The sequence below is a fragment of the Puccinia triticina genome, chromosome 11A (assembly GCF_026914185.1).
Source record: "Puccinia triticina chromosome 11A, complete sequence".
Taxonomy (NCBI): domain Eukaryota; kingdom Fungi; phylum Basidiomycota; class Pucciniomycetes; order Pucciniales; family Pucciniaceae; genus Puccinia; species Puccinia triticina.
This window is the reverse complement of record NC_070568.1, coordinates 796,039-927,049: the sequence shown is the minus strand read 5'-3', so window position 1 is coordinate 927,049 and position 131,011 is coordinate 796,039. Positions and strand designations below refer to the sequence as shown.

The following is a 131,011-nucleotide window of genomic DNA, read 5'->3' as shown; positions in this document are numbered from 1 at the left end:
TGTCTTGAGGGGTTACTTTTCTACTAATCTAATATTTTGTACACAGATAACAAGCTTGTCCAATCTGATTTATTGGCATAAGCAAGGCTAATGATAGGTGACCAGTGATCTGAATTACTTTGACAGGATCTGATGGGGAACAAATGAAGAGGAAAACAACCCAGTTTATATACACAAGAAAGAGGAGCCATGAGGAAACAAGGATAACCTGAAGGGAAGCATAGAACATTCTACTTCTATAGGATGAAACAGCCATGTGGTCAGAGTAGTGGGTCAAGGAGTCACATGATGGTGTAATAGTGGGTGGGGATGATGCCATCTTCTGGGGGCTATGGTGTAATCTTCCTAGTTGGAGGAGGGGATATGTGAGACATAACAGGGGTAGAATATTCTATGATCTAAGATAGGAGGAGTTAGGTGTTTCAGGAAGTGTTTCAGGAAGTAATAATGTAGGGATCCAAGATAGGAGGAGTCAGGTGTTTCAGGAATTGTTTCAGGAAGTAATAATGTAGGTGAGGTTTGGGGCTATGTCTAGTATAATGTGTACCATGTTGGGTTTGGAGGGTGAAGGGTTTCAAGGGTGCTTATACATCTTTGAGCACATGGTTCTAAGGAAACACTAGAAGAAGGGGGTAACATGTGATCTGGGTAGATGTTTGAGACTAGGGAGAGGGTTTATCCAAGAGAGGGGAAGTGTGGGAAGAGGGAACACTATTATCCAGGGTATGACCATTGAGTGGGGATGTTGAGGGCCTTGGGCTTTGCTGACAAGGGGGCCAGAGGTATGGGATTTAGTCTTGAGGTGTGACAGCCTTGTGATTGATGGTTGCTGGTTTTCTGGGTAGATCAGGATTGGCTTACCACACCGCCAGTTCATAGTCGGCTAGAAATCGCTCAATATTGGATCCATCGAACTTAAGGCCATCTTGAGGCTTGATCTTCTTCATCTTTGCGGTTCTCGCGCCTCCGACCGCGTCGGCCATGTCGTATGGGGACTAGGGAAAAGATTGCAAACGATGCGGGGGCGGCTCACAGAGTGGCGATGATGTTTTTCGACGAGAGAAGGTAGAACTTCGGAGGTGCAACTAATGTGGTGAGGAATTACTTCTACAACCCAAGTGCCCCGCCGCTGAACCCTAAGAAATAAAACAGAAAGAGAGAGAGATTCGAACGATCCTAAAACGGCTTGATCCAATGAAACGAGGACTAGTCCCGCTTGAAGAGCGGCGAGAGATGAAAGCCGTCGAAACTTGCAAATTGAGGAGAGAGAGGAACCAAATAGGTTCAGCAGCGATTCTTGGAACTTCTGGATGGATGATAATATGAAGGAAAAAAGAGAAAAGAAATATAACCGCCCAAACGGCCTCAAAACCACAGTGACAAGACTGTAAATCTTGAGGTCGCTGGTTCGATCCCGGCTCGGGGGACCAAATGAGGGACTCCTGTCCGTACAAGCGGAGGCAGTCGTGTGAGGGGATGGGTTGCTGTTTAGGCTGCCCTCGAGGTGGGTGGTCTGTGAGGATTGAGCGCTGAAATGGGGGGGGATCTGGGATAGCTTCTTGGTTGGGTGGTTTTGAGAGGTTCGCCGGGGTTTTGGATCCTCGGCGGCGGTTGTTTTTGTGGTTGATGGGATGAGAAGTGATCTTAAAGAGGGGAAGGAACGGGGATCTGGAATTCTGGATGAAAGGATGATCGGCGGACGGAGCCCGTAAGTTGAAACTCTGAAGATATGATCTATAAGCTCTATGATGGTCCGTATTCTGGGGATCAGAATGCCATAGCCACCCATCATCCAAGTTTGAGCTGAACTTGGACTCAGGGTGACATGTCACATACATTTCATCACATCCTCCGCGCGCTACGCGCGCACACACACACAACAAACAAGAGAAACAGGAAACAGAGAACACAAGACAAAGAAACAAGGAAATGAAAGTGAGAGGAGACAGAAGAAGAAGAACCAAAGGAAAGAAGAAGGAAAAGAGGAAAGAGGAGGCAGAAACGCTCAGAACAAAACAGAAGGAAGAGAACCAGCACAAAACAAAGAAATAAACCCACAGCAGGCGCTGTGTTAGGACCAAGAAAACTGAAAGGTGATGGGGACTGAGAAGAAAAGGGGATGGAAAGATGGGAGAAGGAAAAAGGAGAGGGGGAGGAAGGAGTATGGAAAAGAGAGGTGAAAGATGAGGACAGATGGGGGGAGGATGAATTTTTGAGGGTCTTGAGGATCTTGATGTTTATTGAGACTTGAGGACTGAAACTGAAACTGGACTCTTGATGACAATCCCGGCAGCGGCGATGATCCTGACTAGCTGGCCACGGGAGAGGCCACCACACCGCAAAAAGCACTGTAGCATAGCATAACACAGTGTGCCCCGCTGATGCTTCCAGGGACCGGGTCAACCATCTGAGTGTAACCGCCATTAATTTGATTGTCATGCAGCCAAACGCCGGTGACACCTCGCACGTTCCTAAGCACTTTTCCCCAGTAGTGGTTGCGACCCCAATATCCTGATATCAATGTGTAAACAATCTCTGATACAGTCAGCTTGAACGGCCATTCCATCTGGCCCATGAACTCAGCCTGCTCATCTTGGTCAACAATGGACGTCAGGTCGATGTGGAAATAGAGGTGAGGCGGAGGCTTTGAATCGGGGAACAAGATTATCAAGACTTCTTCTAGGAAACTGCTGGGAAGGTCTTCAGGAACAGAGGTCTGACTTCGACAAGAATTCCTTGATTGGTTGGAATTGCAACTCTGAAACTGAAGGCCAGAAGTTCCAGCAAGCCCAGAAGAAGCCCACTGGGCAATTAGACTCCCTGCGTTGGAATAGCTGATTGCATGGTTATCAAACATCGATTTGGCCACCTTGAGCGCAACCAAGTGGTGGTCTCCACAAGGATGCTTGATTGTCTTGTTGTGAGTGTTCTGGGGGCACAAAAACGCGCGGGTTTCTTGGACTGCAAACAGTCCTTGCAAGACCTTTGAGGAGTTTGTCTTTGGATCCAACAAGATTTCCATGAAGAAATCACATGAAGCAAAATCACCAGTGTAAGACTCAAAAGTGATAATGAAACCCTTTTGCTGAATGGTGAAGGGTATGATGGAGTTGCAAGCTCTGCCCTTCTGTTATCAGTCAACAAGACCCACCAAGCTCAGCTTGGCAAGTTTTATTAAGTGATAGGTCTGGTCTGTTCCAGATGAAATCTGTTTGACTGGCAACGTGTAAGTGTTTTAATTACTTTGTTATAAGGGTTGAATTATTGTTATAAGGGTTGAGTTATTGTTACAAGGGTTTTAGGATTTGAGTGTGGATGAGTGTTGGGTGACTTGTGAGTTCTGGGTGAGGAACTGGGGAGCAGACCACTGGGGGTGGAGAGAGCTCCTTTTATAGACAAAAGTGGAGCCCCAAAGGGGCTTGTGGGTACAGGGTGAGGGATTTTAGCTGGTGGGAGTAGATACAAATGATGTCATAACCCCTCAGCGGTGCATGAATGGTGTCAGAATATACCACAGAACATTCTAAATATGTCAGGGGTGCATACATGATGTCAGAATATACAAAAGAACATTCTAACGCATGCATGAGGTGACAGTAGACTGCATGAGCTGTCATACAGGGGGAATTAGTGTATACACAAAGTCTGAGGCTGCAGAAACAGTGTAAATGATGTCATACTATATATATAAACAAGTGTATTTAGCTAATATGTAATGAGTGTAGCCTGACAGGGAGATGTATGTTTGTATCCTGTGATATGTACAAGTGTACTACTGTGAAACTTGGGTTGAAGCAGGTGACAGCTGAGTTACTGGGGCTGGCCATGTGATAGGTGTCCATGAGGTGTAACTTCCACACTAGAGGGTGTCCAGGGGTGCTTCCAGTGGTGACTAGGGGTGAAATTGGACGTAAAATTCATTTCTGGGGTCCATTTGATGGTATCTTGAGGCCTAGTATGAGTAATTATGTGGCATAGAAAAACCTTTTTATTTTTCCACTTTTCCGTCTACCACACCGGGAACAAAGGAGTTAGGGTGTAAATTCCGAGCCGGTTTGATCCACGGGTGAGAACGGTTTTCAAGCGGGAGTGCTCAATGAGCTTGTTGGTTGTCCTAGAGGTGAAGTGAGAGACCAAGGTGTGGAATAGATTGGTTTTCTTGCCGCCGGGAGTTTGGAGCCAGAGGGGACTGTAGATGGTGTATAAAGATTCCAAGGCAGCTGCCAGCCAGCAACAATTTTTCCTGAGGGGATCCTTCAAGGCGGCGTAGGACATGAAAGTGGTATGCAAAGCTCGGTTGATGTTTTGGGAATTAGGGGGCCTTCCGAGCTTGGCTTGCTTGTTGGGACAATCTAGCAGTGCTTCAGTTGTGTCCGGGGTGCGGCCATCATTCATTGCAGCCCTCTGCCGCTTGGTTGGTTTGATCCACCCGATTGAGTGGGCAACATCCTTCTGATCAATTGGTTTGATACCATATTGGGTGGGAATTTGCTGCATCCGGAGAGAGTGATCCTGCTCCAAAGCCTTGACAAAGGCGTAAAGCTCTGAAAAACCGGCCAACAAACTCTTCTTGAACACACTAAGTTTTTGAGAGAGCGCCATTAGTTACAATTCAAAGAAATTTCAAATAGAAAGAATCAAGCAACTGACCTGAACATGTAATAAACCCGATGCATGCTCTCCTGAGCGTTTGTCGAGCTCAGAAGACCATCATCTCCGTTTGGCGAGTCCTCCAGCATCTTGCGGCGGCTTGAAAACAACGTGGACTCCATGTCCGCCATGGTCCACCAATCCAGCCAAGCCTTGATCTTGGGGAACCTGCGGTGCATCTCGTCAATTTTATTGTTGTGGGTGGGCCCATTTTCCTCACACGGCTGCAATATTTCCAAACACTTGGATTCAAACAGGGACTAGACAAAGGGAAAATGTCAGCAATTAATCAGGGAAGGATGACAGAAAACATGGAAATCTAACCTGCTCATCGGATTTAATGACTGCTTGGTTCCGCTTGACACGTGTGACTGATTGACAAAAGTGTTCACAACACCCCTTGAGTCTTCACATTGCTTCTTTGGGTTCGGATTTGCCAAAAAAATTCATGTAGGCCGCAACCAAGCCTTGTTGCTGTGCTTTTGAGAAATCCACTATGCTACATGCCATGTTTTCGCGCTCAGGTTGCAAGGGAGAGGGTATGAGGAATTGCCAAAACAGTAAAGAGAAGTGGATGGTGTAATATGATTCACTGAGCCCACGGATCCAGCTCAGCTGCACTATCAAGATGGATGAATTTGTGATGTTGCATATTGATCAATATAGCGTATATTGATCAATTTATATTGATCTTTTTTCTTTTATTCCTCTTGATACCTTTGTCTGTGTTCCATGTCTCCTTAATACTCTTCTATAATCTCTCTCCTTCCCCCTGTGTTAGCTTCAAGCCACAGGAATCTTTTTTTTTTTTTTGCCTGATAACATTCATAAATTTCTACACACACCATTCAATTCTTCATGAAAAAAAGACATTGCAAGTTTTAGGATTAATCCAGGGTGGCTGAGGGGTCTCAGAGTTTTTTTCTTTTTTTTTTTTTTACTTCAACAATTGATGTTATCAGAAGTCTCCAAGTCTACTTTTTTTCAAAAAAGGAAAAACATTGACCCCTGACCTCTCTGATGATACCATCCTGCAAACATTGTTAATTTGGTTGGTTGGACTTTCTGAAGATATTTATGTACCTTTAATGACGACAAAACCCCCAAATGTAGCAGCTACAGTCTGATCAGTTCCCAAATATCACTACTTTGGTAGTTTCTTGGTGTTTCTGCCACTATACCTCATCACAGTGTGGGAATCCTTCTGACATATGGTTACCAAAATGTTGAAAGGCCCCCAAAGATTCATTATGTACCTTTAATGACCACAAAACCCCCAATTGTAGCAGCTACAGTCTGATCAGTTCCCAAATATCACTACTTTGGGAGTTTCTTGGTGTTTCTGCCACTATACCTCATCACAGTGTGGGAATCCTTCTGCCGTATGATTACCAAAATTTCAAAAGGCCCCCAACAATTCATTATGTACCTTTAATGACCACAAAACCCCCAATTGTAGCAGCTACAGTCTGATCAGTTGCCAAATATCACTACTTTGGGAGTTTCTTGGTGTTTCTGCCACAATATCTCATCCCAGTGTGGAAAAACCTTCTGCCACATGGTTACCAAAATATTAAAAGGCCCCCAAAAATTGATTATGTACCTTTAATGACCACAAAACCCCCAAATGTAGCAGCTACAGTCTGATCAGTTCCCAAATGTCACTACTTTGGGAGTTTCTTGGTGTTTCTGCCACTATACCTCATCACAGTGTGGGAATCCTTCTTCCGTATGGTTACCAAAATGTCAAAAGGCCCCCAACAATTCATTATGTACCTTTAATGACCACAAAACCCCCAATTGTAGCAGCTACAGTCTGATCAGTTCCCAAATATCACTTCTTTGGGAGTTTCTTGGTGTTTCTGCCACAATATCTCATCCCAGTGTGGGAATCCTTCTGCCACATGTTTACCAAAATATTAGAAGGCCCCCAAAAATTCATTATGTACCTTTAATGACCACAAAACCCCCAATTGTAGCAGCTACAGTCTGATCAGTTCCCAAATATCACTACTTTGGCAGTTTCTTGGTGTTTCTGCCACAATATCTCATCCCAGTGTGGGAATCCTTCTGCCACATGGTTTCCAAAATATCAAAAGGCCCCCAAAAATTCATTATGTACCTTTAATGACCACAAAACCCCCAAATGTAGCAGCTACAGTCTGATCAGTTCCCAAATATCACTACTTTGGTAGTTTCTTGGTGTTTCTGCCACTATACCTCATCACAGTGTGGGAATCCTGCTGCCATATGGTTACCAAAATGTTGAAAGGCCCCCAGCAATTCATTATGTACCTTTAATGACCACAAAACCCCCAATTGTAGCAGCTACAGTCTGATCAGTTCCCAAATATCACTACTTTGGGAGTTTCTTGGTGTTTCTGCCACAATATCTCATCCCAGTGTGGGAATCCTTCTGCCACATGGTTTCCAAAATATCAAAAGGCCCCCAAAAATTCATTATGTACCTTTAATGACCACAAAACCCCCAAATGTAGCAGCTACAGTCTGATCAGTTCCCAAGTATCACCACTTTGGTAGTTTCTTGTTGTTTCTGCCAGTAGTGATATTTGGGCTCTGATCAGACTGTAGCTTCTACATTTGGGGGTTTTGTGGTCATTAAAGGTGAATAATGAATCTTTGGGGGCCTGTCAACATTTTGGTAACCATATGGCAGAAGGATTCCCACGCTGGGATGAGATATAGTGGCAGAAACACCAAGAAACTACCAAAGTAGTGATACTTGGGAACTGATCAGACTGTAACCTCTACATTTGGGGGTTTTGTGGTCATTAAAGGTACATAATGAATTTTGGGGGGCCTGTAGACACTTTGTTAACCATGTGGCAGAAGGATTACCATTCTGGGATGAGATATAGTGGCAGAAACACCAAGAAACTACCAAAGTAGTGATACTTGGGAACTGATCAGACTTTAGCTGCTACATTTGAGGGTTTTGTGGTCATTAAAGGTAAATAATGAATTTTTGGGGGCCTTTTAATATTTTGGTAACCATGTGGCAGAAGGATTCCCACACTGGGATGAGATATTGTGGCAGAAACACCAAGAAACTCCCAAAGTAGTGATATTTGGGAACTGATCAGACTGTAGCTGGTACATTTGGGGGTTTTGTGGTCATTAAAGGTACATAATGAATCTTTGGGGGCCTTTTGATATTTTGGTAACCATATGGCAGAAGGATTCCCACACTGGGATGAGATATAGTGGCAGAAACACCAAGAAACTACCAAAGTAGTGATACTTGGGAACTGATCAGACTTTAGCTGCTACAATTGGGGGTTTTGTGGTCATTAAAGGTACATAATGAATCGTTGGGGGCCTTTCAACATTTTGGTAACCATACGGCAGAAGGATTCCCACACTGTGATGAGGTATAGTGGCAGAAACACCAATAAACTACCAAAGTAGTGATATTTGGGAACTGATCAGACTGTAGCTGGTACATTTGGGGGTTTTGTGGTCATTAAAGGTACATAATGAATTCTTGGGGGCCTTTTGATATTTTGGTAACCATATGGCAGAAGGATTCCCACACTGGGATGAGATATTGTGGCAGAAACACCAAGAAACTCCCAAAGTAGTGATATTTGGGAACTGATCAGACTGTAGCTGCTATGTTTGGGGGTTTTGTGGTCATTAAAGGTACATAATGAATCTTTGGGGGCCTGTAAAAATTTTGGTAGTCACATGGCAGAAGGATTCCCACTCTGGGATGAGATATAGTGGCAGAAACACCAAGAAACTACCAAAGTAGTGATATTTGGGAACTGATCAGATTGTAGCTGCTACATTTAGGGGTTTTGTGGTCATTAAAGGTACATAATGAATCTTTGGGGGCCTTTAAACATTTTGGTAACCATATTGCAGAAGGATTCCCACGCTGGGATGAGATATAGTGGCAGAAACACCAAGAAACTACCAAATTAGTGATATTTGGGAACTGATCAGACTGTAGCTTCTACATTTGGGGGTTTTGTGGTCATTAAAGGTTAAGGGTGGGACCCGGGGTTTGGGACAGGGCATGAAGCTTGTCCCAAAGCACAGACCCCGGACTGATTGGGGCATGCCCTGAACCCCGGGGATGGAACCAAAAAAATTCAACCCCAGAGGGGAATCTAGTCCTTGCCACTGGAGGCTTGGACCATAAAGACGAGGGGGAGGCCGGTGATGGCAATCATAGGGGTGGGCAAGCCCTTGTTCTTGGCGTTCACGGAGATGAGCTTGGGGGGCAGCGAGGTCTGGGGGAAGGCCCGGGCGGTCTTGAGGCCGATGTGGAACAGCAATCCAAGCGCATGGATTGCCGACCTCTTGAGCTCCGTCAAGCTAGGACCGGTCCTGTGCAGCTGCCCTTCCCCGCACCCAGGCGTCTGCTGATCAGCGCCGCTCCTACTACCCCTTGCAATTGCCCCGCAATGCCCCCCGTCAGCTGCGACAAAAGCCCGTTCGGCATCAGCCCTTGTGCTTGGCCAAGCACTGTTAACGTCCTGGCCGCCCAAGAAGGCGACGAGCTTCTTCTGGGACTCGCCGTTCCTCCACAAGCTGCCCACAGGGAGCGGGGGCAAGTGGGCGGCCGTCGGTAGGAGGCAGGCTTGGTAGTAGCCCTTGATGACCAGCCAGCGGGCCTCGTTTGCGGAGTGGATGTCACTGGCGTGCTTTCCAAGCAGGTGGCATGGAAGTGTTTGAGGGCAAGGGGAAGGAGGGGCAGGTCCTTATTTGCCTCAAGGAATGGTACCAAGCCCATTGTGATCCCGTTTCATTATCAATTCAAGCATCGCAAGTCGTACCTACACAAGTAAGAGATGCACAAAATGAATTTTGAGCAGAGAAAAGGGTTGAAAACTCAAAAAAGATGCACCCTTGCCCCCATCCTCAGAGCCTGTCATGACCCGGGGTTCGGGGCATGATATGAGTCCCATCCCGATGCCCTAACCCTGGGGCATACACCCCGGGGCATGGCCCAAAAGCTGGGGTTCGGGTCCCAGCCTTATTAAAGGTAAATAATAAATATTTGGGGGCCTGTAAACTCTTTGGTAACCATATGGCAGAAGGATTCCCATGCTGGGATGAGATATAGTGGCAGAAACACCAAGAAACTACCAAAGTAGTCATATTTGGGAACTGATCAGATTGTAGCTGCTGCATAATTGATGTGACCCCAAACAAAATATTTCTGGGTTTTATATGCAGAAAAATTGTCTGATGAAATTTTATGTGAAAATATTCTTCATTAATCTGTGGTTGATAAAAAAAGTAGATAAAAAAAAGAACATGATCACAAAAATATGCTAAACCATGGTAAACTAATTTCAAAAAGGCCTTCTATGCATTTAGCACTTCAAGTAAGATGTGCAATATCTTCAGGAAGTTCAACCAACCAAATTAACAATGTTTGCAGGATGGTACCATGAGAGAGGTCAGGGGTCAATGTTTTTCCTTTTTTGAAGAAAAGTAGATTTGGAGACTTCTCATAACATCAATTGTTGAAGTAAAAAAAAAAAAAAAAAAAAAAAAAAACTTTGAGACCCCTCAGCCACCCTGGATTAATCCTAAAACTTGCAATGTCTTTTTTCCATGAAGAATTGAATGGTGTATGTAGAAATTTATAAATGTTATCAGGGAAAAAAAAAGATTCCTGTGGCTTGAAGCTAACACAGGGGGAAGGAGAGAGATTATAGAAGAGTATTAAGGAGACATGGAACACAGACAAAGGTATCAAGAGGAATAAAAAAAATGATCAATATAAATTGATCAATGTACGCTATATTGATCAATATGCGACATCACAAATTCATCCATCTTGGTAGTGCTGGACGGGAATCCATTGACCGATGTCATCGCAGTACATCAAGGTGGTGAGCAAAGAAACAGTATGTGACATCGGATATCAAGCCACCTGAGTAAAGGGTGTTGCCGTCCTCGCGACGCTCAAGCAGCATCTGAGACATCCAATTTGTCTGGAACATTATATGTTCTTCACCCCTCCTGCATGCTATCAAGATAATCTCCATTCCGTTCCTGTGATTGTGAGATGTAAATAAATCAGTCAATTGTCAAACAAAAAAATAGATGATTAGTTGTTGATCCAAACTCAACAATTTCCATTGAAACAAGTCATGCATGAACTTGTCACCACCGTCACCACCCTTACCAGAGCCAAAATGAATCTGCCGCAGAATCTCCCAGCAAAGATGGCGCAGCCAATCCGAGTTTCCCAAGGATTCGTGAATTTCAACCACACTACAGTTGCAAGGGGCATATTACTGTACGGCCTCGCCCGCAAAATCAGATCTGAGACGCGGGCCAAATTAAGCCCATGCATATGGGCTTAAGATAACATGTAAATGATAGTTTTGGGCCTTTTGGAGGCTGTAGATTCTAGTTCTTTCCGGGCTAAGGTTTCTGACCAGCCAGTTTTTTTTTTTTTTTTTTTGGCCCCTACATCACAAACCCAATGCTAAGTACATGCCATAAACCCATAATTATGGGTTTATAACCTGTAACTCCATGACTATAGATCTCATAAACCCATAGCCATGGGGTCCAAGCCTGTCCAAGCACTCATCAGCCCTTAGCTACAGAGTCCGAGTGCCCTCTTCACCTCTCAGCACCCTTCACACAATTTTGATCCACACGCGGCCTTCGCCGACTGCTTCTCTTCAAGACTCAAGACCATCCAAGAGGTTGTTCATTCAGAAAATCAGTGTCAGATCCTGCCAAATTAGGCTGAATCTCCTGTTTTTTTTTTCCCTTCCAGATCCCAAAATTCCGAACCGGGGACCCCCGGGGGTTTAATCTGTACAGTAATATGCCCCTTGCAGCTGTACTGCTTGGCTCACCAGGCCTGCCAGCCGTCCCACTCTAAATTGTACAGAATCAAACATTTCAGGTCAGTTCACCCAATGAAAACACAAGAAATGGCAAGCAAAAGAAAGATAGGACAATACCTTGAGCTGGAGAGCGCTGGCCTTTGGGTTTGTCTTCACAGTCTTGATGAGATCATTTTTTGCCAGAGGGTTGGGTTTCTTTGAGGATGGCAATTGATGATTGTGTATGCCTCGGTGTTGGAGGAGACCCCATCCTGTCTTCTTGTGATAATCAAATTGGCATTGTGTATCTGGACAGTCCTGCCAGTAAATCTTTCCAGGACATCGACCGGCAAGACCTTTGCAGGCTGGGTTACTGCAAGAGCCCATAAAAATATACATCAGTCTTCATTCATGGGCTGATGAAGAAGAAACAGAATCATTGACCTGCTGAGAAATTCCTCAATCTTACCGCGGCCGGTTGGCGGGGGACCAGCGTAATCACAACCTTCCTGATCACACTGTAGAACACCTAGGCAGTAGAGTCAAACAACTTTCCACTCATCTGACTTCCCCCCATTGCTACTGCGCTTTGAGTAACCGACTGCTCCAAAGTTTTTGATATTGGCACCAACAGGGAGCATGAAGATAGTGGAACTGTTGGGGTAAAGGGGATACCCTTGCCTGTCCAAAACACAGCCGTGGTCAATGTATGTAGTGAAGCCTTTGTCCATTGTGATTGGGAACTGCCAGTTTGCAACGTCTTCCGCATCCGCCAAAGTTGAGTCTTGATGGCAGCTGGTGGTTTTTTTGATTTTCTCGCCGCTATTGGTGGTGGATATGGTGGGACAAGAAGTGTTGGTGCTAGGTGTTGAGTTGTCTGTTAGTCTGCTACCATGATGTATCACCACAGTATGGAGGGCTGTCGGATCGACCCATGAGCACTACCAACCAACCACCCAGCTGGCAGCCACAAGCATCTGTAGCCTAGTTGGTAAAGGCAGCACTCTAGTATGTGCCTCAGCATAGCTGAGGTCGTGAGTTCAACTCTCACCAGACACATCTTCATTTTACAGTCTCTACACTAGGTGAGATTGTTGGGGCTGAGGATAGTGGATTGGGATTGATAGGGGCAGAGGATTTCGGATCGGGATTGATAGGAGCGGTGCTAATTGAGTTTTTGGCTCTGGATTTTCTCTTGCGGGACATAGGAGCAGTGTATACTTGTTACGAAATAGTCAAGCTTATTGCATATAGCTTATCGGGTATCTATTTGGTTAATATTTGTAGTGTATGGTTTTAAGTATCTCTATTAAGTTTGGTAGACAAGGTTGTAGGGGTGGGATTATGAGAAATGCCAAATGAAGCGATTGATTGGAGCGCTGCACCGGGGAACCTAGATTTTCATGATCAGCCAGTTGGTAGAGGGTTTAAGTGGGGCGATGGGGAGAAGTCCTAGCCCTAACTAGGTCTGTTGATACAGATAAAAGCATGATAGAGACATGTTGTGAAATGGGTGTTGTAATTTTATTTACTGGGTATGTTTTATGTACATTTACATGCATTGTAACTCGTGTGGCTGTAAATGTACAGGATACCTGTCTCTGGGTTTTGTATTACAAACTGTGATTTAAAAGGGGGCAATTTACATTTGGTGGTATGTACCCGCGGCATTGTAAAATTAATTTAATTGGGTGATTTATGTAATTTTGCAATGCATGTACTTTGCAATGGGGGGGCATTGCAATACACAGTTTGTAAAAATCACCCACCCCATTGTAAAATTAAAATCCCGACTCCCGTTTGGGATCGCGGAATTACAATTCCGACTCCCAAAACGCCCCCAGGTCAAAATGCGGTCAGGAGGACCCGGGGAAGACGTCCTGAAGCGGTCCGCGCGACGTAAACTGCGTTTGGGAGTCGATTTTGTAATTTGAGAGAGTCGATTTCTCAACCCCCTAATTTTACTGTCTTTTAATATCTAACAAATGGGGCCTATAAGATAAAAAGGGTGCAGATACTGGCGCGTGAAATTGGTTTTAAAACAGTCCCCACCAAAGGGACTAATTCTCTCCTCCTGTGGGTTGACATAGCCCGTAAGTTCCTCCTTCAGCTTGTCCCTGCGGGACGGCGTCCTCCCTCTGATTAGGGAATTAATTTAGTTGGTTAGGGCGGGGTGTGTCGGCAAATCCCCGACCCGACGCAGCAGGACGCAGCCCATCCTCATCCCCAATTCAAACCAACAGTATTGGTTTTGAGCTGCGAGCCTGCGTATATCTGGCTGGGCCTCACAGGGGCCTATTCAGAAGCCCATTGGGGCAATTAATCATTTTTTAGGATGCCGCATTGCTGCCTGGGAAGTCAATATGCGCCACAAATAGCTCATGGACTATTTGGTGGCACCTAATGAGCTTTCCAGGTCACCAGATGCCCGGATGATGGTCACCTGTTTTTGACCACGCAGACGGGCCAACGCAAAGTCAGCAATGGTGAACTGGATGGATGCCTGTTTCCAGAAGGGCTTGAAAGTCTGGGGCGATCAGGTCTACTGCGTGTTTACAAATATTTACGCCTAGTCCACCAATGCTTGTACAAATCGCAGCGAACTTGCCAAAGAACTCGCCCAGGAACCTCCCACTGTCAAGTGTTAATGGAGCAATGGTAGATAGGCCTGGAGGCTGGCTCTTCAGCTTCCAGGCACGAATCTGGCGCCATTAGCAACCGGGTCCTGTATGGACCCATCTCGCAATATGGACTTCAATGACCTCATTTCCGACACTAGGAAACTGCTATGTGCACTGAGCCATGGGGACTTATGTCGCATCGGAATCGATTAGCTGAAAAGACTTCTGTCGCATCGAAATCGATCAATCGGAAAAAATTACTTCTACATACTCAAGTGACGTGGATACAGCAGTATGACTTCGTCTACCATTCAGTGGGTTGGATGAAACCGATTGCAACGAGCACTAGAAGCCAGGTGAAACACGTATCAATGATCCCGACAGGTTTTGCCGGGGCCATGAAACCATTCAAGTAGGATTTGGGGGCCAGGATGCCGGGACAGTCGTGAGGTGCATCGGCGTCGGATACGGAGTTATCAATAGTATAGCATAGGATAGGCCGGGGACTCAGCTTTCATGCTTCAGCGATTAGACCGGAGCCATGACGCCCCAGTCATTGGTTGTCACTGTGGGCCCAGGCACAATCGATCAAATGTGATGGAGATGGGGTTCTGAATTCATGCGTCTTTCTGGCTTCAATTGGGTTTACATAACCTGCTCTCATCTTGGGTTGCCGCTCGACTGGGACAGCTCCATTAGCCTTATCACTGTGTCCGTCTGTTCATCAGCCCCGGTTAGCTCTCCAACAGGCGCGCGTACGTCCTCTGCCAGAGGGATCCTTGCTCATATAGACAACTGATACCCGTACATACATCTCCCCTCAAGTTTCATCGATCATATCTCAGTTCATCTCTAAACACGTCTCAGGACGATATTCTTCCCGATTCAATAAAAACGTGTCTGACGCTAACAGCCTGAAACATTGCGCAAGTTTCAGGAAGCATCTGTCAGAACGAGCAAAAGTTGCAGCAGAGGAGCTGAAAAACCTCAGGGTACTGGCAAAACCGATTGCCGCCAGGACCAAGGAAAGAAATAACTTCCCTTAGCAGTTACGCTCCACCTTCATCTTGAAACCTCAGAATTTCAGGAGGTTTCCCTTTGTTCAAACATCCTCCATAACCTCGACTGCCCTTCCAACACCACAACAATCATCCCCGCCCCACCTTCACACAAATATTTACCTGCTCCTCTTTCGGTGAAGACAGCTCCGCCCAGGGTTTCGGCCGTTGTTTCTTTCGTTATTGTCGCATCCAACTGTCCGGTGAGTCACCAGTCCGGCCGGCCTTACGCCAGGACGAGTTGAAACTGCAGCGCCTCCGGCATCTAACCTGTTTTGTCCTCCCGCTGCATTTTCAGCACTCACCCAGCTAGCAATCGGCCGCCTACCTGACGCTCGGGTCCCCTGCGCACCTCAAACGTAGGCACTTGAACCGCCCCAAACTATACCAGGTAAGGGAAACATGTTCTGGTTTGATTTTCCAGCTTATCATGCTTCAGCATTTCTTTCAACTTGCTGTTGAAAAGAAGGTTTCTTGTAAACCTGTTTTACCTGCCCACGGTTTGCAGTCCCACTTGCACAGGCCATGTATCGCCTCCAAAGTCAACCTGGAACAGTTGGCCATCGACTGTTCCACAATGTGTGAACCCACCCAGTTGACTTTCTTATAATCAGCGGGTGCATGAAGGGCCGTATGTTCCCCCGAATCATCACAGCGTCTTTTGCAACTGTTCTCCATCACGAGACATTCCCAATCCTGCACATATGATCATTTCCATTTCGGAATTGTTATCTGGGCAGCTTCACCAGTTACCGTACCCTTCAGAGATGTTCGGCCAATGCCGTTGTTTCGAGGTATGCCATACGGCTTGGCGTCTTTTCACTGACCAGTGACTCGATCGTTTAAGTGTTTCTTCCTGCAACTGTTCAAAGGAACCTATGGGCGTTGCACTGGTGTAGCGTTCTGTGTGCATCCCCTAGCCTCCCGGCGTGGCTGATCAAAATGGATTAGGCATCGAGGTTCTCGAATCCTCACAGATCATAACAACCAGCCATCTCTCTGTGTACATATCCATCCTTAAAGCACCAAGAAAAAAAAAATTCTTTCTCATTGCCAACGGGCGCAATTGCCAGCGTTTCGGGGGATGGTTTCCTGAAGCAATAGGCTCCAGAGCGCTACCGAATCGATACGCATTCTTGAGTTTTCCTGTCGGACTGCTGTAACCTTATGGCAGCCTATGGGTGCTGCCATGGCTACCCTCAATTACTGTTTCCGCTCTGTCCAAAAGCCACCTTCCTATGTGCCACTGCTGTCGTCAGCTTCAACCATCTTCTCCAAGCAAATGCGTCGAATTACATGCCCAAGGTTTCCTGGAACCCTTATTAGTATTTCTTTTCTCCCCCTCCTTTCCCTCGAAGACCCTCTCCTCAACGTACCTCCAGCCTCCCCGACGTTCTGATACCTTTCTCTGCATATTTTTATTCGTTATTACTTGCGCACTTTTCATCTTTGTCTAATAATTGAAAACCATCCTCCGCAATCGCCCCCTACTCCCATTTTGTTGTCCATATTTTTCTCCTTGGCCTGTTTAAAGATCCCAGTTCAATCGTTCTTCACATCATCATGTTACACGCACTACTTTGTCTTGATCAATCCTTTACTAATTGGTACCCTGACCAACCCTCCCAATGCTTATTTGACGAACAGATGGCTCAGACACAGCAGTTTGCAGGATCAACTCCTGTCCATGTTCTGCCAGATGGCAATTTCGCACCACCAGTCTTCATGCCCGGCAACCCAAGTCAACAGTCCATGCTCGAAGCCGTCGACAAACTCAAATACTTCCTCGCCACTGCTCCCACTTCATTCGACACGTCTCCCTACGATCAACAGGATCCGGTGGCCAGAGAGGAAAGATGCCTCAATAGATTTCAACTCCCGACTGGGGAGCTAATTTCGTGTGTGTACTGGAACGGCTTGTATCACGTACGTACTATCTCGATTTGTGTCAATCGAAACACCACAACTGCCACATTGCTAACTTCAGATCCACCCTCCATAGGTCTCTGGTACCGATATCGTTCGTGCACTCCACTTCAGGTTTGCAGCCTTTGGCAGACCAGTACGAAATGCCAAGAAATTCGAAGAAGGAATCTTCAGTGATCTTAGGAATTTGAAAAGTGGCTCGGACGCCACTCTCGAAGAGCCCAAAGTAATTATCCATGATATCATCACACAAATACATAGTCAAGCCTGTTCTGACCTGCTCAACTGTTTTTTGTGATCTTAGTCCGATTTTCTAGAGCTACTATTCAAGTACAACTGCATAAGAACGCAGAAAAAACAAAAAGTATTCTACTGGTTCAGCGTTCCCCACGACCGCCTCTTCCTCGATGCCCTTGACCGGGATCTGAAGCGGGAGAAGCTAGGTGTGGAGCCAACCACCGAAGCCGTAGCCGAACCAGCTTTGAGCTTTGTCTATAACCCTAACAAGAGTCTCTTTGAGCAATTCACTGAGCAAAAGGCCCTGGAGGAAGGAGATGGCACTGCCCCCGCCGAGTCGGACAACCAAGCAGAAGAGGATGATGGTCAGCATCCACCTCCCGTGGTGGTGACAGAAGCGGGCGGAACATGTGAGCCCGGAGAAGGTCTTTATCGCTCAAAACGACGGCCTTCCCAAATCTCCACTACGGCAGGGATCAATGGCACGAACGAACACGGCACGGCTGTCCAAGAGGCCGACGGTTCGCAGGTCTTACTGGTTCCCTCTAACAACATGGCCTACCGGTCAACCAGTGGACTCAGTAGCATAGCCTCTGCAGATGAATATTCCCGTACTTCGTCCCCTCCTAGTCCTGCACACACCACCTCCTCAGGAAAGCTCGTCCAAACCTTCGCAGAATCCCACGCCAACTCCATCCTTGGTAACTTCAGTCTCTTCGTAGGTTCTCCTACATACAAACAAAGGCGAAAGCCTGGACAGAAGCGACCACTCAAGAAACATGAGAGTTCCCCCGGCGTCGGCTCCCATTCTGCTTCCCCAATGCCTGGAAGCGAGTATGAGGACCACTATCATTCACGTCCCTCTTCCTCTTCCGGATTGGCTCCCTCTTCTCTGTCGAATCAGGCTCTGCCCGGCCATCCATACAACACCCGTGACCGACATATGCGTCCTTCACCCATGTCGCCTCACCCACCTCTATCTGCGATATCCAACAGTGATGAATTCTCAGTAGTGAACCCTCTTGACGGCTCTGTGTTGGAGCACAACTCTTCACAAAATGAGCAGGGTGCTTATGGTGCATCCAGAGTATACGTTTGTCCCTTGTTCTCTTGTGGTCGTCTATTCAAGAGACTAGAGCACCTGGTAAGTTCTCACTTTCACTCATGCCTGACTGTCATACTGATTAAACACGTTTCTGTTGCCACAGAAACGACACACGCGGATCCACACCAGCGAGAAACCGTATCCATGCACACACTGTGGCAAGCGTTTCGCAAGGTACGCCGATTAAAAGCTTCTGATAAAATTTTGAGGCAAACAGCTGACTTCCCTGACTACCAACCCAGGAGTGACAACTTAGCGGCACACCTCAAAATACACGAAAAACTCGCTGCAAGAGCTGGATCAACAAGCTCATCGGATCAACGTGCCTTGGAGGCGGAAGAAGAACTCGATGAGCGAATGTCCAGTTTTCTGGAAAGCATGGAAAATGTTGAAGACTCGGAACATCCTGGTTCCATCTCTCCTCCCAATGGCCATCTTCACACCCCCCATTTTGTTGGGCCAGCCAATCACAGCCAACCGGGTTACTACACGTTTCACCAGGGCTTACCTACCCCACCCAACGGATACCCTGACCAAGCGAGTTGCTGGCCGCAATATCAGGGCTACCCGTCTGGGGGCGCTGTACTTACCCCAGACCAGTCTCCAGACCCACCCAACGTTTATGGAATGTTGCAACATGGCCCTCGACCTCACTCGATGGAGAGCAACTATAGTTATGGCCCCGACAACCGACGCTTCCGGTCGGCAACCCCAGGAGACATTCGAGGGATGGATAATTACACACGGCATTCTAGCGCTGGTCCCCGCATCCTCAGAGACGGATCCGGAGGTCCACATTACAACCCCGCGCCAGCCTCTCCAACACTGCCCCAGTTTCAAGCGCAGCTCAACATGGTCAACTCGCTTCATGCCGAAATCGAGTCAGATGGTATCATGCGACAACCTTATATGCACGGTTCTTCAGGTGAAGGACACCAGCAAGGTTTCGTCACTCACGAGTCACTTGGGCCGCGAGAGCTTGTCCCAGGAGGAGCACACGCGATGTACAATCAGCCACCCGCTTCCTCCAGCTATTCATCCGGCACTACCGGTCATCCTGACTTGACCAACTCAAACCAATCAATGCCCCCACCTAGCCAGCCGGCTTCAAGCTACCAACATTCCGTACCGCCTCCTTCCCAACCGACCGGCCAAGAATCGACCTTCTCACAACCACTCTAGGTTTGCGAACCTCTATGGGCATGAGCTTTGAATTCCCAAGAATGCTTAATATTGGAAAGAACACATCCAGCGCCGCATCTCAAGATCTTCGATTGTTCATAAAGAATAGAGCACATCCCTTCGAGTGATAAGAAGATCAGAGCAACAGTGTGGAAACTTTGTGCATAGGATTCCGAGTAACTCTCGGCCGTTTCCTCACTTCTTTGTTTTGATTCATGTAGCCTTTTTTCGCTCTCCTTCAAATTTGCTATACACATTGTCCGCGAACTGCAGCACTTATTCATTGTAGTGCCATCATTTTTTTATAAATTTTGCTGCTTATGTTTCCTTGTTATTTGGTGTGTCCTTTACTTCTTGTGTCCTTGACTTACTTCTTGACTATCATTCAAAAAAAATGTGTCACATCCCATTCTAGCACATTGGTACATATTCTCTCTTGGTCAATAAATTGGATTTCACTATGTTTCGTTCATTGCTGTAAAACAATCTTTCTTCACTCTGAGAGATCTTACCGTGAAACCTACAGATTTCCTATGCAAGGCGCATGCTCTATAATGCGCTTGCTGAAGAGGGTATGTGCATAAGAGCCGTGCGTGAGGGATTTTCTCTTGGCACGCGAACCTACGCGAACCAGTCATCAAGCTCACAATCATGATAGTTTTCCCAAAATTTGACCTCCACAATTGTGGGTGTATATACCGCCACCCTACTGTTTACACGAGAGCGGGTCCTGTTGGGATGACTCTCAAATAACGAGGACTAAGGCTATCTAAACCTCTCGAACTCCGGCACCCAAACTGTCTCCGAAGTCTCCCCGTAGGCGCTTGGCCAATATGAGGAGCGCTTTGCGCCAACACCAGGGCCCTTCGAAGCGAAGGACTGCATGGCATAAGGGATCAGCAGCTGGCTGATAAAAAAACATAGCATTATAATTAACAGTTACCGTGGAGAAATTCCGTTTCCTCTCAGTCGCAACTTATCAACACAAACACATAACCCTCCTCAGGTTAAGATACTAATGAAACCGGACCGCGCAGATTAAGGAGAAGGACTCGTAAAGCCACATCATCCTATGTAAATATGTAGGAAGAAACGCGCAAATTAGTGACCCCGATCCCAGCAAGTCAGAAATGAAACCTCTGAATTACCGAATCAGGACAATTCGACATGGGGCAGCTTCGCATGTGTTAGTGGTTCTCTCGGTCAATGAAATTTTGCAACAGAGCAACCACTGAGAGCTCAAGAATGCAACCAATGTCCGTGAACTAGTCCGTATACACACGGACCCGGTCGGGTTGAGCGCCTGGCGTACAGCTCAGAGGTCTTCCCGCTACCAGGACTTGGAGCATTGATGATAAGTGTCTGAAAATTGGATATTTTTCAAGCGAGCATAACCTAAGCAAGCGATAAAAGAACAGCTTTTTATCAACTCGATCCTACAATAATCCGGTGAGCTCTGCTTCTTTCTGAAACGCGCTTCTAAAGAAAGAGGTAATTCATTCTCCCTGAACATGATCTCCTACGACTAACTTATTCTTCTTCATGGCACAGACGCATAGGTAGATCAAAGGCAAGAGCGGTCAAGTGATCAGTTCAAATTTTGATAATCCGTGAGTTTCTGGGCGTCGTGCTGCACTCGGTTGAGGTACACAATTGATTGATTTCCCTGGACTTTTGGCAATTGCGCTCTATCATACTGTAGATATATATTTCGAGCCGCGCACGTTACTGGATTCACGCGTTAATGTTGGAAGGTTTAGACTAAAATATATTTCGTTAGGTTGACTTGATCAATATGAAGGAGATGACCGACCCCAACTATTACATCCAAGTGACGATTTTCGACAAGGTGGTTGTTGCTGGCCGGAAGAAGTATATCATGACTTTCTGTATCAAGCATCTGATTCGTTTTACGAAGGAGGAGCAGATGGAAGGCTTGGCTGAATGGGCCAAATGGGGTACCGAGTTACCAATTATTGTGACCGATTCCGGCTTCAAGTGCTACGTTGGCGGCGACTGCGACGTCGGTGTCGACTGTCTGGTCCGTCGATGCCAAGGGGGCTCATTGAAACTGACGGTATCCAGCCGGGTCGCCGAATACCAACCTTGCCCGTGGCCTCCACTTCCCAAAGACCACGGATGGAAGATATAATTTCTCAGATTGGGAATTCCCCCAATTCCTCACCGCTTGAAAAACCGGCGCTCAAATTTATTCGCAGCCTTCGTCGTCAACAATTCTGTCTGATCAGTGATTTGGAACTAAGCAATATATTTGAATAGATGAGGATAGAATCAAAGGACAGATTAGGGTGGCTTGAGATGCCTATAATGTTCACTTTGTGAAGCTCATCCACTTACAATACCTCTTAATCGAACTCATCGGGGCCGCTGCAAGAACACATTTTCAAAAAAAAAAAAAGCGCTCCTGATGTGCACCCACCCCTGGTCTGTTGGGGCTAGAACTCAAAAATTGATTGAAGCAATGCATTTTGAAGGGAAAAGGAATCCTTAAAGGTACTACATATCTCTAAACAACAGAGGGTAGTTACATTATACTGTATCCATGTTATTGTGCAATGTAACCATACTTGTTACACACTAATACCTGTTGAGGTAGAATTAAAAGGTTCTTTTTTCAATTGTAATTCAACAGGCCTGTTTTTTGGGCTCTACCAATTAACCAGTGTTACCCCCTGGATGATCCAAAAAAAAGCAAAAAAGGCACTTGATGGCCTACACTGGCTTGTTATCTGGTACTCCGCTGTGGAGGTGTCAGATGGTAGGAAGTGCGGGGAGGGGAAAGTTCTCTATAGCTGCCCTTGTGGTGATCCGCGAAATATTGAGCAGAAAAGGATCAAAAAAATTAGGGGGTTGAGAAATCAACTCCCACAAATTAAAAAATCGACTCCCAAATGCAATTTACGTTGCGCGGACCGCCTCAAGACGTCTTTCCCAGGTCCTTGTGAATCCCAGAAAATAGAGAAATATTCATATCTCCTCACTGGAGCACCCAAACACTCCCAAAATTTTACAAAAATATAGATAAACTGTCTATAAAAAATATGTTGATATTTACAGCAGTAGAAACCATCAGGAAGGCCTTGTGGAACAGGGGGGTTAATTTGGTGGATTTCCTACTAAGGCAAACCCCCAAAACCTTATATATGGTGCTCTAAATGGCCTCAATTTTTTTCTGCCACAAGAATATACTCTTTAAAACATATGCTGACCTTCACGGGATTAGCACACCTCAGGGACACCTTGTGTAGCCGGGGGCTGATTTGGCGGATTTCCTACTAAGGAAATCCCCCAAAACCTTATCTAAGGTGCTCCAAATGGCCCCAATTTTTTTTCTGCCAAAAAATAAAATCTTCAAAACATATGCTGAGCTTCACAGGATTAGCACACCTCAGGGACACCTTGTGTAGCCGGGGGCTGATTTGGCGGATTTCCTACTAAGGCAAACCCCTGAAACCTTATCTATGGTGCTCCAAACAGCCCCATTTTTTTTCTGCCAGAATAATACACTCTCTAGAAAATATTTTGAGCTACAAGTAGGTATTACACATCAGGAACACCTTCTATCAACCGTGGGTCAGCTATGCTAGCCATAGCTGTCAGTGTAGCGTAGCGCTGCACAAATGCACTATTTTTTAGCGTAGTGTTAGCACAACTGCGTGCATCTGCGCCAATGCTACGCGCACATGGTGCAAAGCTATTTGAAAACAACTTTGAGAAATGAAAAACAATGTTGGAGCTGGAAACCTTGATGATTGATTGGACCAAACCTTGAACATCAAAATACACCTGTGACAGACCTTGAAAACCAACCTGCCACTGGAACTTGAGGAGTGGAACCTGGAATATTGCAGTCTGCCTCCTGCATCTTAAAGTCTGCCTCTTGATCCATTTGCCATCCTGAGACTTCTGCCACTTTTGGGAACAACACAATGAAGGGAATGGATACCCTTGGCAAAGATGTAGGAATAAGGTCCAAAAAATGTGTGGATAGGCGGAGAAAGGTATACACAAGGTTCAAAACTATGAAGATTGCGGGATCAGAGGTTGGAGATTTGGAAGAGAATCAGGGGATAGGCTCAAAGGCTCAGCAGAACTGATCAGGAAGAATGAGGATCAGGATCAGGAAGGCTCAGAAAATCAATGGTATCCTCCTTGGATCAGGATGGAAATGTCATGCAGGACTTGTTCAAGCTCAGGCAGAGCTTGAACTATAGCCTAGGATGAGCAGCGTTGAGGGACTCCTGTCCGTACTAGGCGGCGGCAGTCTTGTGAGGGGATTGTTGCTGTTTAGGCTGCCCTCGTGGCGGTGGTCCGTAGAGATGAGTGCGGAAAAGATCAAGGATAGCTTTGGTTGGAGGTGGTTTTGAGATGTTCGCCGGGGGGTTTGGATCCTTGGCTGCGGTTGTTGATGTTTGGAATGAGGAGGAAGGTGATCTTAAGAAGGAACAGAGGAGATGGATGCGGATCTGGATGAAAGGGATGCGGGGAGCCAAGCTCCAAAGTTTGAACTCAGAAAATATGATCAATAAACTCTTGATGGACCGTCTTCTGGGGATCAGAATGCCATGGCCACCCATCATCCAAGTTCAAGCTGAACTTGGACTCCGGGTGACATGTCACATACATTTCATCACATCCTCCGCGCGCTACGCGCGCGCACACACACACAACAAAACAGCAGAGAGAAAGAAAGAAGAGAACAAAGAACAAAGAAAACACAACACAAAAGAAAGGAGGAAGCAGAAAGATGAGAAAGAAATAGAACAACCAGGACCAGAGAGGAAGAATAAGATGAAATGGAAATCACAAACAAAACACAGGATAAATCCACAGCAGATGCTGTGTTAAGACCAAGAAAACTGAAGGGGACTGGGAAATAGAGAAGAAAAAGGTGAGACGGAAGGATGAAAAAGGAAAAGGGGAAAGGAGTATAGAAGAAAGGAGTGTGAAAGAGAATGGGTGGAAGATGAGGAGAGATGGGGAGAGGGTTTTGAGGGTCTTGAGGATCTTGATGTCTTGAGAGTGAAATCTTGATGGGAGTTGAGTCTTGATGATCATCCTGGCGGCGGTGATGCTCCTGGCTAGCTGGCCACGAGAGGGGCGACCACAGCGTGCACCTGAACCTTGTGTCTGATGCACATCCACCACTAAGACAACAACAACCATTGTGGTCACTGTGCAGAATTGGGAGGACACCACCGCTACAAGATTGTTCCCGGGTAAAGTTGAGTGATCTGGAGAACTCCGCTCTCCTCCGCAAAGGAGTAGTGAGGCGCAATAGCTGTAATGAAGCAAGCAAAGTAAAATATAAATAACTGCAAAAAAGTAGATAACCGCTGCAAAATACAGTAATATCCACCATGAAGGTAAAAAGGAAAACTCCAGAAGTCAAATAAATCCACCGCAAGTAAGTAAAAAGCCCCGCACGTGAGGAATCCGTTTTCAGAATAATAATAATGAGAATCAATGTCCTTACAAGTCATGGGGGGAAAAACTCCCTCCCCCCTCTGTAGAAAAGGGAAACATGAGAGAAAGAAACCCATCCTCCTCCTCCTGCAATCTGCCAAGCCACACACTTCATCTGTCCATTGGGCTCTCACGCAGATCTCCTGTCAGCTTTGCCACATGTCATTGCCCACTGTTGGACTCCTCTTGCCATAGCTTCCCTGCCCCTGTCTAGCCTACAATTCAGGGATCCCACATGCTGCCTCCACGGCTTCCCCCAGTCACCGCCGCTACTAGCAATTCCGCGCCAGCCTTCTTAAGTTGATTACAGCTCCGCCGCTGTGCCGTGTACAATTGCTCCGCACTCTGCCTCAAAGAATGTCCTCCGCTCCAGCCTTGCAAAACCACAGTCCATAACCTTGTAGTCCCCAAAATCTATGACTCCTTGCGCCCCCGGTCACCTTGACACTGGTGGGCACCTTCCATCACCACACTGTTGGAAAAACACCAGAACTAACAAAACAAGTGCGCTACAGTCCACAACCAAACACAACCAGAGAACAGAACTCCCAAAGCAGAGGTAATCTGCAGGGAAGAAGTATGAGAAAAAATGAGTGGAGTAATAGATGGAACAAGAGAAAAATAACCTGAGAAAGAAAGCCAAAGGAATGTAATGAGGCTGAACCTGAATCAGCGGAGGCGGAGTCCAGCCTTGAATATCTTGGCAGATCTTGAGATCCCAATCCTGAACCATCTTAGTCCGCTGTTCCTGTGCCAAATTGGGCTTTCTGCGGCATGTACTGGTCTGAACACCACACCACATGCTTGGATAAGGTAAAGAACAAAATGATCTTGCATTTGTGCAATAAAGTATCACAGCCCAGCCGAATTTACAAGTAACAATAACTGCAATGAAAAAAGAATGGTGGTGTTACCATTTGGTTAAGTGCATACCCTTTGTTGCTCTGGAGATCCGTTTTTGGATCACCTCTCTCAGCAGTGTTATACTATTTTCATTATGCTTTTGAAAAATATAAATTGAGCAATATTGCTAGCATCATGCTCAAGATGGTCCAATATAGTATCCAACGTGTGGTCACAGAAAAAATGGAGTTATGTTACCATTAACAGTGACTTAAAATGTAACAGAATTGATGTCATTATTATTATGCTAACAGCAATGATGCTTCTGTTACATTTTATTTTATTTTATTTCTTTTCCCTCTTTTCTCACATCTGTTATGTTATCCGCCGCAATTTGAGGGGCATAACATGCAGATAACAGGGTTTATTTGTCAATTTTGCAGGATTTTTACACCAGATAACGCGGTTAACGAGTTATCTGAATTATTTTAAGGACTCTAGGTGGATTCCTTCACTGGTCTGGAGGGGCTGGGCACAAGGGACAAGGGGAGCAGTCCTGGGGACAAGTCTAGTTCACTGGGCTGGATTTCTTTGGGGATCAGGGAAAAGGAAGACTAGCCGGGAGAGAATGTAGAAGCAGTTCTCTACATACGTACAACTAGATTTGAGGAGGGAAGAGAGGAAAAAAGGGGAAAACAGGAAAGAAGGGAAGGGGAGAGGCTTACCTAGCCAGGAGAGACTGTAGAAGTAGTTCTCTACCGGTGTGGTAATCCTGTTCCTTTTCATATCACATAAACCCTCCCAAAATATCCCTTTATTACTTCATATTCAGATTCTACACCCCATTTTACCTTTATTAACCTAGGATTTCCAAATGGATCAGCAGTCATTGGCATTCATAGTTTTGGCAGGTATTTTCTTCATACATATCCTTAGCATTATCACATACATCATTCATTAATAATCATAGCTACATAGGACTGCAGATTTTACATATCTTCATTACACATTCTTCCCTTCATGTCACCAGCCTCAGTCAAGGATCACTGAGATATGCTTATACATATCAAAGGATACAAACATACATCTCCCTGTCAGACTACATTCATTACATAGTGTCAAGTATGCCCTTATGTCCATACTAGGGATGGCCATGGGTACCCGTTGGCGGTTACCCGGCACCCATTGGCGGGTACCCGTTTACGTGCCTAGTACCCGCTGGCGGGTGCCGGGTGCGGGTGCGGATGTCTGGTTTTGTAGAGAAAAAGAGGGCGGGTACTCACCCGGGTACCTGCCCAGCACATTTAGATTTCCAGGGCATCAAATGCACCGCAGTTGTACTGTTGGATTACATGTAATCCAACAGTACAACTGCGGCGCTGCAAAGCAGGGTACCTGCCCCGGGTCTGAGATTCTTCAATAGTTCCGGCGCTGCCAACCAGTTCCCTCAATTTCCCTCGCGGCCATCTGATACAGTTCGTCATGGCACCCAAACACAAGAAGCACCATCATCTGTGTCTGGGTCATCCAACCACATTTCTCCAGCCAAATCAAAAGTTTCTGGTCAAATAGAGGCACTGCCTCAGCAACATTTCTCTCACTCAAGGAATGGCAGTAGCATTCTATTCAAAAAACGGTAAAATACCGCGTGGGGTGTTGCGTAAATGGAAGGTAGATAAGAAGGGAGAGGAAAGACAAAAGTTTAAGGGGAAAAGTGGGAAGAATAAATATGTTTATGAAGTAGATAGCTCATAATTAATACTGAGCCAAGATTTTTCTGAGGAAACAAGCGGACAACAGTGGGTAAGGATGATCATTGGTACCCGTTTGGGGGTGCAGGACGGAGCCAATGTTTTGTGTTTTGTCCTGTCAGTTTGCGTGCAAACGGACAGGACAGAGCCGATGTTTTGTCCTGTCCGTTTGCGTGCAAACAGACAGGACAGAGCCAATGTTTTTTCCTGTCCGTTTGCGTGCAAACGGACAGGACAGAGCCAATGTTTTGTCCTGTCCGTTTGCGTGCAAACGGACAGGACGGAGCCAATGTTTTCTCCTGTCTGTTTGCATGCAAACGGACAGGACGCCAATGTTTTGTCCTGTCTGTTTGCGTGCAAACGGAAAGGACGGAGCCAATGTTTTGTCCTGTCCGTTTGCGTGCAAACAGACAGAGGTCCTGTGACACTGTTTCAGACTTGTCACAGGTCTGTTGTTGGCATACATATCCAATTGCACTCACCACCTCAGATCCTTCTGGTACCGCTGGTACCGGCGGTAAGTACTGCCGGCACCAGCTGGGCGGTTCTGGGTGCGGTGCCGGGTGCCCATTTTGGCCCAAAAAGCACCCAGTACCCTGGTACCGCTAGCGGTACCCGGGTGCCAATGATCATCCTTAACAGTGGGTACCCGCCACCTGCACCCGGGTACCCACCTTGGTGGGTGCGGGTATCTGACATGAGTGAAATTCCAGGGTAGTACCTGCACCCGGGGCAGGTACCCAGGTGCAAGTGGCCATCCCTAGTCCATACTATGAAATAATTTTACACTGTGTCTTCAGCTTCAGACTTAATTTATGCACTCACTGCATCTATGTGACACTTTGTGCAGCCTACTGGCACCACTTTCAATTTCATGCGGTACCACTGCAGCCTTCTGGCATCATTTATGTATCCCTGACATATTATGACATCATTGGAGGACTTCCCGTTAATCTGGGAACCCCTTCCAGACCCAGATCTAAGCCAAATTTTTCAGGGAAAGTTAGGCTTTGAGACTCTGGGAGGCTCTCAGATTGCTCCCAGATTGTGACGGGAAGTCCTCCATTGGTACCTACTGCCACCAGCTGTCTAGAATAGCTGAAACCAACAATGGGAAGTTATGCTATCCGTAACAAAAAGTAACGGATAACGTAACTGAATTGGTGCCGTTATTGTTGCACTAACGGCAGCGTTGTTTTAGTCACGTTATTTTTTGATTTTTTTTCAGTTTTATTGGACCTGTTACGTTTTCCCCTGCAATCTGATGAGGATAATGTGCGGATAACGCGGGTTTTTGGCCATTTTACAGTGCTTTTACGCCAGATAACGCGGTTAGTGCGTCATTGGCATTATTTTTTGTGGCATCAAGGCGGAAAGTTGTGCCCCTCCCCTTGGAGGTGTCACAAGCAGGATCACAGGATCCCAAATGATCCCCTAATTAACTCAATCACTCCCCCACCCCTCCTGGCTCGGCAGAGATTTCCTTCACATCTCTCCTGAGCCAGGTAAGCTATCATCCCAACTTCCTCCTTTCCCCCTTTTTCCCCCTCATCAGCTTGTAGATAGTCTAACAGGTATTGCCTTCACATCTCTCCAGAGCCACTGATCCACCCCACCGCAGTTTCTAGAACTGCTCAAGGCCCCACCTCTGTGTCCCTGAGCCCTTCCCTGTTAGCAGGCTCTTATAAAAGTCCCCTCTGTTATGTTATCCAAACAAGCGCAGGAAAATTTCACCAGATAACAATAACACGTTATCTGGTAGCAGCGGGAAGTTATGTTACGAAAATCCCACTGGATAATGTAACATAAGTAACTTCCCATTGCTGCTGAAACTCTAACCCAGGAGCCCCCCTCATAGAGGGTGCTAAAATATTTAACATGTGTCTATAAAAGGAGCTCCTCCTCCACCCAGTTCTCTTCTCCTCAGTTCACTACCCACCAGTTATCTACATACCACCCTCACACTTACCCTTACCACCATAAAACCCTTATATTTTCAAATAAACCCTGAACTCACTCTCAATTCTCAAATACCTTACAATCCCTTATATTGGAAATCAAACTGTTATACTGTGTCAATCAAACAAACTCATCTTGAGCCAACAAATCCTATCACTTCATTAAAACTTGCCAAGCGTACCTTGGTGGGTCTTGTTTTCTGATAGCCAGAAGGGCAGAGTTTGCACCTCCATCATACCCTTCACCATTCAGCAAAAGGGTTTCATCACCACTTTTGAATCTTACAACGGGAAGTCATCCAGCAAGGATTGGCTGAGCCTGGGCCAAAGATGATCATTGTCTGAGTTGGGGCCAAAGCTGAATGTTCCAAGCCTGATACAAAGCAAAGCAACAGCTGGACCAAGAATATTTCAAATCTGAGAATCAGCTGAGCCAACAATGGTCCAAAGCTGAGCATCAGCTTGGCCAAGGCTTTTCCAGAGCTGAAAGTCAGCTGGGAGAATAATGTTACAAAGATTAAAACCAGCTGAGCCAAGAATTTTCAAAATCTGAGCCTCAGCTGAGCCAATACTGGTCCAAATTGAAAGCATTGGCTGAGCCAAGGCCGTTACAAAGCTCAGAATCAGTTTTTTTGAGAATATTCAAAAGCTGAGCATCATCTGAGACAAGACTTTTCCAAAGCTGACATCAGCTGTTACAGAAGTGGTCTGAAGCTGAGCATCAGCTGGGCCAAGATTAATCCAAAGCTGAACATCAGCTGAGCCAATACTGGTCTAAAGCTGAGCATTGGCTGGGCCAATACTAGTCCAAATCTGAGTCTAGGCTGAGCCAAGACTTTTCAAAAGCTGATAATAAGCTGAGACAGGACTGCTTCAAAGCTGACCATGAGCTGGAAACCAAAGCTGACCATGAGCTTGAAACCAAAGCTGAGGGCACCAAAGCTGAGCATGAGCTGGGAGCCAAAAATGGGTATCAGCTGACCATAAATGAGAATTAGTGCTGCCCAGCCAAAACTGAGGATCTCCTGTGAGATTTATAGAAGTTGAGTAGATGGGGAGGAGACGTGATTACATGGTGGGTAACCCGCTGGAGTTTCCTCTTTACCAATTTATTATTTGGTTGACTAATTTTTTTTGCATTTATTTTATTCAATTAATCAGGCATATATATGAATAGAATGTTATGCTTCCAATTATTATCATTTTTTGAAATGAAAAAAAGTAGAGTGAGAACAGTTGGAACTTGGGATTGAGGGGATGATACAAGGTCCAAATGAAATTTAATTTCAAGCAGTGATTTTTGGCTCTGGAGGAGGCCTAAAAGGACTTGGAGAGAGGAGTGTTGATGGCTAGTATTTTACCTCTAGACATTTGTAATTTCTTTCTCAGCCAAAATTTTGCTGTTTTTTCAAGTCCCTCAACGCCAGCCACAGCTAGCCTCCCACCAGGAGGGAATTGTGTTGGAGGAAGGATTGTGCTCTGATTACAAAGCTGAGTTTTTGTGTATGGACAGGACTTGGCTGTATACAAAACAATCCCAGCAATGAAAGTGCTCTTATTACAATAGGGGGGTCCACAATTGAATTTTACTAAACTTTGGAGCTAAATTAAAGGGCTTTATGAACATAATTTCAAAATTTGGGTAAAATGAACAGCAGCAAGTGATACACCATGGGGCACATTTCTGGAGATGTGCTACATCCTGTGGATGTTTCTGATTGAGAAGTATCCAGAGGATGCCTGGGGAGCATCCAGCGGACATAAGATGTTCTGAGCATCACTTGGACGCTTCCAGAAGTGTCCAAGTGATGCTTGTCACTCAAAAACATCTGTTGTGGTTAGGGTTCAGGGTTAATTAAAGCTCATTTTAAAACCTATATGAACAATGTTTTAGAATTTTTTTAAGCTGATCAGATTTGGGTGTTTCTTGGCAATCAGAAAAGCTTCTATATTTTTTAAAAAAATTGTTCAAATTTATTAAAATCCTATTAGGGGGGTTCATGATTGAATTTTACTAAACTTTGGAGCCAAATTTAAGGCCTTTAGAGCATCTCCACCGCGGGGAACTATCTGAGGGACTAAATCCCAGGCTCGCGCGACTGCGGTGCAGTTTTAGCTTCTCAACCAAGGTCTCTTTCACACCGCAAGTTCCCAAAGTAGCACCTCCAGGTTGTGAAACCGGCTACCCACGACTCCCCGATGGCCGGTCAGCACGAGAGGTGCAATACCGATGTCCGGTCAACATGGCAGCAATATACAGTCCTCTCAATGGCCGGTACTGACCGGCCATTGACGTGCAGTCCTTTTGATGGCCGGTCAGTACCGGCCATCGAGATGCAGTCCTCTCAATGGCCGGTCAGCACCGGCCATCGAGATGTAGTCCTCTCGATGGCCGCTCAGTACCGGCCATCGACTTGCAGTCCTTTCGATGGCCGGTCAGTACCGGCCATTGACTTGCAGTCCTTTCAATGGCCGGTCAGTACCGGCCATCGACTTGCAGTCCTTTCAATGGCCGGTCAGTACCGGCCATCGACTTGCAGTCCTTTTGATGGCCGCTCAGTACCGGCCATCGAGATGCAGTCCTCTCAATGGCTGCTCAATACCGGCCATTGAGAGGTAGTCCTCTCAATGGCCGGTCAGTACCGTCCATTGAGATGTAGTCTTCTTGATGGCTGGTCAGTACCGGCCATCAAGATGTAGTCCTCTTGATGGCCGGTCAGTACCGGCCATTGACATGGCTGTGCGAGTCACTCAATGACTGGTCAATCCGGTCATCGAGAGGAGATGTGTGTCCTCTTGATGACCGGTACAGCTCGGTCATCAAGAGTTGTGCGTCCTCCCAAGGACCGGCCAGCTGTGCCGGTCATCGAGAGGTGGTGACTCCCCTAGATGACCGGTATAGACTGGTCATCAAGAGCTGTGCATCCTCCCGATGACCGATCTGTACCGGTCATCAAGAGCTGTGCATCCTCCCGATGACCGGTCTGTACCGGTCATCAAGAGGTGGTGAGTCCCCTCGATGACTGGCACAGACCGGTCATCGAAGGAGGGTACTGTACTGCTGAGTCCTCTCGATGTCCGGTACCGGCCATTCATATATGTTTTTTGTGTACAATAGTCGGTGTCAGGTTGTGGTTCTGCTACTCTTATCTTTATCATACCTGCTGGTGTCACTCATTCATGACCTGTCATTTACAGGTCTTACCCTCAAGTAGGGATCTTCATGTGACACCAGTGGATGTTCATTCACCCACCTGCAGCCATTCATATCCAAGCGCCCTTAGTACAGTCACCACCAGCAAACAGCTGACGTAAACCGGATTTCGTTGCGCTGACAAAATCCAAACTTAATTTCAAACTTGCACCCCGGGTGTGTCGTCACCTGGTGTGGATTTCATCACCTGCCACTCTCAGTGGCAGGTGCAAGAGAGCACGACTGATGGCCGGTTAGCACCGGCCATCGAGGCAGGGAACATACACACCCAGCTTCCTTGATGGCCCGTCTGTACCGGCCATCAAGAGGAACACCCTACACCCTCTTGATGGCCGGTCAGTACCGGCCAGCAAGAGTAAAGAACTATTTATACTCTTGATGGCCGCTACTGACCGGCCATCAAGAGGTGATACACACACTAAACCCTTGATGGCCCGTACTGGCCGGTGTGGTAACCCTGTTCCCACTCATATCACCATTCTCATATCATACATATCCCTCACATATCCATCATTATTATTCCAGATTCAGATTCTACACCTCATTTTACCCCTAGTCACTCACTCATACCACCCTGAAATTCCCTTTGGATCAGAAGTTATTAGCATATACAGTTTCATTGGTATTTTCCTGCTTCTCACATTTCATCTACATTACATATTCCAGTCATCATCACCATAGCTACATATATTACACATTACATAGTGCTCATCATTACTACATTTCATCTACATTACATAGTGCTCATCATTACTTCACTTCATCATTACATTACATAGTGCTCATCATTACTTCACTTCATCATTATATTTTATCATTGCTCATCTTCAGACCTTGTTACATTGTGCTCATCATGATTTCCCCTTGTTGTATTTCCTCACATATATACTCCCCTCTATATGTTGTATCCCCACATTGATTTTCTACTCCATACACCCTGTATGACCTTTTCACCACACCATTAGATACACCTTCATCAGTACATATTTCACCACACCATTAGATAACATTGCCATTCACACATCTTATACACTTTCATACATACCAGAAATATATCCCCCTGCATATATCATTCACATTTGCACATCACCTTTCATCTTTGCCCCCCACTACTCCTCCACTCCTCCTCATACCCTACAGGTACAAGTAGTCAGCTCATAGTATTAGTCAGTCTAAGATTATAGCAGAAAAGCCACACCTTTCTTCTTTTTCTTAGTGTTACACTCATCCCCAGTAGTATTAGTCAGGAAGGCAGCTCTTATATCAGCATCCTTGGCATAGCTTACATTAGTACTAGTGTAGTTATACATTTCCCTTCCCAGCTCTATTCTCCCATTTGAGTAGTTCCACACCGGTCATCAAAAGCAAAACTCTCTGGGTGATGTGTACACACATCACCCTTGATGACCAGTCAGTACCAGCCATTGAGAGGAACATAATACACTCTCAATTGCCTGGACTGATCGGCCATCAAGAGGACATACACACCCCACTCGATGGCCCGTCAGTACTGGCCATCAAGAGGAATATACTACACTCTCAATGGCCTGCGCTGACTGGCCATCAAGAGTGAAGCGCTTTGCTCTCAATGACCAGTTGGGTCACTGTGCGAGATGCGCATGTCCTCTTGATGGCCAATCAGTCCAGGCCATTGAGAGTGTATTATGTTCCTCTCAATGGCTGGTACTGACTGGTCATCAAGGGTGATGTGTATACACATCACCCAGAGAGTTTTGCTCTTGATGACCGGCCAGTACGGGCCATCAAGAGTTTAGTGTGTGTATCACCTCTTGATGGCTGGTCAGTAGCGGCCATCAAGAGTATAAATAGTTCTTCACTCTTGCTGGCCGGTACTGACCGGCCATCAAGAGGGTGTAGGGTGTTCCTCTTGATGGCCGGTACAGACGGGCCATCAAGGGAGCTAGGTGTGTATGTTCCCTCGATGGCCGGTTAGCACCGGCCATCAAGGCAGTCGTGCTCTCTTGCACCTGCCACTGAGAGTGGCAGGTGACGAAATCCACAACAGGTGACGACACACCTGGGGTGCGAGTTTGAAATTAAGTTTGGATTTTGTCAGCGCGACGAAATCCGGTTTATGTCAGCTGTTTGCTGGCCGTGAGTGGTTAGTACACTTGACATGGAAAAGAGACATGGGTTCAACTCTCATAGGACACATATTATTTTATGGAGTTTCACAGGTTATGAGCCCAGTGCTACCGCGTGATACCTAGGATATTATGGAGTCTTGGTATGATAAACCCCTTTCATAGCACGGGGGGCTGTCAGGTTGTGGTTCTGTTACTCTTATCTTTATCATACCTGCTGGTGTCACTCATTGATGACCTGTCATTTACAGGTCTTACCCTCAAGTAGGGATCTTCATGTGACACCAGTGGATGTTCATTCACCCACCTGCAGCCATTCATATCCAAGCATCCTTAGTACAGTGGTTAGTACACTTGACATGGAAAAGAGACATGGCTTCAACTCCCATAGGACACATATTATTTTATGGAGTTCCACAGTCGGTTCGGCCGGGACGGCCGTTGATACGTGGATGTCTGTGGTTGGGGATATTGGGGGTTGTGTGCGGGAAGGAGCGGAGTATCACAGGCCTCCGGCTGTGTGATATGTGTGTCAGAGGAGCTATGTGGGGAGCTATAGTGTCCTAAATCTGGTCTTGGTTTAGCTCCCCGGATGGGTTTTCCTACTTTAGGGTAGCCTTTAGCGCCTCCGGTGGAGGAGCTAAATTGGATCTGGGGAGTCAAATTTGGTTTAGTCCCTCGATTTAGCTCCCGCGGTTGAGATGCTCTTATGAACAAAATTTTAAAATTTTGGGAAAATGAACAGAAGCAGGGAATACTGATCAATCAGTGCAGTATATCAATTTTTCAAAAAAAATGTTCATAAACACCTTAAAATGTGTCCCAAAGTTTTGTAAATTTCAAGTGTGAACCCCCCTAATGCCTTAGCCAAGTTAATGCTGAATTCCCCCAGGTCTGAAACCCACAAAAAAGTGGTCAACTTGGGCTTTTGGCCTATGGGACCTCCAGCTGGATGACCCTTTTGCAACTGTATGAATTCCCACACAATGGAGAACTTCCTGTCAATCTGGAAAGTCGGATCTGAGCGGCCCGATTTCAGACTCTGCAGGGAAATCTACACCAGGGGAGATATGGTCCCACTCCCCAGGGAGTGCCAGAGCTGAATTTCATGTGAGTTTTGGTCGGATGTGAGCCTGATGTGGATTAGTAACTCATCCCCAAAATAGTAAATTGGATGGAGAAGTTAGTGAAAAGTCAGTCACAATTGATTTGGAAGTCAACACAATTTTGTGTAGAATTCTTTTGTTTTCCATGTACAACTGTAGGAAGAAATATGATGAAATGATATTTCACCAAATTCCAACTCATCAATTGCTCCTGTTTACTGATTTTTAAGGATAGCAAAGCAAAATTCCCATTCTCAAAAGTAATTCCTCCAAAAAAATGGGTTTCTTGTAATTCACATTATATGCCCTGATGTACAAAATTAAACTAAAAGTCAACTTGGTATTATTGGGTTTAGATTTTTGGAATGTGGTAATTTTGCAGTCATTGAAATTGAAACCCATTTTCTTGGAAATGCGGGAATTAATTTGAATTTGGCTGATAAAAATGACAAAAAACTGTTTTAATAGGGTGAAAGTCTGAGTTAAGTCAAGGTTGGATTGCGGTGCCAATTCACTTTGGCCATATATCCTGTCCTCCTCACAAAAATGATCTAGTGAATTTTGTATTTTTTTGCTTTTCAAAATTCACATGTGCACATGCAAGTTAACCTTTTTGCACTTTGCTAATAGTCACCCTGATGTACGCGCGTACATTGAGGTGGAAATATCACAGGATGGGCCTTTCACAGCCACATGAAAAGTAAAAAATTTGTTTTGAGACACCAATTGTCCCCCTGATGTACGCGAGTACATGAGGGGGAAAAAATCACAGGCTGGGCCTTTCACATCTCCATGGAAAGGACACACTGGTCATGGAGCCAAGAAAGGACTATATTCTGGATGAGTTCTGGATGAATTATAGATGAGTTCTGGATGATTTTTTGGCAAGTTATGGTTTATTTCAGGATGATTTCCAACTGATTTCCACGCTGACTTCCAGTCTTGTTCATACCTATTCAATATTGCTTTACCAAAGGCCTCCAGCACAGTTATGGAAAAAAGTTACGGTAAGGCACTCCCTGGGGAGTGGGAACATATCTCCCCTGGTGCTAGGTCCCTGAAGATCCCCAAAGTGATCCAGAGTTCCAGATTTCAGATTTCCCTGCAAAATCTGAAATTCCAGATCTATCCAAAAGTGACGGGAAGTCCAGTTGCGCAAGGCAATAACCTGTACACCACGGCTTCAAGCTGGGATTACCCAGACGTCAGCCGCAGGGCCCAGGGTCATGATGAGATCCAAGCAGCAAAAATCATGCAATGATAGGGTTGATCCAGCGACCACCCCACACATCCAGAGATTGCTTGCTCACCGGTGCAATCGCTAACAACCACTGCAATAACAACAATATTCATATCGGCATTCATCTTAGTCAGCATCATATACCGCATTCTCTACTTATCATGAAGAGCAAACAGTGCAAAGTCCAACATTTTTTTTTTTTTTCTCTTCTATGTACAATCCGCGAGCACGCTTGGCAGATTGTACTGGTGGTCTCAGGAAACTCACTTTTTCAAGTGAGTTTCTGACCTTGGGCCAAAGGACAGGTCAACTAGTCCGGTGACTTGTTGGGAAGGTCGGCTCATTTCCGGGGGCAGCCAACCTGTTGACAACCTCGAGGGCCGGCCGACCATGCTGACCCGCCGGGCAGATGGGTTGGCCGGACCTATCAGACAAGCCAACCATGCTGCCTTGCGGGTTGGCATGGTTGGACGAGGTCGGCCTGCCCTTCCTGTTGGGAGGGACAGCCGACAGGTGGTCGGGCAGGGTCGGGCCGACCCAAAGGGCTGCTTGACGTCCTGCCAGGACGGCCCAACCCAAATCTGACGGGAGGGTCTGCCCGCCACGCAACTCACTTTACAAGTGGAGCCGTGGTGTACAACCTTGCCTGCAAGAAAGGCCCAACTTTGAGGGCTTATAACTTGTGTATTACATATGCTAAGATTACATAAAAAATACCTTTGGAAACTACACAAGCAGTAGAACATAAAAATATCTGGTGGCAGCCTGTAGCAGGACCCTGGAAACCCCCTATAGATGTGGGTAACCAAAAATCCAAGATTTTGGCAAAATTCATACATTGGGGGGCACCGGGGAATGGCTTTTTTTGGCTGATTCATACATTTTTGTGCCTATGCCTGGGGCAAAATTGCCCCGGGGAGCCCAAAATCCCCAAAGGCAAGCGGGGTTCTGCGGGTTTTAGGGGATTTAACTGAGTATCAGCAAAAATCCATACATAAATGCCATGTTTGGTGCGTACCCTTTTGGGTTCCAAACCCCATTCATACCGATTTTGTGCCTAACATTTTGCAAAAAAATGTAAAAATTCATACATTTAGGTTACCCACCTACATCGGGGGTTTCCAGGGTCCTCCTGTAGCAAGCCTCACTTTTTTCCAAGATGCTAGAGGAATTACTTGGGTATTTACCACATATTTTCATGTTCTCCCACTTTTGTAGTTTACAAACATACTCAGCATGCAAAGTAGCATAACTATTACATGTGTTATAAGCCCTCAAAGTCCAGACTTTTTTGCAGGCAAGGTTCTACAGGTTATTGCCTTGCGCAACTGTCCTCCAATACATATGTAGTGCAACTGTACATCATAGAAATGGGTGAATTTATGACACACGATCCCCGGGGGTTTTAAAAATTTGGCCACGGGGGGGGGGCAAACTTTGGGTCGCGCGTCATGAATTTGCCCCGTTTATGACGTGTAACGGTGGCGCGTCCTAAACGGGGCCTAAACACAAAATACAAAGTATGTACCTGAAGTGTTCGAAGTGTAATGCTCCATGTTTCCCTAGTCAACCTTCCTTATAAATAAACCAAGAGCTACAGGTGTCTTGAAGCCAGCTACAGCTAGCCCAGAAGAGCTTGCGACTTTGGCCGCAAACTTTGAGAGTTTGTGCCGCAGCGGCAAGAGTTTTCCGCAGCTGTTGGCAGCCGTGCGCGCGGACCGTGCTCGGGGGATCCCGGGGGAGCCCGCAGGAAAGCTGCCTCAGCCTGCCACCGATCCACATCCAGCCTGCCACCACCAGTGCCACCCACCGCCGTTGAATCACCACCACCGATCGTCGTCGAATCACCACCGTCGACCGGTGTCGAATCACGAGTAGGTTCTTTCTCAATGGTTTGTTTGCTTGTCTTGTTCTGTAACCTCAAGCTGATATGAGTTCTCTTTTTTTCTGGTTTCCTTTTTTGCTCTTTCAGGCACAATGTATGTGAAGTCTGCACCACATTCAAATTCGCCGTTGTTCGGGTGGCCCTCGATGGAAAACCCCTCAACAAAATCAATTCTCCCACTTCTGCAAACCAGTTTTGAACCGTAGAATATAGTTGGAAGGCTGAACTTTGATGTCCTTCAACATCCATGGGGAATGTGGGTATCATACTGGTGAGTATCAATGCACAAGAGTAATGGTCGGGGTGCATAACCATCCAGCATGCACAAATAATGATGTACACGGTCATTCTGGTTGATTGAAGTAGTTTACAAGGTGTAGGCATGTTTTATGTGTGTATGAATTGAAGAACCCATCCACATCACAACAGCATTTACGGACTATAATTTCAAATTATGTATCAGTTCTCGACTCCAGCCGCTAGTTAAACAGTGAATGACATGTGATCGACTTAGAGCCTTGGCCAACAGCTATCAAAGGATTTGTGAGCAGAGAAGACTCAATCACAAGGATAAATGATTCTCATTTTGAGTCAACAGATATCGCGGCTAGAAAAGATGAGAAATACAAGTGAGAACCCATAAAACTAATTTGTCTTGAGTTCGTTACGGATCACACGGACACCTTTTCCGGCCTCAATAACAAAGATCTCCAAGCAGTCGCTGACTTCAATGCGTCTCTCAGCCGCGCCAGTGAACGCATCCATGACCAAGGCTTCGACCTTCTCCAACAGCAATTGTGATTGAGGGGAAGGTAAGATTTGCCTTGGGCGTAGACCGGCTCGGGTGGAGGAGCTGGGCCGGACAGATCACAAGTCATGTTCTTGCCTTTAACCTGAGCCGGGTTTTCAAAAAGAATTTGCAGAGTACAAGGTAAGCCGTCAATTTCTCAAGAGATATCACATGATTGCATATATATAGGAGTCTACAGCCTCCCCCTTGCGAAACCCTTCTCACCTGGTTGTCCAAGACCGGCTGGACTAGACTTTGTGCCGCCCTGGCGGCCCTGCAGCTTTCTCGCTCATAACTTCCCACCGGATCGAATGAATAAACCGCACCGGTCCCAGAGCCATTCACCGTAATCGGACGGAGAAAGTGAGCATTCACGGCTATCCATGCTGAAACTAGATAATCACCGGAACGGAAGTAATCAATGCCAGCATAAGAGTTAGGCTTGCATTCTCCCTATGACGCTGATGATGACCAACTCACCTGTTTTGAATCGTTCCAATTGCCGGATGAGATTGGTTCAATGATCCAAGCTGCCGGAGTGGATTTGGGGGTGGAGGGGAGATGTATGGATTTGATGGCGGTGGTGATTCGATGACGGTCGGCGGTGGTGATTCGACGGCGGTGGTGATTCGACGGCGGTGGGTGGCACTGGTGAACTGGTGGCAGGCAGCCTTCCTGCGGGCTCCCCCGGGATCCCCCGAGCACGGTCCGCGCGCACGGCTGCCAACAGCTGCGGAAAACTCTTGCCGCTGCGGCACAAACTCTCAGAGTTTGCGGCCAAAGTCGCAAGCTCTTCTGGGCTAGCTGTACATACAGTCGGTGCGGAGTTCAGCTGGATTTTTTTTTCTCACTACACACACCAGTTTACCAAGCGCACGCGCGGCCATCTGCCTTGAGACCCGCGTTTAATTATTGCAGATTGGGGAATCGTGGACGATGTCGGATACTCAAGCATGGAGTAGGACACTACAACTCGGTAATCATCTGCTACAGCTTGCCGTTTTTCTTTTTGGATGAATTAAGTGGTTGCTGATCAACTTCTGAGCGTTTTAGAAGCCTAACTCATATAAGTCCCTCTGTAACAGGAGGTGGGACGCCGTCCCGCAGGTTCGCTCCCCCGGAGGAGGGAATTAGCTAAGTTAGTTTAGAAGCTGGGGTTGACAAGATACCTTGACTCGACGGACACGATACCTTCACTCGACGTATTAACATTGTAAACCTTAACGGGGCTACGGACTCCGCCGATAACCACATGCCTTTGCGGAGTGTCCCGTGTCGATGAGGATCGTTCTTTGTTATTTTGATCCGAGCAAAGGACACGTAAATCTGTACATTATCATAGGATTGCTCTACAGTCCAAAATCTACACATATTGCATGGCAGTGTGCAGCAGAGAACATAGCTCGGCTGTCTTCGGCAAGCTTGCTGAGGATCCCCAAAGCTCTCTGTCTTGCATTTAGAGTTTAACTAGCCCATCTGGTCAAGAGAATCTCTAACAAGAAAGACTTGATACAGCTTTCGAGCCAAAAATGGGAGAGGGACATGACAGGAAATGACAAGAAAGGGACATGCCAATAGGCTATCCCTTTTTCTATCCACGACCTGGCGCTTCTGGTTCATCGCTCTCATCTAAAGAAAGTCGTAATCCTCAAATTTTGTAATCTTCATTTCCTTCATCAAGAATCAGAAAATGTTATTCGTATACGATGTATACATTCTTGAAGGAATTATGTATGCTCATTGGTCCAGCTTCCACAAGCTCGAGAGGATACATACTCGCGGCATCCATGGCCAGTTTTTTTTTTTTTGGTTCTAGAGTAGGTATGAAGATAGTCATCAGCCGTCGTCATCCTTGCTTGGGATGGGCTTTGATTGGAATAATCTATTATTTTTAATTCTTTCGCAATTTTGCGGTCATTTATAAACCACCATGTATAAGGGAATATATTTACATGCCCCATCGAGAGTCGAGAGTCTAACCTTGGCTCTTCTTGATGCTCATGTCCTCGGCCTGTTTCTATCTTCCCCCACTTGTCTCTCTCTCTTTCCCTCTCTCCGATCTGACAAGACTCTCCGCCATTCTCCAAGTGAGCCGCTCCGTCGCCCAACAACTTCTCTGCCTCGCCAGGCATCCCCAGCGGTGGGCACCGAGCATTGGCCAGCTTTTCTCAATTTTCGACTCAGAGAGGGGATCCCCTCCCTCCCTCGCCCAAGTTAAGCATAAAGGTGAAACTCTGTGTTATCGATTAGTTTTTATTACTAATCAGCTCCAATAAATAATAATTATCAAGTTCAACATATTCTCCATCGCTTTCTAAACCGTCGCATCCATCTGCATCATCCCGTCTGCTCCACGCGTTCTGAGTGCGTGCCTTTTGAATTTCGATCGACATCCCAGCTGGTAAGGCGTCCATTCCTCTCTCTCTTCTTGGCCTGCCTATTTATCGGTCTTTTTCCTTCATTGCGCGCGTGTTTTTTCTTTCCTTTCAGTTTTTTTATCTTCTTTCCTCGCCTTTACCCTCTTTCCTTCTTTTTTCCTGGTTGAACTCTGGATTTTTTTTAATCTTCCTCTCTAATGACATCTTCATGCTCGTCTGGATGATACATAAATAACTGAATTTCGCTCTCTTGGGAGGTTATGTTGAGCTTTTGATCTAAGCTTGATGATGGTTTATGGAATTGATCTCTCCTCTGAGTCCCAAAAATAGTGGATCAATAACCTCTTCTTGTTGCTGGCTTGTTTGGCTCAGTTCCTCAACTCCAGCTCAATGTATGGTTTTAAGCCCGCTGAGCGCTAAGGTAGCTCGGGTTCACCAGCAAAGTTGAATTTCGTTCAGCATCCTTGGAGTGTGTTATTATCTTTCCAGCAGAAATATATTATAAAGCATCAGATATTCGAATGCTTCCCTTTCCTGTTCTTTTTTCACGTTGCGGTCGATTCCTCGTCTCTGATTTTCAACTCAAGCGCTGCAACCCAATCCATCCTCTTACCACACCCTCACCTCTTTTTTCATTCTGCTTCATTCGACTATACTCCCAATTAACGCTCACGCTTCCAACCAACCCAACCAACGAATTAAAACCCACACCAACCTAAATATCCACAGCCCTCCCTCACAGGCGCACACACCCACAATATCACTTTCGTCTCTGTCATCAGTCCATCACCCCATCCCCTTCTATCCTACCCCAGCCTGCTTTACCCCACCTCGTCATTACAGAGCAGAGTCTCAGTGCCACTGCTGCCGCTGCGATAGACTGGCGCATTGATTCGTCGGGCTGTGTTAGCAATCCTTCTATGCTTTTTATCATCCTTCCCCCTCTCTCTCTCTCTCTTTCCCTCCACACACAGACAAAGACTAGTCCTGGCCCACTAGAAGAGACTCCATCAACTGACGTCATCACTGTTTTCTTTCTTTTGCTTCAGATAGTTATATCCGACAGCTGGTTTAAGCATCGAAATCAAAACAGAGGAAGAGATAATCTGATCCCAGTCTTTTGCTTTCCCGCATCCTGCGCTCTGAGCCGGATGCCACGATAGAATATAAGCATTCTCAGTATTGATCCCAACTTATTTTCTATTGCCAATCAGACTCAGAGGTATCTTCTTCGGTTGAGCAACTTGTTAGACTCTCTAGCTTATCCGTCCTTGTTCTTTCCTTGCTTTCCGCCTTTGATTTCTTCTTCAAAGTTTCGACATTCTCCCCTCTCTCTATATATCTAGTCATTCATCCTTAAAAGGCTGTTAAGCTCAACATACATTTAGTAACAGCAATCCGCCTATCCTCATTCCTTTATATCCTCTACCGAGACCTCCGCTTTCTCAATTGCCATCTTCCAAGTCCTTTTTGCACCTCATATCTCCGGCTCTTTCCCCCTCCATCTCTTCACTTTGGTGATCTCTGATATTCCTTCTAACAGCTGGATCCTTAATTTCTGGAAGGTAGCCAAGCCGCCCGGTCCCGTCCACTGATCTTGAGCAGCTTCATCCTGGCTGCGTACAAGCAATCCTCACCTTGAGATTCGATCGGCTCATTCTCGCTTGGCCGCCTTGCTTGGTTCTCACGTATGTCATCTACCCACGAATATTCATACTTTCCTTTTGTTGCTGGTTTCCGATCAGCCTTTCGGGCTTGATATTCATCATCTTGCTGATTACCAATGGTCTTTTCTGATGCTAGACTTGTGCAGCGAACAACGAGTCATCGCGTACAAATACTTGTCTTGTCCGATTCGGCCCGGTTGAGATATGGAGGCATTCAATCTTTCAAATCCGAACAGCCAGAGCTTTGATGAAGTATTAGAGAAACTCAAACAAAGCATGAAAGCTGCGCGTAGTGGCGGTTGGATCGACAGTGATAGTGGGAGCGAACTCGAGATTGCCTTGGAGCATTCTCCACATGGTGGACAGGTGCCAGGCCACCCCAGTCGGAATGGAAGCGTGCCTCGACCGATCAACAACCATCAGCATTCGCTTTATATCAAGGATGGTGTCCCAGGTCGGCGAGGAGACTTGGAAGACAAGCCGCACGCGAATCTGAATCCCATCACCGCACCACTCTCAGGCAACCAAAAACCTATCAACCCACGAGTTGTAGACGTCGCCCATCCAAAGACGCATCCACTGACAATTGCGTCGTTGAACAACCATTTGATCAGCCACTCCACGTCCTCCAGCTCCCAAGAGCCGCGTCATTCGCCACTTTTTGATACGCCGAACAGTCCCTACGTTCCTCGCACGCCTTCAACACCTGTCTCTGCCGGAACCTCATCTGGATCCCCCTACGTGCGCCACCACTTCAAGTGGGAGTATCTGCCTTCGTCCACCATTTCTGAAGGAGCCCACCAGTCTGGTTGTCAGCCACGTTTCGTGGAATCGTCATCTCCGCCACACAACATCAATTTCGATGAGACTTATTGGCAGAAGGGTTTTAATCAGAAGGAATCCACGTATCCCACAGAAGCATCCCCATTTCACAATGAAGCACGTCACGCTTTCCAAAGACATGTCAATGCTTCTAGCAATTTCACCTTCGCTACCCATAATGGTCGCCGAACAGTAAGCTATTCGCCGGTGCATTCCAAGTCCCAATCGCCTTCTCAGCAAGGTATTGGATCTGGGTAAGTCATTCATGATTTTATTTTATCTTGCGAAGTAGAGTTTTGACGTCTTTTGGGTATGAAGACACAACAGTTGTACGACTGCCACCGAACTCTCCTCTTCCAGCATGGAGTTCCTGAATCGGCCCCCACCCGATACAACGCACAAGCCATGGGTTATGCCAGCACCGCCTCATGACTCCAAGTCATTCAATCTGAACGCCATTAATCCCGCTTCAGTCTCATCAGTCCCATTCTCCCTAGCTCCAGCAGCCCCTGTCCGATTTTCGGCACCCGAGGTAGATCATCAGCTGAAAGCAAACAGCCTTGCTAGGCAAGCGAGCTCTCACTCTCCGGTGAGAGAGAGTGATGCGGCAATCTCTTCTCGTGATGCAAATCCCGCCAATGGCCAGTCGGTGTTACCAGCTTCAGCCAGTTCGGCATTTTTGAAACACTCAGCAGAAGAACGTGAAAAGCAGGCGATAAGGGCTAGATTGATGGGCTCATCGAGCATTGACAACTTTCAAACCCGATTGCAGAGTTTCAACAAACCTTTTGGACACGCTTCTCAATCCGCGGATAGCGGTCATCTCAGTCAAGTTGTTAATCTTCCTCACTTGTTCCAACAATTACGGTTTCCTCACTCTACTCAGCCAATCTCGGCCGCTCCGATCCGCGCCCACTCAGCCAGCGAAAGCTCTTCGTTGAGATCCATCTCAGCCACGTACCCGATTAACCACAGTTATGGCAGTCCAATCTTCTACAGCAGCAACCCTCATGGCCCAGTTAGCAGAACTAGCCCTTTTACTGGTGCATCTCTCGCTTCGTCACCTAACAATGCTTCTCAAATCTCGCAGCTGTCTCCCAAGTCACCCCTTACACCGATTGGATTTGGAGTAAACGGTCATCTGCATACCCCCAATCTTAGTGTCCCTTACTCACCAACCCCCTCAGTCAACAAATCGTCATTTATTCCCGTTATCGTCCCGGCTGTTCCCGGTATTGGTGGTCCTGTGACTACGCCTCTCCCTGGACAGGTTCAACCTGAGGAAGTCAGGAAAAGCGTCAAAACGCAACCCCCGGTTGTTAATACGGGCAACTCGGGTGCCATGGTTCCACAGCCTGGTGATTGGATGGTCAGTGCGATTAAAGATTTCACGAGTAGGCTTAAAACAACCTCAGCTCATGTTTTGTCTCATTCTTTACTTTGATTGTTGTTGATCTAGTGCATATGTGGATTCGTTAATTGGAGACGCCGTAAAGTATGCATGAGGTGTTTCCCCTTCGCAGATGGAAACGATTCAGTTGGTGTCAGTCACGATAATTCCATTTATCTATCAAATTTGCTCTGACAATAGTGTTTGTTTCGGTAGGCCATGATGGCGCTGAATGCCCAAAGAGCTGCCTTGCTGGCCGCTGGCGTTCAACTGCCCAAAGAACAGCCTATGGGCACTCAAGCGATATCTAACCCCTCGCCACCAATGTTTCAACGACCACCAATCCCATCTTTTCAAGAGCCTGTCCACCAGTCCGCTGACCAGCAACCCTCTTTTGGTCAAGCATTTAACGGGCCCGACTCTGCGTTCAACACCTACCCGAGGTCTTCGGAGCCAGCGGGAAGGTTGAACTCGCAACCGCAACGAGTGGGTTTGAACCCATTCGATAAGCCCTCGTCTCTGGGCCCGATTAGTCCAACCCCGGGCATCAACCTAAATCGCTCACCTGATGGCGCTCAACAAATTTACCTTGAAGTAACTCCGCAAGAGCCTATCAAGCGAGAGCTTGAGGTCCCATCCACAATCAGCCATCCCGACAAAGGCAGCAAGTCCCTTCGAGCTAGACTTGTAGCACCAGGTGAAGAACAACAGCTCGAGCCCAACGGTTGGGACGATGTTCTTCCTAAATCACCCCGCCCTCGAAGTTTCTCTGTGGGAGATAAAAGCGTCTGGGAGCCCAATGAGAAAATGGGACATGTCGGTGGAATGAAGGCGCAGGGCGTGAACAATTCTCAAAAACTAGAAAATAATCCTATCGAAGAGGGTGTGCAATCGTTTTCTTTTCCCTCTTTGTGTTGACATGGGGCACAACTAATGGTGATCATTCATAGAAACCAATGGACTTGCAGGATCGGAAGAAGCCTCAGCAGGGAGTCAAGTTGGTAGTGGCCGACTGGTCCCGCATCATAGGCAGCAGGAACTTCATACCATCAATAACAACGGGAGCACTGTAAATCGACAGCGAACGACTACTAGTCCCACTTCTTCGTGGCAGGCAATCAAGGCCCTGTGGCAGTAAGAATTCTCACTCTCTCCTCTCGACCTCTGCTCCTCCCTCGGAGTCGGAAGAGATCACCTCTTGTGCATCATATGCCATGCTGCGCTCGAGCCCTTTCCTTTATCTGTCTTTCTGTATCATCCCTTTTTTTATTCGGTTTGGCATATCATCCCTCCTTGAGTTGTGTCGGATTCATCATTACGATTGGAAGGAGAAAGGGTTTCTAGGTACATACACAATACACAACACACAAAATTGTGGACATCGGCTTTTTATTTCTTATTCTGGCTTTTACCTCTCAGAAAGACCAGTTTGACATCAACTAAAGTACGAAATACAGAATACAAAAACATAGCGATCACATCCAAAAAGTCTAAAAAAAATAGTCAATAATCAAAAAATCACCAAAAAATCACCAAATAATTATAAGCGAAAATTGCTGCGGTACAACATATTCACTCACATGTACATACATACATCCCAACAAAATACTAGGCCAAGTGTTTTTTCCAAGCTGACATTATTTATCAAGATAGACAGACAGATTTTCATTGCGTATAATCTGTCAAACAGTTTCCTTCTTCTGATCATACTTCATCATGTGTTTGTCGTGTTTCAAAAAAGAGGAGGAAACAATTGTTGCTACTTTATTTTTTGATTAAGCATATCAACTGAAAAGACTTTTAGTTTCATTTTGATCTTATGAGTTGGAAGTTTCTTTTCTTATCTGTTTGACAAATAAAGAAAAGGAGTATTTTTGAAAACAAAGAAGTCAGGAAATTCAACAAACCGGCCCTAAAGCCTGCACATGCCAAAAGGTTGCAATCTATTTCACACGAGGTACATATCACGGAGTACACCAATCACATGACGGAGATGCCCTCGGTTTTCTAGATGTTTCCCTCACTTCGAAGCACTGGCAGCAACGAGGATGACAGTTTCTAGAGCAACCCACAAGCACATCTCCCCCTCCTCTCCACCTGCAATCAACACCCAGATATCAGCGCCGCGGACCGAAGCAGCCTAAAGCGGGTCGGGTTTCAACTGTTTGAAATCCATATTTGTTCATGCCTTGCCGGCCCCATTTTGACTTCCCCCGCTCCATATTGCTTGTTATCGCTTATTTCGCTCTGATATCTGCTCCTGTGAGAGTAGCGACTAGCTCAAAAAGACTGGGATTATCACCTCTACGTTCAATCAATTTTCCGAACCTGTTCTTGGTCAGTATGGTTTGAATGATAAAAGACATATTGGTAACACGATCCACTGATTCATAACACATCCTCATCTTTGTCGAACAGACGTCCATCATGAGCCACGATGCATCTCAAAAACTAGAGTCATCCTCGAACGACGACCAACCGCACGAGCCACTCATGATAACCGATGCACCGGCCGACTCGTCCGATCAAGATACCAAAGGTCACTCCATAGCTGTTGGTGGCGAAGGCGTTCAACTGGATCATCTAGGCCCCATGGTGATCAACAGTGATGGAGTTGAGTTCAAGCTTCACGCCATGTCGCTCATGAGGCATGAATTGATCAGTCTTTTGATTCGCCATTATTCAATTTTTGCCAGACGATTTCGCGGATCAGTAATTGGGATAAACTCACTGAGCCGGAAAAAAGTCGGACTATCAGGCTGGTCACCCAGAGGAACGCCATGCGAGTTCAAAAGCTGAAAGACCAACCCCCAAAGACAGATGAACAGCCGGCTACGTCAACTCAAGATCCAACCCAACACGGCGAACTGTAATGTCGCCCCTGCTCATCAAGATGGCAGCAAAATCAAGATATTTCGTTCATTCGCACCACAATGCCCCTTTCTCCAAAACAGGGTCGCCAGAACATGGATACCTGTGCACACATAACTGGGTTCTATTTTTTCGTTTGCCTTCAACTCTTTTTCTAAACTTGTAATCACCTAACTCAAGTTCGTTATCAAACGTGAATAGAAAACCTACTGCTGCCATCCGATTCCCATGAGTCTTGAGACATTTGTTTCATTCAAGATACAACAAGAGTATGCTGGTACTGAGATCGACTCGACCTGGCCGCAACAGGTCGGACACTTTTTGAGACTGCCAGAGGACCAGAGTTAACGAAGGATAGTCATTATACAAGCAATTGATCACTTTTTCCATCATGCTTAATGTATCCGGGCAGATGTACATTTCCTTCCCATTCCCCCAGCCTGTGATAAGAAACCGATGATGTCTGAAAATCATAAAAAAAGAAACAAAATATTCACGCAATATTCGGTCGACAATACTTTCAGAATTAGGGAAGCACTTTGTTAGATGTAGCAAATCCGATTAGGCATGTCTAGGAGTCTCTTAAGAGTCTTGACTTTTTCTTGACAATGTTTTAGAGTAATTTGGAACCTCCGGTTTCAGAGAATACCTTGTCTATTCCCAATTTCGTATCCAAACAGCCACGCCGGAGGGAGATCAAAGGATTATATATCAGAAAGCGGTGACTATGATAAGTTTCTGAATGATAACTCAACTCGTAGTTTTTCTCCTTTGATTTGAACAAATGGCACGATGAGTAAGAACAGAGCTGCCTGAATACTGATTTTCAAAGGATGTTTAATCAGGATCTCGGATAAATTGTAAACCTTTATAACCTAGTGAATTGCTCACGCTGCTTCGCACCCGAATGATTGAAGTGCACCTTTTTTGGAAGCCCACTCGATTTGAAAATATGGCACAGCAAAACCGCCTAGAACTCTTGCCTGACTCATGAGTCTTCAGATTTATGTATTTTTTAATCTTGGTGGTCAGTAGATTTGTTTCATCGAAAATGAAGGTTAAAGAATGACTCACGCCGAGATTTCGCCGGGGAAGAAGAACTATTTTGATATGTATCAAATAACCCAAGTAAGCGACATGTGATTATTCAAGCAATACTGGGAAGAATAAGCAAGAAGCATTACCGAATTATTCAAATAGTTTACTTCATGGCGGTGAAGAAGACAAAGCAACTCAGTGTTCCACCGCAGGTCAGGTTTAAGCTTGCGAAACTTAACATACAAGCTGATACGGTCGAAATCATAATGCCAACTTCAGCCATTCCCCAGCCAAAGACCACTGCCACTCTGATCATTCGAGGCAAGCGAAATGAGCAATGTGAGTCGATATAATTCCATCATCATCACATCGAGTAGGAAAAAGCTCACAGGTTCCACTTGTGCTCAAATGCTCCACCAAGTACAACGAAACCCACAACAATCGGAGGTATTCCAAGGTATAAAGTCCTGAAGCGCAAGCATAAATACATCAATCATCACACGGTCCAAAAGAAAAAGATCATAAACTGGAGATTTAGAAAGGCAGACCATAGTCTCATTTCTGGCTCAAAAACACCATGATTACGCGAAGTCAAAATAGAAACTGTCTTGTCATTCAGATATCTACCAGCTATCTCTCCCATGAATACGGCGACTACTGGCGTGGCATAAAGAGACGCGACAATGACTTGTGATAGTCCGTAGCCCAGTGGAGGAGGTGAGGAAGTGAAGACGACATTGGTCACGTTGATTCCAATCGCAAAGCCAAAGATAACGCCCTGGGTAAAACAGCGCGAAAAATTCAGCCCTCAAAATCAATGAAGCATGGTGATGATTTACTATCAAGTCAGCGTACCATATAGATTAGGAGAGCTAGACAATGCGGTTTCGTTAAGAGTTGAAAGGTGGGCATGATTGCTTGCCTCCAAGAGCACTTGAGATCAGCGGTTTGATGGCCACTAATCCCGAGCAGAGTTTTTAATCTCGAGTTGGGAGTGGTCGTCGCCAGAGAATCGGATTCCAATGTGAGGTATCGATCATAAATCGTTTCATCGACAAATAATACAATTAGAACCACAACAAATACTCCATAAAAGCAGCCAATCGCGTATGCCCAGCGGTAGTTCTGTCAAGTTTTGTTTCAGAAATAGATCGGCATGGGGTGATGTGATTCATGAACACTCACAATCTTTTCCACGAGATATCCGAACAGCCCTGCAGAATATTTTTGAGCCTTTCAAAAAAAAAACCATGTAAAATGCGAACAAGAAAGTGCTTACATGGAGACATGTATGGTGATACTAGAAAACCAGCACTCCAAAAGTTTAGCTGGAATAGGGAGATTGGTGTCAATAAGAAGCTTGCAGAGTTTCAATACTGGGAGACAGAAATGAATTTCCAATCACCATTCGTGCCTGTAGGTGAAACGGGTACATGTCTGACACAGCAAAGAAAACAATATAAGTTTATTTCTGCCGTGCTCAAAAAGAAAAAGAAAAAATTTAAGGCAAAAAAACTACACACCAGTCACAGCAAGAAGCCCCGTGACTTGAGGAGCAGTGGAGAAAAAAGCATTCAAGCAGCGCATCGCTTTACCCATCCATCAAGTCTCAGTTTCAGTCAACGGTTTATTGAAGGCCAGTTTACCGATGATTTGCCAGAAGAATTGACAAGAAAAAGCTTACCAGCAAAGGTGCTCAAATTTGGTGCAAAAGTACAGCCAATTAAGAAAGCTAATCCCAAGAACTGCGACCAAAATAGAATCTGAAAATTGTGCATCGAGGAGAGGAAAAAGTCAATTTGAGCCGGACATAATTTGCTTCGCCATTTCTGAAATGCTCACTGGGAGCCGGCCATAACGCTTTGCTAACATCACCGCAATCAAACCTCCAGGTCCAAGCAGGAAGATTGACCAACTGATCACACGGAAGGTCAAGGTTAATAGGATATCTGAGATTTAAAACAGAATTTATAACAAGATTGCTTTACGCACTTGGAAGAAACGTTGTTTATCTCCCCGGGTGTAGTTCTGTATTCTCTAGCTAGGGGGAAGAGACAAGCCACTCCTATCCCACTGTTAAAGTCGGGTATCTGAGCCATTATCATTCAGAAAGATTCAGCATCCGGGCATGCGGGAGGGGGGATCCCTAAAGGCGCCCAGAGAATGTGCTCACAAAAGCCGCCATCGTACAAATGATTAAGTTTTTCAATTTTCGGGTGTCAGACCAGTTTTGAGGATCGCTGGGATCGCCACTCGGTTGGGGCCATAAGATAACCTTCCCGGATTTATCAAGTTTAAGTTGGGAAGCCAATCTCTCGCCGAGCTTTGGAGAAAATGCGCAACAATGAAATCAGGTTTTGCATTAGTCCAGCCTATTTTTACCGCAAGCGCGCAACACTCGCGGCTTATCGAAAGAAAAAAATCTGATTACTTCGACTTCTGCTTCTCCAGGATCCACTATAACCCTCCCAGACCCCGTCTCATATTCATAATTCAGATCCATCAATGTTCTCGGATTTTTCGACACTCCAGCCCTGTTATCAACAATCGATATGTTTCTTTTCATTGGAGCCGATTCGACGTCTGTCTTTTCACCCATTCCCAACTGTAAAATGAATATCATTGCGAACCGCACATCGAGTCAGTCTCTTAGCACATCAAGGTTGATTTCAGAATTCCTTCCTCACAACTAGGAGATCGATTTTTTAATGGAACAAGGGATTCTTTTGGGACGATTTTTTAAGGAGATTGGTTAAGTTTTTGGCGGAGGAGGCAGCGATAAACAAAGCCGGCTGAGTTGAGCCAGAGATTAGGAATGGCTTTAGATGCTTGGATCTTCTTCAGCCAGGAAGATAACCAGCGGGATGCAACTATAAACACTTGTAAGAACAGCCCTAAAACGACCCCCGGGAGATGATAACTCAAAGAGTGTCTTTCGGCCAAAAGGTACTCCCCATCATGAAAGGATCAAGGGGAGTGATCAAGCACAACCTTTCCGTGGCAACGTCAGGTCCTAATTGATTTCGAATGTGAATGAAAACTAAAGCTTGAAGATAAACTAAACTTATAAGAAAGGTAAACAAGACAGGGTATTGTATCTGACCCTCATCTCCACACACACACACACTATACTTGGGAAGCGTTTGGAGAATCACGCGTGCCCTTCTGAAGCACTGTAATCAACACTCTCGCTTTGTATGAGTTCGACCCTTCCGAAGCAACAAGTAAGTTGGGCGTGAGCCGTCTAGGGTATTGCGGGGCTTCATGGCCCTCCACCGTTACCACTTGGCTGTGTTACCTTAGCCGGCTACATATTGTGGAACACGGCTATCTAGGTTCGGAGACTCGAACAACGCTTGATGCACAAGCTTTGGACTACATGATAAGATATTAAAGAAAACTCCAAACTTACCATCTTGGTATGATCCGAGAGTTTTTTTTTTCGGTATTCACGGCCCGGAATGCGAGTATTCTGGATAAGTATGATGCAATGTGTGCGTATGATGTCTACCGACCACTTGGCTTGAAACTGCTGAAGGATAAATACTATCTATAGAAATCGTGTTTGAGAAAATGGATCGAGCTGCGTATGATCACGTGCAGAGGTGGAGGACGCTGGAGTCGATGGAGCAGGGGACTGTGGAGCAGGCCCTGGAACCCTGGACAATAAATAAGTTAGCGTTCGAAGACCGCCCCGGAAAGGAAGGATGTCCGGGAAAAGGACGGCTGACTGGCGAGAGCCAAACAGCCCGTTCTGCGATCAATCAGCACGCTCCATCGATGTATGATCGGGGTATGGGTCCACTGACGGTGTATGATGACACGATGATTCGCTTGGTGGATACATCACAACATAGGTTTGTATAAGCCTGTCTTTGAATGGTCTGTGGGATCTAAAACCACAATCCGAGAGATTGCCGATTCGAAAGAGCTACAACATGTGCACAGAATTGTCTCAGGGGGGCCGGCCGATGGTGTCTCCGGGCTCCTCTGGGTGCAGCCACAGACATTTCAACTGCGGAGGACCGTATCAAGGGCCACGCTTGATGGTCATGTAGGAGTAGATAAGACAGATCAGGTACCAAGCTTTCGAGTACGCCCATCAAGGGGAAGGAGATGCAGGTGTTGGGGTGGGAGGTTGGCACGCGGCGAGCGATTCGGCGGAGGAGTAGATTGATGCCACCTTATCAATGAGCACACTACGCGGAGCCCCAAGCATTCACACCAAGCCATTTGTTACGAGTTGATGAGATTCATACGCTCGAGGGCAGCGAATAATGCATCCCTTCGTGTCTTGCCTGCTGGTCCATACGAACGGAGGAGAGGGCGTTGCCGCATTGCATAGCACCCGACAAATAATTGTGTTCCTACCGGCCTGCGGCCTTGGAAGGAAGACGGATCTGATGAATCCAAGTTTCCTCATGCGCATGGCCGATTGCGGGAGGCCATCCTGCTGCCGAACAGGAACTTGCGCTCCAACTCCAAGGAAGCTGTCCTGATTCGACCTGACCGTTAATTCGCAATAAAAGTGCTGATTTACTGAAAGACAATTAGTGACCACTGGCTTTCAAATGAAAGTATCCTAACTATCAAGAAACCGCTCCAGACTTTGATCTCACACATGGACCTTGAGCAGGCGCGCACTTTTTATTGGTCAGCAGTTTGGGACGTGTGAAGCCAGATCGTCGGGCGGCGCAGCGGCAATTGGCCAGCCGGTCGCCGAGCTCCTAAAAATGGACACTCCATCCGCTCCGAGCATGTCGATCCAGCCTGGGACGAGCCATCCATAGTCTGTACAGCATCTAGAGTAGTCCGAAAAGCTACGGCTCCTTACCGGCGTCATTTCCACCACCCAAGGGAAACAACCGGGCCGAAACCGGTGTCGAAGACCGCAAAAAAAAGAGCACATAAAAAAGCCAGAGCCCTGCATGCGCGGGGCTACCCTTTCGAACTTAACACAAGTAGACCCTCCTCGGGGGAGCGTAGCGACCTTCTCCTTGGAGAGACTTAGTTAAGCTTGATGCCCTTTGTGCTCTCCAGGACAACTGCACCCTGCGAAGCCTATGTACCATGACCACTCCGATGCCCTGCACAAACCCGCCCAAGAACCACCGTCGGGTTGCTTAGTCCGGCCGGCGAAAAGTTTATGGACAATGGTCTGGGCGGCAAAGATTTAGGAACGGACCGGTGCGATGGAGATGAGAGATGTCGACTCAATGTGTTGGCTGTCGCCGCCCAGGGAGTGACTTGTGTTAAGTTCGGGTGGACGCAGCGCTAGAATACACCACGGGAGTGCGCCGACTTCGGTTTGCTGATTGTTTTTGCCGGCAACCTGACCCTCCCCGACCCAGCCAAACCTGCCTGCTGGCCGCCGTCGTGGTGTCGCGGTTTGCAGCCACAGTGTCGGGCCGACCACAAGCGCTGCCGCATATCTGACGGCAGCAAGGGCGGGTCGTCGACAGGCTGCCCTTGTTCAAACAAATGTCTCAGCGACTCTCCAGGTCGTGAGATTATGTTTTTGGGAAGCCCCATCGGCAATCAGCCGTCGAGCTACCCGCCATGTGATGGGTGCGTGGGATCATGTACTCGCACCTCTGCCGTGAGAGGCCGTGAGAGTCCAGGCATGAGACGCTCGGCGCGCCGCAAAAAAATCCTCGTAGCGACGCTTGCACCCGTGCTCCATCAGCAGCCCATGCTCAGAGGCACCGCATCTTCCAACTCGGCCAAAGGCCAATGGTAATTGGTGAAATTTGAGAATACAGCGTAGCATCCTCAAGATGGGCTGATCCAAATTTTTGCAAAGTCATTTTTTGTCAAAAAAAAAAACACTCTTCAATTTTTTTTTCTCAAGCTCTCGCATGAAAGAATAACCTCTGAGATGAGCAGGAAATGCTACGCTGAGGGAGGCCTCGACGGCAAGCCGGCGGCAAAACGCGGTCATCCTGACCCGGGTGAGCCTCGGCGAGACAGCTTCCGGGTTGGTTTGACAGCCCTGTGAGCTCAAGTCTGCAGTATCAGATGTGTCAGAGAAAAGACTGACCTTCGCGAGACGCCGACGACGTGCTGCCCTGCATTCGCACGGCAGCCCAACAGTGTGTCCTATGTCGTCGGGTTGTCGCTCCGAGGGAGCCCAGGACGAGGACGGCTGCCGGGCGGCTGACAGGCAGCGCGAGTTGGGTCGAGCCACCGGGTCGCCGCCAGGCAACTGACCGGCAGGCTTGCGGCGGAATGACCGAGGTGGTCGCCTGTCGTCAAGAGGGACGGCAGCCTGACCGTCGCAGACGCCGACGACGTGCTGCCCTGCATTCACACGGCAGCCTGACAGGAGGGACACCCCGACGCCGTGCTGCCGTACATTCACACGGTAGCCCGACGCGTGTCCCTTTGTCGTTGGGTTGTCGGTCCGAGGGAGCCGAAATCGCTCTCGTGGTGCATGCACACTGCACCACTTCCGCAAAGAAAGGTGCTCGAGAACCGGGCATCTCGCTGTAATCTGAAGTGTCCCATTGAGTAAAGTTTGATGAATATACGATTTATGGATGCATCAATCAACTTTAGGAACAGCATGTACCAAATTTGCAATATGATGAGGAGACATGAGGGGCCAAAAAGGATATATATTCTGCTTCATCCAGCGTGATTTCCGACCGCACAACATCAAACCAACCAGCTCCTCCACCTTAGCCAGTCAAGCTCCAATTCAAACTAGCCAACAGACATTTCTTGACATGCGCTCCACAAACCTGCCTCTTTTTGCCGTTGTCCTTGTTGGAGACCGGGGGTGCCAAGGTGACAAACTTAACTAATCATAGTTTAGTCATGTGTATGCATGTAGACAATCCTGTAGATACATGCATACGCCACTTGTACCTAGTCTAACTCAGCGCGCCCGGTACCGGCCACTCTCTTTCCTCACCGAGAGTGGACCCGATACCGAGCGTGCCTGAGCTGATCAGCGACGCATTTCTTATCGTCAGGTGTGTAATCAGTGACCGAGAGTGGACCCGATACCGAGCGTGCCTGAGCTGATCAGCGACGCATTTCTTATCGTCAGATTTGCATTCACCCGTGCGGGTGTCTTATAGGTTAAAAGCCGACTCAGAAGAGCACTCCGGATCGCATCCATTTTTCGGGAGATCGTCAAATTGATGGTCGGTCGAGGAGGAAAATTGAAACTACAAGAAATCCAAAAGAAAGCAATCGAAGAAACGCTAGAAAAACAGAAAAAAGAAAGAGAAATCGAAGAAAAAGAGCGACTTGAAACGATCCGAGAATTCGAAGAAAAATCTAGAAGATACTACGAAGAAAACGAACAACCAGTTCCATCGACTTCAAATTCAACAACAATGACAGCGGCACCAACCGCTGAGGACTACTTCCACCTCAAAGGAGAACTACAACGACTTGAAGGCCTACTCAACAACGCCAACATTCTCCGCCAAAACCCACAAGCCCCGATAGATGGAGCAAATAGCGTGACCCAAAGCTTCCACAAGAAGCCGCTAGACCTCCACTATATGCATAATCCCAAGAAGACACGACTAGCAAAAGGGAAAGCGAATTTTAAGATCTGGGATCGAGAGATCAACCGTACCCTTAAGTACGTCTTCGAAAATGCTGACGTGTTCACGGCACAAGAAACGAATTTCAAGACCCGTTCGGCGAAGGACCAAGCAGCTATTGCCTGCCTTCTCCGGTCCACGATTGAAACCCCTCTCCTAGACATAGTCGACGGAAACAACTCGGACGACCCTTGGGTCATCTTCAAGAGCCTCAAGAGCCAATGCGATCGGTCCGACAGACAACACAAACTCGACCTCGTCAACCAATTCGCTGATTTAATTGCGAACCAATCCCAACCTGGTACCGACACTGATCTAGCAAAATGGAGCACGGTATGGGCTGAGATGTCGCAACTGAAGATTACGTTTGAAGAGCTAGGTGGATTGTGTCTTCAGAACAGTTTCGCGGCACCAATTGGGATCGACTCAAAAACCTTCGAATTCGTCGTTAGCCAAAAATTGGAGTCCGCGGCCGCCGTCGAATTGAACAACGTGATGACTGTGATACAAGCGGCAACTGGGAAGTCCCAACACAAAGCAAGCACGGTTGTGGACGATTCCTACGCGCCAATGGATCTAGACGCCGTCAACGCCATACGGGCAAACCCTAACAGATACGCCCCACCCCACCGCCGGAACCCTCAGCAGTCAGGACAGGCCGTAAAAAACCCGCCTACCCAGAAACAGCAACTTTTGATCGAGAAGGCAGCAGCATACCGAGGTTATCCACTCAGCGATCATCTAGTCCAAATCCATGGCCCTCGATGCCATTACTGCAAACAATCGGGCCATTGGTATAACAATTGCCAAATGTTCTGGGAAGACGTTAAGGCAGGAATTATCGGACAACCGCCTGAAGACCACGGAACACCTCAATCAAACTACGTGCCACCCGATCAACCGTTCGGTCAGAATAACCGCCTCAGACAACTAGACGTGCCTGAAGTAAGCGACGGAAAAATCCTGTTAGACTCTGGAGCCTCAACCCACGTGAGTGGTTCTCTAGATCTCTACACATCAAGAGAAACACTCAGCAAGCCTAGAAAGATTTTACTGGCGGTGGCTGACTGCTCTGTTGATGTCAGCATCAAGGGGACAATATCAATCCCAACGAAACAGGGCGCAGTGACAGTTGAGGACGTCTACTATTGTCCGGGTGTCAATGGCATCATCCTATCGGTCGGTTGACTGACGAGCTCGGGGTGGGAACTACACTTTCATGGGCAAGAAGCGACACTTACTAGTCCGAATAACATAGTTTTCAGAACATTGTATAAAAACTACTGCTGGTTCCTGAGTAATCTAAATGAATCCTTACACCTGAATAAAGTTTCCCAGCGCCCGTCGTTTGATCCCTTCCTCTGGCACCGAAGACTTGGTCACGTGTCTGAGGAAGTAGTCCGAAATTACCTTAAGCAACACTATCCTGAGGAAATTAAAGGAAAGTCGTGGGCATCATTTTTTTGTCAACAATGTGCGACGTCAAAAAGCATTGACCGTAAATCTCCTGGAAGCAACTCTCTAATTCCACGAGACGAACCTCTGGACTTGCTGGTATCGGACGTGGCCGGACCGTTTAGCCATGACATGTCCGGAAGACGTTACATATTGACACTAAGAGACCATGCCTCGACTTACATCTGGTGCGATGCGATGACTGAAAGAAGTGAGGTGCCAAGTAAGATCATGGCATGGCTCCAGCACTTGAAAAACACCTTCGGAAAATTCCCCAAAGCAATCCGATGTGACAACGCCCCGGAATACACCGCTTCTTTGAAGAAATTGCTTATTCCGATTGGTGTCAGACTAGCCCCAGTACCCCCATACAGCCCCGAACAGAATGGCGAGGCTGAGCGCGTAAACCGAACACTTGGAGACATGGCTCGAACAATGCTCCATGAATCAAAAATGCCACGGCCTTACTGGAGTTATGCTTATAGAATGGCCGCACATATTCATAATCGCATACCCAACAAAAAAAGCAACTCATGCCCTCTCACTGCGCTATATAGAGTAGAAATCGACCCTAATGCTCTATACCCGTTTGGCGCGGAGGCGATTGTGCACATCCCCAGAGAAAAGCGAGACAAGCTATCGCAGCGGGCACATGTCGGCAAGCTGATAGGATATCCTGCGACCGGCGGAGGTTGGCTAGTACACTCGTCATACGATGGCCGGATTCTACACTCCACCTCTGTCATTTTTCCTGAATTCCAATCACTCCCAGTGAAGAAGAAGAAGGAGAAAGGAAGCCTAGATTTCATAATCAACCAAATTGTCTTGAAGCTAGGTGAAGAGGCTACCGAGAAGAACGCGAAAGAGGAGGAGAGGGCTGTAGCGAACCTACCTGTACAAGAAGACCGGCGTATCCCCTTGAATATCAAAACGGCATTGAAGACTATACACTCAAAAGAATGGTTCGATGCTGCAAATTATGAGATTGACAAATTCTTCGAGCTCGACGTCTGGGAAGCTATGGAGCCGTTCGCGGGAGTGAAAGCGCTAGGGTGCCGGTGGGTGTTCGCGATTAAGGACGGCGTGAACGAAGGAGATCCGGAAATATTCAGAGCACGGTACGTTGCAAAAGGATTCAATCAGGTCATGGGAAGGGACTGCAATGAGACCTATGCCCCGACTGCTTCTCTAGTAACGTTGCGCCTCCTCATTTCGTTGGCCATGAAATATCATTACCCTATAGCTACTTTTGACGTAAGCTCGGCTTACCTCTATAGTCCGATAGAGGAGGAAGTATACGTTCAACCGCCCGTGGAAATCCGACCCGAATTGAAAGGCAAGATAATGAAACTCAAGAAGGCTATGTACGGCACCAAGCAAGCGGCACGCTGTTGGTGGAAATTCTTCAAGACAAAAATGGAAAATCTTGGTTTCATTGCTTCAGAACTAGAGCAATCATTGTACATCTACCGACGCGGTGCGGATTTCATCATAATATGGTTACACGTAGATGACGGCTTTGCGGTGGCTTCCGACTCGGGTATGATGACGGAATTGAGGAAGGCAATGGAGAAAGACATGAAAATTAAGTGGTCTGACAAGGTAGCAAAGCTCGTAGGCATAAACATCAAGATGACGGCAGACGCATATGAGCTCGATCAGGAGAAACTAGCAAATCAAATTGTTACGGACTATGCAAGGCCAATGTTTAATCAAAGGAGCACGCTGCCTGACAACTCACTAGAAATTCACGCTGGGGAACCGGTTGACCAGACCGAATACCAATCCATCATCGGATCTTTGATGTACTTGGCCGCCGGGACGCGACCAGACCTATCCTACGGTGTGAATCTTTTGGCGAGATACACTCAAAACCCGTCACACGCACACTGGAAGGCATTGGACTTTCTGATTGGATATTTGAAAGGATCGACTTCGATGAAATTGATGATCAAAGGCGGCGGGGATTCTCTGGATTTATGGTCGGACGCGAACTGGGGAGGCGAGCACGAACGGTCGACTTTGGGTTTTGTCATCAAGCATTTGGGAGACTCAATTGCATGGGGGGCGAAGAGACAAACGGTGGTAGCACTTTCGACGTGCGCGGCGGAATACGTGGCACTTTCGGATGGAGCACAACATCTAGCGGGGATCTCGATTTTACTTGAAGACATCAATCATAAACTCGAAATGAACATCTTTTGCGATAATGAAGCCGCAATCCTCATTGCGGGCGATAACGCGTCAAAAAAGAAGACTAAGTACTTAATCAGAGCATTTTATTTCATCAACGACTTCATACGGGAAAATAAAATTAAAATCAAGTGGACAAGTACCCTTCTCCAACAAGCGGACATATTCACCAAGAAATTAGGACCAAACAAAATGGCGACAGCAAGATCACTGATAGGGCTGAAGGCGTGAAGTTTGACATCTTGGGGGGGGATGTTGGAGACCGGGGGTGCCAAGGTGACAAACTTAACTAATCATAGTTTAGTCATGTGTATGCATGTAGACAATCCTGTAGATACATGCATACGCCACTTGTACCTAGTCTAACTCAGCGCGCCCGGTACCGGCCACTCTCTTTCCTCACCGAGAGTGGACCCGATACCGAGCGTGCCTGAGCTGATCAGCGACGCATTTCTTATCGTCAGGTGTGTAATCAATGACCGAGAGTGGACCCGATACCGAGCGTGCCTGAGCTGATCAGCGACGCATTTCTTATCGTCAGATTTGCATTCACCCGTGCGGGTGTCTTATAGTCCTGAATGCTATTGTGCACCTATATGTTGCTTCTCCGGCAGGCCCTGTTATCGGCAGCGGCGACAAGACACTAATGGCCAACCGCGGCGGATACAATCCCACTTTGCCGGGAATCAACGCCGATCCCGGGCCTGGTAGTCAGTGGAATCTTCCGTTTTTAACCCGTCTGAGAGGGATTCGCTATATCCCTTTACCAGAGTTCCTTTCGAGTTCCAAGTCTGACATTTCCAAATAACACAGGATTTTGTGGGACTGATTGCTAGACCGTCATCCCGTGCCCATCGACCGCCCGATACACATAACCTGGCACATTTTCACCTTCCCATATCGGATCATATCTTGCAGAAATCCAAACCATTCTGTTCCAGCCTTCCCAGCTGAGCTCAGTGCCACAATTGGAGGTGCGAGAGCATGGCCGTGGCGCGACCCTCCAGAGAGCGCGCCTGCATCCGTGTTCGTGTACAAAGGCAGTGGAGGACTTCCCGTCAAGTCTGGGAGCCTCCCAGATCTCAATTTATACACCCAAATTCTTAATTTTTGACAAAAAGGGGAATGTTTTCCTAGCCCTACAGTTCATTAATTTCATATGCACTGGTTGAGTTTTTGATAGGTATCTTAATTTAGGATATAGAGGGGCATCTAGAGCTCTCTAAATGACAACAGGAAGTCATCCAGTATTTGAGTGCTCCCTTTCTGCCCCAGATTGGTGGTGTCAGACACTGAGACACTAATTCCATGTGTCTACAATGCATAGCACACACAGCGGGCAATTGGGTGTTGCACGCAGCCCGCAGCAACACCCGCGTAAAGGGGGTCCCCTTGGCTTGGGTGTTGCTGCGGGCTGCGTGCGACATCCAATTGCCCACTGTGACATGTCTTATAACCTCATGGTTAAAGACTGCTTCAAGAATTGACTCATGTACATGAAGTCAAGAGTTCAATTCCCTGTCATTACATTAATTATGTGCCTTTTATTCTAATGTACTATTATTATGTATTTACTACATATTTCACACTCTTTTGAATATGTAATTAACCTTATTTCACATAGATTACATATTTGTTTATACAGAGAGAGATATTCTTATCTCTCTATGTATTTATCCTGAATAAGCACAATGTTTTACAAATGGGGAGAAAGATTGCATTTTGTGTCGGAAATGGTTGTAGTCTTGCGGGACATCCCTCTCTGTCTATCATTAGCTTTAGCTTACATACAATAGTTGGTACCTCATAGTGCGCAATGTCAAACAAACTGCACTTAAAAAAAAAAAAAAAAAAAAAAATGGGGAGATTACAAACATATGTAAATCCCCTTCTGAATTCCGTGATCATTTCTCTCCTTGGAGTTAAGGATCCCTCAGGTCCTTGACTCAAAGGAGGGAGCTGATCCCTGCAATATAAAATGGGAGGTCTCTCACCTGTAGAGATTCTCTGTCAGCCGGGCTACCATTCTAAAATAGAGCCCCGCCTGCAGCTCCGGTAGCGCAGCCAAGAGCACCGTAAACTGGGTGCAGAGCAGACCGCAGCGCGGACCTCTGCGCAGCATAGATCAGTTTTGATTGTTTTAATTACTTGCAAATAGCTTCCTAGAGAAGCTAGACACCAAGAGGACCGCCGCGCGGTCCAGAACCTCTTCTGTACAATATATTCCAACTAAGTACAAGTAACAAAACCAAGGGAGCCTGTATGAAAAGACCCCCTCAGAAAACCCACGTAATACTCAGCAGACAGCCACTGGTTGTGTGAAGACTACGTGGGCTTGGTAGCGGCTAAATCACTCAGCCTGTAATACCTGGTCGCATGGAAACAACAGTCGCCGGTAGGCGGCTAAACAACCAAGCCACGCGACTCAGAGAACTACAGTACCTGGTCGCGTGGTAATAATCTTCTTCCGAGCTCCGTCGCAGCAACAGTAGCGGAAAGACTCGGATACGAATCGCCGAAGAGCTCCGCATAGGAAATGACTCCTAGTGATCCTCTACTTGAGAGCAGAAGATCTCTAGCGTGTCATTCCGAGTAGAACTCAGTAAACAGGTTCTGAGAAGGAAGAATCCTCCTTGCGACCAGTATCCAAGAGATACGGGTCTTAAGAGTAGCAAGACCAGTAAAGAGGCTGTGCCTTCCAACAAAATGTATTGGAAGGCCAGCCAGGAGAATAGCGAGCCGACGAGCCTCCCAGAAACAGCATAAAAAGCCGGTGTTGGGAGGACTCTGGCTCCCCAGAATCGTCAATCACTTTAACCGCCCAGCAGTGCACTACTTCACCAAACATATTCGTTGATCAGTTCGCTCTCAGCTTGTGTTAGATTGTTTTTAGATTCATTGCTCGTTGCTGGACTCCTGCTCCAACAGTAAGTCCAGCTCATTTTCTCTTTATCATCTCGGGAGTAATCCCCATCAATTATATACTTGGGAACTTGTCGAACAACCCCCGCTTGTCGGACCCCAGACAACACAGGACATACTACCCCTGCTTGTCAGGCCCTGTAAGAACCGCCCCGGAGGGCACCTTAACCATTCCGCTGCTCTCGCGGCCCCTCCGTTACATCCCATCAGGGATATAAATCTTTATAAACCATCATCTTACCGCGTCTACAGACGCGCCCACTCGCCGCAGTCACTCGTGTAGCTAGAGGACTTCGTGTCTTGGCATCACCGAGCCTGACATTCTCCCCCAGAGATTATTGCCATACAAACCCGTGTACCTTACTAAAAACTTAGTGAGTGGGGTTTTATAATAATCAACTAACTTCTTTTACTTTACAGCCTCCATCTCTTTTGTGTATTTTTCCTAGGTACAGGTGGTAGTTATAACACCTGTACTCTAGAAGATAAGATGTTCATCCCTTATAAGCTACGGCGCCTGGCTCGAGTTATCGCCGCGTCCCCTTACATTTGTAAGGGAGCTAGCCCCTCCGCTGTCCAGCGTCAAGGTGTGGTTTCTTCCCATTGGCCTTTAAGGTTATAGTGTGGCTGTCAGCCACTGAGACAATTATCCATGTGTCTACAATGATAGTTACAAGTCATGTAACCCAATGGCTAAAGGCTGCCTTAATAGTGACCTTGATTTTGTGTAAGATACTGTGTTCAAGCCCTCATGTTGTCTTATAATATTACTTTTGTTGCAATCATTAGTTTATATGTACTAAACTACATGATTTCACACTTATCATGTATTTACCTTGATTGAGAATAATACTGTACTAATGGAGTATATCTCTATGGATTTACCATACATAGAGAGATTACATAATTATTCATGTAATTCCTCCTCTGAATTCCGTGGACCTCTTCCCCCTCCTTGGAGTTAAGGATCCCTCTGGGGCCTTGACTCGAAGGAGGATCAGGTCCCTGTAATATAAAAGGGGGGATCTTTCCTCTGGAGAGATCTTTCCCCCCAAGATTATTACCATACAAACCCGCGTACCTTACTGAAATCATACAGTGAGTGGGGTTTTCTATAATCTAACTAACAGTTTTCTCCTTTACAGCTACTCTCTCCCCTTAGTGTATCTTCCCCTAGGTACAGGTGTTATTACCACACCTGTAACCTAGAAGATAAGTGATTATTCCTTATACGCAACGGCGCTTGGCTAAATTTCGCCGTGTCCCCTTACATACGTACGGGTGCCAGTCCCTCTGCCTTCCGGCGTCGAGTAGGACTTCTTTCCACTGGCCTTTAGGCTATAGTGTGACCCAATAAACCTGCCACTGCTACATAACCGCAGCGGTTCGCAATCAAAACCCATCAACGCCACGTCACATAAGAGACGGGCGCTGACAGTGGCCCATCTTTCCGCTGGCCGCTACTCAGCCGCTACAGCGCGCATAAAAACCCATCAACTCCGTGTCACATAAGAGACCGGAGCTGACAGGTGGGCCATCCACAACTGAAAGCTTTCTGATCCTCATGCAACATGGTCCCCTTGTATCTTTTTTAAATCCAGGCACACAATCTTGAACCTTGACACTGCAACAAAAAGTCAAGCAAGTGCCACCAGTTGACATGCAACATACTCCTGGAGTCCTGTTTTCAGCTAGCTACTGTATCAGAGCTAGCTGAACAATAAAAACATAGAAAAAAGAGCTTCATTTCAAGAGTTGTTAGACTCAAAAGTGGTTGTGAAACCCTTTTGCTGAATGGAGAAGGGGATGATGGAGGTGCAAACTCTGCCCTTCTATACTATCAGATAACAAGACCCACCAAGCTAGGCTTGGCAAGTTTTAATCAAGTGATAGGTCTGGTCTAGTTGCAGATGAAGTTGTTCAACGACAGGTATGTGAGAGTTGAGAGTGAGTTCAGTGGTTATTTGCAAATATGAGGGTTGTGGTGAGGTATAGATGTGATGGTAAGTGTGAAGGTGGTATGTAAATAACTGGGGAGTACTGAGCTGAGGGAAAAACAACTGGGGTGGAGAGAGCTCCTTATATAGACAAATTTGAGGGATTTTAGCTACAAGGGGGACCCTGGATGAGGGATTTTAGCTGGTGGGCTGCGTACAAGTGGTGTCAGAAGATACTAAATACAGGCAAAAGGTGGGGTGAGAAATGAAAGATGATGTCATACTGATGCAAGGACTGCATAAAAAAAGCAGGGAAATGTCAAATACAGGGGTACCAGGACCCTGGAACGCGCAGCCAGAACACAGTAACAAAAATCAATTCAAAACCGTGGGATTCATACATTTTTGAAAGAGGTTTTTCTTCATTTCTTTCAAACTTTTGCCACATGTTTAAGATAAGATAGCAGTACATTATTTTCCCTTTAAGTGTACATGTGCCCATCTTTTCAGATTGAGTATATCATGTCTGGTTGTGAGCCAAAGTGGCTTGGAACATTCATACATTTTGGTTACTATGTTCTGGCCGCGTGTTCCAGGGTCCTGGGTTACCTCATGCAAGGGGTGCATGAGTGGAGTCAGACTAATGCAAGGAGTGCAGAAATGGGGTCAGAAGACTGCATGCAGCTGCAAAGGGTGCATAAATGAGGCAGGGACATGTCAAATACAGAAGAAATGGGGTTAGTCCCCTGCATAAGCAGTGGAGATAAGAGGGATAGAAAAGAGTATGTGTTTGGCTGGGGCTGAGTATGCATATACTTGGGAAAGGTGACTTGAGGGGTGTGACAGGTTGATGACTGGGGCTGGCCGTGTCCATGAGGGTCCAAGAGGGTGTAACTTCCAATCCAGTGGGGTTCCAGTGACGCTTCCAGTGGTGACTAGGGGTAAAATTGGCCGTAGAATCCATTTCTGAGGTCCTTCTGGTGGTAATTTGAGGCCTAAGGTGAGTAAATATATGTATGAGAAAAAACTTTTGATTCTTCACTTTTCCGTCTACCACAGCGTACAAAAAATCTAAGTATAAAAAAGAGAAAAATAACGCCTCCTTATAACAAAAAGTAATAGAAGGAGGCATAAAAATACAAAAAGAGAATCCATAAAAGGACAAGGAAAGGTCTGCAAATATTATCGCGCGTTAAAATCCTACTACGAATAAAACCGGAAACCAATGCTATACTTGCGCCGGTAAATGTGCGACTATGACCAATGAATAACATAACAAAGATGTTCAAAAAATCATTGCAAATAGAGTCTCTGTAACAATAACAAAGCACTCATCTTAGTGCATAAAAAAGACCTCCGTTGAGAGAGGAGCTCATCTTTGTAATGAATGCTAAAACAGGAAGATGAGCTCCCGTAAGGTCTTGGACTAACCCTAGAAATGTGGATTCCTACGGCAAAGAAAGACCCTGACGATGGGCTATATAAGACAAGAACCATTTCTGCTACAGAGAAGGATCCATCTTCACACAACCCAACAAACGCACTTCTCTGTACCTATTTGACTTTATAACTTGTCCAGCATACACAGTTGTCTTGTCAGTTTCTTCTGAAGTTCAAAAGCTACTTCCTTCGCGCACCTCTTGTCGTGCTATCTCTACTTCACCAATATCCCTTGTAGAGGAAAAACCCTCCGCCTTCTCTGTAAGTCACCTTGATAGCAAAGGTCCTTTAAGTGAGCAAGCAGAGTTCCTCTTATTTCTCCCTGATCTTCTCTTAAGATACATTTTGGGGTAACCTCAGCAAACCAACCCTGAATATCAGGCCCCCGCTGCATCAGGCACTCTACTACCCCTGTTTAAAAGGCCCTGAACATTCACGGAGGGCACTTAACTACCCTTAGCTCTCAGAGTTAAGCCCCTTCGTTTATAAAATAAAAGTAAATTATATATTTTTTCTTTTTTTGCCGGTGCTCTATATCAGAAGCCGTGCTATTATCTCATCCTCCAAATACCACTTGGTATTTTTTGCAGCTGGTGTAGCTAGAAGACCTTAGTCTTGGTATCACCACCGCTGACACCTGTGTAACTTCCATCCTAGCTCTGCTCAAGCAAACATCACTTTTTTGTTTGCACAGTCACTCTGCAGTGACCTTGAAGATTGTTCAAAGGTATACTATCACAAGGTTTAAGTCCCATCACCAGATTCCTTAGAGTTCTCACATGTCAACTGGTGGTGGCACTTGCTTGACTTTTTCTTGTAGTGTGAGGTGCTTGACTTTTTCTTGTAGTGTGAGGTGCTTGACTTTTTCTTGTAGTGTGAGGTGTTGTTGTCTCTTCTCAACATGCAGCAAGCACCACAGTGACAAGGCCCAATCCAATGGTATGGAAGTTGTATTTGCAAAGAGGGGTGAGATGAAGCACGGATCATCTAATCCCTATTGTGCAAGTCAACATTCATAACATCTGAAATGTACATTTTCTTGTCTGCCAGATTTGGAACAGTGAGGACTTCCCCTTGCCTAAATTGGTTGATCAGAGGGGTCTTCTAAACCTTGTTTGCTGCTGAAAAATCAATCTTAACCAACTTTCACAAGCCGGTCAAATAGGGGGTTTTGATGAAATTATAGCCGGATGCAAGAGGAGCAGGCAGAGGAGGGAAGAAGATTGGCTTAGCCAATAGCAGACAATAAGTCCAAAAAGGACCGGATTACTCATTCTCAGGGGCTTAAGTACCTAAGCAGGGAGACTCAAGGTGGGGCTAAAGTGCCAACTTGAGGAACAGTTTTGGTCAGGACTGATCTTGATTTCAATAACAGCAGACCTCTCTTAAGTAGTCTACTTACAATATGTTCAAGTTGTGGTTGCGCTCAGAGGACACAATGAATAAGAAACAATGGATGTTGAGTTGTCTGTTAGTCTGCTACCATGATGTATCACCACAGTATGGAGGGCTGTTGGATCGATCCATGAGCACTACCAACCAACCACCCAGCTGGCAGCCACAAGCGTCTGTAGCCTACTTGGTAAAGGCAGCACTCTAGTATGTGTCTCAGCATAGCTGAGGTCATGAGTTTGACTCTCACCAGGCACATCTTCATTTTACAGTATCTACAATGGAGACATGCATAACTAATATGGGGACTTAGTCAGGGTGTAAATGGGTTGGGCCAACCCAAAACCAACCCAAGACCCATCAGGTTTTGGGTTGGGTTCAGGCATGTTCTTAAAGAAAATCGCATGACCCAAACCCGACCCGTCCCGTCTTGTAAAATTGTTGGGTTGAGTGAGGGCAGCCTATTTCTTAATTGGGTCAGCCTGAAACCCGACTATGGCGCCTACAACAGTCAAGTTGGGGGGTTTTGGCGCCTAGTAGGTTGGGTTGACCCAAGACCTGAACCAACCCAACCCAAAAAAGTATGACATTGGGTTGGGTTTGGGTGCTGTTTTTTGACCCAAACCCAACCCGTTTACACCCTGAGGACTTGGTGACATGGAAGTGAAACAAGAAAGGGGATAAGAGCAAGAGAAAGTGAAATTCCAACAGGTTTCACAATCAGGGAACCCAGGAATAAGTTTGAGCGCTTAGTTGTTGAGGTTGCTTGGGGTGATTTTTTGCTGGAATTCCCACCAAATTTCAAGCAAGTATGTTGCCCGGGAGTAATGATATTTAGTGCTACAGGAAGCAGGAATACTGATTGTGAAACTCCCCAATTTAGCCTGTCCCTCTAGATCAAGCATTTCATCCAACAGGAATTCCTCCAGTCTAAATACAAAGGTGCTTGAGAAAAACTTTTCTGGCTGTAAAGACATGCAACCCTGATGAAAAAGAAGGTGTTTTGGATTGTTCCTTGGAAGTTGTTTGCTCCAGGCAGCCTGACCTTCTGAGATTACAAGTGAAGCTCTAGTGACCACAACATCAAACTTAGATAAGTGCCTCAATCAGAGGGTTGCTTTGCAACAGCGCTTGTGCACCTCCAATTGAGGGTCTTACAACAAACCTTGCAAAACAGTGGATAGATTTGAACTTAACATAAGGTTCCAGCCTCCTGTGGGATGTGCAGCATTTGGCTGGTTACCAAGCAACCCCAACCGGAGTGAGGGACTTCTAAATTAAAACACTTTTCTGGCATGGGCCAGATCCAAGGTTTTGGTGGGAGTGGCATTGTTTCTATCACCACACCTTCAATACTCTGCAGATTCTTTCTAGGTTTTAGGAAATGATACATCTGCTTCTTGTTGATTTTTATGTATTTGTTGTGAAGCAGAATCTTGATTGCTTCTATTGACAAAAAATATACCAAAGTTCAAGATTTTGAACTTTGATTCCGCTGGTACCTCATGTGCATACTTCCACCACTTCTTCTTATTGAGTTTCAAAAGTGAAGGAGGTAGGAATTGAATACAACGATAAAAAAACAGAAATACTTTGTGCACTGCAAAAAACTCTTTCAGCACTGTGCAGTGCCCGCACTTTCAAACACTTTGCCCACTGCAGGTGAAGGAAGCAAATTTTTGATGATTTTATTTGATGAATCAATAGGGGGGTTCACCACAGGACAAAAATAAGAAATTTAGAGCTAATTTTAAGGCCTTTATGAACAATTTTTTAAAAAATGAAGAAGTTGCTCTGATTTTCAGGGGACACCCAGTCTTGTACATTTTGCCAGATTTTTGAAAATTTGTTGATAAAGGCCTTGAAATTGATTCAAAGTTTATTTTTATCCTATTGTGAACCCCCCCTAATAGAAAAGCCTTTGTTTGCCCTCTGTAAATTTTTGGGGAGTTTTTTGAAGCTTCTGTTGCTGAAAGATTTGCTTAACATGGCAAGTATAGTCATGCAGGGCCCTGGAAGTCACGTTCCTCCATGCCAAAACTCCCAATATTTTATGTAATCACAAGGCAATAGCCCCCAAATTTGTGGCTCCAGAGGGTGTGAAATAATAAATCTGTTGAGTCTGCTCAAACGGACTCAGGGACAGGCCTTAGGTTGAAATTTGAAGAGTTGAAGGTTCTGTTCATGACCATGTGGAGTAAGATGTGGTTAATACAAAAGCAAAGCATCAAAACTGGTGTTACTTGTATGAAAGATATTTGTACTGCTTTGTTTGGCCCCCAGACTCAGATTTGATTACCATGCCCACCCCCCTTGTAGTGTTGACTTCACTCAACACTAAGACCGGGGCTTTATCAGATCACTTTTCTCTTCTATCTTCCACTAACCCTCTCCAACTCTCTTGACTTGAACTTACCTGATAATAGTAAGTTTGAGTGCAAATCCCCCTCAAATAGAGGGACTTTGTTAGGTTAGTGTAGCTCACCACAAGTGGCTTAGTTAAGCTTGGGATGACTTTCCGTCACATCTGGGACCCCCACAGGTACGGGTAAAGCCCCAAAAAGTCAAGATTTGCGCAGGGAGATCTAGCCTTTGAGGCTCCAAACCAATGAGAAGTCGTCCACTATGGGTGTTGGTTTGAGGGAGCGTTCAAGGCTGTGATCCGGGGCGGCTCTGGGCCTTATCTCCAAGCCCACCGGCACACAATGGTGTGCCTACACACCAAAGAGACCAGTCTGGAGACTGGTGGATTTATGTATGGGGGCTGGTCTGTCCAAGTCGCTCGACCCATCCTCCCCAATCCTGCAGGCGCCAGTGTTGCACATCGCTGCTGGTCGTGATGAAGCCCATTAACCCAACAGTTTCAAGCCCATCCAAGCTCCAAACAAAAGGCAAGATGGGGCAAATTTAGCTAAGTCCCTCAATCGGAGGCGCGAGAACGCTGTTGCGAAGCGACCCTCCGACTCCACTTGCCGCCTTCCTGAGGTCGGATCCCTCCAAAACCTCTCTTGAATCCCAAATGAAACAAAAAGCAGTTCATGGGTTTTGGGCAGGCATTGTTCAAACAGGCCTCAGCCAAAGCGACACTTATGACGCCTGTCAAAACTCAGCAGCTCTTACATTTTTTGTTAAAAAATCAAGTTCAAGTGTTACAGATGAAAGAAAGATAGCAGCAGAGAGCCATGCTTCTTGGCTACCTCTTGGAGCAGCTGACTTGGCCCCAGCTGTCCTTGCATAGCTTCTACAGAGGGACAAGCAAAAAAGGCTGAAAACAGACATCTGCTGCCTACTATTTTGCAAGGGAGGGTGTAAGTCCGTCCTTCGGAGGGTCGCTTCGCGACAGCGCTCCCGCGCCTCCGATCGAGGGACTGAGCTAAGTTCGAAGATGGGGCAGCACTGCACGGACCCCACGCCGCCGCCCACGCCTGGCCATCCCAAACCAAGCGGGTACACACACTCTCTCTCACCCAAGCGCCGATAATCTACATGTTTCAAAGGGATATAAAGGACGTCTGCCAACAAAAAAAGACGCCCATACTGAAACAGAAACGCGGGTATATCTGTGCGGCTGAGGCGCGGATCCTCGGGATGGTCCAGACGGAGGTCCGATGCCTGCTCCGTCGGCCAAGGCCGCGCCCCCGGGGGAGCGGGATGCGAGCTGGAGTTTTTTTTTGTTTACAAGTCCTTGAGCACCGTTTCAGCCGCGCTGAGGAAGATGTCGGCGTGGGACTGCTCGAAGACCAGCATAGGCCTCAACCTAACGGTGACGTCTCCGCATCTAGAGAGAGCCGATCAGCGCGATCAAGCCCCAGGGTGCAGGAAGGAGGGGGGGAGACGTACCCGCCGAGATTGACGCCGAGGAGCTTCATCTGGTGGACGAATCGGTCGCGGAGCTCCGCAGAGGGACAGTCGAAGGCGATGAACGTCCCGCTGGTCTGCCCGCGCAAGTTGAGGATCTTGTGCCGGCCGACGGTGCCAGCGAGGGTGTCGAGCCCGCTGTACAGGTACGCGCCCACCGTGTTCACCTGGGCGACCAACCTGTAGTACCCAAGCGATCGGGGGATATGAGAGAGAGAGAGGAGCGATAGTGGGGACGACGACTGTTTGTGTGACGTACCCTTGCTCTTCGATCACTTGGATGATCGTCCGGGCCTTCAACACCTCCGTCGGAGCGCCCATCCATCTACCTCGTCCCCACCGAAACCGACACAGTCAGCCAAAACGAGCTGATTGCTGAGAGAAAGAGAGAGATGTATGTACGTGTTGTAGTTGCGGTAGGGCTGCGTCGGCCGGGTCTCCGGGGCATGGAAGAAGCCGGCAGCCTGCATCTTTTTCGAGAACGTGACGAAGTCGGGCGGCGAGGGAAGCTCCCACTTCTCATGGGCCCAGAAATGGCCCGTAGCCGCTACACACAAAAAGATCCAAAAAAAAAAAAAAAAAAAAAAAAAAAAAAAACAGGTTAGGGTGGGGTGAGGGTGGGGGGGAGAGGTGTGCATACCGACGCCCGTCTGCACCTCGTCCACGATCAGATAGACCCCGTGCTTCGCGGTCACTTCCCGTAGCTTTCGGAAAAAGAGGGGGCTGGCGTGGAAGTCGCCGCCCTCGGACTGGATGGGCTCGACGATGAGCGCGGCGACGGGGCGGCCTCTGGCGTTCCTGGGCCCGTCCCGCAACGATTGACAGGTCAGCAAGGTGTTGTGATCAGGCAGCTAGGGAGTGCGGGTTGTACCATTCTTGGATCGTCTCCTCGACTCGGTCGATCGCGTCGGCCTCGATCTGAGTGTTCTCGGACTGATGGTCGACGAGCGGATACTTGAGCCTGGGGAAGTCGACGGCGGGCCAATCGAAGGCGGGGACGTCGATCTATGTCGCGAGATGAATGGTGAGCGAGAGACAGGTGAATGGAAGATGGACAGTGTGTGGCAGACCTTGTGGATGGCCTTGGAGCGGGTCAAGCTGAGCGAGCCGAACAGTCGGCCATGGAACCCGCTCCGGAAGCTCATGGCGACGAGGCCGGGCGAGCCGGGCTGGGCGTTTTGCATGCACGAGGCGAGCTCGTGGGCGGAGAACTGGGCTCGGCGGGCGCCGCGCTCGCGCTGGCGGAAGGCGAAGAAGGCGGCCTTGAGTGCGCCCTCGTTGGCGCACGAGCCGCACCTGCATCGGGCCCGGAACGGTCAGCCGCGAGCGGGCAGGCACGGAGGGACGGGTGGGCGCAGACTTACATCATCGTGAAGAGCTGGTCGAGCCCTTTGGGGGCGACCCTGAGCAGCCCCGTGGACACGATCTCGTCCCAGTTCGTGGGCGGGAAGGATCCGAGGGCGGGGCGGTTGACGCTGTGTGGGGGCAGGGTGAGCACGGGCTCTCTGGAGGGAGAGCAGGGAAAAGGAGACTGACGCCAGCTGGACGAATTCATCCTGTTTTTTTGGAGCAGTTGTTCAGCTAACAGTTGCCTGGGGAGTGGGGGAGCGGACTGACCGATCGGGCGAGCTGCAGCAGCTTGGGATGGTTGTATCCGACGGCGATGGAGGCTGTGTGTGTGGAAGTGGGTCATGAGTGGCGGGAGTGTGGATGGGGAGGGAGAGGGGGCGCACCGATCTGGGCGAAGAGGTCGAGGAGCCTGTTCCCGTCGGCGTCCTGCAGATAGTTGCCGGCGGAGTTGGCGTAGTCTGGGTGGGTGGGGTGGCAGTGTCAGTGTGGGGGTGGGGGCTGGCTTCTGGGCTGCTTACCGACGACGAGCTGGTGGGCGCGGGCTGGGGGAGGGGGAGGGCAGTCAGCAGTCAGCAGCCAGAGGGTGGGGTGGCTGCTGCTTACCGTCCTGCCATGCGTCGATCTCCCGGGAGAGGCGGCGGCTGGTCGGCCCGGGGATGGCGGCGAAGGCTCGGCTGGCGGTCAGCGGCAGGCGGAGTCTGTGGGCGAGCATCGTTGGTGTCTGGGTTCTCCCGGGGAAGGAAGAAACTACACGATCGTAGCGGGAGGTATAACACCAGGCCATACAAGCAGCCGGCCATCCCATCTGACGCGGACAACCACGCGCCCAAAAAAAGAATCCAAGACATATGCAGTCACCCACCCACCGTGGCGGCTACGTAAGGTGTGCCGATTTACGTAGCAGCTCGCCGATAGCACCATCTCCTTGAAAGTGTGCGGCCCAAAGGCGAGGGCTGAGCATGGACTAGCATGAAGGCAATCTTCATTAGACATTCACTCACTCCTCCATCCCCCAGATCGCCTCATCTTGCATAGATTGCCTCTGCTCTCCATCTGCCCGCAAGCAACAGCCTCGAGCACATCGCCAGCTTCAAAAGCGCACCTTGGGCTGTCTCGACCTCTACTGCACTCGCCCAATAACCAACTGAAGAATAGCCCTACTTAGATCATGCTCAAAAAACTGCCCTGGGGTTTCCACTGGCGCTCATCCAAGTACTTTATTTTGACGGTAGTGATCATCAGGTAAACTCATTAGACTCTGCATTCGACTATAGGCTCTGAACTGATCGGGCTCTCTTCCATGCCACGCGCAGTCTCTTCCTAGGTGAGCTCCCTAACTCTTGCGGCTTGAATATAAAGAACAGCCCAGGAGAGGGTGTATGTCTTACGCATCTGTGTCCCGGGCCAATGTCCGCCAGACTTGTTTCTGTATGGCCTTATTGTCCCCGTGCTGCCATTTATCCTTCACGACAGACTCCATCTCCCGCCAGACCGTCTCCAGATTGCAGCAAGCATCCTCCTGGCCTCCCACGCGGTCGCCACCTTCTTGACTGCCCCGCTGATCGGGCTTTCTATCGACGGCTCCCTCTCAAGGAGGCATGGATTCCTGCTGGGGCTCGTCGTCACTCTAGGCGTCAGTCTCTCTCCGCCCACCGACTGATAAACCTGCAGTCCATTAACCACAACCCCCATGCCGTGTTCTTGCACGCGCCAGGCAACCGTCTTTCTGTGTTTTGGAAACAGCTTATGGCAGCTGATCATAGCCCGACTCCTCCAAGGCGCCAGTGCTGGTAAGCATCGACAATTCATTCGATCCCATGAGGACGTGAATAGTGACGTGTGAGCACACTGCGTGTTGATCAAGCTATCGTCTGGATTGTCGGTTTGGCCATCGTTACCGACACTGTGCCGCCGGATCACCTGGGGAAAGCACTGGTGAGTTGACTCTCTCATTCCAAATTACATAGGTTACCGCAACAGACAAGCGCTGAAATCAGGCTTGGTGATCTGCAGGGCACAGTTTACAGTGCCACAACACTGGGCGCATTGTTATCTCCAACCATCGGTGGCTTGGTCTACACCAAATTCGGATACTATCCCGTCTATTATCTCGCGGGGGCACTGTTATCAATTGACATCGTGCTCCGGATATTGGTGATTGACAAAGAAGAAGCGGTCAATTTCATCGACTCTCCGGCGGGAATTGCACAACTTCCGTCGATAGAAGCCGACGAACGATCGCTGTTGCTTGGCTCAAACGAAAACCGCCGGCCGGAGCCAGTTCCCCCGGGGGACATCCAGGACGAAGAAGAAAGAGGCCGTTCCAAGTCAAGTGCGCTTCAACCTAGCACTTCCCCAAAACACTGTTGCCCAATCATCACCATTCTAGCCGACCCCCGATTACTGGCCGCCACCTTTGTCACCTTCACCCACGCCTGTCTTGTGGGCATGTTCAACGCGACTCTGCCCATCCATGTCCAAACAGTATTCGGAATGTCCTCGCTCGAATCCGGCCTGCTATTTATAGCCATAGAGCTACCCTACGTCTTCTGTGGCCCAGCCATTGGATGGTATGTGGATTACGCCGGACCTCGAGGCCCTGCGAGCATGGGCTCGCTCTTGCTGGTCCCCTCCTTACTGCTCTTGCGCGTCCCCAAAGCGATCCAGGACCTTCCGCTCTTGGTCATCCTTTTGGCTCTCAACGGAACCGGCCTCTCTGCGGCCAGCTCCTCGGCCTTTGTCCAAGCCAACAAGATCGGCCGAGAACGTCACTTGGAGAATCCCGTTCTCTTCGGGAGCAAAGGTCCCTACGGCCAGCTCTACGCGCTCAACAACATCTTATACAGCCTGGGTATGACCGTAGGACCCTTAGCAGCTGGTGCCCTCAGCAGTCGCTTCGGTTATGGGAATGCTATGGCCGTCATGTCTTGCCAGGCATTGTTGGCAGCTATTATCTCACGCGCATGGATGGAAAGATGAATCTGGAATGCTTGCTGGAATATAATCTATTTATCAAAAACTCAGATGCCGTGTCTATTTCACTCTAGAATATATTAATTACTAGCTATTTGGTAACTATACCTTTATTTATTTTTTAGAGAAATTTCGAAGATGTACGGAAGTGAGTCTGAACATATTGAAGACATAATAATCTCTTGTTTAGGTCAGGAATTGCGTGTTTGTGAAAAGATGACAAGACTCCTCCAACTCTATCAGGCTGAATAGGGCAGTTCAACTCTGTTGAAATCAACCAGACACTCTCTAGTCCAGCATTCCGGAACAGAATTTTTCGCCCCCGCCCGCGGGCTACCTCTTTGCGCAGCCAAGGCGGGCGCGCCGGGCTAAGAGAGCTGCCCTATATAACCTGGAAAGGTATCCATCACAAACCTACAAAGCCCCCTCCCGGCAGGAGGGGCCAAAAGGAGGCAGGGTAGACGTAAGAGGGGGCTTCTCCGCTCCAACCCATACCCGGCCAACTTGGGGAGCTGCATCCTTATTACCTTCCAGGCTGGTCCCAGAATACTAGCAGTGTGATTTCGGATCTGGTTGCAAACACATAAGAAAGGTTCCTAGCGGGCCGAGCCACACGGAATAGAGGTTAGACGCGCTCCAAATTAGGAACGAAAAACCGTGGAATGTATTCAGAGATGAGTGAGCAAAGGATTTTAAAACAAAAAGAAAGTTGCCACCAATATCAACGCGAGTCCCTCCCACTGGAGTTTGATTGACAATGCCACAAGTAGTTTTCGACTTCACCTGGGGAGCTAGGGAGTGAAAATTATGCAGTTAATTTAGGTACTGTATGTTGTAGATCAAGAGCGTCCCGCGGGGACAGAGGCTTTGATACACTGGCCTCCAAAAACTCGCCGCGCCCTCGCCACCTTACTGGCGAGTCGGAACAGGTTGGAACCCCAGATAAGAGTTTCTGTACGTACTTCTGTAGGCACCGCAAGCGTTCGCAAGATCCGCTCATGCCTGTGTAGCTCGCCAAGAGTCACCTCGCCGCCTCGGCAACCTCAGATAGAAGGCCGCTCCCAGATATTTCGAGAGCCGCCGATAGAAAAAAGCAGGTTTGTTCACGCAATGTCACAGCACCGTGGTGCTATAAAACGTACACGTATGGCACTGGGTAGCTGGATGAAGGAGAAGGCGCGGTGCAAGGTCGTGCGGTGTGAGAAGAACACAGGGATACAGACATCGGAATATTTATTTGTGTGCCACCACGCCGATCGACCATGATCAGCAAGAGTCTTGAAAGCCTCATTGTATGTAAAAGCCCGAGCCAAAAATTGGGATATCTGGGTTCAATTTTAGGCGTTGTTGGATGGCTTGACCGGCGGTTGGGTCTTCCATGAGGTTTCTTTGCTATTTATTATCCGTTCGAAGTAAGCTTTATACTATCTAATCCATACCTCCTTTGTACTTTCAAGTCTCCCTTCACTTACTCATGGTTCGACTCCAATGAGACACCTGTTAGTCAAGCTACGTACTTTGACCATCATACGAAACCATACTCACGATTGCATCTCCATAATAGATATACACTCGAGCGAAGATTTCACGCAAGGGCAGATGGATGTCGGCCATGCTTCAGCTCTTATCAACAATGTGTGTCACCACAAGTTAACGCAAAAAGTTCAGCAGTGTGGGGGGATAGCTAAAAGCTGACTGAGATGGCGATTTTTATTTTGCTGAAAAGCGGTGAGAGGGGGGGGGGGGCATTGACAGTCATCTCTCGTAGGTACTACAACTAGTCCAAGGCAAGCATGCATGAATTTAGCGCACCGTAAATGCTTTGTGAAACTTGGGTGACGCTGTTGGTGGAATAGTGAAGAGCACCCTCTTCTCAGCGCGGAAAAGCACAGCTGTCCGCTACGCTTTCCAGGCTAATACGTCCAGCGAAAAGTGACTAAAACGCGACATAGAGTGCTGCGAGTCGCCATACCGCTTTCGCTGCGCTACTTTATGGCCAAAGCGGGAACGGAGGTCAGAAAACAAGTAGAAGGTTTTCTCGCTGCGCTGAATTATCAATTTTTTTAGCGCAGCGGTTGCGGTGTTGACGTCGAGATGTGGCAACGGTTTGGTACTCAGAATTTATTGGGCTTTTTTCAGTAGGTCAATGGGGCATTGGATTTGTCATACCACTGAGCACCCCAGCTGGATTTGATCTTGCATTAATCCATCACGACCCAACTTAAGCTGCTTGGAGAAAGCTTAACTGACTTATCAATAGTGCCAGCACCCGTGCCGGTGAAGTTGTCCCTGCCTAACTTAATCAAGTCCCTCGATTGGAGGGGGGACACCGTCTCACGGATCCAATAGGGACATTCACAAGCTCAAACGGGGTTGTGGTTGGGCGTCAAAATATTCTTGCTGGTCCACTTTTGGGAAGTTTAACCTAACATAAATGCGTACCACTCCGAGTCCGCCCGGGGAGGGAGGGAAATACTGGGTTATGTAGCGCCCCATTCATGTACCGACGAGCGCCCCGCGAGGACTTGACCTCCCTTTGGTATCATGGAGGCTGTATTTGTAGTTGTCTGAAAAATCCGACCGACCCAATCCGCCAGATGTGCATACATATGAATGAGAATATGTACTCCCGAGACTTGCGTGCCGAGGCCGGGGGCGCAAAAATGAAGGACAGAATACGATTTGCCATCGTCTGTATTATGACTGCATTCAGCTGCTGCTGCGTTCAACCACTGGGGCAGCACATGGCACCGGCGCCATGGGGGCATGTCCACCGATTGTGGACTATGCCGAACGGAAATGACAGGGCCAGTATTTCAGTAAACATGTGCTAGTATTTCAGTAAACAGGTGTATATAACGGGACTGGCGCTGATTCCTTCCGTCCTGCTATCCAATTTGCCCCGTCGCATCACCATATCAACATATTTATTTATCACTAGGATTTCCATCCCTCAGCTCCAACTTCGCTAGCATTTACCGACCTCCCAAGCCTTAACCTCCCCCAACTCAGCGTGCCACGATGTTCTCTCGGTTGATTATAATCGCGTATTTGGCTGGCCTCTTCTCTCTTGGTGAGTCGACGCGGTTTCTTACCGTTGGCTGCTATCAGGTTTCATTGAGTTTCTATTAATCCACAATGCTCCTCTTAGTTTCAAGGGTCTCGTTATCAATCGTTCCCCGCGGAACTCTGTTAGTCGAGTTACGCATCTCAACGAGTGTGAGGAACCTGTTTGACCATTCCATATCTTTCACTCATTCTAGGTACCCTGGATCCACCTCGACGAAAGGAGCAGGCAAGAAAAGGTAGGTTATTCTTCACGCTTGATTAACGGCGCCGAGCACAATCATACAAAGACACTGACATGTGATTCAACCCCATCTTGAAGCCTGGAGGAATCTGCGTGGTCGATGGGCGGATACTCTGACGCGCCCTTCGGCAATGCAAGGAAGGGTGGAAAGCTGCACAAGCCAAAAAAACACAAAGGAGGAGATCATGGCGACTTTCATCTTGGCAGTTAACGTCTTTTAAATACCGCTTATCTTCACATCCAAAAATCAATTGGCCGTTCCCAGCATTTCACTTCTTCATAAATCCGCCATTATTACCGCCCATGAGCCAGTCTATCTATGACTACTATGTTATTCAATGTTGCATCAAGTTTCTGCACGAACTCAATCAGAAAACAGACAGATGCATCTCTACAAATACCAACTCTTGGACTTGACCTTAAATTTTTCACATTTGTATTTCTTCATGTACAGCCAAAGCAGAAAAGCTTGCCGTTTTGTGTGTCTGAAATAATGCATTTCAGCAACAGGCCTCTACAAACTTGGCACAAGTCCCTCGCCTGCCGGGGGGCGCGGCGCGAAGCGCCTTGCACGAAGGAGGGACTTGCATGCAATCTGGCCTGAGAGCCCCATGTTTTCAGATTTTTGCGGGTGGCCAACTTTGTGCCCAAAAAGACCCTAACTTAGCAACATAATTTGCTCCTCGGGAGCGAAGCGATCTCCGAAGACTGACGGGCTATGTGGACCCCGCGGCCTGAGATGATTATGTAAGAATTTTGGTGGGCACTTTTTCACTCTTGCCCTCACTTATGTATTTGACCTTGAATATTTTTTCCTTCAGTTTTAATTCCTTGGACCACCCAAGCTGTCCTCATCTATGTACTATCTTCATCTACTCCCAACCCTTATGATTAGTTGTGGATTGTGTACAGGGCAAGATGTGTAAAAAAGGATGATTAAGCACAGCCAATGGTGTCATAAAAAATGAATTAGACACTCCATGATCTTGTGCTTCTTTTGTCTCCCTATTACCTAATCACCAAATGAGAAATGGTGCTGCTATAACAAGGTGAAAATTTCTATTTTCAAATTTTCTCAGGCCGCAGGGTTGACTTAACACATAAATCCCTCCTTTGGAGGGTCCCTGAGGGACGGTGTGGTGGAAGAGAAATGTCTTTGTCACAAAGTGTCTGGACCACTCCTCCACAAGATTATCCCAGGGGAGTTGGGTGATTTGGGCAACTCTGCTCCACTCCGCATTGGAGTAGTCAGACGGAACAGGTATAGCAATCCAAGAGTAATAACATGTAAATATCTGCAATTATGTAGAGCAAGATCTGCCATAAATTCAGAAAGCTGCACTGTGAGTAAAGAAACCCTGTAACTTCAGTGAAGCATCCATAAAATTAAATAATAAATAAAAATGTTTGTAAAAGTCCTGGGGGCACAGTTTTATGTACTGCAGAGGTTTGGATCAAGGTGGGTGTAAAGTTGCTCCAGGAGGCAAATTGTGCAACCCTTGAGGCCCCAAAGTAAACAAAGAAAGTTTTTTGTTATTCTCACATTACTGTATGCAACCTGACATACGAAAGCTGTACAGGCTTTGAGGCTGAAATTCAGGATTGATTTTCAGCCACATGAATTGGCAAGCTTTTTTGACATTGCTGTAGCTGTAGATAAAACTTAAATCTGTGTATAGATTACCTTGATTATCTTCATGCAAACCTCAGATAGACCTCTTCATGAAGTCTTCTGGTGGTGGCAGGCACCAAAGCTTTGGTTAGATTTTTTTGGGGAGTTGAAGAAATAAGAACCAGAGATGAGAGAACAGCAGAGTGCCAAGATCAAACAAAGTTTGATAAAGCTTAAACCTAAAAAAACTTTTGCAGAGATACTTTATAAGTATTGGTGCAAGAAGTACTTGAATCAAGGATAATGTGTCACATTTAAGGACTGGTTTGGCTAAGTACCAATGATGCATTGCTGTTAAGGGAGTAAATTCTAGATTTTTTATACTAAATACCTTGATATTGAAGCTGTGGGTGTATATTATGCATACAGTGATGCATGTGGAATACAAAAGAGCAAAGACACTTAAAGAAATGTGAAAGTTGATAAAGTCAAAGAGAAATACATGAAATGAAACAAAGATATTTCAACAGGAGTTGTTACTCTCAATGCAGAGCCAGGAATAGGATTGGGAGCTGTTCCCCCAATTCCTTGAATATTTGAAAGGAAGGGTGTTCAATGATTCATTCTCACTTGATGTCCCAAAAGGGCCAATTTTCCCAAGATTAACAAAGCATCTCTGGAGGAGGGCTCCAGATTCCACAGGTTCTCTGTCTCACAGAGAGGCTTGCTCCCAAGCACCAATTTTGGTGTGGATCCTGGTCAAGCTAGTTGTATTCTTATATCCCTTACATACTGTGCTTCAACCAATGGTGGGCCGCTACGCTAAACTACACTATTTGAGCCCTAAAGTTTAGCGTAGCGGCAAAACGCGCTGGCCTTTTTCGAATAGCGTTAGCGCGCTGTTAGCGCCGCTACGCTGTGCTAACTTTCAGCGGCGCTACGCTGCGCTAACTTTCAGCGGCGCTACGCTGCGCTAACTTTCAGCAGCGCTAACAGCACGCCAATTTTTGTTTAGCATTGGCGCTCCGCTACAGCCTCTAAGCTACGCTACGGTGGGCTAAGGCGCTTTTAGCGGGAAAAAGGCCATTTTTGCCGCAAAAAGCGTGTTAGCGCAGCGTAGCGCGCGCTCTTTTGCGCCCTGAGTGCTTAGCATTAGCGCAATTGCGCGCATATGCGCTAACGCTAAGCTAAAAGCTAAAATAGCTTTGCATCCTGTGCGCGTAGAGTTAGCGTAGATGCGCGCGATTGCGCCAACTCCACGCTAAAAAAATAGTGCATTTGCACTGCGCTACACTATGCTAACAGCTATGGTTAGCGTACAAAAAATGGGAAATCTTATATTGAGTCTATACCAGATTGCCACTGGTGTTTTCCTCTCAGTGAATCAGAATAACTTCTTCTCTCACTCTCAAGTTTCACTTGACTGTCAGTCAGTGAACTAGAAGTTGGGCCTGGCCAACCCCCAATTTCCACTAAATCCCTTATTACACGTCACTCAATGGCTGTATAGGCTCATGGTGGAATGGCCTTGAAGCCTGGCTTCTTGTGCAGGAATCCATCTTCACATCATCCATCAAATCTATCATGGGGCTCCTGAATCTACCTTCAAAAACACTGACAAGCTCTCTCCACTGAATGTGGGCTTTTTGTGAATCATGTACAAAAACTATTTCCATAAAAGTACCAGTACTCTTTCAATCCAATGAAAAACAGTAGTGTGCTAGCTACAGCCATGGTAAAAAATTGTCCTGGAGTTTGATACTTATTCACTTTGTTGCGGTGTATACAACTTAGGGATGATGATGGGCCAGGTTGGGTTAGAAAATTGCCGTCCAGCCCCACCATGTTTATAAATGGGTTGGAGTGGGTTGGTTTGAATTTCTAAAATTTCATGACCTTCCCCCATCAATTTTGGGGATGATGGGCCAACCCACAGGATGGTCTGGAGAGGTTATTGCATACAATTTGCTGTCATGAAGCACTCATTTAGTGGTCCCAATAGCCTTGAGCTGGATCAGGGCTGGTCAGGTTATGTCACTGAATAAAAAATTGCCTGATGAATTCTTTCAGATAGAGGGATGGGAGGATAGGAGACTGGAGACTGGAGCCAAGATTTCTGGTCTCCTTCTCAGCATGATAAATACTCTAGTGGGTATAGTGCTCCAGAAATTGCAATAGAACTGCCCCAAACATGTTTCATTGGCAGATCTTGCTTTTGTCCTAAGTCTGTGAACTCCTGAGTTTTAGATTGTCTGGATATCCCAGATTCCCAAGGTCAACTGGTTCTTGGTGGGTCATGGGCCAACCCATCTTCAAAATTCATTGACTAAACTGTAACGCACTCATTGTTATTAAGTGTTCAATATTATGCTAACACTTACGTTCCTGCTTTATAAGCTTCAGTTTTGATTATTAATTGGATTTTCAAAATGATGATGTAATTTGATCACAGAGATGTGGTTAATTCCTTTCAATCTTGTTGTATGACATCATTTGACATTTTTCATTGGCAAATCTAGGAGCTTGTGTTGATCTATTCTTCCTTTTGGGATTGCTTTTCCTCAAGGCTGAAATCACCAGGAAAACAAAATAGTCAGTTGATGACAAGTGACATCACACCAGCTCCAGCCAGCTACCCAAAATCTATCCAATATCTATCCACTATCTACTCCAATCTCCCAACCGTCTCCTCAACTTCCAAAATTTACCAAGGAGGTCCTGTGATGAGCCCAACTGATCCTCAGTTCTGTCCAGCTGATACTCAGCTTTGGTACCCAGCTCATACTCAGCTTTTTTGCTCAGCTCATACTCAGATTTTTCACACAGCTCACTCTCAGAATTGGAATAAAACATTTTTACCAGTCCTTGCCCAGCTGATGCTCAGTTTTGTAATAGTCCTGGCGCAGCTGATGCTCAGCTTTGTACCAGTCCTTGCTCAGCCTTTTCCTAGTTCTGTCCCAGCTGATTCTCAGATTTAACCCAGTCTTGGGCCAGCTGGCCAGCTGATGCTCAGCTTGCTGAGTATCAGCTGACCCAGGCCAGGTAAAAAGATGGGAATCAACTTGGACAGGACCAGAGCTGAAAATCAGCTAGGCTAGGTTCAAAGCTGAGCATCAGCTGAGCCATGGCCAAGGCTGAGCATCAGCTGTGCCAGGTTCAAAGATGATTGCCAGTGCCAAAGCTGAGAATTGGCTGGGCCAGGGCAAAAACTGAGCATCAGCTGGGCCAGGGCCAAAGCTGAGCATCATCTGGTTTTGTCACATTGAGTGCTTTGATCCTGACACCTGTCATGTGAGCCCTAGATGTGCTTGTGGAGAGTAGCAGCATTGGAGCAGTGTTGGAGCTGAAAACAAAGCTGCACCATGTCACTTGCCATCAAGTGGATACTTTTTTTTTCCTGGTGAATGCTGCGCTGCGCTACAAAAAAGCGGTCTTTTAGCGCAGCACAGTGGGGAACTGCTGCGCGGTCAGCCCAAAAAGCGGTAGCACAGCGCCAGTCCCTGCTGCGCTACTGCTGCAAATAGTGGGGCCCCGCTTTTTCCCCGATCCAAAAAGCGGTAGCGCAGCAGGCTGGGATGCTCCTTTCAGCGCCGCGCAGCAGCCACCAAAAAATCTGCACTTTGCGCTGTGCTACGCTTTTTTGGACGGCAGCGGGGGAGCACTACGCGTCCAGCTCAAAAAGCAGTAGTGCAGCAATGGTTCTGCTGCGCTACCACTGAAAGTAGCGGGTCCCCCTTCTTGCCAGACCCAAAAAGCGGTAGGGCAGCGGGCAGGGCCGCTACTTTCAGCGCAGCACAGCAGCCACCAAAACGGCTGCGCTTCATGCTGTGATGCGCTTTTTGAAGCGCAGCGCTTACAACCTTGTAAATTTCCTCGCATTTCCTTCTCTTTGCCTTATTGATATATTCTTAATCTCTATCATCCATCATCCTATATTGTTTTCTATCCAGTGAAATTATAAATCAGAAAAATAGACTCCATTATTGTGAATTAGGTTCTTTTTTAAACCTGCATAGAACTTGAATCTTAACTATTATTCAAGCATTGGCAGACTATCCTCTTAGATAGTTTCATGGCCTTATATAGAAAAATGAGTAATAGTCTGGTCTTTGGGTTGACCCATCCTGGTCAAAAATTGAACTCTGGCTGACCAGGTGGGTTGGGTTGACCCAGCCCCACCCCTAATGCAGCTGTCATGGATTTACCACAGATGTATGTTTGTGTTAGCTTTGTGTATGAAAATTTTGTATAATTCAGCAATTAGCCACACTACAAGAAAAATGCTAGAAACTGCTAGCAGTTGAGATGCAGAAGCTCAAAGGAAGCTTGAGTTGGTAATCAAGCCTTTCTCAAAGTTTCTTTCTACCAAGGTTGCATGCACAGTCAATGTGCACATTTTAAAGTGACTGTGCATGAAAGGGATCATGGGATGTGATTATGTGGAGTTACAATGGCAGTGTCAGCCTGGAAGTAAATACAAAATATTGTTTTTGGAATAATTCTTGGGCAGTTGACCAATCCCCCCCTACATCACAAAAACACCAACTTCACTTGATTTATTACAAAAATGGGGTTCACCCACAGATTCTTCTCATATCCAACTACAATGCCTTCCAGACCTCAAAAGTGTAGCTTTTAAACTTTCCACTGTAGAACTAGTTGTGCAAAAGTGTCCAAGCTTTTTTCAAAACACAATACCTCCAGTAAGTTAATGTTATATTTTCTATGCGGTCTACAATAGTTGTCTCCCCAGTTACTCTACCTTCACTTCATTATGGTCATGATATGCTTGTATAGAGTTATTCAATTCCTCATCTCTATTATAGTTGTACCTGGTTCATTTCTATGCTCCCCAGAAATCCAAGACAATACAAAACAAATAACATCATTCCTCCTCATCTTCAGATACATACTCAAATCACTGTCTCAAGATTGCCCGTTCTCAATACATATCCCAATTGCTATTGGAACATAGGCTTTGGATCTCTCACATCATCAACCAACCATCACTCTAGAGACGTTGGCTGACAGGCAGTTACACTGGAGTATGCTGCATGTCAACTGCTGGCAGTTTCTAGTGTTTTTCTTGTTCTGACCTCAAGTGCCACCAATTATGAACTACAGACTGAGCTAGTTGCAACAAGTGGACACAGCTTTCTGATGCAATGAGGTCATAGCAGCAATGGTGAAAACATCTCAATACATGCATGATGTATTGTACTACTGTACAGTGTAGTGTAATCGTACACAATACAAAAATACCAAAATTTCAATGCATGGCATTTCTGGGTCAATGTGCATGGATGCACATGATCAGCAAAGAAACTGGTGTTTCCAAGTTGTGGTGGCAAATTGAGCAATCAATATACTACACTGCAGTATTGTTAGTATCTTTCTTTATTGGCTTGTTGCACTTTATTTAGTTGATAGGTACTCAATTTAATCCCAAATTGCAATGCATCAAAATGTAACAGCAATGCAAGATAAATATGTTACAGCCCGTTACACAATACATGGAGCGTAATGGTTTCACAAATTCACCCCTGATAGCAGGCTACAGCAACAGGAGTGCAGCACAATTACATAAGGCCCTGTTTGGCAGCATCATATTACGCAGCATAATAATAGGAAACATGCTACATTACATATGGTAAAACATGTCTTTTTTAGTATAATCTTTTGAAAGTAAACCCTCATAAGGCTTGGCAGTTTACTTCCAAAAGATCAGGCGGAAAAGTAGTGTCTTACACAATGTAGGGGGACATGGCAAGATCATTTATTGCGTAATAATCACGCTGCCAAACAGGGCCTAACAGGTCACAGTAGAGTCTGGTAACAAGCTGTTGCGGCTGCGCGTTGCAACACCATGAGAAAATTTGGCTCCCCTTTCAAATTGAGTAAGGGGAGCCAAGTTGTTTCCTGAAGTAGCCTGTCACAACTTCTACGACTACTAGCAGCACACCACCTCCCGGAGCTAACCTCAAGACCTAGTGATTGGTTGAAGAAGTAGGAGATCAAACAAGTGGATTGAGCTATATTTAGTCAACTCATGTATTGATGAATCCATTTCAAGCGAAACGAACCTTTGGAATGAAACCCTTGTAGAGTGCCGCAGCACCTTCCTCTTTTGCAATCGTAACTATAGCCGGATACGTCCAGCCGTATTTGGGTTTTTCACCGGGCAACACTACTGCATTTTGAATCCTAGATTTGACGACATCGACTGTTGGGTTTGATGGATTTGGATCAAGGAAATGCAAATACTACGTTAGTCTTGTGCCTCGTTTTTTCTTCTTTGCGGTAATGAAAACCGAGATCGTCGCCTAAATACAAGAAATAATGGATAAATGTATGGAGAAAAGCTTACAAGGGGTATTGACCATAGTTCCCAAGCAACCTCCAATCGATCCGGATATAAAGTTGTTTACCACTTCTCGAGTCTTAGACTGCACATACAGCAGTCGATGGGGCGGTGAAGCAAGAAGGTCAATGGGTTTTGTAACTTGATTTATTTATTGCTGTGCGGATCATGTTTTCTTACGTCGGCTTTAGGCATCATCGCTCTGATTTTGAATATGGAAGCTGGAGTAATCAACGTTCATTTAGCATCCCAGCCGAGCTTTCCACAAGGTGAAAATGGAGAGGTTGGGCGGCAATGATTGATTTTGCTTACCAAAGTAACCACCATTCCACCAACTGATGTTGATGAAAAGAAGTCAATCCCATCGAGTATCGGGGTATTATCAGATATTTCGGTTGTGTCGTTTCACATTCGCATAAAAATGAACCAAGCACCGTTTTTAACGACAAATCAAGCAAAATTCGGAAACTCGACAAGAAGAATACAAACACATGACTAAATAAATAAAAAAGTGGAAAAAGCAAAGTATCAGCCTTTCGCAGTTCTCTGTTTGTTTATTTCTGCTAGAGATTGTACACCAACGCACCGCCAGAAGGTAGATTCCAAGCCTCCGTACAGCCCAAAAATTCCTTGAGCTTTCACAGTTTTCATGACCACATCTAATGGACCCTTGTAACTTGAATTCTAAGTGTGAGAAAATTACGAAGAGAGGGTCTGTTATAAACTTGACGGTCATGTTCTTTCCACTATCTGTGAGAACACACTCTATCCTGAAGCCTAATCTTGACTAATTCGAAAGGAACCACGACGATTGATTCTGTTGCGCCAGCGCTCATCCCAGTCAATAACGATAGGTTTTGCGTCAATTTATCTGAACCTGTTAATCCCTTGTAAGTTGTAGCCTTCAATAATCAACAACGCATAATAAAAAATATGAGCAGTTAGTCAGCTTCATCATTTAAGTACGCTAGATCAATATTCACTTACCCAAAAGTCATTTGCAGCAAATTTAACGGCTCGTTTGGGCGCTTCCAGCATTAAGGGTGGCACTAAGCCCCGGTAAAGCCGACCGAATCTTTGGCCATCATCCAGACCAAGTGACGTCGCATGAAGTAGAGTAGATTGAAAAAGCGAGACTGTTAGATGATGTTGTGAAGTAGGAGTCAGAGCAAATGATCAATTTACCCTTCAGTTTTGATGATTTTCTGGATTGAGATATGGATATCAAAAACAATGAGCATGTGGTTTGCAGTGGTGAAGGAGCGGTTTATTTGATAACTGGCCAACTAAACTGAACTTGAAAACAGTCAACCATTCCAGTATAGCTATCCTGACCGGGAATAGCCACTTTTCCTTGCAACTGAATTCTTGTCTTAACCTGAGCAGTAGTTGATCGATGTAGGAATTAATTCTCATCAACAGGATATTTTCGTCGGTTGAATGGAGTACTCCGAGCAGAGACTGACGACATCTAGAAACGTAAAGAAGGATACAATTAATCTAAGGGAGAGCTCGTGATTCAAGATACATTACTGACCGAGGGGATATAGACACAGCAGTTCCGTCACACCCGCGATCGCCCCTGGAATGATGTTTAGTCAAAACCAACCCCAAAAGAAAAGAAAAAAGTAAATAACTCATGTAGACTACGCGTGATCAAAGCAAACAATGTGTGAAGGGTTCCTTACCGGCCGTAAATGTGTAGCCAAATGGCAAGGCTAATGCGATGCCACACAATAAAAGGAGGCAGACCAAACCGGATTAGTGAAGGTTTATGAGTGATTCTGCAAGCGAAAGACGTTGATGTGCGTACGTTTGACCGGAGTCGGAGTACCCTTACGCCCGTCCATCGGTTTGGTCTATATATATATTTCTGGGGGGAATTCGAAAGAGTCAGTCGCACCACTTGGCCAATGAGAAGCGGATGGGCTTCTACCTTTCGAGTCCCCTGACGCTTATAAGCATATTCCCCCTCGCTCGCGCCACACCTCGAGGACCACCCAGGTCAGGTGACCCTTGATGGCTCAGAAACTCGGCGATGGGATCATGATGGAAGGACCTTGTGGCTGTTGATCGATGTAGATCAAGATCGGTGGCAGAGCCTCATGGGATTTGTAAACAAACTTGGCATCGGGGGTTTCCGTCCAAACACGGATTCATCAGCCATGGGTGAATTTCCTCAGCTTATCCATTCATCTCACCCTCCGCGACTAGGTCCCTCAGGGAGCCTGTCTGGGGCGAGGGAGGGTCCTCTTTCTACCGGTAGGGGCTTGGAGGACCTCTCCTTTTGTCTCACTTTTCCTTCTTACAGGTTCAGGCAAGCGCATAGGAGTGTGCCTTTGCGCCAGCCCTAGGCCGGCCTGAAACCCTTTGGGGGGTTTCCGAGCCGGCCGTGTATGGGTCGGGGGAGGTTTTCCACCCCGTGTCCCCCGAGCCCCCGCGGACGCCTTAGAATTTTAATTCTGGGTCTTGGTGGCTCGAGAGGAGTGAAAAACCCCCCGGAGCAGAAGAAAAAGAGCACGCCGGTGGGGGATCAGTGCTAGACCCGTCAACTCTGGCGAATTACCAGAAGCCTGAGCCTCGCACGATACCCCATCCACTTTGGTTGTTTGACCGAGTTGTTATGATTGCATGTCTTTTAGTTTCTATCTCCCCATTTTCCCTGTAGTTCGGTAAGTAAGGCAAGAGTGTCCTTGGTTTGAGCTGGAGTGTATTCGCGGATATAAAGTTTATAGCAGTCGGACTTCCATCGCCCTAGCGAGCAGATGTCTTCTATGCTTACTCCTAAAGCCATCCGCATGGATGCTCCTCCCACTCGGAATGAGTGTCCGGAGAGTCTGTGGAAACCGCCTTTTGCCCATGCTTTGGTGAGCGTTGAGATGACGGCAGCTCTAGTAAGGTGGTGACGTTTGCCGTTTAAATTATACCCGAAGAGTGAGGTTTCCTTGGTTCCTGCTTCCTCTAGCCGTCGTTGAACCGCCCATGCGGGGCATAAGGCGTTCGGGAGTTTTGTCAGCTTTATTTGCTGTGTTTCTCCTGGTTTGCATGTTTTTGCGCTGCGTAGTGTGAGGATGGTTTGGCTTGGGTCACTCATGGAAACGTCTGATGTGAGTAATTTCACAGATTTGTCAAGTGTGCCCTCTCTCGCGTCGTATGTGAGTTCTGCGAGGCGGGCCATACCCCAGAATGCAACCAGTGCTAAGTCTAGGATTGCTCTCTCTTCAGCGGAACCGTCGACGAGTTCTTCAGCTAGGAAAACCATGTGGGCCAGGTGTACCGCTTCTTTCTTTGGCTTTTTTGGTGCGGTTACGTCCGCTTTAGCCAATGATTTGAGGAATATGTTCACCCGTTCCTCCCATTCCCGGGGGTATGGCTTCTTATGGAAAAGGTGCCATGCCTTTATGCCGGAGAGGTATTTGACTAGTGTGGTTGCAGCCACTTCGTGGTTTCCTGTTTTGTCCGGGTCTCGTCCCGCCCAGCAACAGAAATTTTCAATGTCTTCGTCGGTCAGTGGAAGTGTGAAGCCCTTCGGGTACGTGTGTGCGAGACTTCTTTTGACCTTTTTCACGGCTGTATTATAGCCTTTTAGTGTGTTCCATGCGTATGCCTTGAGGAAGCGGATGTCTTTCTCTGAGAGTTCTTTTGGCACTGTGCCATCTGATGTGAAATCTACTATCTTCTCGAGTTCCATTTGAGGTGTTGCTCTTTGTGGGTAACGAAGACTTCAGCTTTTGTGGGTGCTCAACCCGAAGGGGCAGGAAGGGTGGTCATTCTCCCCCCCCCCTTTTTTTTTTTTTTTTTTTTTTTTTTTTGTATTACTTTAGGAGTATAGAGTGATAGTTACAGGCTCAGAGACTTGTGACGGTGACTCTTTGGAACTAATTACATGACTTATCACGTGTTACAGCAGGATGGTCGGTTTAGCATTGCCAGAAGAGGCTATCTAGGTCTAATGGTAACATTACCGGTAGCTGGGAAGCAGGGTCCAGCCCAGAGCTGTCCCCTCTTGAGAGGCCGTCGGCTTTATTTTCCGCCGATGTCACTCGCCTTGCGGCAAGGTCAACCTGCAGCTCCACTAGGAGTTGTTGGATGGCCTTCCACTCTTCATTGACGTTGAAGTCGTGGGAGCGCCGGTTTCGGATGGCCGCCTCCGTTGTGGTGTTATCAGTCCAAACGATAAGGGTTTTCCCTTCGCGGACGCCAAGCTTCTGGAGCATACAGAGTCCAATGCGGATCGCAACGGTCTCTACCCAAGCTATGTTTTGTCTTGGTTCTAAAGAGCCTTCCCAGCCGTTTGCTAGTCGAAAGCGGGCCCAGTGTCGACCTATTAGTACGCCGATGCCATAGCTGGTCGACGCATCTCCCATCCACCCGATTTCCGTCGGCTCTGGGTTAGGAATGATGTGAGTTTCCTTGAACGAACAGAGAGTTATCATCCAGTGTTCCAGGTCCAGCTTGACTGTGTCTGTCACTGGTTGCTTTGCCTTCTTATTTCTCCAGCTCTTAAGCCACGCGTACAGCCCGCACAGGTAACATCTGAGCTGCGGGAGGAGGTGTGAGACATGGTTCAAGCGTCCGGCCAAGACCTCGACCTGGTTATAGTGGAACTTCTTCTTCGGAGTTTGGAATTCCCGAATCTGAGTGATTCGCTCTTGTAGTTTCCCGGGAGGGAGGCGTACGGTTTTCCTGGTACCGTTCCAGATGAAGCCGATGAATTTCTGCTCCTCTGCGAAGTTGCAGAACTTCTCCTCGTTGGTCTTCAGGCCCAGTTGTGCGGATCTCCTGAATACCGCTTCCATGTCGGCCTCTGACTCGATCTCTTTTATGAAGAGATTGTCGTCAACCCATCGGAATACGGTCACGAGATCGAATTCTTTCATCATCAGATGTTTCCAGGCGTCTGCTGGGCGGCCGAAAGAGCCGCAACCCGCTACGCCGCCGAACGTAATCCGGGTGTCCACATAGAGCTGGTCGTTGAAGTCTTGTACCAACAAGTAGGGCCATTGGTCCTTCGCCGTGGGGATTTGGCGATAAGCCTTCTCCCAGTCAAACAGGGCTAGGAGGCACGGTTTTGTTCTGCCTCTGAAAAATTTTGAGACGTGGTTAAAATCGTCCCAGGTTGTCGGGAAGTTATCCGCGTCTACAAAAGAGTTCACTGAGGGCACCTGGGGGTCGTTCCGTGGGAAAGAGAGATCGTTGATTGGTCGTAGCGAACCATCACCGTTTATGACTGCCCCAAGTGGGTTAGATCTGAAGAAAGGAAATCTTTTGTGCACTTCATCGTGGGTGTAAGGGCCGAGCATCCTCTTCGTGGTTACTTCCTTGCGTATGGATGCCTCTATCTTATCTCTAGCCAACATGGCCGAGGCATGGTTCGGAGGCGTGAAGTGCCTGAGTTCTCCGCATGTGTGCTGTGGGATGCCTTGTGGGAAGCCATTCCTGAAGCCATCGAGGACATCTTGGAACTCAGGCAGCAGGCCTGCTTCAGATAGGGCCTTTTCCCATGCTGGAACGTCCATCTCACAGGTCACTTGTAGGGGCCAAGGTTGAGTAAAGGAAAACTCGCTCTCCTTCCCTATTGCGGGAGGAGGCGTATTATATTCGACTGAGGAGAGGTCTAGGTGGCTATTTACAAATTCAAAGAGTGTAGGAAACATTTATCAGAAACCTAACCATGCTTTCGGCACTAGACCGTTGGGATCCGTCAGGATGTTTTCCTGCTTATCGGAGAGAAACCAGCCGTTTCAGAAACCAGTTGGTTTGGTCCTAATTGGACTGGGCACGGAGGAAGAAAAAAAGAATCAGGGCCACTTACGGTGCGCTGTCCTGGTTTTTGGGTGGGTTGCTCCCGCTTCCGCTTGCCGAGGCTGCCTTTTGTTCTTTGTGTCTAGGGTTAAAGTTTTTCCCCTTGTAGCCGCTGGACCTTTGGTTCTTGTATCCGGATTGTCCTGGGTGGTCGCCTTCTTCGGATGAACGGTTGAAGTTGGGCTTCTGTCCCTGACCTTTGTTCGGTTTGGGGGCGCCGGTTAGAGGGTCCCAGCCGGCGCGGGATCCACTCTCGGTGTAGGGGTTGTCGGTCATGCCGATTTCGCCAAAGTTTCGCGCGTCTGAGTAGGTTTCTTCCGCTATATCTTGTCTGTAGACTGAGATGTCTGCGACCGTGGCTTTCCCGTTCACCATCACTCGGTGTGCAAAGACTGTTGAGCGCACATTCACGTCGTACCGTAGGGCGGCCATGAAACCGTGCCTCGCGAGGATCCGGTCACAGTGACTCTTGTGGGTTAGGACCCAGCCGGCAAATGTGCGGAATTGATACACATCTCTCAGAGCCACGTAGAAACCTTGGTGGTTTGTGGTCCACTCGCTGAACAATTGAGTCCATTCTGAGGGGTAAGGGAGACCGGTGTATCGGTTTCGATTCTCCGAGCTAGAGTCCTCGCTTTTTGGCCGCTTTTCCGCATAGTGTAGGATGGCCCGGTCTTGCCACTTCTTGTTGAAGATAGTTAGCGGGATTGGCGCCCGGAGTTCCTTCAGGTTCTTGTCGAAATAAGGAGTGAACCCTACGTCTTTGTGGGAGTTTATCTCGTTGACCGCTACCAAAAAATAGGTGTTTGGTGTCAGGATCTGCCTGTCTGCAAAGGGTCTAAATCTCTTGGGACTGGCGTTGAGTTTGCTTACCAAACTCCAAGTCTCCTTCCTGAAGTACCATTACTTCGCGGTGCTCCGGTTGGGCCTCGGCTTGGTCCACTGACTGGCCGAGTACCTCTATCGACTCTTCTCGGCTGTGTTTGGCCGGAATGATCTTGTTGGGCTCCGTCAGGTTCGGTCCGGCCGTGAGGGAGAGGTACACTTCCCAGAGCGTCGTGGCCTTCTCCTTCTCCCCGGCTTGGGTGGCGGCCATTATGATCGCCCTATCGCTGGTTCGATCGCCTCCTTTGATCGGACGGCTTTTGTCCTTGGTCCCTGTTTCCCGTTTAAGGGGATGAGTGGACTTCTGTCAGAAATCAAAAAAAAAATGTCTAAATTTCAACAACAAGGTCTAGGCTTACCGTGTCGTTCCCCCAGGAGGGTTATGGTCTCTATGGGGCCGTCCACGGTTTTCGGGTTTTTCCCCTTTCCTTTCAACGACTTGCTTATCATTGAAGATTCAGTATCTTCGGAGTCCGGGACAACTCCTACTCTTGCCGCGCTTCTAGTCTGGACGCCTCCTGTCAGACATTGAGAAACTAAGTCCATGTGTCTACATTATATAGTACATGTCTTATAACATAATGGTTAAAGACTACTTTATTAATTGACTCATGTACATGAAGTCAAGAGTTCAATTCCCTGTCATTGCATTAATTGTGTACCTTTTATTCGTATGTACTATTATTATGTACTTATTAGATATTTCACATTCTTTTGAATATGGAATTAACCTTATTTCACACTGATTACATAGTTGTACATACAGAGAGAAATAATCTTATCTCTCTGTATTTATCCTGATTAAGCTCAATTTATGTACAAATGGGGAGATTACATACCCATTTGTGTAAATCCCCTTCTGAATTCCGTGATCACTCCTCCTTGGAGTTAAGGATCCTTCAGGACCTTGACTCGAAGGAGGGAGCTGATCCCTGCAATATAAAAAGGGAGGTCTCTCCCCTGTAGAGATTCTCCCACCAAGATTATTGCCATACAAACCCGTGTACCTTACTGAAAATACAGTGAGTGGGGTTTATACATAATCTACTAAACCTTTTCTTCCCTTACAGCCTTATCTTCTCTTCGTGTATCCTTCCCCTAGGTACAGGTGTTATTATCACACCTGTAACCTAGAAGATAAGTGAGATTACTCCTTATACCGCAACGGCGCTTGGCTGATTTTCGCCGCGTCCCCTTACTTACGTAAAGGGTGCCAGTCCCTCCGCCTCTCGGCGTCGAGTTGGACTTTCTTCCACTGGCTTTTAGCTATAGTGTGACCCTAAACTTGCTTCCGCTACTTTACCGCCGCGGACCGCAACCAAAAATCCCATCAGCACCGAGTCACATAAGAGACCGGCGCTGACACCTCCTTTCTTCGTGGCTTGGCTTTTCCCGCTGGCCGAGGCCTGGGAGCTTGTTTGGCTATCAGACTGCCTTTGGTCGCCCGTCAGCTCCTGGGAGTCTGTGGTTGGGTTTCCGGTGCTGGCGTCATTAGGGGTGCCTGCAGCTGTCGTTGCATCATTTGCAATGGGTTCAGAGCCAGAGGCTGCTGTTCGGAAGCGGTTGGTTAATTGAGCGATGCGGTCGGACATGGTTCAAAAAAGATTGTGATAGAGTTTCCGGATAGGATGGTTTTAATTAAAATAATGACTGTTTTTAGTTGGTTGATGTAGTATCCGGTTTGCCGAAAAAGAAAAGAGAAAAGTGTGTGAGGGAAAGGATGCTCTGTGCGATGGGACAAGGCGTGAGCTGAGGTGACAGGAGGAGTGCCCTGGCGGCCTCTTTATGTACCTTCTCTGGCGCCTTCGTCCCCTCGGAACCATCTTTGGGTCGCTAGGTCTGCTACGTGTTACGCAGGCCCCGGTGTCTTGCTGTTGTGGCAACAGCCACTGGGTTGTAGCGGGAAGGCTGGGGAGCCTGTCCCCTAGCCTCCCAGTGGCGCTTCTTTCCTAGGGGCAAGGAGGCGCTGGAGACGCGTCCCAAAGCTTGTCGCTAGGGGTAGGACCCCATGGACCACGGGACCTCGCTGCGCTCCGGTTCCCTCCCATCAAGAGGCGCAAGATTTGGCGTGATCACAAGAAAACTGGACTGCCTTTTCCCTACACGGTTTATCTTCTACATAAAAGACGGTTTCATGTATGTAAGTACGTCTCCAGCGAACAGTGCTCTTTAAATCCAAGAAACGTCAGTTCAGCTCACCCTGTACCACACCCCACACTTCAAGTACACGCATGCTCACAATACTAAAAACAAATGATCCCTAGCTGCCCATCGCATGAACAGTTCGTGGAGTCATGGAAAGCGATTGGCGTCCGCAAGCGGAAGATCAGAGACCGAGCGGAAGATTGATGTCTTCCATCGATTGCGCTTAATCCCTCTAGGTGGACAAGTGTCCATCCTAGACGCCAGCCCTATGATCAATTACTTGGCCATAGTATGGACAAGTAATTGATAGGGAAACCTCAGTTCACAATTCTGGCCCGTTTTATTTAAAAGATCTTGCGCTGCCCTCGTCACATCGAGCCTCAGGATTAAGATCTATTCGTCCCCTCCAGTCTCTTCGTCCACAATGGCATCATCAATGTCCTCCTCGCCAAATGCTATATCCGACGGACTTCCGCTTGTCAACGCTATGTCACTGACGCTGAATCCTTATCCACTCATACTTCAGACAATCGCGGATCAGCAAAAGAGTCTCAGCCACCACGATCTCCCGAGGTTTACAACTATCCTAGGGGTCGTCCATGCTATTCTTTTCGTCGTAGCCGCGGCCACTTTGCTCTTGAAGGTCTTCAGGCGCCCAGATGGGGAGCGCAGGAAAATTTGGCTATGGCGGAAGCATTACACCTCCGACGACCAGGCCATCCCATACCTGGTTCCCAACGGGAATTTCGTCATTGAGGCCTTGCAAATGCTTGGTTGCACGTTGTATCTGCTGTTTGTCATCTTCCTTGACTGGGAGGTCAGGTATCCCGATAGCGTCCCAGATTCTGTTCGCGCTGGCATGATGTTTTGGCACGCAGTAGCTCTGGTACCAGGTGCGTTACCTGCCGGGTTTAATAGTGTCACACTCTTTTATTTTTGACCGGCGAAAACTGTTACTTAGGATACATTGCATTCTGGTTATGTGGATGGGGTGCATTTTATGTGGTGTAAATTGGTCTCCTGTTTAAAGGAGTAAATGTGTTCAAACTAACATATTTCACTCGTGAAAACAGATATCTGGCACCTGACCGACCCAACAATAAATCTACATCTTCCAAGAAGAGTCCCATCGAGCATTCCTTGGTTCTGAACACGATATGCATATCAATACCCGTATTTATTACGGTTTACTTTTTTATCATTGGGATTCTTATGACTTTCAAGCTTAGACAAACCATCAGTACCTATAAGCTTGTGACCTTGACGCTCAATCAACTTTCGACCCAGTGGAAGGCCAATGATCCGATGCGTTTTAAAAACAACAAACGTCTCTTTGACATCTTTACCACACTTTCCGAAGAAGTAAATCAAATGATCAGTGTTGCTCAGGCGGAGGCCTTCGGTGGGGCTGCTGTATCGATAGTCATGATTACGGTAAGTACTTTGATTTCATATCAAACAAACAAATCGACAACGACTGCTTTTTGATTGTGCACTACTAACACGCGTATCGTACCGCTTCTGAACAGTTTTATGTTGTCACTGTACTTGCTACTAGCCGATTAGTAAAAACTTCAATCCTGATCGCAAGCGGGAGGAAATCAGTTTTCCAGTCGTCGGAATCTCCCGTAGAATCAAGAGAAACCCTCAGATCAAGCACTGCAACGCGTGATTCCAAAACCAAATCAGAATTACCAAGAAACACGTTCACAAATTATATTTCCTTGACAAGGTTGCAGAGAAGTTATTGTAAGTCATTGCACTTATCTTCAGCTCGCATGGCCCTAATATGCACGAACAACAAAAATCCTCTTGTGGACGATGCAAACCCATCCTATGATCGATACAGATTTCATAATCATCAGTTGCGGAATTATGGCTGTGGCGTTAGGGTTGAATTTCTCGACCAACATTTTTTTTGCACTCAAGATGAAAGTAATGGTAATCGAGTGAGTATTTTTCATTATCTGGGCATATATTCTGGATGAAAACTTAAGAATGCGAGCCGAGAAACAGAACCAAGTGGCAAGCTGTACTGATCGACCTCGTAACCGGTACAACTGTCACCTTATCATTGTCATTATTCCTCCAAAGTGTAAGTTTGTAAACAACTCGAAGAGGCCAGGGAACTAGGGTTGACTGATCTTTGCTTTTTCCTTCAGCTCATGCTGTCGATCTGGGGCTAGCACATGTTTTTTTTATCTGGGGTTTGGACGACCATTACGACATCTCTCGTGTCGAGTTACGTTCGCCACACGCTCTTTTTCTCCCAATTCAATCATGTCACATGAATCCACGAACTTCATTCATTCCAGCTAACAAATGTAACTTATCATTTCGCCCTGGCCGTTCGATAATTGGCTACTACGTATACTTTTTCTTGCACGAGCCGCTTGGGTTTCAGGCCGGCGGTAATGAAAATATATGCTTTGATCAAAATGGGAAGATTGTGACATGGGTGAGGTAGAGAGCGGATGGTCAAGCCATGCGACTATAAGGGAGGGGATAGGACCAGCTTAGAGGTCAAAGTAGACTCAGATATCTGTTGGTACCCGGCACCGCCTGGCGGACAAGGCGGTACTTGACCGCGGATACCGCTGGCGGTTGCCGGGCTATACACACTCGCCAAGGCGTGCATGTCGATGCACGCCGTCCGGCCATCAAGACTGAGAACACTCTTGATGGCTGAAGCCTACATACGTGGGCCGCCCAACGGGTGGCCTGCCCCCACCCGACAAGGTCGGGGGTCTGTTCAGTTCAAAGAACTTCAAACCCAGCCTGAACCCGCTGATTAAGGGTGGGATTCGGATATATCCGGATTGTTGCTCCGTGGCTTTGATTCGGATATCCCAGATTTCTGGACGGATATCAAACACGGGATGGGTGATACACAGGAACGGAAGCACTCATCTTCGTCAATATCTCCACTATAACCACGCGTCGGAAATGGGGAACTTCAAGTATAACAATGACGGAATGTAAGCATCATCTCGAAGTTCTTCAGAAATGGTGGAGGGAGACCCAACAAGCTGTTTGTATATATTCTGATTCCATATCCGACTGGGACGCTTCAAATTTCTGCGTACATGGGCACAAGTTGCTCATATGCACCGATTTACTTATTTCAACATCCCGACTATTGTAACTTCAACCTCATCTTGTTGGCTTTCATTATGGCCTCGGGTTATGGATTGCTCCTGTTAGCGAATCATATGGGTCAGTGGTCATCATTACACAACTGTTGGAAGGGAAAAGAAAACTATCAGACGTTGCTTCTTCCGCCCTCCTTCCACCACCTTTTTTCTTTATAAGAAAGCACGCAATTACTGATTCTCTTTCTGTTCGTTGGTCTTTGTTTTTATAAACCTTTTTACAGATGCAGAGAAGGAGAAAGAAAAAGAAAGCAAACGGGAATAACTTAAATATTGTCAGAAACGTTTTCCTCCATCTTCATAACGTTACAGTGCGGGACACCACTTTTGTGCTAGTCCCCTGATGGTGTCCCAAATGTTGGGCTCGAGAAATTCACCAAAATCCCACGATACCCCGGGGGTTGTGGGGGGTAGGGCGGTGACCAGTCTAAAAATCACAAGTCCGAGTGCAAGATTTCTTTCCCCAGCCTCCAAGATGGCGCCTATGACAACAGCACGAAGAGCTCAAATCGAAAGACGAAGGAAAGTCCTTACTTTGAAGAAAATCCTCTTCAAGGCAATCAAAAAAGCGCTGAAACCCTTCTTGCATCCTCGAAAACCACCTGCTATCCTCATTGCTGACAAAGACAACCTTATTGTAATTGAAAGCAAAAATGAGGATAATCTTTGTCTATTCAAAACTCCTCTCTTAGAAAAATATCAAGAGGAAGATATTGCTCTGTATGAAGAGACTCAACAGATGCTTAAATGGTGTTGTAATGGTGAAACCTCCGCACAGCAGAAAAAACAAATTCTCAAAAGTGGAACTTCAAAGTACAAGATGCCAGTTCCTAGCTCTGACCTAAACTCAAATAAACTCGTTCCTAGTCCACTTCAAAGACAGACTAAAAGTAATTGACTGAAGAAAAAAGAGCAGTCCATTAGTAAGAAAAATATGTTGATGGGGATGTATTTCATCAAGAAGCCAGCCTGCTGCCAAAACTTTTCCAGATTCCAACACTTCTTCAGTTCTCAACGGTGAAGCTAAAGCTCTGAATCCTTCGACCAATGATACAACAGACAGAAATAGAAAGGCCAACCTTGTGATTTACAAATCTGGTGGCCACTTTGCTTCTCAAGAAGAATGTATCCAAAAGCACGTTGAGGCCTCTTGTAAGCCTCAATGAAAAAATTGGTGAGTAAGGTTCAGAAGTCAGCTTTCAAAGAAGATTATCTTTGGCTCATAGAGTCTATTGGCAGCTTGAGAAACAAGAACACCTACAGGTGCAAGAAGAACAAGACACTGAATTTTCCAGCAATTGAGCTTGAAGATTACAGCTTACTACAATATGAGAACAAACTTGCTGGAATTGAAAACCCAGCTCTTGCTGAATCATTGGCTGCATCATCCTCCTGCAACTGTTTATTATTGTCCAAAGAGAAACTAGTGTTCTCTAGCAGCACTGGACGTGCTAAACAGATTAGGTTTTGAGCACTATACCTTGTGGCCTTCAAACAGCTGCCCATTTCAAAACAGGGCCAATGAGCTAAGCATGAATCTATTCTCACAAATTAAGGTGGATATCTTAAATGACTTGAGTTGCTGGGCTTCTTGACAGAAGCCAGGAGATGTTAGCATATTTATCTCATGAGTACAATGCATGTTTCCTGATTCCAATCTTGGTTCTTATTGCAGGTAACTCCATCAACTTTTCACCACCATGCAAATGATGTTGTTTTACCCAAAAACAGTTTCAACAAAAAAAAACTCAGTCAAGGCAGCCTCTAGATGGATCTACAAGATGGGATTCTGACCCTCAGTGCAGTCAAAAAGGGGTAGTTATGTTACGGATAACAGAAACATAACAGTTTTTTAGCCGTTATCATTACAGCTACCTGTAGCGGCAGGGCGTTACGGTAACACCGTGATGTAAGAGGAACTTAGTCGTGTTTTTTTTGTTAATGGCGCCTGCGGAGCTCTGGATAACAGATGGATTCTGAGCTAGAAACAGCCTTTTGGGGTCCATTAGCATGTTATTCAGCAGATAACGCGCAGTAACAACCTCAAAAAGGAGGCTGTTACATTACGTGCAAGGCCTGCAAAGACCCTGTTACAATTAACGTAACGGGGTGCCGCGGGTAAAAAGGGTAGTTATGTTACCCAAATTGCGCGGATAACACAGCGTAACATAACTACCCATTGTTGGTACAGTGCAGGACCTCACTTCTGTACTAGGTTCCTGGGGGTGGTCCCAAATCTTGAGCTTGGAAAATTTTAAAAACTCCCAAACACATGGGGTTAGGGGGGGTTCAAAGATATTTGGGGGTCAAGCAGGAAGAAAATCTGAAGTTTTGAGGGCAAATTTCATTCCTCAGCTTCCAAAATGGCCTCAATGATGGAACACCAGGGAAAAATTGAGGTCACCTGAGGGCATGTGATGTGAAGAAGACTCTTGTTCAGTCTCCAATCATACTCCAAAACCCATTGAGTGGGACTCCCCAATGACCAAAAAGGGGCCATTGTTTTGATAGTGGAGTCTTGCCACAGTAGCTCAGGTGTCTGAACATGTTTTACTCAATGTCACCTGCCACCAGCTGTCATCACATTTTCCCTGGTGGAAGCTCAAAGAACCCAGATTGATAGAAAACAACAAGATGCTCTACTATGGAAAAAATCATTGCATTTACATGGTCCAAAATACACTGAAAATGTGTATTATGTACTTAAAACATATCATTCATGCATAATGCACTCCCCTCATGCTGAGTCCATGGGTACCAAATCCAACCAACCAAAAAAGTAGATTCTTTTTCTGAGCAGTGTTATAGAGCTGGTAAGATATTCATGGAATCCCCTTGCTAAAAAAAAAAACTTTGCAGACACAGGCTAGCACAGAAGTGAGGTCCTGCACTTCTTCTGCCAAAATTCCTCATCTGGGCCTTAATTGCACTTCATTTCTTAAAAATCTAGCACCACGTAGCAGGATGGTCCTCCTAACCTCCTACAGCCATACACAATAGGCCATCTGTCTTCAAAAATTTGAAACAACTTTGCATACCAGAGTCTGTTGAACTTGTCATCACTGTCCAATATTACTTTCTCCACATACATATAAACACTTCACCAGCAACTTCCCATGTAGTATTACCTTTGAAAAATCAAACCATAACAATCCAAATGAGGTGGCCCTCCTGATGGCACCCTTGAAACCATGTTTGTCTCCGGCCAATTGAAAAAGTGCAAGGGTGCAAGCAGTTTTGATGGTACAGTGGAGGAATTCCCGTCACTTTTGAATGGATCTTGAATTTCAGATTTTGCAGGGAAATCTGAAATCTGAAGCTCTGGATCCCTTTGGGCATCTTTGGGGACTTAGATTTCCCTGCAAAATCTGAAATCTGGCCGCCAAGATCTGACTTTCCAGATTGACTGGAAGTCCTCCAGTTATGGCCAGGGTCAGGGTTCTCTGGGGAGATATAGGTGTTGGTGCTAATACACTGAGAGTCCATGAAGCCAGGTGTACCAAGAGAAATGCTCTGGCCATCAACATAGACCACCATCAGAGGCCAAGTGGAGGCATATGTGTAGAGATCTAGCTCTCCACTGTGATAGCTGAGGATTGAGTAATCCATCTTGGCATTAAAGGACAGCCACTTGTGTCAAGATGATGGGGGCCAGTGATGTTGTTTGTGGCATGGTAAAGTATTAGTAGTGTCAAATGTTGGATCAGGCCGGGCATGATTTAGTGGCCCTATAAGCAAATGAGTTGTGCCAACTTGGGCCATTGTTGCAGCAGAATTGTGAATGATGCAAAGATAATATTTGAGTTATCCAGCCCAGAAGGCACCAAGGCTTCCAATTGTAAAATTTAAATCAACAATTGGCTCTCCAGGTCACCTAGATGTCATTTAGGTATCTTGTCCTATGTGGTGTGAAAGACATCATAAATGGAATCTGTGGGTTCAAAAAGAAAGGTTGAATGCTGGTTAACAATATGGGCCCCAGTTTGGGCCAAGATTTTTTTTTTGGATGTTGAAATATCACTTTTGTGACCAAATATTAGTTATCTAGTCCAAGTTACCCAGATAACTAATACATATTTGTGATATTTCAACATCAAAAATAGGAGTGCCTTTGAATAAATTACATGTTGTTGACCAACATTCAACCTTTCTTTTGACACCCACAGAATCTACTGATGTTTTTTTTAACACAACACTGGACAAGATAACTAAATGAAAGACTTTAGGTTTTTATATTCAAAGGTCCTTGAAGCTCGGTCTTGTCCCGCCGAGTGTTGACCATGCGATGGCCCGATGCTGCCCTAAGAAAAAAAAAGCCCACGTTTCTCATGCAATGATAAAAATTTAAAGCGATCAACGTGGGTATCATCTTTGAGGCAAGGCTTCCGGTTCAGTAATAAATTACTATTGAAATTGTCCGTATTCTCAGTCTGATTGAAATCCTCCGAGGTGTAGCGGTAAACTTCCCAGTACAACAGTCGGTACAGAGAGAGGAGGGCACAGAAATGGCTTGGAAGTACAGCTCTCTCTGCGGAATAATCCTTTTGGGCAGACAATTATTAACCCTACACGAGTGAAGGGGCCTTGGAGAAACATATTTTTATAATGGAAGGATGTACATGAGGTGATCAAAAATAATTGAAATATTGGATAAGGCACAGAACATTACAATACAACTTCACATGGATTTGCGCACATTTTTTTTTTGGAGAGATGTAGCCAATTTTTTTGGAAACATCCTGACAAACTCACCAGTGACAGTTCCAATCTTATGATTCAGCTAGGAAGCTTTTGATACTACACTTGGGCATGTTTGTGTTCCACCACTTAGGATATACTCAAGCATTCTTTCTTCATCTGGGAGTCCTTGCCGCCTCCTTCTAATTCTTCAGTGTCATCTCCAGCTTCCAAGTTTACCAAACTTCGCTCGTCGTACTTACGCGCCAGCTAAGAGAATGCTATGATTAGTAGGCAAGCGGTCAGTAGAAGCGTATCCCATTGAGTACTAACAAATATCATGAACGCGAGGAACGCCCCAAACACTCCTGACGAGCTCCCGACAGCCACAGAAACAAGTGTGATGAAAGGTTTCCACTTCTTTCTTGTTTTGGTACATAGATACGTAGCACCGATAGAGCGTCCATTGAGGTCAACTGACGCTGCATTTATCATCCAACCGAGCGTCGAAAGCGATTCTTGAAAAAGGTCCCCAAGGGGAGTTGGTATGTTGTATTGGTCTCCAAGAGGACGAACACCGCCGACGCCCAACACTGAAAACTGAAACCCGGAAGCGCCAGTATCACCAGTGCTCTTGAAAGCACTAAAAAAATCCGATGGCTTGTCAGCGCTATGGACGAAGATGTTTCCTTGAGGCGTCCCCTCGAAATGATTTTTGTCCTGAAGGGTTTTGCCATTGAGATGAGAGACAAAGTTGATATCGCCAATCCATATAGAAATTTGAGTAAAGTCGGCGCTGGTGAACTTCTTATTTCCGTACAAATCTGTCTGGTCTGAGCTGTAGTAAGGTGGGTATGCGGACAGCGGTAGCGTGTGGGGTTCAAATGACAAGTTTCGGTACGCGGAGTCTATATCACTGGTAAAAACATAGGAGTATCTTGTCAGAAATGATTTACGAGTGTCAGAAGCTCGATGGATTCTCCGAACCAGCAGGCTGCATAGTGGACTCACCCCAAGCGATTTTGTAACGGTTGTTGTAGGTCCTTAGCAAAGTTAGGCAAACTGAACCAAGCAAGTAATTCAATGGATCCTGAACTGTTATTTGAGGAATGTATTCAGAAGAATCTTCGCAAATTGGGCTTACTTGGTAGTTGAAAGGTCAAATGTTGTGCACAATTTGACGCGAAATCCGTAGGTTGGGATTAAGCAAAGTCCGCAGAGGCTGCAGTGCCGACTCCGGAGGAGTCAATAAAGGTCTTCCATGCTGAGCGGAGCCGAGAAGTGGTTTGGAAATTGGCACTCACCTATACTTGTAATTAGTATCTTGAAGTTCATAACTGAACGATGCCGAGGTTACCTATTTGTCAGGCCAATTCAACATTCAGTCAAGTAAAACCTCTTGGGTTAAGAGCCCCAAAAAACCAACATTGCAGGACATGGGATCACCATCGTAGAGAAAGCCTGTATACACTTTCCCCCGAGCTGCCTCCAAAGACCGCGAAATATCACCGATTGTCCATTCGAAAGAACCAGGCGAATTGCCAACTCCTAGGCCCTCAGGATCGTTCGCTCCAGCGCCCGGCTCGACTGTGTAGACATCGTCACCTAGCCTCAGGGAAGCCGGCCCACAACTTGTCCCAGTTCCGTTGTCGTCGATGCTATTTTCTGGATATGATAGAAGTAACGATCTGTCGGGGGGAGGGGGTCAAACATGTAGTCAGCTGCTTCAGCTCCTCAAGACGCGTAAATATCTTATTTCAAAAGAAACAAAATCTCACTCGGAAGTTTCTCCGTGGCCTCTAGAACAAAACGAAGCTCAACAAACAGGCCAGTTGCCGGGTCATCCTTGAAAATGTTGATGAAACCCGAAATCTGAAGCATATGATCCAGATTCCAATGAAAGCCCGACTTACTGGGTCAAAACATTGAATGCTAGCAGGCCAGCGTAAACAAGACCCTAGGAAAGCAATGAGTCAGCCGGGACTACAGCTCAAGATCCATATTAAGATATAAAAGCTCACGCAGCTAATCGTGACTTTGGCGTGTCAACATGCGATTTGATTCGACGACGGAACCGAGTAGGAATACAGGTGTTAGAAAAGCGACCTTGCAGAAAACACGACAGAGAAAGAACTTACGGATAGGTGTTATCCTTTGGTTAGAGAATTCCTTGGTCAGAGGATAATGGCCAAAGGATGAGAAGACTTTGCTATGTAGGAACCTCACTACCATCTTCTGAAGTTCGAGAATGTCGTTTACTTGAGGGAAGAGTGCTAGATGAGTGTGTGCTTGGCGAGCACAGAAGCTGACAGAACTTCCTCAGGAAGTCCTTCCTGAGCCATTAACCAACCGGCGGATACATTCGAAAAATGTTATTTGGAGATTTACTATAACTATGGCTCCACTTTGTCTCCGCTCTGTCCGATTGGCGGTAATTCAAGAAGCGTACAGGGCACAGTGTGTACTTGTTGAGATCCTTCTTGGAAGATCGCTCCGATTCAGATGGTCTTGCTACTGGTAAGCCTGCTGCCTGGTTGAGCTCGTCGTTTTCCAAAACCATCACACTGACCAGGCTTCTTTATTCTCGCCTGGGTTTCCGGCTAACTTAGCCAAGTCCCTCCTCGGGGGAGCGAAGGAGGGACCCTCCAACAGAGGGACTTTGTTGAGCTGGGGTTTCCGGCACATCGCGGCACCAAAAGGCGTGCAATCTCTAACTTAACTACATATTTAAGTCCCTCGATTGGAGGGGGGACGCCGTCCCGCAGGTTCGCTCCCCCGAGGAGGGAATTAGCTAAGATAGGTGCAATCTGAACCTGCACGTTAAAAAGTCTGCCCATGGGCCGAATCTGTGGCGGGCTCGCGCTGGTACCGCCAGCTGGACCGGCGAGCTATCCCGGGGACACCAAACTACACAAGTCCCTCCCTTGCTCATGGGAAGCGCCATCCCACTGGCACACAACGCATGCAGAAATGATTCACGAACAAGGGACAGTCTTTTTTCAAGTGCAATTTGGCCTATGACATTGCACACTGTGAATCAAAGCAACATCAAGCTGGTACAAGAAGACAGCTAAAACAACCAGAGACTACTATAATGATGCTTATTATGTATCTAAATAGGAAAAGTGATTCAGATAAAAAGGAAGAGGAGAGAAACAGTTCTTGGGCACATCCCTGTTCCAGTGAAAAAGAGATATAACAACAGGGGAAACAATTGGATAAAAAATATCAGGCTCATCACGCTCACTTATATGCAGCACTATATTCAGGAGGGAAGATGGGATAGAACAACTACTATTGAGAGAGGTTGGCTTGACCTTCGCAACAAAGAAGGACAAACAAATATTCCTCTTTGGCTTCTGGCAACAGGACTGCTGGTCTGTGGCAGGCAATGGTGGCCCAGTCTATTCCATCCAGGACCCTGGGATTGGATGGGTGAATTGCCCATTGACCCGTGATTGTTTTGAGGAGTGCTTTTGGGGTGGCGGCCGTGGTAGTGGTAGGGCGCTGCGCTGTTGTGATTGAACGCATGGCGGATAGCAACTGGTCTGCCTAAATTCAGTCATTTGTGGGTGACTCTAACCTAATACAAGTCCTCCCTGGGAGGCTTGCTGGGGCTGGCGGTGAAGCCGCGGGAGGGGCGGACTTGTGCACCAGGTCAAAAAGCTGGGTGAGACAGAAATGTCAAATGACTAGAGGGAAAATATTAAGCCTCAGCCAGCCTCCCCCTCAGCACCTGTGGACCTGCCCCAGAGCCATGTGATGCTTCTGGACCTCAGCTTTCATTTGGTGCTGGTTTCATCTCCTCAATAACAACTGTTCTTCCTGTACTAATCTTTCAAAACCAAAAAAAGGATGAAGAAATGTAAACAAGGATCTACAACAATCATATTTGATGTTGGCCATACAATGTATGTACCTTCCCATGAAAACAATAAGAAAAGGAAAGAGGCAAAGGAATTGAGAAGGCAAGCTTCCAGAGATGATGTTTTTGAGTTGACAAGAGGAGGGGAAAAGACAGTGTATGCCCTTTCTCTATGGAGCTCTTTTTTTTACGTTGCATCATCTTTTTTCGTTGGCTTAGCTCCAAGTATCTTCTTGTAATTTCCCAAGAACTTCTAACCTCTCCATGAAGTCATCTGCCTGCTTCTCGTCCAATCCGCCTTGACTAGCACAAACTTTTTTCAATGCAGATCGAACGCCTTTAGGCATCTCCCCCGCAGATCTAAAATCAAAATACCACGACTCAGTTAGTAAGGGGCTTGCTGGACGGTGGGGCTTGGAGGATGAGACGCAATGAAACAAAGGAAGCGAGTTGGCAGATCGGAGGAGGCAACTGCTGACCCGGAGATGAGAATATGGGCGTTATCAATGGCCATGTATTTCCAAACCAAAGCGGCATTTTCGACGATCAAATCTTGTACGTATCGTTTATTCTCCTTGATACGATAGGAAAGCCAAGATCATTTTTTTCCATTGACGGGGTCGCCCGCAGCAACAGAGGAAGCCAAGAACAAAACAAGAAAGAGAATAAGCACCATGAAGACACGTCTGAATTGGGGGAGTTGAAGAGATGATGGACCTGGTCTCTAGAAGCAGTCCACAAGAAAGTGCAGACCCGACGATCGACGAATTTCGACCACTGATCGCGATAATAAAAGTCCATCTTCTCAGCGCGACAGCCGAATAGGACCAACGTGGAAGGATCAGATTCATCGGACAGATCAGGATAACTCGATCGGTCCTGGATCAGTGCTCGAAAAGGCGCGATCCCCGTACCCGGCCCAATGCAGACCACCGGCTGGCTAGGCTCTTTCGGAAAAGTCACGTATCCGGGGCTGATCCGGATCGGTATTCGAGTGCCTGAAGACTATCGCTCTCGTCAATCAATAATTCCCCTGTTACTCTGTGATTTCAAAACACAAATATTACCGACCAATCTCAAGTTTTGACAGCCAACTCGTACACAACCCTTTTCGAGGAACTGAGAGTCTAGTTTTGTAATTTACTACGGCAACTAGTAACTGGATCTGATTTGGAAAGAGCTGTGAATCGAGCCAAGTTAGCCTGTTAGTAAGGGGAAATAGAAGATCAGGAGATCAAGAAGAGATCTTCACCTTAGGGGAAGAGGCAATCGAGAATAGTCGGGGTCGGATTTGAGGAAAAACATCGTGGATGTAATCGAGAGGAATTGAGGCCGACTTGAACTCGGACAAGACTTCGAGGATGGTACGTCGAGGACGTCTGGTGTATTCGAACAAGTCATCCTAGCAGAGAAGAGATCGGAGGTCTCAGTATCTGTAGATATCTTGAGAGCATGTTAAAGGGGGATGATGAGAGTTGTTTCCTTGGGGGAGTGAGTGAGTGTAGATCGATTGAAAGTATAATGATGAGAGTCCTAACCTGGCCTTCTATTGAGCAGAACTCTTGTAGTCGTTCGGTCTCCATCGGATCGCTGGTAAAATGGGATAGCCAATCGATGAACGATCTACCGGGTACGGCCATAAAGTCCAAGCGAGTCGTGAAGATTTCTGTCAGAGTGGCATATAGGTTCCATCCGACGGGAAGATCTTGATCTACCCACCATAATAAAAGAAGTTTGGTTAATAAGTAGGATGACGATTTTATTAGGGGCGAAAATGACGGACTCGAATCGCAACGTGTGAGTTTGTAGACTTGGTCAGATAAGTCGGTCCATTTCATTAATTTGAACAATTTGTCGACCTCCTCTGGGCAGTTTTCTGGCAAGATTTCGCAAACTGATCCTGGTTCGAATCTATACAAGATTCAATATCAGCCAAAGAAAGAAAAAAAAAAAAAAGCGTAGATACAGTTGCTGATACGGACTCGAGTGTCTGATCTGATTCAAATTCAAGATGTCGAGTATCTTGCCAATGATCTGGTGCTGTTAGCCGTTGGTTTTTGGTCAGGGTGGCCGAAAGGAGATCAGGAGGAGGCGGGGTTGGAAGCAGTTTGGGGATGGGTTCGGATGCCGGTTGGAGTCGAAAGGAGGGCGGGAGACAGGTGGTGGGTGGGATTGGGGTTAGATGGTTTGGTAGTGGTTTGATCTCCAACAGTTTCTTCCACAGTCCGTCTAGCCAAGGTAGGAGAGTAGAATCGATCCTATCCAAGCAGAACCACAGAGAGAAGAGAGAGAGAGAGATCATGAGTGAGACTCGGCACGATGATGATTGAGGGAGACAGACCCGTTCGGATTTTGATCATCAGCCTCACCGCGCTCGTAGAACGATTGAGCGCCGATCTGGGCCAGTCTTCTGAAGAGCTTCTTGGCCACCCAATTGAATTTCGGGTAGCTGGAGTCTCCAAGGCCGAAGATGGTGAAGCGGATGTTGTCGATGAAGTCGGTGGGTAGGCTGGCCAGTTTGAGTGCGTTCCAGAACTTGGTCATGTTCTGTGGCTGGACGCCCTGTCCGGTTGTTGAGCATACGAAGATGACCAGATCCTCATCGAAGATCTTGTCCCGGTCGTATCCGTCCATGGATGCTAGCTCGGTGTTGAAGTGGAGCCTTCGTGCGCCTCTGGAGATCTGTTGGGCCACATCCTCTGCGGTTCCGGTTTGGCTTGCGTAGAGAACCAATAGTCTTCTTTCTTTCGTCGTGATGCTTGGGCCTTGTTCGATCGCCATCGGTATACAATTTGTTTCTGCCGGTGGTTATTGTTTGGGCGTCGGGTGTTGTGGGGTGGTGTGTGCTGCGCTGCTGCTGCTGCTGCTGCTGCTGCGGGGTGGATGTGGTATTGAATATATGCAAAGTGTGTATATGATCGGAGTAATTCACTTCGACCCTTCTTCGCATAGCAAGTTCACCCAAAACATCTCCGCCCAACACCATGCCACCCAAGCGAGTCTTCAAGCCAATCCGACCAAACACCAACACCAACAGCAGCAGCATCCAACCACCAGGCCCAGCTCACATCCAACCAGATCTCAGCCAGCAACCGGAACAGCCGCCCCCACCGATCCTACTAGAAGAACTAGAGAGCTTGCTCAACCAAACTCACCCAGAACATGATACCAAGCCAGATATCTCTCACATCAACACTCAAGAGAACAACAAAGCACCACTCTTCAAAACCTCATCCCCCGAACCTCCCCCACAAGCTCAGAAGAACCTACCGGCACCCAATATTAATCTCAAGAAACCTCCAAAGAACCCCCTCATCAACCCAGCAAAGAAACCCTCGTCTCGCCCCAAACACCAGCCTGAATCGAATGTGGATAACGAGACATGGCTCTCAAAGCGTCTCACTGATCCAGTCAAAACAGTCGAGGTAAGCAGATAATCCACCCACTTGGGACATCTCCAGATCGCACTGATCGTGTTTTCCTTTCTTTTCTTTTCTCTTATTATGGTGGCGTCTTAGGACAAGTGGCAACTCTTGCCAGCATTCCTAAAAGTCAAAGGATTAGTCAAGCAGCATATCGACTCATTCAACTATTTTGTGGACGTCGACCTCAAGGCAATCCTCCGGGCAAACGCCACAGTAATCTCAGACGTAGACCCGAACTTCCACCTCTCCTATCTGGATATCAACGTGGGCGAACCATCCAGACTCGATACCGGCTCGGCGACCAACAAACGGATTACCCCACACGAATGTCGATTACGCGATATCACCTACTCCGCCCCCATCTCGGTCACCATCCAATACACCAAGGGTAACAAGCGCGTCCTCAGTAAGGGAATCCCGATCGGAAGGATCCCGATCATGTTGCGCAGTAACAAATGCGTCCTCACCGGCAAGTCGGATGCCGAACTTGCCAAGATGACCGAGTGTCCATTGGACCCCGGCGGATACTTCGTCGTCAAAGGTACCGAGAAAGTCATCCTCGTCCAGGAACAGTTGAGTAAGAACAGAATCCTCATCGAGACTGACTCTCGAAAAGGTACTATCATGGCTAGTGTCACAAGGTCAATCCCATCACCCTTCCATCTATCAACTCCCCCTTCCGCTTGACTAAAAGAAATCCAACTAATCCTCTTCACATACACACACTTAGTTCAACTCACGAGAGAAAATCGAAGACTTATGTGGTCACCAAAAACTCCAAAATTTACCTCAAGCACAATTCAATCCAAGAAGAGATCCCGATCGCGATTGCACTCAAGGCATACGGGATCACCTCCGATCGAGAGGTAGTCCAAATAGTCTGTGGGAACAACGACGACTACCGAGCCGCCTTCTCGATCTGTATGGAGCATTGTCACGAGGCGGGGGTCTTCACGCAGAAACAAGCCTTGGCATACATCGGCAAGAGCGTCAAGATAATCAAGAAGGGCCCTGTCGCCGGCCCTAAGAGGCCGCTCACCGAAGAGGCTCTCGAGGTCCTCTCCACCGTTGTCTTGGCTCACGTCCCCGCTGATAATCTCAACTTGCAACCCAAGGCTATCTACTTGGCCGTCATGGCTAGAAGAGTCGTACAAGCTATGGCCAACCCGAAATTGGTTGATGACCGAGATTATGTAGGTAACAAGCGTCTAGAATTGTGAGTAGCTCACAGGGTGACTAGTCATGTCACAACAAAAAAAAACTCATATCTAATTCTAATCATGTCTCATTTACCAGGGCTGGCCAATTGTTATCATTATTATTCGAAGATTTATTCAAGAAATTCAATACGGATCTCAAGTTGAACATCGATAAAGTGTTAAAGAAGCCTAACCGGACGACGGAGTTTGATGCAATCAATCAATTCAGGATGCATGCCGATCACATATCGAATGGATTTATCCGAGCGATTTCGACGGGTAATTGGTCTATTAAGCGATTCAAAATGGAGCGAGCGGGGATAACGCATGTGTTGAGTCGACTGAGTTATATCTCTGCGCTAGGAATGATGACGAGAATCTCGAGTCAGTTTGAGAAAACGCGCAAGGTTAGTGGTCCTCGAGCGCTTCAACCAAGTCAATGGGGGATGTTATGTCCCAGTGACACACCCGAGGGAGAGGCCTGTGGGCTTGTCAAGAACCTGGCGCTCATGACTCATATTACCACCGACACAGACGAGGAGCCAATCTGGAATGTGGCCTACACGATTGGCTGCGAAGATATCAGTAGCGTCACCGGCACTGAGCTCTACCTACCCCGCCATTACATCGTCTTCATTAATGGTAACATCTTGGGACTCACCCGGTCCCCCGAGCGATTTGTTGAAGTCTTTAGACAGTTCAGACGGGCCGGTAAGATCTCCGAGTTCGTTAGTATCTACATGAACGCCGACCAGCAAACCGTGAACATTGCGACCGATGGGGGAAGGATCTGTCGGCCGATGATCATCGTCAGCCGTGGAGATTCGATGGTCAAGACCCATCACATCGAGAAGCTCAAGGCCGGACAAATGAGCTTTGACGATTTCCTATCTCAAGGCTTGATCGAATACCTGGACTGTAACGAGGAGAACGACTCGTTTATTGCGCTCTACGAGGAGGACATTGACGGTTATACGACCCATCTCGAAATCGAACCGTTCACTTTACTTGGGGCCGTTGCTGGCTTGATCCCATACCCTCACCATAACCAGTCCCCTCGAAACACCTACCAATGTGCCATGGGTAAACAAGCGATTGGAGTGATTGCGTACAACCAGTTGCACCGGATCGACACTTTACTCTACCTGATGGTCTATCCTCATCATCCGATGGTCAGGACAAAAACGATCGAGCTGGTCGGCTACGACAAGTTACCGGCCGGACAAAATGCTACGGTAGCTGTGATGTCCTATTCAGGATACGATATCGAAGATGCCTTGATTCTGAACAAAGCCTCCTTGGACCGGGGCTTTGGAAGATGTCAGGTGTTCCGGAAGGCCACGGCGATGATCAAGCGGTACCCGAATGGGACGTATGATCGGATAGCTGATCCCCCTCGCGATGCGGAGGGACAGGTACTCGAGAAATGGAAGCCGTGCGACGATGGTGGAGTGGCCGATGTGGGCATGAAGGTCTACAACGGAAATGTCTACATCAACAAACAGTCGCCCTCGAACGCCAATGATAACTCGGTCGGCAGCGGAGCGGCAACGGTGACGTCGTGGTCGAATACGCCGATGACCTATCGAGGCACGGTGCCGAGCTACATTGATAAGGTCATGGTCACCGACACCGAGAGCGACCAGACCTTAGTAAAAGTCTTGCTGAGACAGACTCGTCGGCCCGAGCTCGGAGACAAGTTCTCGTCGCGTCACGGACAGAAGGGAGTCTGTGGACTGATCGTCCAACAGGAAGATATGCCCTTCAACGACCGGGGTACCTGTCCGGACATCATCATGAACCCCCACGGTTTCCCCTCCCGAATGACCGTCGGAAAAATGCTCGAACTCTTGAGTGGAAAAGCCGGCGTGCTCCGTGGAACGGTCGAATACGGTACCGCGTTTGGCGGCAGTAAGGCCGTCGAAATGTCCAAGATCTTGATCGAACACGGCTACAGCTACCTCGGTAAAGATTATCTTACTTCTGGTATCACCGGTCAACCCTTGGAACATTATGTCTTTATGGGCCCTATTTATTATCAAAAATTGAAGGTTAGTCGTTTCCTTAATGATCATTCGCCATGTTGAATCAACCGACCAACGATTGTTTCTTCCTTTGTATACGTCTTTCCAATCGACGAAATTTTTCATAATGGTGAACAAAAAAAAGCACATGGTGTTAGATAAAATGCATGCAAGAGCCCGAGGGCCGCGGGCGGTATTAACTCGACAGCCCACGGAAGGACGATCGAGAGATGGAGGGCTGCGGTTAGGAGAGATGGAGCGTGATTGTCTGATTGCCCATGGAGCTTCTCAATTGTTATTGGAACGATTGATGTTGAGTTCGGATTCATTCGAATTGGACGTTTGTCAAGACTGTGGATTCATGGGCTATAATGGTCCGTCTTTTCACACACCTCTCCTCCCTCTGACTTCCCTTCTCTCCCCTACTTGGGACTAATCAGTATTGCTTTGTTTTTTTTTTGTCTTTGAAAACTTTGCAATAAATCTTTGTATACAGGCTGGTGCGTTCGCTGTAAAAACGGCAATTCAGTCACCAAGATCACGATTCCATATGCCTGCAAACTATTATTCCAGGAGTTAATGGCTATGTAAGTCATGCTTCCATTCCCATAGCTCCCCTTTCCTCTTCCTCGGAATTCTTCACTCAACTTGAACTGACACACCGTTCTCTACCCTCTCTTTTTTTTTTCTTTTTCATTACTCTCAACTCCGCATTTCTCTTTCTTCTTGAAACATTTTTTGTCGATTCCCTTTGTATGCTGGCTTTGATTGTTCACTATCTGCAGGAATATCGCACCTAGATTAGTTCTAGAGGATGCGATTAAATGAAAACAGACATAGATACACAACTTGCAACATTCGAGATTATAACTTCCCTCTCTTTGCAATTAAGGCCCCGTTTGGCAGCAGTGATGTTATGTAATAACCACTGCTTTTCTATAACCGGGCCTCACCGAGGCCCATATCGTATCACTCGCATGTTGGCAGATTTGAGGAGTTATGAGGGTCATCACGAGTTTTCTCATCACTCCTCATCATCCCCGCCATTTCCGATATAGTACCCCTGGGGGTGTATTTGGGGTGATATCGGCACCCTTACACGACACACGACCAACTCCACCTCTGTTACTCACCTCGATGGCCGGTACAGACTTTGTACCGGTCACCGAGCGGAGTACACACTCCAATCGATGGAAACGGTCATCGAGATTGATGACCGATCCAACACAATTGGCCATCGATGACCATTGGTCATCGAAGGGACTATGTATTCTCCTCGATGACCATCGGTCATCGAAGGGACTGTGTACAGATTCTCCTCGATGACCATTGGTCATCCAAGGGACCAGGTATTCCCATTGATGACCGATGGTCATCGATGGGACTATGTGTTCCCCAAAAGGGACTCTGTATTCCCTTCGATGACCGTGTACCGGCCATCGTCGAGAGGAGTTAAACACTCAATTGGCCTTGCCGGTATGTACGCTGGATGGCCGGTATTTACCGGCCATGGAGCTTGTTATGTAGGCAAGCTGTATGACGCGAGTGGCAGCCAAACACTCGTGTTATGTTGAAAGATATGAAATTCAAGAGTGATGTGTATCACATTAGGTAAGTGCACAACATCACATAACATGATTGCTGCCAAACGGGGCCTTAGTAGATAGGAGTAGCAGAGAAAAGTTGTAAAATTTGAGTCTAGATGATCACGCATTGTGATTCTTAGACTATGGCCTCCTTTGGGAATACTGGGCTTAATAATGATCAATCCAATCAAACCCGCCGGAAACTGACATCTCACAATCAGAATAGAACCAGGAACTAAGAGCGCCAGACTTTTATCATATGTATGTGCGTATACCCGTCATTGAGATTTTGGAGATAACTGACTCGACTGACTTTCATTCAAAAACTCTTTCATTGATACAAAGGACACTGAATACTAATAAAACCCAACTCAGGAACAAAAGAGAATGTGTGTGTTTTTCTGAGTTTGGTAGAAAAAAAAAACCAATATTCAAGATAACAGATGCTATTTTTTTAAAAAATGGAAGGAGGTTTTAGGTGCGGCTTGATATAGTTATTAGCTCAACGAATTAATAACAAAAACCAAGTTGAAAATGATTGATAATGATATTTGTCAGAGATGGTTTCTTCGAGTAAATTTGATGTCCCTTGGTTTCAGAGGACAAACCAACATGGTCTGTCGAAGGAAAGGGAGATGGCGCAGTGTAAGATCAGAGATGAGCTTCAACTTGACGGCTGATAATCGAAATGTGTGAGAGACAGAGAGATAAACGAACGGTATAATCAGGTTTAGGGAACTCAGGGGCAGTTAATTCGAGATCGCAGTTCCTGATGACGGTAGCGGCGAAAGTAGACAGCTGGATGTAAGCGAACTGTTCACCGATACAGCGATGACGGCCGGCGCCGAAGGGCAGGAAGGGCGAATTAGCCCCACTGCTGATCATCCCGAAGCCGTAATCGACCATCTCTTCCTGCGTCTCTCCGGCCTTGAAAGGAGACTGGAGCTTCAGCCATCGGCTCGGGTCGAACTCGTGGGGCGAGCTCCAGATCGATCCGTCGAGCTGGGCTGTTCCCGGCGCTGCCAAGACAAAGTTGCTTGAAGGGATTATGTATGGTGTATCCTCGTTGCGTGACGCCAAAGTCCTCGGCACGGTGATAGGCGATTTAACCTATACCGGGGTTTTTTTTGTGTATGTGCAATTCAGTGTGTGGAGGGCGTCGGTCAGCGTTCAGCTCTGAGGAGTGGACAAGAAGCGAGAGATTATGTACCTTTCGCATGATAGAATGGATTGGGGGATGAAGCCTGAGGACTTCCTTGATGCATGCAATCATTAAGGGACTCTGGACACGTTCAAGGTCTAGAGGGTCGAGTTCTTGATCGTCAGTTTGGCCCGGTTTGCCAAACAAGTCGATCTGCTCCTGTCTCAATTCAGCGACGATGTCGGGACGAGAAGCGAGATGCAGGAGTAGCCAGGAGCCAGTAGCAGCACTGGTGTGTTGGCCGGCCATCAGAAGGGCAATCATAATGTGGGCGATCTCTTTATCGTTCAAAGGGCGGCCATCCTTGTACGTTTGGCCCTGTAAGCTATCGATCATGTCTCCAAGCTGGCCCTCTCTGTCATCTTCTCGTCTCTTCTTGATGATGTTCATATAGAAGTTTCGCATCGCCAGTTGCGCCCGGTCTCGACGCCGATATGATGGTAAGGGCAAGTTGGGGAAAGCGAAATGCAAAGGGGTAAAACCGCCATCTAAGTCATGGTATAACTGGGCGAATGATTTGTTGAGAGCTTCTCGGACTTCGGGCCCTTGGAGGGTGGCTGAGGCCGTGCAGATAGTAATCTCAGAAGCCACTTTGAAGGTATCTTTCACAGTCTGTTGCGTTTTGGGGTCTATAAAAAATAAAACAGAGTCAGTTTATCTATCCGAAGAATGTGATTGGCATTGAAGTACTATTCACTCTCAAATACATGATCTTCAAGATAGCTTATCGTCTCCTCCGCAATCAGTGATACGTATTTCCGAAAGTTTTCGTTAGTCAACCCAGACTTGACGAATTTCTTTTGTTGCATCAAGATTGCGTTGGGGACATCATAGACAACATCAGTTCCGAATACAGGGGTCGCTAAAGAAGAAGAACCAGGGCACAGAATAGGAATCGTGTCAGTTTGGTGCAGATTTGTTTTTTGGTGGGGGGATTTCAGACGTACTGAGTGCTGTGTAAGCTTCTTCAGCATTAACTTGAGATAGTTTTCCGTTGAGGACCAGTGCGTTTCCTTCGAGACCGAGAGCGACGGTGACTTTCTTGTTCAAGAGGACGAAGGTGAACACATTCCCATACTTCTTCCTGCATGATTCCAAGAAAGCGTAGGGGTCGATTCCGTAGGACACGGCCGAGCCAATGAACGGAAACAAATGAAACACCACTGGTGGAGCCGTCGGATCTTTGGGAATAGCCTATTAAAAATCGAATATTTCAGTGCAATGCCTTCGTATCAAAGAATGTAGGAGGCAGGGCTGATTTGAAGACCGACCAATTGGTCGAAGATGTTGATCGAGATGATCGAGACAACGGCTAGCACCAAGTAGATGAGCACTTGGTTGAAAGTTGAGAAGGATCCGATGGGCTCGAGCAGCGAGCCGATCACAGAAGACATCGTGGACTGAACGAGATTCCCTTAAGACGAAGTGAGTTGTGGTAAATATGTGGTGATCGATCGCAAGATGTGGTCCACTTGAGTGAGTTGTGGTTTGGATTTGTAACCAGGTTATTTGTAAGCCCCCCTTTGGCCCAAACTATTTATAACAGCACCAATTCCCACCAGGCCACTCAATCCAATTGGCATGGACAATTCTGGCTCTTACACTGAGGAGCTTCCAGGCTACAACGAGACCATCAGCCAAACTTGGAAACCCGCCTACCCGAGCTGCTTGTTTATTTAGTACTATTTATCCAGCTCCTAATTGCTCGGCTCCCCCAACCTCCTGTTCAACGTTCTGGAAAACCCACCGCATGCTTGAAATTCCCATAGGGCTCATCCCATGCGGCCTCGCTGTAGAAAACTGAGAAGGAGGTACTTCACCTTTTTTGGCATGAGCATTGCTGCAGTTCCATCTGAGACGCTTTGGTGTGGGGAGTTTTGTGAGGGCCTGGCTGGTTGCCTGTACTTCACCGATTCACAATTTTTTACATCATTTCTTGTTAAGTTCAACTTCCAACATAACTGGCTTGGATTTAAGCTCTGTGAGAAGCATCAGCAGAAAAAAAAATATGATTCACTTCTTCTCCGCTTGTTCAATGCTTGTTCAATTGATTGACCTCGTATCACGATAGGGAGGACCTGGTCCTGGTTCTGCCATAAACAAGTGCTTTCTGACTCTTTGATATCATTCACATTACTTTGAAAGTCTCTTGGGCTCCATAGTTTGCCATTTATCTCAGACTATCGCAGTTTTCATCCTGCAGAATGGCCTGCCGTATAGCCGATTGGAATCGCTTGTTTAAATTATCCACAGAAACTGTGTACATTGCTTAATAAATACACGAACGAGGGTACAGCCAGAGTTCATGAAATTGAAGAAAGATTAGCGGGTGGAGTAAGACAGGCGGAATCAAAAAAAAAAAAAAACAACAGCGCAACCGGATGTCGACAGTTATTCTTTCATTGTCACCGCTTCTGCTTCACTGACGCGTAGAGCAGAGACAAAATCGCGGCTGAGAATTCAAAAGATTTAAGACAGCCGAGTCGATGAGCTTTAGAGATAAAGAGGAGAGAAGGTCATGAGAAAAGAGCAAATCGAAATTCAACTACTCACTAGTTGAATGTACCATACCGGTCGGCGAAGGGAGGACTGAGGAGTTTATCGATCTAATGCAATATCGAAAAAAGCATCAATATGACGAAAGTTTAGAGCAGTTCGTTAGACAGAAGAACGCGAGACTGACTTCCTCTTTCGACATCTTATCACCAGCGGTACCGAGCCATTCCCTGAGCTCTTTGCCGTCTATGGTCCCCTTGTCGTGCTCATCGAAACATTCGAAGGCTTCCATCAACTCGGCCTCGGGGTCCAGCTCCAGCAGCTTCTCCGACATCATCGTCAAGAACGTGGTGAAGTTTAATCCTTGGTTGTAGTCCGTAGAGTCCGGTTTCGCAGGCGGAAAGGTCGACGGTCTGGATGATAGTAGGGAGCTTAGTAGCTTCGGGGTCGGTGCCTGGCCTTTGCAATGTCCCCGCATTTCAAATTTCAAATTAAACGAAGTTCATATGAGTCCCTTGTTTTGGCCATCCATTTACATACGCGTCTTTCGAGGACTTCGGAGAATGCTCACCTAGACTAGTAAGCATTGTCTTCAAATCAGCCTCGGTGATCCAGCCATCGCTATCTTGATCAATCATCTGCGCGTCATTTTGGTTGGGGGAAGGGGGGAGCATTTTTCTGGTTCAGATACAGCTTTCGTTCGTTTTTTGATTGGGTGGATGGATAAATATTTACGGCTGACTGAAAAGGCTTCCTTGAAAGTTTGGACTTGTTTCGGGTCGAACATGTTATAGACCGCGGCAGAGGATTGTCGGGGTTGGCTGGAGGAGCCTAGCCCATGGGACGGTCGACCCATTCCGAGTGATGATGAGCTCATGTTCGTGAGTATTTATGTTCGCGTCTTGCTAGTTTTCTTCTGCTGAATTCTGGTGCAGGAGATGGTTCTTTCAGTTTTGTGTAGAAGTTGTTGTCCTGAAACAAGAAGGCTCTCTGGAAGGCGGCCTCTCAGAAGTCGGCGACATTGTCCGCAGTTTCAAATTTCAATATGGCCTCGTGCCGGATCGGATACCTCCTCCACCCTTTGAATTTGGTTTCAGGTCATGTGTTGTGTATTTACCTTCGACCCAACCAACCGGACATCCTCACATCTCTAGGACAAAATCACCAAGTCCAAGATGGTAAGTCATGATTGACCGGTCGATTCCCCTTATCTAGTATCAATCAGACCGCTGACGGGGGTTTTCTCTTTCAGACGAGTAAGGCCCAGAAGGAAAGAATGATGACCGAGTTCAGATCACTGACCCATGCGATGTCAGTCCTTCCCTTTGCGTTCTTGGGTGAAAAATAATTCACAATTGGTTTTTTCGAAACTGATCATGGTCTTTGACTTGACTCGTGTTGCCTTTGCAGACCGGCCGATGCCAGTAGAATCTGTAAAAAGGCTGGGTTAGTAGTTTAAAATCTTTGCAGATCGTTCCATAAAATGGAAAAGGTATCAACCTACCATCCGGAAAAAAAAATACTTTAAATGGATTGAAAGAATGGGAGATGAAGACAACGAAATGTTTTTCTTGGTTTTTGAACTCAAACAAAAGATACCGACTCGAAGCAGCCTTCGAATTATTTTACAACGACCACCTGGCCCAACAAAATGCCGAGCGCTCAATGCAATCTCGTTCCAAAGCACTGGCTGAAGCCTTCGGGAGCGTCTTGAACCTGCAATTCAATGAATTTCAAGGTCTGATTCCCGTCACTCATGAGATAATCAATCGCTTGGGAGAATTAATGCCATGTTTTTCTGTTGATGTTTTTTTTATAGATCCGGACGAGCCAGCAAAGATGGACATGAACGGGCTGATGCGTTATCTCGAAGTGCTATCTTTAACGCCCGAAGATCCCAAGGTACTCTGTCTCTGCCATCTCCTCCATTCCCCACGTCTCGGCGTCGTCGAACGGGCCGATTATCTCAAGTATTGGACCGTGGTCTTGGTCAAGGCGGCGCCACCGTCGATCAAATCTGCCGGAGATATGACCAAGTTCCAGATCGCCACCCTCGCCGAACTGGACCGTCGCTTGCGATCCGAGCTCAGCTATTTCGAGGAGGTCTATCGGTACACTTTTGACTTTGGAAGAGATGAAGGCCAGAAAAGCTTGGGTTAGCCCCCCTCTCCCTTCTTCCTCATCTCTTCCCCCTCCACCGGTCCAGCTCAGCAGAGACAACCCTAACCTTGTACCCCTCATTATCAACAAAGCTCTATCCACAGCCATCCCGTTATGGGAATTGATCCTGCCTCTTGCCCCCGGGCTCGACCCAAAGGTTTTCAAACCTGAATATCTCCAATGGTGGTTCGAGCTTCTTCGATCGCGAAACAAGTCCGTCAGCCGAGACACCTGGAACCTTGTACGACCATTCACTGCTGCTTCCTACTATCAGAGATCTCAATCTTTCCCTAACAAGTGTCTGTGATCGGCCTTAGTTTCTCGATTTCGTCGTCCAACTCGAAGACAGATTCGAAAACTATGACGAGACAGGTCTGTCTCCGAATGCTCTGTCGTGATGACCATTGCTGATCATGCTTGTTGGCCATCATGGGCCTTCTGTCGGGGTGATTCTAGCTGCGTGGCCTTCTTTGATCGACGATTACGTAACCTTGGCTCGCGAGAAATTGGGCAGCCAAGGTATGGATGTTTGCTGAACAAAAAAAAAAAAAAAATCGTTTCCATCCAGGACTTCAACCGGCTTCTTCCAGCCAACTACGAAGCTAGTCACGGAGCTCCAAATGGCCCCCAAGCTGACGAAATCCATCATCATCAATGGCGGATATGATATCTGGAGTTTTGTTAGAGCTCACTGTATCCCCGCTGGAAACTATTTTCTTTTCTTTGTAAGCCTAAAATGATGAAACGGAGAGAGACCGACAAAGCGTGTGTGTGTGGGGGGGCTTGTGCCAAGTCTGCTTCAGTACCTTGTTTCCTACATGTATCTCCGTTTGTGCTGCTTGCTATGTGTTAATTCAACTACCCTATCTTTTCTCCTCATCTTCATCTTGATCTCCAATATCAGAATACCATCGGCTCGGTTATCCTATTGATAGGCTATGCTCGGGATCGTACATACATATTTGAGTTTGTCTGATCAGATGAAAAAACATGGGAAATTTCTGCAGGGTTGTGAACTTGTGGTTGTTGCCAAGCTTCTGGGAGATCAGTGAATGTATGAACCGACACTTATCCGCGTTTGCTGTCCTGGGGGAAAGAATAAAGACCTCAACACGCTAATCTCCTTGACAGGCTCGCACACTGATACGGAAGCGGTGGCATCCGGTGTGTATGTCTACGCTGCCGGGTCGTCGGGAGCGTGTTTGCTGCGTGGAGCGGATCCCCATCCTCCCCCATCTTCCTCGCCACCGTCCTCCTCGAGCGGAACACAGTCCCAGGCCCCAGTCAATCGGCAACTGAAACAGCAGCTGGTCAGTATTCTTATCGTCACTCTCAACAAGCTTACCTCGTGCACTGATGCTTTTTTTTCTTCCTTTTGGCCTCCTCATACCCAGCCGTCCCTCAACCAGCTGCAGAAAACTTCGTCCCAACACCAGCAACTAATCCGTAATTTCATCATCATCAATCCTTCCTTGAAAACATTCGCCCTCAAGAACTGTTCATCTATTTGTTACGTTGATACTGTGTCTAGAACCATGTCCGACATTAGGTCCCGTCAGCACAAGGCAAAACAAGCTGCCATGGGAAATCCACCAATCCCTCCCTCTCAGTCCAAACCCAAGCCACCACCGGCAAAACTTAGCACCATTGCAGACCACCAAAACCTATCCCAATTCCTACAGAATCAGCTCAACACCCCTTCCCAACAACCCGCCACGCGATCAAACACGCCTCTTCAGCTTGAATCACAGCCTGTTCTCCCAGCAGGCCTACCTTCTCGCCCCGGCCTTCCATCGCAGTCTCCTCTTCCAGCAGGCCTACCTTCTCGCCCCGGCCTTCCACCGCAGTCTCCTCTCTCAGCAGGCCTACCTTCTCGCCCCGGCCTTCCATCGCAGTCTCCTCTCCCAGCAGGCCTACCTTCTCGCCCCGGCCTTCCATCGCAGTCTCCTCTCCCAGTAGACCTACCTTCTCGCCCCGACCGTCCAACGCAGTCTCCTCTCCCAGTTGGACCACCTTCCCGCCGTGCATCCAAATACAACAATTCCACAGAAAAGAAGATGGCAAGAGGCAAGAGAATATTTGGCCCAGATTTCTATATAATGACGATTTGCCCCTCTCCCACCAAACCTGTTGTCCTCCTTCCAAAGCATGGTTCACTCTCGAAAATGGCGGTCACGTCTTCTGCATTTTCTCCTCACCTTTTCCTTGAGTTACACTCCTTCAATCTCCAGCCACCCACACCGACCTTCCTCCGCCTATCCGAGATCATCTCCGACCTTTTCAAAATCGCCAACTTGCAACCCAACATCCATTCCAACAAACACCAACTCGGTCAGATGTGTCTACTTGGTTTCCAGAATGCCTGCGATGTGGAGAAGTCCGGAGGCATGTATTTTATTGGTTTTGCGCATTATATCAAGTGGGATTGTTATTGACCTTCAATCATGTTTGTCTTGTACTGCGCTCAAACCAGGGCTTAGCCCTGCTGACTTGGAGGAAAAAAACAGGCTCTGGGACAAACTAGACGGACACAACGATTTCATTGCCAATCGAATCAAATCACTCTCCGAAGCTGCTTACACTCAAAATGCAGAGCTGATGTCCGGAAGGCAAAACTGGCATCAAAATCAGCAACAGGCAATCAGATCAAATTACAAGATAGCCAACAATCTTTCAATCACTTGGAATGACTTCTTTGATAACTCATCTGAAGACAGCCACAATCTTACCGGTTGGAAGTATGGGCTCTTCTCTTATATTCATCCTCAATCAGGCAAACCAATTTCTCCCCCATCTAGCACCCTGGGCCACGGTTTATTTTTTCCTGCGCTGCCTGCTATAGTTGATTTTGTTCACTCCAACGGCATTGTAGAAGTCTTGTGGAAAGCATCAACTGAGTCTCAGCCTTTCACCACCATGCCACCTGATCAACTTAAAACTTCTGACTCTTCCACTCACCTTGCCTGTTATTTTCAAATCAAAAATTAGCCTCTGTTTTTTTTCTTTCCCCTTTTGTCATCAGATTTACATTGCCCACAGAGGGAAACTTGTTGTGCACAGGAATTTCCGTTGACTTGATGTCACTTGACATCAGGCCCCCCTCCATGCTTGCCACCAGCTCCCCCCAAAAAACTATCTCCACACAGGGGTGCCCTGTGGTGACAGGTGGCTGGGTGTGCAGAGGACCAATCCTCTTGATGAGGCCAATCATCAAGAGGATACATCCCTTTTGATGACCTGTACAGACCGGTCATTGAGAGGATCACCTCTTGATGACCAGTGTGATGTTCAGACTGGTACACACAGTGGAATGCAGGATTTAGCACAGGACTAGCAGACCCACCCTCAAAATGTTTTTAGGATTGGGATTGCAAGCTCTGCCTCTGCCTCCACCAAGATAAACATTGCTTGTCAGACCTCATTCCAACACCTCCACCAAGGGTATCCACTCCCTGTGTCATCTCAATCAAACCCCTCCCCCCACCCATGCTATAATTTTTTGATCCTTTTCCACTTGAGATTTTACATACCCCCACAAGGACAGCTTTAGAGAAATTTCCCCTCACCACGCTGCCTACGTTCTGACACAGTAGAAGCTCCATACGGGTCTGGATACAGACCAGTCATTTGAAAAACTTCAAAGAACTAAGAGATTTTATTCTGATCAGACAGTGTAACTATAAGTATGTACAATAGATTTTATAGAAGGGAATCAGAATTAAAAATGAGGAATAGAGCCGCTCTCTACTAGTTTGAGATAGAGATGGCACTTTGCACTCAGGTAACCGTGATGGGTGCGGGTACCTGCCCAAATTTTCACAAAATTTGGACACCTGCACCCGCACCCGGCACCCGCTGGCGGGTACCTGCCACGCCAGACAGGTACCCACCTACAGGCGACAGGTAACTGCAAAACGGTACCCAGTGCCATCCCTACCCTGTAGGACGGCACTTTCTGCGCAGGTACCTGTGGCGGGTGAGGGTACCTGCCTGAAATTTCACTGATATTGGACACCCGGCACCTGTTTCCAGGTACCTGCTCCTGAAAGCAGGTACCCGCAAACGGGTACCTGATGCCATCTCTTCTTTGAGATAAAGTATAAGGAAGAGAAAAATCCTGGTTTGGATCTGTGAGACAGAGAGAGATTGTGGTGTTAGCACTTTGCACCAGTTTAGATCCTCTCTTCTGTTTCTCTTTAAGTTTTGAGTCTTACTTGTTATGGTCTTTTGACCTGAGATAATCTTCACTTAGTGTCGGGGAAACGGTGAAGCAGTTGAGCAATGTTGTCTGCATCAAAGCATGTTTGCATCAGCTGCTGCCTTTGGTTTGCGCTTTGCTATATAACACAACACACTTACCAATAGGTTTTCCTACCCTTTGAGAGGTATTGGTGCGGACAGTGTGAGAACTCCTTTGGGACGGGTGGCAGTTCTGCAAGGGGGAAATACCAGTTATAATATTTCAAAGATGTAAGAAGCTATTAAAACTGTTACGGGTGGTTTGAAAGACCTGCCCCTCTATGATACTACACAAGAGCTTTCACAACAAATTTATTTATTGTTGTGGCAAACTAATGATAGAGAAAACTATGTGCAGCAGTCTCTTATCAGACCTAGATCAAACTTGAATTCAGCAGAAAGTGGATTTTGTATGGGGAATGGAGTTAGAGTGGTTTATAGCAGCCTTGAGTAAGATAATGGAAATGAGTCTTAACGTAAGATATGTTTTATATGGTTTGATATGTTTGTGATATGAAAGTGGAGATAAACTGATACAAGACTTCTGAGAGAACTGATGTTATATGTGAACTATTCAAAGTGTCTTTGCCCTCTTCCTTAACCTTCAGTTAAGAGCACAATGGGTTAAGATCACTTTGACTTGTTAAGAGCACAAGTGGGTGATGCTTGCTACTTGACTACTTAGGGCATGAAAGATGTTGATGGGCAACTTGATTGAGATCACACTGCTGGATTTATGTGGATGAGGCTTGTAACTCTGAGTGAGATGTGTGTTCTGGTTAGGATTGCCTGAGTGGCATGCCAAAAACTGAGGAGGGAAAATCTCCTCCTTTTATAGTAAAATGTGAGGGATTTTTGCTGGTGTGACCACCACACAGGTGTCCATGTGGTGATGGTATCCACGTGGTTGTGGTGATGGTGTCCATATGGTATCCACGTGGTTGTGGTGGTGGTGTCCATGTGGTGTCCACGTGGTGGTGTCCATGGTGCCTACACAATTATGGAGGTGTCCACAGGTGGAGCCATGCTGTGGTACGTGGGTGGAGCCAAACAACAACCCTGGAGGTGTCCACAGGTGGAACCATGCCGTGGTGCGTGGGTGGAGCCAAACAACAATCATGGAGTTGTCCACAGGTGGGACCATGCCATGGGCAGAGCCAAACCACGCCACTACATACACTATAAATATGTCCTTGAGTCTAATTCTATACTATTTACTATCAAAATATCTCTACAGTATGTAATTATGCTTATGAACACAGTATAATACTAGTAACTTTTGACTGAGTGCAGCTAGCCTAGTGGTTCCAGTGAGTGACTAGGGGTTAAATGACCTGTAGAATCCAATTATGCAATAATACATCTAGAAATATGTCTCCTTCTCAATAGTAAACTGTGACTTTATGTGATTTGATACTTGAAACACATTTGGCACACCACATCCTCCCCCAACTTAATGCTGTCCGCAGCATCCCTGTGTTTCAAGTATCAAGAACATGAAAAGATCCCAAAAACAGGAAGCATCAAAATCTATCATCTCCTTTAAAGTTCTCAAGCATAACATGGCCCATTTATCTCTTCCCTCTATTTTTGGAATTAAATTTTACAGCCTATTCATAGTAGCTAAAATCAAACTAAACTCAAACACTTATAAATTTCCCAAAAACAACTAATCCAATAGCTATCTTCATCCTATTCAATAACTCTAATCTAAACTCTGAAATAAATCACTCTGTGTTTTAGCTACTAGTTCTTGAATCCTGTTTAACTTCTCTTCCTCAATAAATGAAATTGATCCGTGTCCCCTAGTAATGTCATTGGTTCTTCTCTGTGATTTAATTTATTCCGTCTGCCTTCTGTCTTATCTTGTATGTCACCAATGTAGCTTTTGAGAAGGTTCACATCTTTCTTGTGTATCTTCGCTGCTCTGGGTGTTCTTTTTTTTTTCTACTTGCTCAAATGTGTCTATGTATGTATGCACTGAAGAAGCGGGTTTGTACCTGGACAAACTCAGGCTTCAGAATTGAGTTTGCAGTTTTTGGTCATGCAGGACCGCTTCTGTTGGGGTTGCTTGAAGTTGCAGCTGGTTGCAGTTTATGGTCATGCAGGACCCTAGAAAAAATCAAGACTTTGCAAAGTTTCCTTATGTTTTTGCCTCCTCCTTAAGTACACCTGTCACCTGCATCCTTATGTGTGTGGATGATTTGTATGCACCTCTCCAGTTGCCATTGATGCTGAAGCCGATCTCTCCTCATTCACAACAGCCGCTACGCATTGCACAACGTATGCGGGTGCTCACTGCTGGCAAATAATATTTGTGCTTGTCGCTGAGGCACTCCTAAAGACCGGTGGCTTGCAACAAGTATGTGGGTAGTACCCTGCAATTGTAGTTTATCTTTTATCACTGCTGAACCAAACCCTTGAGCTGGTTCTAATGCCGCCGCCTTTGATCCACTGATGCAGGACTTCAACTGGGGCTGCAGGACTTCAACTGGGACTGCAGGACTTCAACTGGGCTTCATTCATTCCTAAGAATGTCAAGGATCCTTGCTAGTCATGGTCCGAACTTAGCACAAGTCCCTCGCCTGCCGGGGGGCAGGGGCGCAAAGCGCCTCGCACAAAGTGCGACCTCTCGTCAGGGAGGGACTTGCGTGCAATCCACGATTCCTGGCGTGAGAGCCCCGTGTGCAGTTGGTGTTTTTTGCAGGTGGCCAACTTTGTGCCCCCAAATCCCCCACTCTCCAGAGGGCATGTTGCCCGCCTCTTGAACCGGTGAAAGACCTGCATCTCCTCTTCAAATTGGTGGTAGGCCTGCCACCATTGCCCTCCTCCCATGAGCTGGAGATTGGCTCAAAGGAGCTCACTTTCTGAGAATCCTTTGAGATGACTAATAGAGTTGTACAGTTCTGTACAGTAAATCTCACACCCTACACGGCCACTTTTCCTCCATGATTGGAAATTTCAACCGGGAGGATCAGGCCTTATATTGGGAGCTACAAGGCTCAAATTGCATCAAAAGAAGCGCAATGCCGAGCACTCCTTAAGTCCCAAGGGGCGACTTCAACAGATGAACGGTTGATTTTTAAAAAAAGGAAAATGTGAAAAAAAGCCTGATACAGGCTGATATTCCTGGGGCTCTCAGGCCAGATACAGGTTTTTGCAGGTAAGCCTCTCTGTGAGACAGAGACCCTGTGGGGCTGCCCCTTTGGGGCTCTCACAGTGAGGCTTCGTTAAGCTTGGTCATGGTCCACCCATTCTATTTTATGTATTCATGGTCATGGTTGATGGTCCTCCAATACCAGGAAGAATCCCTGGCCGGGCTGGTACCACTGTGGATGGATACAGACTCCTCCGTGGACGGTGCCAATTGGAAATCCGCAACCTCTCCACGGTCCATGGGTCCACACCAGGAAGAAACGACCGGGCTGGTACCACCATCCATGGTCAACCTGCTGCTGGACGAGAAAAAAAACTATTGCCACTCCCATCTCCCTCCTCAGCTATAAAAGGCCAGGCTCCTGCTGCTTTCTTCATTCCCTATTTCCCTGACATGTCTGCCACACATTATTAATTACCAATCCCCTCTCCCTTCCGTCTATTCAATCCACTCATGTAATCCCTATAATGAGGATGTGA

At 46.9% G+C, this 131,011-nt stretch overlaps 16 protein-coding genes across 16 annotated transcripts; 9 read left to right on the top strand and 7 right to left on the bottom strand.

The window, feature by feature from the left end:
* Positions 1-16,719: 16,719 nt before the first annotated feature.
* Positions 16,720-19,606, top strand: PtA15_11A92 (uncharacterized protein; the record flags this gene model as incomplete). Its single annotated transcript, XM_053161669.1, has 5 exons — positions 16,720-17,082; positions 17,159-17,308; positions 17,387-18,463; positions 18,528-18,598; positions 18,667-19,606. The coding sequence occupies 5 exons, from the start codon at positions 16,720-16,722 to the stop codon at positions 19,604-19,606; spliced, it is 2,601 nt and encodes an 866-aa protein (XP_053024960.1).
* A 1,795-nt stretch (positions 19,607-21,401) lies between these two features.
* Positions 21,402-21,758, top strand: PtA15_11A91 (uncharacterized protein; the record flags this gene model as incomplete). Its single annotated transcript, XM_053161668.1, has 1 exon — positions 21,402-21,758. The coding sequence occupies one exon, from the start codon at positions 21,402-21,404 to the stop codon at positions 21,756-21,758; it is 357 nt and encodes a 118-aa protein (XP_053024959.1).
* A 22,476-nt stretch (positions 21,759-44,234) lies between these two features.
* On the top strand, positions 44,235-47,380 carry PtA15_11A90 (uncharacterized protein; the record flags this gene model as incomplete). Its single annotated transcript, XM_053161667.1, has 5 exons — positions 44,235-45,106; positions 45,171-46,221; positions 46,312-46,395; positions 46,459-47,125; positions 47,193-47,380. The coding sequence occupies 5 exons, from the start codon at positions 44,235-44,237 to the stop codon at positions 47,378-47,380; spliced, it is 2,862 nt and encodes a 953-aa protein (XP_053024958.1).
* A 1,289-nt stretch (positions 47,381-48,669) lies between these two features.
* Positions 48,670-49,041, top strand: PtA15_11A89 (uncharacterized protein; the record flags this gene model as incomplete). The annotated part of the gene is made up of 1 exon (XM_053161665.1): positions 48,670-49,041. The coding sequence occupies one exon, from the start codon at positions 48,670-48,672 to the stop codon at positions 49,039-49,041; it is 372 nt and encodes a 123-aa protein (XP_053024957.1).
* A 654-nt stretch (positions 49,042-49,695) lies between these two features.
* PtA15_11A88 (uncharacterized protein) lies at positions 49,696-52,750 on the bottom strand (the record flags this gene model as incomplete). The annotated part of the gene is made up of 18 exons (XM_053161664.1): positions 49,696-49,767; positions 49,869-49,932; positions 50,005-50,109; positions 50,188-50,213; positions 50,298-50,317; positions 50,395-50,459; positions 50,541-50,618; positions 50,700-50,929; positions 51,007-51,276; positions 51,337-51,365; positions 51,431-51,479; positions 51,557-51,588; positions 51,675-51,740; positions 51,836-51,914; positions 51,994-52,066; positions 52,144-52,241; positions 52,325-52,474; positions 52,583-52,750. 18 exons carry the CDS (start codon positions 52,748-52,750, stop codon positions 49,696-49,698), a joined length of 1,674 nt encoding a protein of 557 aa, XP_053024956.1.
* Positions 52,751-72,727: 19,977 nt separating this feature from the next.
* Positions 72,728-74,972, bottom strand: PtA15_11A87 (uncharacterized protein; the record flags this gene model as incomplete). Its single annotated transcript, XM_053161663.1, has 13 exons — positions 72,728-72,830; positions 72,893-73,090; positions 73,170-73,235; positions 73,313-73,457; positions 73,551-73,708; positions 73,782-73,915; positions 73,981-74,206; positions 74,275-74,385; positions 74,447-74,466; positions 74,528-74,580; positions 74,644-74,686; positions 74,783-74,802; positions 74,864-74,972. The coding sequence occupies 13 exons, from the start codon at positions 74,970-74,972 to the stop codon at positions 72,728-72,730; spliced, it is 1,386 nt and encodes a 461-aa protein (XP_053024955.1).
* A 456-nt stretch (positions 74,973-75,428) lies between these two features.
* On the top strand, positions 75,429-77,239 carry PtA15_11A86 (uncharacterized protein; the record flags this gene model as incomplete). Its single annotated transcript, XM_053161662.1, has 6 exons — positions 75,429-75,502; positions 75,574-75,584; positions 75,679-75,893; positions 75,975-76,050; positions 76,125-76,195; positions 76,274-77,239. The coding sequence occupies 6 exons, from the start codon at positions 75,429-75,431 to the stop codon at positions 77,237-77,239; spliced, it is 1,413 nt and encodes a 470-aa protein (XP_053024954.1).
* A 3,132-nt stretch (positions 77,240-80,371) lies between these two features.
* PtA15_11A85 (uncharacterized protein) lies at positions 80,372-80,754 on the top strand (the record flags this gene model as incomplete). Its single annotated transcript, XM_053161661.1, has 3 exons — positions 80,372-80,424; positions 80,497-80,538; positions 80,622-80,754. 3 exons carry the CDS (start codon positions 80,372-80,374, stop codon positions 80,752-80,754), a joined length of 228 nt encoding a protein of 75 aa, XP_053024953.1.
* A 7,289-nt stretch (positions 80,755-88,043) lies between these two features.
* PtA15_11A84 (uncharacterized protein) lies at positions 88,044-89,831 on the bottom strand (the record flags this gene model as incomplete). The annotated part of the gene is made up of 11 exons (XM_053161660.1): positions 88,044-88,142; positions 88,239-88,378; positions 88,523-88,601; positions 88,697-88,737; positions 88,829-88,851; positions 88,964-89,011; positions 89,103-89,200; positions 89,281-89,418; positions 89,504-89,591; positions 89,702-89,721; positions 89,814-89,831. 11 exons carry the CDS (start codon positions 89,829-89,831, stop codon positions 88,044-88,046), a joined length of 792 nt encoding a protein of 263 aa, XP_053024952.1.
* Positions 89,832-97,775: 7,944 nt separating this feature from the next.
* On the top strand, positions 97,776-99,537 carry PtA15_11A83 (uncharacterized protein; the record flags this gene model as incomplete). The annotated part of the gene is made up of 7 exons (XM_053161659.1): positions 97,776-98,244; positions 98,313-98,358; positions 98,425-98,785; positions 98,881-99,100; positions 99,201-99,300; positions 99,368-99,446; positions 99,514-99,537. The coding sequence occupies 7 exons, from the start codon at positions 97,776-97,778 to the stop codon at positions 99,535-99,537; spliced, it is 1,299 nt and encodes a 432-aa protein (XP_053024951.1).
* A 5,793-nt stretch (positions 99,538-105,330) lies between these two features.
* On the bottom strand, positions 105,331-107,061 carry PtA15_11A82 (uncharacterized protein; the record flags this gene model as incomplete). The annotated part of the gene is made up of 7 exons (XM_053161658.1): positions 105,331-105,450; positions 105,514-106,096; positions 106,192-106,242; positions 106,325-106,402; positions 106,485-106,537; positions 106,607-106,845; positions 106,959-107,061. The coding sequence occupies 7 exons, from the start codon at positions 107,059-107,061 to the stop codon at positions 105,331-105,333; spliced, it is 1,227 nt and encodes a 408-aa protein (XP_053024950.1).
* Positions 107,062-109,260: 2,199 nt separating this feature from the next.
* On the bottom strand, positions 109,261-111,826 carry PtA15_11A81 (uncharacterized protein; the record flags this gene model as incomplete). Its single annotated transcript, XM_053161657.1, has 9 exons — positions 109,261-109,405; positions 109,525-109,619; positions 109,763-110,043; positions 110,117-110,225; positions 110,298-110,447; positions 110,584-110,756; positions 110,829-110,956; positions 111,028-111,303; positions 111,387-111,826. 9 exons carry the CDS (start codon positions 111,824-111,826, stop codon positions 109,261-109,263), a joined length of 1,797 nt encoding a protein of 598 aa, XP_053024949.1.
* A 203-nt stretch (positions 111,827-112,029) lies between these two features.
* On the top strand, positions 112,030-116,521 carry PtA15_11A80 (uncharacterized protein; the record flags this gene model as incomplete). Its single annotated transcript, XM_053161656.1, has 7 exons — positions 112,030-112,470; positions 112,564-113,111; positions 113,201-113,686; positions 113,767-115,720; positions 115,839-116,067; positions 116,190-116,280; positions 116,479-116,521. The coding sequence occupies 7 exons, from the start codon at positions 112,030-112,032 to the stop codon at positions 116,519-116,521; spliced, it is 3,792 nt and encodes a 1,263-aa protein (XP_053024948.1).
* A 1,312-nt stretch (positions 116,522-117,833) lies between these two features.
* Positions 117,834-119,874, bottom strand: PtA15_11A79 (uncharacterized protein; the record flags this gene model as incomplete). The annotated part of the gene is made up of 6 exons (XM_053161654.1): positions 117,834-117,896; positions 117,997-118,389; positions 118,490-119,109; positions 119,178-119,342; positions 119,428-119,674; positions 119,752-119,874. 6 exons carry the CDS (start codon positions 119,872-119,874, stop codon positions 117,834-117,836), a joined length of 1,611 nt encoding a protein of 536 aa, XP_053024947.1.
* A 997-nt stretch (positions 119,875-120,871) lies between these two features.
* Positions 120,872-121,853, bottom strand: PtA15_11A78 (uncharacterized protein; the record flags this gene model as incomplete). The annotated part of the gene is made up of 5 exons (XM_053161653.1): positions 120,872-120,932; positions 121,034-121,086; positions 121,164-121,435; positions 121,548-121,614; positions 121,719-121,853. The coding sequence occupies 5 exons, from the start codon at positions 121,851-121,853 to the stop codon at positions 120,872-120,874; spliced, it is 588 nt and encodes a 195-aa protein (XP_053024946.1).
* A 298-nt stretch (positions 121,854-122,151) lies between these two features.
* Positions 122,152-126,124, top strand: PtA15_11A77 (uncharacterized protein; the record flags this gene model as incomplete). The annotated part of the gene is made up of 13 exons (XM_053161652.1): positions 122,152-122,154; positions 122,229-122,287; positions 122,387-122,422; positions 122,572-122,714; positions 122,796-123,131; positions 123,229-123,377; positions 123,454-123,508; positions 123,593-123,655; positions 123,743-123,861; positions 124,041-124,086; positions 124,268-124,446; positions 124,531-125,521; positions 125,610-126,124. The coding sequence occupies 13 exons, from the start codon at positions 122,152-122,154 to the stop codon at positions 126,122-126,124; spliced, it is 2,694 nt and encodes an 897-aa protein (XP_053024945.1).
* Positions 126,125-131,011: the final 4,887 nt, after the last annotated feature.